At 35.0% G+C, this 138297-nt stretch overlaps 2 protein-coding genes and 2 long non-coding RNA genes across 7 annotated transcripts in view; 1 reads left to right on the forward strand and 3 right to left on the reverse strand.

Annotated features, from left to right (window-relative positions):
- LOC149792471 (uncharacterized) overlaps positions 1-8424 on the reverse strand; it is an 18116-nt gene extending 9692 nt beyond the window's left edge. Inside the window, exons 1-2 of the long non-coding RNA XR_016423573.1 lie at positions 8362-8424; positions 2586-6537 (exon numbers count right to left, since the gene is read on the reverse strand). This is a non-coding gene — a long non-coding RNA (uncharacterized LOC149792471). The remainder of the gene's footprint in view (positions 1-2585; positions 6538-8361) is intronic.
- Positions 8425-61004: 52580 nt separating this feature from the next.
- LOC149792472 (uncharacterized) lies at positions 61005-67445 on the reverse strand. Its single transcript, XR_016423296.1, has 3 exons — positions 67317-67445; positions 62386-62474; positions 61005-61304 (listed from the first exon to the last, which is right to left on the reverse strand). It is a non-coding gene; the product is annotated as an uncharacterized LOC149792472 (long non-coding RNA).
- Positions 67446-73019: 5574 nt separating this feature from the next.
- LOC149792473 (uncharacterized) lies at positions 73020-83633 on the reverse strand. Its single transcript, XM_089971055.1, has 2 exons — positions 83375-83633; positions 73020-75456 (listed from the first exon to the last, which is right to left on the reverse strand). The coding sequence occupies exon 2, from the start codon at positions 75454-75456 to the stop codon at positions 73669-73671; it is 1788 nt and encodes a 595-aa protein (XP_089827181.1). The 5' UTR covers positions 83375-83633; the 3' UTR covers positions 73020-73668.
- Positions 83634-83767: 134 nt separating this feature from the next.
- Positions 83768-112449, forward strand: LOC149792474 (uncharacterized). 4 transcript variants are annotated; one of them, XR_016423575.1, is made up of 3 exons: positions 83771-83868; positions 90409-90591; positions 91916-93138. XR_016423575.1 is itself a non-coding variant. In XM_089971056.1 (2 exons), the coding sequence occupies exon 2, from the start codon at positions 110771-110773 to the stop codon at positions 112433-112435; it is 1665 nt and encodes a 554-aa protein (XP_089827182.1). In that variant the 5' UTR covers positions 83768-83868; the 3' UTR covers positions 112436-112449. The 4 variants fall into 4 exon arrangements, 2 of the variants coding, with proteins under 2 accessions (XP_089827182.1, XP_089827184.1); XM_089971056.1 differs by lacking the exons at positions 90409-90591; positions 91916-93138 and adding an exon at positions 110771-112449 and having other exon boundaries at positions 83768-83868; XR_016423576.1 differs by lacking the exon at positions 90409-90591 and having other exon boundaries at positions 83776-83868.
- The last annotated feature ends 25848 nt before the right edge of the window (positions 112450-138297 follow it).

Genomic DNA, 138297 nt, shown 5'->3' on the forward strand with positions numbered 1-138297 from the left:
ACGCTGCTATCACACTTGGTAATCTTGCAACCCATTCGCGAGATCTCGTATCCTGAATAAATTCCTTCGCGTATTGATATCCAAATAACCGCTCAGCGAGTGTTCGATTAAATCGTTCAACAATTGCCTGATCACGATGAATTGCAGTATGTCCTCGTCGTATTTTGGTATTATGTTGTTTCATCAACGATGATACTGGACCGAGAAATTCTTTGCCAGGATCAACCTGTAGCAGCTGTGGCCATCGTAGACCACCTCGTTGATAAATTCGTTTAAGATGCTGTTTTCGTTGATAGCGGTTCTGCATCTTTATATCTACTTGCAACGTCAATGACAGTTAACGCGTACTTGTACGTTTGTCAACGTACAGTATCATGTGGTAAAAACAGAATATCAGCTTGATGAACTTCATTAGGAACACTAACATCGAAATGTGCAAAGTGAATTTGCTTAGGTGGTGGTGGGTAAATTTGCCATATTACCTGTTTGGATAACCACGCTTTAGCAGTAGAATGTTTAACCGCTGCTGCATCAGCAAGTTTACTAATTGCTGCTTCACCTTTCCAGTATCCAATTGGGGAATAATAAATCGATTCCATTTTATATATTACCAGCTCCTAGCGCTAATTTACCTTTCATCGCGGATCTTACTAACCAATTAGCTAATTTTTCTTTGATATTTTTATTTTTTATAGAATCTAGCGCATGAATTAATTTCACATCTGCAATATGCCTATGTTGTAGGTCATTGCTTTTATACGCAACATCATGAGCATGGCATGCTTTATCAATAGCGTTTATTGGTTCCTCGCCTGGTTTTGGTTGATCCTGATTATCAAGCCTGATATCGAGTCGAGTACCAGGACCGCAATAATTATATCCTGGTAGATGTTTTTCTCCTGGGTATTTGGCCCACGGAGTTCCCGGTAACTTTGTTAATCTTGCTGCAATATCACCTCCCCGTTGCTTTTTTTTCACTTGACTTTGGCTTTGACCTTGATTTTGGTTTTGACTTTGGTTTTAGTTTTTCACCTGACTGCACTGACTTGTCAATAGAGATAAATTTGAATTTCTTCGTACCACACCGCGTACACTTACCCGTAACCGCTGATTTGTTATTTTTTGTGGTAATAGTTGTTAATGTATCCGTCGCTGTACGCGTCCTGCACTTCACACAATATAAATCCATAGATATTTTATATAGCATGGATATAATTGATTTCTCAGCGACAAGAAAACGAGAACCTGTCAAACACCATCCTGCGTTACCGAATTCAATTAGAATGATAATAATAGGACCATCTGGAACTGGAAAGACACAGTTATTACTTAATCTTATAATGAGATGGTTAAAATGGGATAAATTGTATTTGGTAGCCCCGTCAGTTGATGATCAACGATGTTATGATGTGCTCAAGGATTTTAATGAAAACGCGCGATTACTGGACGACGATGTTATCAAGTTTATAACCGATATTGATGAAGCACCATCAGTAGATTCCATAGACGGATTTATTAATAATTTGGTTGTTTATGACGATGTTATGCTTGATAAACAAACAAACCCAGCTAGGATTTTTCTCGAGGTAGACATAAAAACACTGATGTCATTTATGTTACTCAACGATACACACAAATACCAAAAGTGATCGGAGATAACTGTAATATTTTAGTTGTGTTTAATGGAGTTGATACACACACGATGAGAAATATTCATCTAACTTGGTGCAGCGGTGACATGGATATAATTAAATTTAAAAACTTCTTTTCACGAGCACAAGCTACTCCGCATGGATTTATAACAATAAATTTGCACGATCCTAGAACAAGATATCGTATTGGACTTGATAACATATTTGGATGAATAGCAGCAGAGAGGGTGTAAATTTAATTAAACAGATATCATTAATATAATGCACAATTGTTCATGGTTGCTTCAGGGGACTACCAATATATGTAATAAAAGATGCCGTGGAGAATATTGCAAGAAACATAATTACATTATATCAAAAAATCCATCTGCTGGTCCACGACGGTGTGTTGGATGTAACAACGGCGTTAGAGGATTATATCAGATTTGTGCAAATTTCGATATAGAAGTTTAATGATATATTATAAAAATAGAAAAAAATAAACCCCAAAATAGAAAAACCACCAACAGAGATAGAGTATTACTTGAAGCATAAAACAAATGAAGATTTTCAATAGCAGTAGAGAGGGTTCGACTACAATTTTGTTTAGTCAATCCCGATGTAGTAGATGTATGACCTATATGAAGGTCACATATTGTTTTTGGTAAAAAAAAAGACTGACCGTTCCTTACAGTGGTCTGTTCACCCTCTCTGCTGCTACAGCAGTAAGAAGGAATACCAAAATTTAATTTCAATTTTTCAAAAATAAAGAGTACCTACATTGTATCAAATACTAATAAAATAGCGCATTAGAACATGAGGGATTTATACGGTGCGAAATTGTATTCAAAACAAAAATCCATAAGAAATATCAACACAAATCGAAAAACATAACATTTAAACAACACATAGGTACACATCAAAAACGTGATAAGACTTAGATAAAGTCCTTACTGGGTACGAAGGTTATGCAGGCCTGGCCCTAGGATGTGTGGAACCCAAGGCAGCATGCGGGGCCCAAGGCAGCAAGCGATGAGCGCGAGACCCCAAGCAAAACATTGCATGGCCAGACAGCTCCGGGCCCAAATCAGTTGCCTCGTTCGCCTTGTCCTAGGACCGGGCGTGAAGTTATGTAATCCGTTCTTTTATGGTCTGGCGTTTACTCAGACGGATGCAAAATAGAGAATATATTGTATGAATGTTTAGAACGCTATTGGAACTATTAATTTTAGGACAGCACCAGTTGTCGCTGTAGTAGCTTTTAAAACTACTAATTTTAGGACAGCACCACCTGTAGCTGTAGTAGCTATTGGAACTATTAATTTTCGGAGAGCACCAGCTGTAGCTGTAGTAGCTATTGGAATTATTAATTTTAGGACAGCACCACCTGTAGCTGTAGTAGCTATTGGAACTATTAATTTTCGGAGAGCACCAGCTGTAGCTGTAGTAGCTAGTGGAATTATTAATTTTAGGACAGCACCACCTGTAGCTGTAGTAGCTATTGGAACTATTAATTTTCGGAGAGCACCACCTGTAGCTGTAGTAGCTATTGGAACTATTAATTTTCGGACAGCACCAGCTGTAGCTGTAGTAGCTAGTGGAATTATTAATTTTAGTCTTGCCCTGAGACGTAGTTTAATATTGATCAATTCTTTACCATGCGAATATTTTCAGGTGTTTCTTGTTTATATTTTGAAGTTTAATCTAACCTCATAAGTTTAAATTTGTCTACTTCATTTTGTAACTTATTTCATTTCATGACCATCTGTTTCATTTGTAATTTCTTTTTTCAAATGTTCTGTCCATTTTCGTGATGTTCGAGTTATATGTAAAAGGTTTTGTGTTTCATATTTTTACATCAGCTACATTACAGTATCTTCCTCTGGATGTGATGTTTATTCACCTCTAATGTCTCGATACATACCCGAGTCATACTTGATTGTCCGATCGTTTATTCACCCCTAATATCTCGATACATACCTGAGGCATACTTGATTGTCCGATCGTTTATTCACCTCTTATATTTCCATACATACCAGAGGCATACTTGATTGTCCGATGGTTTATTTACCCTTAATATCTCGATACATACTTGAGGCATACTTGATTGTCCGATCGTTTATTCACCCTTAATATCTCGATACATACCTGAGGCATACTTGATTGTCCGATGGTTTATTCACGCTTAATATCTCGATACATACCTGAGGCATATTCGATTGTCCGATCGTTTATTCACCCCAATGTCTCGATACATACCTGAGGCATACTTGATTGTCCGATTGTTATGTGTAAACCAGATGTCTTAATATTTCCACCAATTTAGTTCTGCGTTAATAGTTTTCTGTCACTCTGCTTGTTAGATAATCGAATCAACTGACAAGAGTTACCACGTCGTCGCATTGAATTTGATCCTAGTTTGGTGCTGCATAGTCAATATCATAAGCATCGTCGTCGTCATTTACATGATTATCGTTGTCAAAGAGTTTTTCTAATTCTTTTCTGATTTTCCGCCAATTATTATTCATAAAAGTACATAAGAAAGGTCGCTATTTTCCGATCCATTTTACGGAGATTTCTTGAAAAATGGACAAATCTTTTTCTATTCAAGAAAAAGATAACAAAAGCCCCATTTCTACGGAAAGTGAAGCTGACCATATATAGTAAATAGAACAAACAAAGAGACAACTTGTAAAAATGTATGAGAAACAAATGAAAAACGCATGAAACCTTTGTAAATGCAATAGTTGCAAAACACTACCAAATCAGTTTCAAATGTGATAATTAAGAAGCGACATCATTAAGTTTCTCCCAACTGACCATTTGGACAGTTTACGACGTTTGACCGAAATATTTTATGTTAGTTTTATCATTTCAGCTAACTTTGTTTAATGTCTTCGTCGAGTGAAATCATTTTCAGGCATATATATGCAAGAGCAAAACTGATACAAAAGAAAATCTAAAAATACTGAAAAAGAACTTAATTAATAAAATGTGTACTGGCTGCTTTGCTATTGATTCATTTGCGTCTTTCACCACACTGCCGACAATAGTCTTCATTACAGAAATATGTGTCTTATAAAATGAAGTGTCAAAGAGTAAAGAGATTAGATAATATTATTAAAATATCTCTTTTATGATTAAATTAACCATTCTGAATGAGCAACCCATTGTCTTGTGCTGTTCTTTCTCTTTCCTTACTTGCATTTTCGAATGTTTGAATCTGCTTTGAATGGCTATCGCGTATATAGTATTTATCCAAGGGGTGCTCACCAGTTATTATGTACGTTTGAGAGAGTGACGCATGTAAGGTGAAGTTGTTTGCGTTTAAAACATGTATAGTGGAGAGAATGTTGGCATGCCTCTATGCTACTTTTGATGTAATGTGGCTGACATTTCTTTGGATATTGTACTTTTGGAAATTGTACATGATTTAAGCACACTGCTAACTGAAATGACTGCTCCCTTGTGCTCAAAATAATCACCCTGAAATAGGCTAAAGTACACTATCCGTAGCAGCTATTAAAATAGGGAAAATGAATTTTGCCAGAATAGAAAATACCAGATACTGAAAGTGCAATGAATGAATTACCAAATATATAAAATGTAAAAGAAAAAAAAGGTTATCAGAAGTGAAAATCATCTAGTGGAGCTAGCACTATTTTGAAAGGTGAACATCTGGAGTAAGAGTGAGCTCTTTACTCTATAAGCCATATTGCTCCCATCAATCATACATCAGTATAAAGGGAATTAAAGGTTATTTTAGCTATACCTATTAAAGATGTAAAATATCTTTTTAAATAGCCAGTATAACGACGGAGAAAAGCCGGGGAAAATCTTTTGAAATATTTCTTTTCTTAACCTGGATCATAGAAATCAAAAGAGTTACACGGAATATCATGACCGATATAAGGGACATAGTCCCAAAACATGTTCAGTTTCCTTTTTTAAATTTATTTACCTTTTGTATACTTAGTCATTTACAATAAAGCAAAAATTGATGATACATGTAATATCTTTAATGACATGTCGGACCTTATGTTCTGCCTCAATGCTTTCAAATTCTACTTATGTTGTTAATTATCGCGTAGCATCTGACAGATGGTGTCATATCAATTTTTGCAGCTTGTTTATTTGGTCTGAAATAACGTTGTTTCTTAGCAGAACAATCTGCATCCAGTTTTAGAAGATGTTGGATTTAACAAGGAAATATCAATAAAATCACAACAATAAAAGTCAAATGATGATATGCTCAAACGTTTTCAGCTCATAAATAAAAAGATATTGATTTAAAATATATTAACTCTGTCTATTAAGCAGAATTTAAATCTGTCATCGCACGTGCGAATAGCATTCTTTGAATGAAGCTGTTTATTATATCATCTCGTTCACAATCATTGCTGGACATTACAGAAACTGTATGCACACATTTCCCATTTACAGCAAGTCTTTCATAATCTCATTGTACATGGACATTTACACCGAATCTTAATTAAGTACAGGCAGTTGAGTCAACGATACACACTAACATCAAAAAGCTAATTAATTATATTGGCTTAAACATCACTGACCTACACAACTAGGTAATAGCTAACAGCTAAATATAAAATTGTAGGCTACAATGGCAAAATCCAAGCAAAGAAGATGTTAATTGAAACGTACAACTCTGCTGGGAAAGTTGCTGCATAAAAATGATTTAAAAGAGATAACTGTAAAAGAAATATGGCTGCGGAGACCGGTTTACTTTTTCGACTCCCAGCAATCAGTGAGGTTGTGTCCACAAAAGACGTTATGTTGAACCCCGTTACTGGTTGCAGATTCTCGCGAATCCAAGCCCAGCAATCGGGACAGCTGACCACCCCACCAGGTTTCCAACCATTCCCGAAGCTGTCACACAAACAAGCACCTGTAATACAGATCGCGTTGATGGTGTTGGTGAATTGGCAGATATTGGTTTGATGCAATAATTATCTATAGTCTTGTCATAACCAAAGTATAACAAAGGGAAATATAAATCAAGGGAAATAACTCCAATATATGTCTTGTCTACCATACGATACTTGGCATGTTGTGCCTCTGCTGCGCATTATCTAATGACTGTCTGTCTATATTTTTACTTGTATTGCATCATCTCTGTACTTTAAAAGCAAAATTTATTGTTGTAAAATTATTTCATTTTAATGATATTACATGGTTGTGATATGGAATGAATAGGGCATTGATAATATTTTTTTTCCATTAATTGTCTGTGCGTGTCTGTGTGTGTGTGAATGTTTTTCAAGAAATAATTTGCCCAGTCTTGTAATAAAATAATAATCACCACATCCTAGCTGGATATCTTACATAGAAAACAGTAAAGTGTTTACTGTTGTGTCAATGTAAGTGGTATGAGTGGATTGATAATCAAACAAAAGAGTTTTTTCTTGCGACGTCATTTATTTATTTGCTGCTGGGGTTGTCTTGATTTGACATACATCCATATGTCGTGATGTTTTGATTGTTTCTTGTATATCTTAATTTGTCTAAATACCTCATTTATATACAGAAATGTATCCGTGTGATCCTTTTCATTTATAGTTCAAAAATAGATATTACAAATTCTGCTAGCGCTTCTTTTGATTTCTGTGAAATAATACCCTTAATTCATTCTCAAGTTTTATAACTTTGCCAGAATTTGTTATTTTGTTATGTAATATCAGGAGTCATTCATTAATACTTGGATTGAGTGTGCGGATATTGGTTAAATTGTGAATGTGTCAGTGGATCCAATTTCGGCTGACCTTTTTAAAAATTCTATTGTTCGTGGGCTAAGCGCATGCTGCAAGTTTGCAATTTGTTATTGGGTTAGGAATATCTACACTTGTCCCTAAATTTCAAAGGAATATCTACACTTGCCCCTAAATTTCAAAGGAATATATACACTTGCCCCTAAATTTCAAAGAAATATCTACACTTGCCCCTAAATTTCAAAGGAATATATACACTTGCCCCAGAAATTTCAAAGGAATATATACACTTGCCCCTAAATTTCAAAGGAATATATACACTTGCCACTAAATTTCAAAGGAATATCTACACTTGCCACTAAATTTCAAATGACATTTACTGTGATAACAGGCATTTATAATAGCAGACTGTAAATCTGTAACAGGAAATTTTACATTTATAACATGAGACTGTACGTTTTGAAAAAGAAAACTACATTTCGTAATAGGAGACTGTACATTTTGTAATAGGAGACTGTACATATACGATTGGAAAGTGTACGGTTGTAATAGGAGACTATATTTACGATAGGAAACTGTACGGTTGCAATAGGAGACTTCATTTTGTAATAGGAGACTACATTCTGTAATAGGAGACTGTACATTTACGATAGAAAACTTTACGGTTGCAATAGGAGACTAAATTTTGTAATAGGAGACTGTACATTTACGATAGGAAACTGTACGGTTGCAATAGGAGACTAAATTTTTTAATAGGAGACTGTACTTTTACGAGAGGAAACTACGGTTGCAATAGGAGACTATATTTTTAATAGGAGATTGTATATGTACAAGATGAGATTGTTCTTTTTGTAACTGGAGACCGTACAGTCCATGCATTAAGCATTTTGTACAAATGTACATGCAATAAATATATTCACGAATATGAATCCAACACTTATGAAAATAGTTTGTTGTAATTTAAGTAAACTTGTAAGTATGTCCAAGAAGAATATCTTACTTACGATTGACACTTGTTGTCCTCTTTAGTGGTTGCGTACTTCTAGGTAATTTAATTACGTAAGTAGCTAATAAACACATAAATAAATCTAACTTCTTGAGGGCCTGGGGCGTATAATGGGATTTATGATACGTTGATATAAATAGTTTACAAACTAACGATAAGAATTTGGGAACTTGATGTGCCTCTTTTCTTGATGGCAATTTTATTTCGTTTTGGTGACTGAATATTTTATGAAAAAGATGAATAATATGTGCCTGTTTAAGTTTATAATTAAAGTTTTAAAGATAATTTACCCTCCAACCAGAAATACCCCTGTGATTGTTTTTTTCTCGTCAGCAACAGGATGTGTATATGCCTTGGGCGATGAGCATGTAGCATGACGGACGTTAAAGACACGCCACACTGATTTAAACAAGTTATTTGACAAAATGCGGCTACGGTAATCAAGGTAAACAACGTAGTTGAAGAAAGAAATGTTTCCGAAGACTCCATGATTTAAAAAAGTCTTGAGAAATCCTTACCTCCAGTTTAGATTTAATGAAATAAATCTTTATTCCACAACTTAACCTGCACAGTTTGATAACTTCAAAATGTTGGTACAAACTACCTGATTGATAGTATATATATATATATATATATATATATATATATATATATATATATATATATATATATATATATATATATATATATATATATATATATATATATAGTTGGTCTTTGATGAGGGAGATTGGCACTTTAAAAAAATAAGTTTTGGCATAAAAATGCAGCTGTATAATTATATAACAAAGTCGGTCCTGATGATTTACACCAGCAGCAGAGGGGGCGAACAGACCGAAACTATTTTCATGACAAACCCCTCCAGGAAACTATTCCTCGATAGAGGGCTTATTTCGACGAAATAAACCCTTCTATTCAGAATACAGGACAAAAAAAAATGTCCCCGATCCCTCGAAGAGTTTCCAGGGACAACCCGTGTTGAGTTTGCACTGCCCAACTTGGGTTACTTTAAATAAATCTGAAACAGTTTCCCTGGCGATGCTAGCATCGCTCGCGGGGTCCGTCATTGAAAAATCCATGGGTCGGGTCCAGCCCCTCTGCTGCTCTACGAAATGAGTTTCCAAGGAAAAACATTTTTATGTTAGCGGAATTAAATCATTGACAAATAAATAATGGCAAATATTGGAGAAGCACATACGACTAGATTAGCTCGAGAACGTCTCGAAGCAATTCAGAAATTTCTTCCTATCCGTGATAGTGTCAGACAAAAATTACAACTAAGACAGCAAGCACGGGAAGGCTTTGCAGAATCCGCGGAGGAATTATTTAAACCCGTTACCAAAGCTACTGAGAAAGTTACAACTGTCATCAAAGAAGATCTTCTTCCGGTATCAAAACAAACTGCGACGCAGGCTGAAAAAATAGCAAGAAGAACTAAACAGACAAAGAAGATTTTACGAGATCTTCCAACTGATATCGCTGCGGCTCAACCTCCGCCTGTCGGTGAAGAAATACTTGAGGGTACTGACGTCGCCGCCGGGGGAAAACCAAAACCAGTAGGAGAAAACGTAGAATTAGCTGCAAGATTTAAGAAAGGTGTTGTCGAAGATATTAAAAATTCTAAACCAGAAGAATTAGTTAAAAAAATATTAGCTAGTATGTTTAATAAATCTAGAATTTTAAACCCCCCTCATGATAAAATAAATGATGATAATCTTATCAAATGGATATATCGAATACGCACAGATAAACCGCAGGCTAGAGATGATGATTTAGAGTATAGAATTCTTGATGAAGAAGTAAAAAAATGTTATAACGAGCGAATGAAACAAATAGGACAAAAACAACCCGTCGGGTATCAACTTCCTCCACCTCAGCAACAACAGCAACAAGAGCAACAACTGCAGCAGCAGCAACTAACTAAGAAGCAAAAAAAACAACAGCGACAACAACAACAGCGACAGCAACAACTTCGGCCGCAATCTCCAGAGGAGGAATCTTACGACGCATCAGTCGCTACTGGTAGTGGTCTTGGTGGTCACATTATTTGTCCTGATAATATCATCAATGACGTATCACGGTTGGAAGTTCTCATCGGAGGAAGACGTGCCGGAAACAACTCTCCGGAAATTATAAATGAAGCCGCAGATATCTGTCAGAGACTATTTCAGCGTGGCATTATGGATATCGGCATCTACCGGGGGCTCATTGATGAACTCGCGGATGGTTACTACAGCGACTAGCAAATTTAGTTAGAGAAACAATAATTAAATAAAATGATCGTGCACAATTCTCAACCTAGACACGCTAGTGTGTTACCAGTCCGCGTAGTGAACTCGCGATTACCAGTCTACAGAGCAACCTACGGAGATGGTCTCGGTGATACAGTTACTGGTTTGTTTTCAAGAATAGCCCCTAAGGTGTTACCGATTGCAAAACAATTGTCGATGAAAGCTATTGATGTTGTCAAGGATAAAGCCCTTGGATCTGTTGGTGATCTCGCCGGGAAGGCATTCGCGTCAATCAAGGATAGACTGTTACGGTTAACTCGTAGATCAAAAAAACCGCCACCGGTGAAACTGGCCAGTACTGAACTTATGCCCGCGGACGTCAGTAAAGTAATAAATCAGGCTGCCAATCAAAAACTTGCAGAGCTTGTAACCCAAACACCCGAACAAATAAATACAAGCCTGATATCAGGAAGCGGATTTCGTTTTAGAAGACGATAATTTTATATAAAATGTTTAAACCTATATCTGATCCAGCGTTCGACATGGATGCACCAACACTAAAAGATGAGTCCGTGCGCGATTATCAGTATTATTCTTATGAGGCAACAGTACCTAATCAACGCGGACGAATTGAATTACGAGTCCAGGATACAAGTAGATATTTCCTGCCCGCTGAAGCATTTCTTGAAGTCACGGGTGAACTTGTAACAGATGTTGCCGCTAATACAGCATACGGAGCTAATGTTCGAGTTGGTTTTGTTAACAACGGTATCATGGCGCTGTTCAAAAGTGCTTCATACAGCATTGACGGAAGAGAAATTGAAATAATTCAGGATAATGTTGACGTTGCTACAACAATCCTGGGATTAGCGAGATACTCAGATGATTACACTAGATCAGCTGGTCCGACTATGATGTTCGCTAAGGATAATTCTGATCATCCTGAACACAGATCTACTATTCAAGTACAAACAGCACAAGGCACTGCTGTAAACCCACAACCGGCTGGATTTGCGGCCAGGCCAGGTGCTGATTTTTCAATATTAAGGCCTAGTCCAGATTACAATTTAGGTTTTGCTACGCGTAAATTAATGTTATCAGGTGACCGCAGGAGATTTTCATGCGCAATTCCACTGTCTCACATCTTTGGATTTTGCAGACATGTCAGAAGGGTTATTTTTGGAGCCAATCATACAGTTGTACTTAACCGAAAAAGTGATGACGTTGACGCCATCTGGCGAGAAGACGGTGTTGCTGGTGGTAAAGTAATATTATTCAAGCTTGCTTTGTGGATGCCAGTGATGTCCCCATCGATCACTGAAGAGCAACGGTTACTCTCTTTCATGGACACAGGCGGTAAATCACTGATATCGTGGTTAACAACAACAACAGATTCCATTCAAGGTGCCGGTCTCGGGCAGTTTACGTGGCATATATCATCACAACAGGGAATATCAGCGCCGCGACATATTTTTGTTGCACTCCAGCAAAATGCGAGGTTGACTTCCCAACTACAGAGTCATATGATATTTGACAAACTTGCTGTCTCTGAAGTTTCGCTGCGAATAAACGGACATCAAGAACCATCCGAAGATATAGTGATAGATTTTGAAAACAATCAGGTCGCGCGTGCGTATCATCGTTTGATGACATTTATGGGACGTGATCAAAATATTGATACCGGGTTGCAGATATCACAACTGGATTTTACAACGCTGTATCCGATTTATTACTTTTCGCTGGAACATTTGGATCTAACCAGACAATCTGTCGTTGATATACACTTCAAAGCTCGTGTAGGTGAGTTTCCCCTCGGCCCGCCTGCTGGTTTTAGAGCTGTCGCGGTTATACTCTCCGATAAAGCAATGCTGCTTGAAGGTGTTGGCGGACGAATGAGAGTTATTGACGCTCCAGTAGAAAACATATAACAATTAGATTAGTTTCTGAAATATAATGTCATACAGTCACGTTAACGTCACCTTGACTTCCGGTCAGACAAAGAAATTGCAATCGAAGAACGCAAGCACATGCGGGACATCAATAACACTAAAACGAGATCAGATTACTGGCGGTCCAAACAAATTGTCGTTGACTAATACTCAGATTAAACATTTTAATAAGGCACTAACAGCAAAAACCGGTGTCCGACTTAATTTCTCTGCTGCAGCTATCAAGGACATGACTAAAACCGGTGGAATATTTCCTCTTCTCGCAGCAATACCGGCGTTGATTGCCGCGGCAGCACCAGCCGTAGCAAAGGCAGCAGCACTTGGTGCAGTTGGAACCGCAGCTGGAATGGCACTTAAAAAGGCAACCGGAAATGGATACAAAAAAAAGGGACGCGGTCTAAGACTACCAGGAACTCCCGCATCATGGTATCCAAAAAATTTCTAACACTGAAACACAAAGTGTCCCCGATGTTGAAGCTTCCAGCTTCTAATTTTGATTTACTCGATGCTGTTAAAAAAATTGCGTATAAAACATTTCAGAGGTGTATTCATGCGAGATCAATTACCGACGCGGCCGAATAATCCAGAAACTGGCATTATCAATCTCGACAACAAAGACGGTCCTGGAACTCACTGGGTTGCTTACGCGATCGATCCACGTGGAATTATTTATTTCGATTCGTACGGTTTAGCACCGCCAGTTGAGTTTCTCAGGTATGTCCGCGGAGTGCCTCGCACTCTCAACAGCAGATTTTATAATGTTCCAGTGTGGCAGTCGACGCTACCAACACAAACATTAGTTGATCCGCCCATTTGCGGAAATGAGGTTTTAAATGTTCTTGATGCAATCTCAAGAAATCCAGCAACGTCTCCGCATCGAGTAGTGCATGAATATACCGCATCGAGAAACGCTAGCGTTTCCAATGCTAGGCATTTTCATGCTCGCATTTGAAAAACAGCAATAAGAATAATGGTGGATATTTACGGAAGACCTTTCACACGAGGAGGTAAACCAAGCACAGATGCTGATCTCTCAAAATATGCGACCCGAGATGAAGTCGATAATCTTTTGAATATAGCTGGAGTTGACCCAGATGAAGTTGCTATTTTCCAAGACAAGCAAGGAAAACTAAAAACTAGCAACATCAAGTGGAATGATATAATTCGCAGAGTTCTTGGAGCTACCAAGGATAACTTCGTTGCATTTAGTGATGGCGGCCGGATCAAGGACTCGAATATATCAATCGCAAGCATCAAAGACAGTATTGATAAAGGTGTTGACAAGTGCGTGAAAAAAGACGGCGACGTAATGACCGGCGAACTCAGCATGAACGGCAACAAAATAACCGTTTTAAAAAATCCGGAAGGTCTCGAAGATGCCGCAAATAAACAATACGTCGACGCGCAGTACAAACTCGTTGTTGGCCTAGTCAGCGACAAAGTAACAAAATCCGGCGACGTAATGACCGGCGAACTCAGCATGAGTGGCAACAAAATAACCGCGTTAGCGAATCCCGAATCCGACCAGGATGCGTCAAACAAACAATACGTGGACATCGTCAACGGTAAACTAAATACGCTGCGTGCAGAGTATGATGTTCACGTGGGCGCGTTTACAAGACTTCGAAGAAACTTCGCAAAAACTGATGAGGCCGTGGATAAGTTCTTTGGGACTCCTCCAGTCGTCGGTGTAAACCTCACTGATATCAAGACCGACATTAACACGATCAAACAAACACAGCACGATATCGTATCGGGTATTCCTGATATCGTTAACAAAACCAGTTTGATTAAAGTTCCCACTGGAGTTACTCCCGGGCATATCACCAACATCGTATTCACGGTATCATCGGGATTCGCAACATGGTCACGACAAAATAACACTATCAAATATACAGCAACAGCCACCGGTGTTTACAGGTTGTCTGTGTTTTCAGCCGCTAAATTTGAAATCTTCACAACATATCCTTGGAGACATTCCACCGATAAGTATTCGGGGGTTTGCACTGTAATACTAAACAGCGGAACCGAGGAAACATTTATGCTTGAAGCCGAGGACGATAGTTTAACAGCAACATCTTACTGGTTTTGTTTGGAATTCGTCGCTGCAACGCCTCAATTGGTTACCGCGTAATTGAAAATCGGCAGCGATTTTTAAATAAATGTCAACGTTGAAATCCGAAGGATTTCCAGATGCTCAACAATATCGATACAATCAAGTCCGTGAGTGGCAATCTGAGTTAAAAACTGTCATCGAAGTAACCAGTCAAAAAGTAAAAAAATACCGCAGACGCATAACAGTGTTAGACGTTATGGTTTATTCAGTATCCGCCGTTGTTGCATCCGCGGGAGTAATACTATCAGCGGTCACTCCGGTAACTGCAGCAGTCGCCGCCACGATCTCTGTTTGTGCGACCACAACCACGGCAGGAGTTTTCGGCATCATAGCAAAAAAAATATCCTCGTGTGCTAACACAAAATTACACGATTACACGACAAAATTAAATACAGCCACGACCGCATATCAGAAATTATCATCGCTGATATCATCATCGTTAGACGTGCAAAGTAGCGACGCTACGTCGATATCAGATTCTGAATTCAAACTAATGTCAGATGCGTACAATGACTATTTGAAAACTAAACAAATAAATAATGTCAACGGAACTGCTTCAACAAATAGTCACAAACACAACACCGGTAAGGACCACAATGATCTCAGTGTCCTCGACGACACCAGAATTCGGTATTAATTTTCGAACTCCAATTCCAGTGAGTGAAATCGCATTAGCAAAGCTCAGTGTGTATCACAGCTGGCCTAATGTCAGAGCGGCATTATTTGGTGGTCAGCAGCCAAATAATTCGTTTGTGTTTTCGTGGAAAAGCAAAGCCGACTCTGACGAATTCGACTGGGATACAATTACGCTACCCACTGGGAGTTATCAGATCGAAGAAATCAACAATGAGATACAACGCCAAATAAAACGAATCACCGGCAAGGAAGCCAAAATATCTGTGACCGCGCACGAACCAACGCTGTCTGCGGTCATTGAAATCTCAACACCGGGATACGCCGTGGATATTTATAAAAGCTCAATCAGGTCCGTATTAGGATGGCCACGAGAACGACCCGAGGTCCCCCCGAGTCCACCCCCACCTGTGAAATCGGATTTTGAGACCACCAAGGAAGAAATACACGACCTCGCGTACAGCAATTATTTTTCCCTTGCAAATAGATTACTAACAAAAGAAAAGAAAAGAAAAGGAAATCTTAGGTCACCAAATGATATATTTAATTTTTGGAGAGTCGAGGTTCCACGTGATGATGGAACCAACATTGCAGATATTTACAAATTTGATGATATAGAATCTAAATTTTTTATTCCGATCAAGACCGAACATCAACAACAGCTACAATTGTTGCGAGTATATTTTCAAGATTATATTTCTGATTTAACAAGTGGAACTGCAAGCAGTTCGGGAACTGGAAACGCTAGCGTTTCTACAAGCAGTTCTCGCGATAAAATTATCACAACCATAGAAAAACTAAACAAACTCGCATCCGCGATGGAAATCATAAATCTAAAAATGATTCAGTTGTTGTTGGATCTCGGGGATCCGGATGCGTTTAAGGAGGATCCTCGGAATGTCTTTGGGGAATATGGACAGCAAACTAGATTAGAATTTGCAACTAAATACGGTATTCAAGTGAAGGATATTCCAAATTTTAAATTTCCTGGATATAACGCGCCCACGCTGAGAAAATCAGTCTCTGATCTCATCGCGGAATCTTTCGAAGATATTTCTGCCACGTACACGCGAACAAAACCACAACCTGTTATTTTAAGACACGACAACAGTACAGCATCCGATGGCAGACACATCTCACCCGGGATCGTAAATATCACAGATGTTATTGCGGTCAATCTTGTATGTGACGTCATCGACGGTAGCTACAGCGCATCAGATAATACTACACCCCAACAGGGGTTTATCCTATATACGTTCACACCAAAAGACCCCCCTGGTTTTCTGATTGTGCAAGAACCAATCAATCCTGTCTATCTACGGTGCAATAATCCGTGGTTGTCAACGATAAATTTCAAACTCACCGACCAACGGGGGAATTTGTTGGACCTGCGTGGCGAGACTGTGAGTATAAACCTGTTGGTGAAGTCTTAGGACTTCTCTGGAAATGCAAAGCATTTCTGGAAATGCAAAGCATTTCTCACGCTAGCATTTCCACATTTAAAAAATTACAGTTGTGTATAATGCACGAGTATATCCATGTCCGAGTTCGCGTACATGACAAACAAATTCTCAACGCGGCAATCAGGACCGCATTTGGAACCGCTGGCGTTTCTCCGGAACAGTATTCGGAACTTGACACTGTCGAGTTCCCCGTCGGAATAGTCGTTGACGAGTACGGCAACGAAGACTTCTTGTTGACACGGCCACAACAAGAACAGTTACAGAAGTATCACACGATCACAGTTTTTTGTGACCAAGAACACATCATGAACTATTCTCATTCGTGTATTGATGCTGAAACACTCAAGCAAATCCTGGAACTCAAAGAGTTCTGAGAAATCTAAGGACTTCCAGAGAAGTCCCTTGGACTTCCAGAGAAGTCCCTTGGACTTCCATGGCAATCTCAGAAATCAGAGATTTCCACGATTGCTCAGAAATGTTTCACATTTCCACAGTAGAATTTCAAAGACAAAAAAAAAATAATACTTTTTTTTTACCCTTGGAAACTCACAATGGGGGGATCAAAGCATTTCTCAAGTCAAAGACTTCCAACGCTAGCGTTTTTACGTTAGATTTGAGAAATGCTTTGCATTTCCTGAGAAGTCTCTTGGACTTCCAACGCTAGCGTGGATGAGAAGTCAGAGACTTCCAGAGAAGCCCCTTTGACTTCTGCGTCGGAATTCTTTATTTGACTTTTTAACAATCTCACTCGGGAGTTAATTAATTTTCGAGTCTCATACTCGTGTGATAGTGTAAGACGAATACTTTCAACTGCACGCGTCAACGGAATAAATTCAGATACCTGTTCGTGGGTAACTGTGGCAAGTGATCTATAAATGCAATTTTGCAGCATTTTAATGAACCTGTATCTCGCAGCAAGAGTATTTTTCTTCCCTGATAGCTCATTCAAGGATTCAAAATCTGACATAATTGTTTCAGCGTCTGTTAAAATATTAAAACCCCGCTGCTTCAATTTTTGAATTTCATCAATTACGATATTTATATTTTCGTAATTCATATATTATAACCATTTTTTTTATCTAACTGAGAAGTCATTGACTTCCATGGCAATCTCAGAAATCAGAGATTTCCACGATTGCTCAGAAATGTGAAACATTTCTCATGTTTGCATTTCTGCGTCTTTGGAGACGCTAGCGTCTTTGACTTCCAAGTTGTCGACGTAACAAAATGAGATTTTTTGTTTTAGTCGTTTTGAAAATGCTGTTTTGCGGATCCCAGCTGCGACATTCTGTACAGAAGGTGGACAAATATCGAAATACCTACTGGCGGCGTTTATTGATGGAAATACTATTTCGTCGCCGGTAGTTACGTTCATGGATTTGATAGCTCTTACAGTTTTTTTACCACGTCCTGTTTTACCCGACCGGCAGTTCTTACTCTGAGTGACCACGCGAAGATTGTTTATAGAGTTATCAAGTATGTTACCGTTAATGTGATCAATGACAAAACCCTTAGGGATCACTCCAAAGAAACATTCATAGACGAAACGATGACATAAATACCTCCCTTTGGTAACAGTAAATCTTAAATAACCAGCATTATCAACTCCACCAACTGGTCGTCTTCGCGTGCAGTGTCGTACTATGCCATCTCGGTTTGCCTCATAATTTGGAATAGTTGGATGTGCAACAAATTCTTGTTCGGGAACAAATTCTTGTTCGGGGACGAATTCTTGATTCATTATACTATAAGCAAATCATTTGTCTAATTCATAATTTGCCTGAAAACTTATTTATGTAATCACGCTCCGAGAGAGTGTTCGAGGCTGGATTTTTTTTATCATAATACCGTTTTAGTTCTCGATAGCGTTTTCCACCACACGCTGAACATAATTGCGTTTTTCCTCGTACTCCAATGCCGCATCTGATACACGGTATCGGTCCTAGACTCCCACCGCGGACCTGTTGAGCATGTTGTCCACAGTATTCGCCTCTGCAACGTCTGTTACACGGCGCTGATGAATTTAGTTTGATCCACTTGCATGAGTGCGCTTGCATTTCCAGAGAAACTCTTTGAGTTTCCGTTCATTATATATAATATCTTTGTCTATTTAAATACTTGTCTTAATTATAATAATGAGTTTCTCAAGACTATCCAGAATAAAACCTGGAAATCTCCAATTTCCCCGAGGTCGATTTGATCTTGACCGATTAACCCCTGATCGACGACGACGAGAACTCGCAGCGGTAATTGGTGTTATCAAGAACGCCAAAGAAGAGTTTCGTCGTGATGGTGCCGCACATGTGTGGTCTTCGTATAAAATCATCCCCGAAACTCAAAGAGTTTCTCACGCGAGCGTTTCTAAGTCAGAGACTTCCAATGCCATCATTGATGGTACCATCAACGATACAATCGCGCGTAACATAATTAGGTATCTCGATGATAAAAAATATTTCATTCAGATAAAATTTATCGTTGGCGTCGACGACACGGAAACAGGTGAAACAACATGGATTATCAGAGACAAACTAGACCCTGTTCTTGATGCCCGACGGGGAAAAACCGTCGTCGTAACCAAAGACTCAAACCCGGGAGTACTTGTTGGGATTGATATACCGTATTATGCCAGAGCGTATCCTGTGACCGCAGTCATTTATGGAATTTATCCGATGAAGAAACCACGCGTTGATAAACTCGCCCCGATGAAGATGTCGGAGTCGTTGACGTCATCATTGACAGAGTCAACAGGGATAAAATCCCCAGGGTTGAATTGTGTAGCTGAGCGAGTAATGGAACATTTTAAAAATGCCGCGCGAGGAAACGGCCTAACACCGCTAAGACAGACTAAAATAACAGCGTGGGCGACACGAGTAGTGGATGAAGGAGCGTCAATAAATGATGTTGCCGAGCTCGAACGATTACTAAAATTTCCTATAACGGTTTCATCGTTGACCGGTGAGGTATTGTACAAGAGTAAATATGATTCCCGTGGAGCACCAATAACTATTATCGATCATAACAGTCACGCCTGGACTGACTCGGTTAGGATATTTCCTCGAGACCGTGTTGTAAAGTATTATCCGGAATTGGAAAATGCTAGCGGGGGAACCACTAGTGGTGAAACTCGAAGAGTTTCCATGTTTGATTTTATTTATCAGATAAGTAAAACCGATCCAGTGTCGGTGTGGTTATTCCGAAGTGACCTCGAGGGAGAGTTTGATCAGTTTGTGAAACCCAACGGGGAGGTATACAGAACTGCGGCATTACATCACGAAATGAAAAAACTCGCAGAGAAGTATGTGAGAAATGCTGGCATTTCCAGCACGAACACTGATACATTACTGACACAGTGTTTTACTGTCCCGGGTGTTGTCACGCATATAGCCCGAGAACGAAATTCATGGAGACCAACCCCGAAGAGTTTTCTCGAGGATATTCAACAGAGCTGTATCGAATACGGACACGGTGGTTTGTGGAATACCCAGTATGATCACCGCGATATGATATCCGTGGATATGACGGCGTGTTATCCAGGAAGTTTTCTTGGGCGCGGAGAATGTAGTGAGTATTTTAAACGGTTTGGTCATATTACAAGCTCGATGACAAGAGTTGCCATAAACGGACCATTGCCTGATTTTGACCTGACCGGGGTTGCTTGTGTGTCGTCGTTTAAACTCGCTACGGGTTTACATCCTGTGTGTTATGCTTGGTTTGGTAAACATTTCGTTGAGAAGCGATGGGCACCGATAGTGTTATTGCGATACATGCTTGACAGTCGAATACTGCTGTCGCTGACGGTCAGTGAAGCGATTATATGTTATTGTCGTCAAACCGAAGTTTGGTTGCCAACTCCGCAAGTCACCGTAGAAATTGAAAATTTCCGAGAATATCCAGAATCGTTTATCGACACTATCATCGAAAGAGCTCCCCGAACTGATGAAAGCACCGCAAAAGATCTAGGACGAAGAATAATAGGAAAATTTACTCAAGGTGGAGCGTATGATCATAAACTACATCATAGTCGATTAATCATGGACGAGGCCGAATTGGATCTTATTGTCGCTGATGCCGCCACGAATAATACGTTTTGTACCCGCGAAGATGTGTTTCTGTCAAACGGGGAAAAACTAGGGACTGTTTTTAGTTATATCGACGGAGAATCATCTCAGTACACACATTTGAGATCTTCGATGCTAGCTTATGTATCAATAAACCTATTGTCGATGATTAATAGGTTTCCCGTTGACGCAGTGAGAGTTGCAACGGATTCATTCTATATCGATAAAAAACACTTAGCGGCGTTAAATAAGGTTATACCGAATGATCCATCGTGGGGTTCATGGAGAATAAAAAATGAAATGTTGCATGGATATTGTGAATCGGCTGATGTTGAAATCGAGGATGAATATCGCGGCGCAGAAATATCTGGGAAATTTTCAATTTCTACGACAACTTCGCTGCCGCCGGTGCACGATCCTGTTGTGAGACACAAAACAGTTTATCTGAACGGTCCTGGTGGTTCCGGTAAGACAACTCGAGCGATAGAATTATTTAGAAACTCTGACATGATTGTGCTAACACCCACACATAGACTTGCCAGGGAGATGAGACAACGGGATGTTAACGCGTGTACGTATCACAGTTTTTTCAAATACAGCGGCGGCACGTGGACACCTGAACGAATGGGAACGAAATATATCCCTGGAATAATCATCTGGGATGAGATAGACACTGTGCCGTTAGATATATTAAAACAGTTTCTGGATTGGTTGCTAAAGAAAAATACCGCAGTGGTGATGTGCGGCGATCATGGTCAACCACCGCCATTTACAGGTGAATCTCCACACACGTGGCTGAAAACTTTTGTAGATTATTATGAGGAAATAACTAACGATGTTAGAGCACTCGATGAAACGCTGAAAGAGTTTAAGGCGTTGATCAGGCTACAACCTGATAAAGTCCAATGTGAGATAATGCGTGAAATAATTCCAGAGACGGAGCTGAGCGACTTTTGGGAAACGTGGAAACCAAGTGATCTTATAGTGGCAAGTAGAAAGATAGTCAGGGACACACTTCAACAGCGGTTATTTCAGTTACATCAGAAGAAATTTCCAATGCTGGTAGTGCCATTGTGTTATAGACCAGCTGATACGCGATTGCAGAATACCGACGTTGATATACCTGGGAGATCGGAAAAACAGAATTTAGTATTAAATGATATTGTCACAGTTGATATTGATGTTGTTGAACAGGCACTAAAAATGAGCAAATCCCCGTGGACGCTAGGATACGCTATGACCATCCACAGTTCGCAGGGACTAACTATTTCAGATACAACAGTTTGGATTGTTGATGATCGCATCGAGTGGTCAAATTTAGTTTATTTAGCCGTGTCAAGAGTAAGAAGGATAGGTCAGTTACGAAGAATTGTATTAGATGATGTTATCAACGACAGCATCAACAGCTCAATCGCTGATGATACAATAAGAAAGAAATTAGCCGGTTACAAACAGAGCGACAAAAAAAATGGTAGAGAGTTTGATCCAAGTTTGGATGTTGAATTTGTAATACAATTACAACAACAGCAGAATAATCACTGTGCGAGTTGTAATTGTTTATTGCTGTGGCAGTATTCGAAAAACGACCCAAGACAATTTACCGTAGATAGAATAGATAGCAGTCGCGGTCATACACGTGAAAATGTGATGTTGACCTGTCTTGAGTGTAACCGACGCAGAGGGTGCTGCATACCGAAGTGCGGATCACTTTAGTGCGAATCACTTTAGTGATCGGGGTGGTAATTGTGTATCCGTGGGAATCACCTGAAGTTGCTCGCGTTTAAATCCGCGTTGAGGAGCAGTCGAATCTAATCTGTAGATGGGAGGTCTGCCGGTTGATCTGGTTATGCTGGATATCTTATGTGTAGTAACACTCCATGTGGGATCGGTTGCTCTTTTTTTTCCTCCTTCTAGTTCGCCTGGTTCGTATAAATACCTAACGGTGACATTACCCGCTAGCGTCGTTGGCTGCGTTGAAACATGTCCGACGCCGGGTATATATTTTTTTGTGATTGCATTTATTGGCCTCATATTTGTTGTTCTGGTAATTTCATTATTCAGTGCGGCTATCACGTTTGGCAGTCTTGTAACCCATTCACGAGATCTCGTATCGTAAATGAATTCCCTCGCGTACTGGTATCCGAATAATCTCTCAGCGAGTGTTCTATTAAATCGCTCAACAATTGCCTGATCCCGATGAATTTCAGTATGTCCTCGTCGTATAACAACGTTATGCTGCTTTGTCAACGATGACACCGCGCCCTGAAATTCCTTGCCAGGATCAACTTGTAATAATCGTGGCCAGTTTAGAGGTCCTCGCTGATAAATTCGTTTAAACGCAGAGGCAACTTCAGCGGCTGTTTTAGTCGCTAACGGTTCTGCTTCTTTGTATCTACTAGCAACATCAACTACTGTTAGCGCGTATTTGTATGTTTTTCTACGGACAGTATCATGAGGCAGGAATAGTATGTCAGCCTGATGAACTTCATTGGGGGTACTAACATCAAAATGTGCAAAGTTGATTTGTCGAGGTGGTGGTAAGTAGATTTGCCATATTGCTTGTTTTGACAGCCATTTTTTGGCAGCCTCGCGTGGTACTGATGCCGCGTTGGCGAGTTTATTAATTGCTGAGTTACCTCTCCAATATCCGATTGGGGAATAATAAATCGCTTGCATGGAAACACTAGCGTTGGAAGTCCTTGGACTTGTCTGCATCGTTATTAATTATCCAGCGCCTAATGCTAATTTAGATTTCATCGCTGATCTTACTAACCAATTAGCGAGTGACTCCCTAAATGATTTATTTTTTATGGCGCTTAGTGCATGAATTAATTTCACATCCGCGATATGCCTGTCTTGTAGATCTTTACTTCGATAAGCAATATCATGTATGTGACACGCTGCGTCGATAGCGTTTATCGGATACTCGCCGGGTTTGGGCTGATCGTTGCTGTCAAGCCTGATATCCAGTCGTGTTCCCGGACCGCAGTAATTGTATCCTGGGAGATGTTTTTCTCCGGGATACTTTCCCCAAGGGGTACCTGGAAGTCGTCCGAGGGCGGCTGCAATGTCACCACCTCGGTTTTTTTTTGAAATTTAAATTTTTTTGTGCCACATCGCGTACACGTACCTGAAGTTGCTTGCCTGTTATTTTTTGTTGTAACCGTTGTTAGATCATTCGTAGGGGTTCGTGCCCGACACTTCACACAATATAGATCCATAATTATTATTCTTTGTATACAAATGGAAATTACAGACTTTTCTGCGACGCGGCGAAGGGAGCCAATCAAGCATAATTCGGTGTTGCCAAATTCTATCAGAATGATTATCATTGGACCGTCAGGATCGGGTAAAACGCAGTTGTTGCTGAACCTGATTATGAAGTGGATGAAGTGGGATAAGCTGTATTTGGTAGCACCATCTGTAGACGATCAGCGATGCTATAATGTTATAAAAGATTTTAATGAGAGTGCAAAAGCGCTGAGTGAAGACGGTGAGGAAGTAGTTGAATTTATCACTGATATCGAAGAAGCTCCCAGCGTTGAGGACCTCGACGGGGAAAAAAATAACCTAGTAGTGTATGATGATGTGATGCTGGATAAACAAAAAAATCCTGCAAGGATATTCTCCCGGGGTCGTCATAAAAACACTGATGTCATTTATGTTACTCAACGTTACACACAAATACCAAAAGTAATCAGGGATAACTGTAATCTTCTTGCGATATTCAATGGAGTTGATGTTCATACGCTGAGAAATATTCATCAAACCTGGTGTGGTGGCGATATGGATTTAAATAAATTTAAAAATTTCTTTAGTCGCGCTCAAAGAACCCCGCACGGATTTGTAACAATAAATTTACACGACCCGCGGACACGATACCGTATTGGACTTGATACACTATTTGCAACATAAAAATGTTTTTCCTTGGAAACTCATTTCGTAGAGCAGCAGAGGGGCTGGACCCGACCCATGGATTTTTCAATGACGGACCCCGCGAGCGATGCTAGCATCGCCAGGGAAACTGTTTCAGATTTATTTAAAGTAACCCAAGTTGGGCAGTGCAAACTCAACACGGGTTGTCCCTGGAAACTCTTCGAGGGATCGGGGACATTTTTTTTTGTCCTGTATTCTGAATAGAAGGGTTTATTTCGTCGAAATAAGCCCTCTATCGAGGAATAGTTTCCTGGAGGGGTTTGTCATGAAAATAGTTTCGGTCTGTTCGCCCCCTCTGCTGCTACACCGTAACTGTCATCAAGTCATTTCCAGACGACAATTTTGATCGCTATGAACTTTTACGAGTGTGCTCAGGCACTAAACTGGATGAGGAAAAGAGTACACAATACAGGGTAATATGAATTTCCTTTGTCAACATGCGTAGCTTTCATTTTGACATCACAGCGCGACATTTAATCCGGTTTGTATTGTATCACGCCTTCATCTTGCCCTCGTCCAAAAATATCGACGTACTTTCACATTGGCTTTAACGTGTGTGTTTGTTGGCGGCATGTAAATACAGACCTTACAAAAGAATATGGATACAGAAGGATCCTAAATAAAGTGAATAATCGCCATTAAAAATATGTGGTGGCAAATGCTAGAAAACGACACCCGTTACTGAAATAGTCTTTACTGAATGCATATGATTTTACAGAAAATTTATACGTCATAATTAATCTTTCGAAGATGATTTTCTTAACACAAACTTAAATCAATAAAAATTGTATTGGCATTAGATTCAGTAAACAGTTATGCCTGAATCTATACGTATCGTCACACTCAATTGATATGTTAGAGGAACAACAAAAGAGGTAAGGATTTTATTTAATGTTTTAAAGTGCAAACCATATTCTGTATATATTTTACATGACTTGAACTTATGGAAAAGTGGGAAAAATGTTTAACAAAAATATGGGGATAATGTTATATGTATAACAATATTATGGGGATAATGTTATATGTATAACAACAATATGGGGATAATGTTATATGTATAACAACAATATGGGGATAATGTTATATGTATAACAACCATATGGGGATAATGTTATAACTACTCACATCTTGCAAATTCTACAAAAGCAATAGTCTTTTAAAATAGTCATTTTTAGTTTGCCGTCCATAATGATAAAATCGTATTGCAAAACATAAGTGGATATAACGTTTTAATTCAGTTATCTTAATACATATTCTCCAAATAGATATAGTCCATGTTTCTATTTTGAAGTCAACAAGGACATTGTAGGACTAGAAAATTCAATGTTTCATTAAGGGTGATTTTAATTTGATATTGAATTCGTATTAGGATACATTTAATTATAAAACAGTAGAAGAAATGTTTTCGAAGAGCTGAGGAAAACTTTAAAATTTCGAATTTAAATGAATCAGCTAATATAATGCACACAATTTCCAGACGTTTCTACTTAAGTACACAACCATGACAAATATGAGAATGTGTACAAGTATATTGTATTCTAGGGTCAATATAGTATAGGTTAAGTACAAGTATATTGTATTCTAGGGTCAATATAGTATAGGTTAAGTACAAGTATATTGTATTCTAGGGTCAATATAGTATAGGTTAAGTACAAGTATATTGTATTCTAGGGTCAATATAGTATAGGTTAAGTACAAGTACATTGTTTGTGTGTGTGTGATTTGGATTTTTAACGTAGCGTTTAACAATTTTTCAGTCATATCACTACGATGTCTGCAATGTGGCAGTTTATAGTGATGTCTAGCACTGGGACAACATGCTACAGACATATGGCATGATGTCCCATCCAGTCACATTATCCTGACACCGGGCAGAATAGTCCGAACACTAACCTCTTAATGCAGAGCGCCCAGCAAGGCAGCTGTTAGTACCATTATTGGAAGTCTTTGGTATGACTCAGCCGGTGATCGAACCCACGACCTCCCGCATCAGAGGCGGACGCTCTAACCATTTGGCCACCGAAGCGGTTCAAGCATATTGTATTCTAGAGTCAATATAGTATAGGTTATGTACAAGTATATTGTATTCTAGAGTCAATATAGTATAGGTTAATTACAAGTATATTGTATTCTAGAGTCAATATAATATAGGTTATGTACAAGTATATTGTATTCTAGAGTCAATATAGTATAGGTTAAGTAGAAGTATATTGTATTCTAGAGTCAATATAGTATAGGTTAAGTAGAAGTATATTGTATTCTAGAGTCAATATAGTTTAGGTTATGTACAAGTATATTGTATTCTAGAGTCAATATAGTATAGGTTAAGTACAAGTATATTGTATTCTAGAGTCAATATAGTATAGGTTAATTACAAGTATATTGTATTCTAGAGTCAATATAATATAGGTTATGTACAAGTATATTGTATTCTAGACTCAATATAGTATAGGTTAAGTAGAAGTATATTGTATTCTAGAGTCAATATAGTATAGGTCAAGTAGAAGTATATTGTATTCTAGAGTCAATATAGTTTAGATTATGTACAAGTATATTGTATTCTAGAGTCAATATAGTATAGGTTATGTACAAGTATATTGTATTCTAGAGTCAATATAGTATAGGTTATGTACAAGTATATTGTATTCTAGAGTCAATATAGTATAGGTTAAGTAGAAGTATATTGTATTCTAGAGTCAATATAGTATAGGTTAAGTAGAAGTATATTGTATTCTAGAGTCAATATAGTTTAGGTTATGTACAAGTATATTGTATTCTAGAGTCAATATAGTATAGGTTAAGTACAAGTATATTGTATTCTAGAGTCAATATAGTATAGGTTAATTACAAGTATATTGTATTCTAGAGTCAATATAGTATAGGTTAATTACAAGTATATTGTATTCTAGAGTCAATATAGTTTAGGTTATGTACAAGTATATTGTATTCTAGAGTCAATATAGTATAGGTTAAGTACAAGTATATTGTATTCTAGAGTCAATATAGTATAGGTTATGTACAAGTATATTGTATTCTAGAGTCAATATAGTATAGGTTATGTACAAGTATATTGTATTCTAGAGTCAATATAGTATAGGTTATGTACAAGTATATTGTATTCTAGAGTCAATATAGTATAGGTTATGTACAAGTATATTGTATTCTAGAGTCAATATAGTATAGGTTATGTACAAGTATATTGTATTCTAGAGTCAATATAGTATAGGTTATGTACAAGTATATTGTATTCTAGAGTCAATATAATATAGGTTAAGTACAAGTATATTGTATTCTAGAGTCAATATAGTATAGGTTAAGTACAAGTATATTGTATTCTAGAGTCAATATAATATAGGTTAAGTACAAGTATATTGTATTCTAGAGTCAATATAATATAGGTTAAGTACAAGTATATTGTATTCTAGAGTCAATATAGTATAGGTTAAGTACAAGTATATTGTATTCTAGAGTCAATATAGTATAGGTTAAGTACAAGTATATTGTATTCTAGAGTCAATATAGTATAGGTTAAGTACAAGTATATTGTATTCTAGAGTCAATATAATATAGGTTAAGTACAAGTATATTGTATTCTAGAGTCAATATAATATAGGTCATGTACAAGTATATTGTATTCTAGAGTCAATATAGTATAGGTTAATTACAAGTATATTGTATTCTAGAGTCAATATAGTATAGGTTAAGTACAAGTATATTGTATTCTAGAGTCAATATAGTATAGGTTAAGTACAAGTATATTGTATTCTAGAGTCAATATAGTTTAGGTTAAGTACAAGTATATTGTATTCTAGAGTCAATATAGTTTAGGTTAAGTACAAGTATATTGTATTCTAGAGTCAATATAATATAGGTTAAGTACAAGTATATTGTATTCTAGAGTCAATATAGTATAGGTTAAGTACAAGTATATTGTATTCTAGAGTCAATATAGTATAGGTTATGTAGAAGTATATTGTATTCTAGAGTCAATATAGTTTAGGTTATGTAGAAGTATATTGTATTCTAGAGTCAATATAGTATAGGTTAAGTACAAGTATATTGTATTCTAGAGTCAATATAGTATAGGTTAAGTACAAGTATATTGTATTCTAGAGTCAATATAGTACAGGTTAAGTACAAGTATATTGTATTCTAGAGTCAATATAGTATAGGTTAAGTAGAAGTATATTGTATTCTAGAGTCAATATAGTATAGGTTAAGTAGAAGTATATTGTATTCTAGAGTCAATATAGTATAGGTTAAGTAGAAGTATATTGTATTCTAGAGTCAATATAGTATAGGTTATGTAGAAGTATATTGTATTCTAGAGTCAATATAGTTTAGGTTATGTAGAAGTATATTGTATTCTAGAGTCAATATAGTATAGGTTATGTACAAGTATATTGTATTCTAGAGTCAATATAGTATAGGTTAAGTACAAGTATATTGTATTCTAGAGTCAATATAGTATAGGTTATGTACAAGTATATTGTATTCTAGAGTCAATATAGTATAGGTTAAGTACAAGTATATTGTATTCTAGAGTCAATATAATATAGGTTAAGTACAAGTATATTGTATTCTAGAGTCAATATAATATAGGTTAAGTACAAGTATATTGTATTCTAGAGTCAATATAGTATAGGTTAAGTGCAAGTATATTGTATTCTAGAGTCAATATAATATAGGTTAAGTACAAGTATATTGTATTCTAGAGTCAATATAATATAGGTTAAGTACAAGTATATTGTATTCTAGAGTCAATATAGTATAGGTTAAGTACAAGTATATTGTATTCTAGAGTCAATATAGTATAGGTTAAGTACAAGTATATTGTATTCTAGAGTCAATATAGTATAGGTTAAGTACAAGTATATTGTATTCTAGAGTCAATATAGTTTAGGTTAAGTACAAGTATATTGTATTCTAGAGTCAATATAGTTTAGGTTAAGTACAAGTATATTGTATTCTAGAGTCAATATAATATAGGTTAATTACAAGTATATTGTATTCTAGAGTCAATATAATATAGGTTAAGTACAAGTATATTGTATTCTAGAGTCAATATAGTATAGGTTATGTAGAAGTATATTGTATTCTAGAGTCAATATAGTTTAGGTTATGTAGAAGTATATTGTATTCTAGAGTCAATATAGTATAGGTTATGTACAAGTATATTGTATTCTAGAGTCAATATAGTATAGGTTAAGTACAAGTATATTGTATTCTAGAGTCAATATAGTATAGGTTATGTACAAGTATATTGTATTCTAGAGTCAATATAGTATAGGTTAAGTACAAGTATATTGTATTCTAGAGTCAATATAATATAGGTTAAGTACAAGTATATTGTATTCTAGAGTCAATATAATATAGGTTAAGTACAAGTATATTGTATTCTAGAGTCAATATAGTATAGGTTAAGTGCAAGTATATTGTATTCTAGAGTCAATATAATATAGGTTAAGTACAAGTATATTGTATTCTAGAGTCAATATAATATAGGTTAAGTACAAGTATATTGTATTCTAGAGTCAATATAGTATAGGTTAAGTACAAGTATATTGTATTCTAGAGTCAATATAGTATAGGTTAAGTACAAGTATATTGTATTCTAGAGTCAATATAGTATAGGTTAAGTACAAGTATATTGTATTCTAGAGTCAATATAGTTTAGGTTAAGTACAAGTATATTGTATTCTAGAGTCAATATAGTTTAGGTTAAGTACAAGTATATTGTATTCTAGAGTCAATATAATATAGGTTAATTACAAGTATATTGTATTCTAGAGTCAATATAATATAGGTTAAGTACAAGTATATTGTATTCTAGAGTCAATATAATATGTGTTAAGTACAAGTATATTGTATTCTAGAGTCAATATAGTATGGGTTAAGTACAAGTATATTGTATTCTAGAGTCAATATAGTATAGGTTAAGTACAAGTATATTGGATTCTAGAGTCAATATAAAATTTGTTAAGTACAAGTATATTGTATTCTAGAGTCAATATAATATAGGTTATGTACAAGTATATTGTATTCTAGAGTCAATATAATATAGGTTATGTACAAGTATATTGTATTCTAGAGTCAATATAATATAGGTTAATTACAAGTATATTGTATTCTAGAGTCAATATAATATGGGTTAATTACAAGTATATTGTATTCTAGAGTCAATATAGTATGGGTTAAGTACAAGTATATTGTATTCTAGAGTCAATATAGTATAGGTTAAGTACAAGTATATTGTATTCTAGAGTCAATATAATATAGGTTAAGTACAAGTATATTGTATTCTAGAGTCAATATAGTATGGGTTAAGTACAAGTATATTGTATTCTAGAGTCAATATAGTATAGGTTAAGTACAAGTATATTGTATTCTAGAGTCAATATAATATAGGTTAAGTACAAGTATATTGTATTCTAGAGTCAATATAATATAGGTTAAGTACAAGTATATTGTATTCTAGAGTCAATATAGTTTAGGTTAAGTACAAGTATATTGTATTCTAGAGTCAATATAGTTTAGGTTAAGTACAAGTATATTGTATTCTAGAGTCAATATAGTTTAGGTTAAGTACAAGTATATTGTATTCTAGAGTCAATATAGTTTAGGTTAAGTACAAGTATATTGTATTCTAGAGTCAATATAATATAGGTTAATTACAAGTATATTGTATCCTAGAGTCAATATAGTATAGGTTAAGTAGAAGTATATTGTATCCTAGAGTCAATATAGTATAGGTTAAGTAGAAGTATATTGTATTCTAGAGTCAATATAGTATAGGTTATGTAGAAGTATATTGTATTCTAGAGTCAATATAGTATAGGTTAAGTACAAGTATATTGTATTCTAGAGTCAATATAGTATAGGTTAAGTACAAGTATATTGTATTCTAGAGTCAATATAATATAGGTTAAGTACAAGTATATTGTATTCTAGAGTCAATATAATATGGGTTAAGTACAAGTATATTGTATTCTAGAGTCAATATAGTATAGGTTAAGTACAAGTATATTGTATTCTAGAGTCAATATAATATAGGTTAATTACAAGTATATTGTATTCTAGAGTCAATATAGTATAGGTTAAGTACAAGTATATTGTATTCTAGAGTCAATATAGTATAGGTTAAGTACAAGTATATTGTATTCTAGAGTCAATATAGTATAGGTTAAGTACAAGTATATTGTATTCTAGAGTCAATATAGTATAGGTTAAGTACAAGTATATTGTATTCTAGAGTCAATATAGTATAGGTTAAGTACAAGTATATTGTATTCTAGAGTCAATATAGTATAGGTTAAGTACAAGTATATTGTATTCTAGAGTCAATATAATATAGGTTAAGTACAAGTATATTGTACTCTAGAGTCAATATAGTATGGGTTAAGTACAAGTATATTGTATTCTAGAGTCAATATAGTATAGGTTAAGTACAAGTATATTGTATTCTAGAGTCAATATAATATAGGTTATGTACAATTATATTGTATTCTAGAGTCAATATAATATAGGTTATGTACAAGTATATTGTATTCTAGAGTCAATATAATATAGGTTAAGTACAAGTATATTGTATTCTAGAGTCAATATAGTATAGGTTAAATACAAGTATATTGTATTCTAGAGTCAATATAGTATAGGTTAAGTACAAGTATATTGTATTCTAGAGTCAATATAGTATAGGTTAAGTACAAGTATATTGTATTCTAGAGTCAATATAGTATAGGTTAAGTACAAGTATATTGTATTCTAGAGTCAATATAGTATGGGTTAAGTACAAGTATATTGTATTCTAGAGTCAATATAGTATAGGTTATGTACAAGTATATTGTATTCTAGAGTCAATATAATATAGGTTATGTACAAGTATATTGTATTCTAGAGTCAATATAATATAGGTTAAGTACAAGTATATTGTATTCTAGAGTCAATATAATATAGGTTAAGTACAAGTATATTGTATTCTAGAGTCAATATAGTATGGGTTAAGTACAAGTATATTGTATTCTAGAGTCAATATAGTATAGGTTAAGTACAAGTATATTGTATTCTAGAGTCAATATAGTATAGGTTAAGTACAAGTATATTGTATTCTAGAGTCAATATAGTATAGGTTATGTACAAGTATATTGTATTCTAGAGTCAATATAATATAGGTTAAGTACAAGTATATTGTATTCTAGAGTCAATATAGTATGGGTTAAGTACAAGTATATTGTATTCTAGAGTCAATATAGTATGGGTTAAGTACAAGTATATTGTATTCTAGAGTCAATATAGTATAGGTTAAGTACAAGTATATTGTATTCTAGAGTCAATATAATATAGGTTAAGTACAAGTATATTGTATTCTAGAGTCAATATAATATAGGTTAAGTACAAGTATATTGTATTCTAGAGTCAATATAATATAGGTTAAGTACAAGTATATTGTATTCTAGAGTCAATATAGTATAGGTTAAGTACAAGTATATTGTATTCTAGAGTCAATATAGTATAGGTTAAGTACAAGTATATTGTATTCTAGAGTCAATATAGTATAGGTTAAGTACAAGTATATTGTATTCTAGAGTCAATATAGTATAGGTTAAGTACAAGTATATTGTATTCTAGAGTCAATATAATATGGGTTAAGTACAAGTATATTGTATTCTAGAGTCAATATAGTATGGGTTAAGTACAAGTATATTGTATTCTAGAGTCAATATAGTATGGGTTAAGTACAAGTATATTGTATTCTAGAGTCAATATAGTATAGGTTAAGTACAAGTATATTTTATTCTAGAGTCAATATAATATAGGTTATGTACAATTATATTGTATTCTAGAGTCAATATAATATAGGTTATGTACAAGTATATTGTATTCTAGATTCAATATAATTTAGGTTAAGTACAAGTATATTGTATTCTAGAGTCAATATAATATAGGTTAAGTACAAGTATATTGTATTCTAGAGTCAATATAGTATGGGTTAAGTACAAGTATATTGTATTCTAGAGTCAATATAGTATAGGTTAAGTACAAGTATATTGTATTCTAGAGTCAATATAGTATAGGTTAAGTACAAGTATATTGTATTCTAGAGTCAATATAGTATAGGTTAAGTACAAGTATATTGTATTCTAGAGTCAATATAGTATAGGTTAAGTACAAGTATATTGTATTCTAGAGTCAATATAGTATAGGTTAAGTACAAGTATATTGTATTCTAGAGTCAATATAGTATAGGTTAAGTACAAGTATATTGTATTCTAGAGTCAATATAATTTAGGTTAAGTACAAGTATATTGTATTCTAGAGTCAATATAATATAGGTTAATTACAAGTATATTGTATTCTAGAGTCAATATAGTATGGGTTAAGTACAAGTATATTGTATTCTAGAGTCAATATAGTATAGGTTAAGTACAAGTATATTGTATTCTAGAGTCAATATAATATAGGTTAAGTACAAGTATATTGTATTCTAGAGTCAATATAATATAGGTTAAGTACAAGTATATTGTATTCTAGAGTCAATATAGTATCGGTTAAGTACAAGTATATTGTATTCTAGAGTCAATATAGTATAGGTTAAGTACAAGTATATTGTATTCTAGAGTCAATATAGTATGGGTTAAGTACAAGTATATTGTATTCTAGAGTCAATATAGTATAGGTTAAGTACAAGTATATTGTATTCTAGAGTCAATATAGTATAGGTTATGTACAAGTATATTGTATTCTAGAGTCAATATAATATAGGTTAAGTACAAGTATATTGTATTCTAGAGTCAATATAATATAGGTTAATTACAAGTATATTGTATTCTAGAGTCAATATAGTATAGGTTAAGTACAAGTATATTGTATTCTAGAGTCAATATAGTATAGGTTAAGTACAAGTATATTGTATTCTAGAGTCAATATAGTATAGGTTAAGTAGAAGTATATTGTATTCTACAGTCAATATAGTTTAGGTTATGTACAAGTATATTGTATTCTAGAGTCAATATAATATAGGTTAAGTACAAGTATATTGTATTCTAGAGTCAATATAATATAGGTTAATTACAAGTATATTGTATTCTAGAGTCAATATAGTATAGGTTATGTACAAGTATATTGTATTCTAGAGTCAATATAGTATAGGTTAATTACAAGTATATTGTATTCTAGAGTCAATATAGTATAGGTTAAGTACAAGTATATTGTATTCTAGAGTCAATATAGTTTAGGTTAAGTACAAGTATATTGTATTCTAGAGTCAATATAGTATAGGTTAATTACAAGTATATTGTATTCTAGAGTCAATATAGTATAGGTTAAGTACAAGTATATTGTATTCTAGAGTCAATATAATATAGGTTAAGTACAAGTATATTGTATTCTAGAGTCAATATAGTATAGGTTATGTACAAATATATTGTATTCTACAGTCAATATAGCATAGGTTAAGTACAAGTATATTGTATTCTAGAGTCAATATAGTATAGGTTAAGTACAAGTATATTGTATTCTAGAGTCAATATAGTATAGGTTAAGTACAAGTATATTGTATTCTAGAGTCAATATAGTTTAGGTTATGTACAAGTATATTGTATTCTAGAGTCAATATAGTTTAGGTTAAGTACAAGTATATTGTATTCTAGAGTCAATATAGTTTAGGTTAAGTACAAGTATATTGTATTCTAGAGTCAATATAGTATAGGTTAAGTACAAGTATATTGTATTCTAGAGTCAATATAGTTTAGGTTAAGTACAAGTATATTGTATTCTAGAGTCAATATAATATAGGTTAAGTACAAGTATATTGTATTCTAGAGTCAATATAGTATAGGTTAAGTACAAGTATATTGTATTCTAGAGTCAATATAGTATAGGTTAAGTACAAGTATATTGTATTCTAGAGTCAATATAATATAGGTTAAGTACAAGTATATTGTATTCTACAGTCAATATAGTATAGGTTAAGTACAAGTATATTGTATTCTAGAGTCAATATAGTATAGGTTAAGTACAAGTATATTGTATTCTAGAGTCAATATAGTATAGGTTAAGTACAAGTATATTGTATTCTAGAGTCAATATAGTTTAGGTTAAGTACAAGTATATTGTATTCTAGAGTCAATATAGTATAGGTTAATTACAAGTATATTGTATTCTAGAGTCAATATAGTTTAGGTTAAGTACAAGTATATTGTATTCTAGAGTCAATATAGTATAGGTTAAGTACAAGTATATTGTATTCTAGAGTCAATATAGTTTAGGTTAAGTACAAGTATATTGTATTCTACAGTCAATATAGTATAGGTTAATTACAAGTATATTGTTTTCTAGAGTCAATATAATATAGGTTAAGTACAAGTACATTGTTTGTGTGTGTGTGATTTGGATTTTTAACGTAGGGATTAACAATTTTTCAGTCATATCACTACGATGTCTGCAGTGTGACAGTTTATAGTGATGTCTAGCACTGGGACATCATACTACAGACATATGGCATGATGTCCCATCCAGTCACATTATCCTGACACCGGGCAGAATAGTCCGAACACTAACCTCTTAATGCAGAACGCCCAGCAAGGCAGCTGTTAGTACCATTATTGTAAGTCTTTGGTATGACTCAGCCGGGGATCGAACCCACGACCTCCCGCATCAGAGGCGGACGCTCTAACCATTTGGCCACCGAAGCGGTTCAAGTATATTGTATTCTACAGTCAATATAGTACAGGTTTGTTGCTGTGCACGTGTGCAAATCATTACCCCCGGTGAATGTTAAATTATATCATCTGATTTACTGTTGTACCAGAAAAGCGTTGACTGTACAAACTCACCCGTTGTTTTCCGTCTATTGTCTCGCTAGATGCAAGTTTGCAATTTTCTGTGTAGTCTCATTGTTCGATGCTTTGTCGTGATTCTGTTACATTTACCATATTAGAGGTATAATGCTTTCCTGTTTTTATTATCTTGTATTATGGTACTTTGTGTGATTCTTCCTAAATTTACCCCCAAAAAATTAGAAAAAAAATTACTTCGCAATTGTTGTCAGAATGATTAATGTCTGTTTTCAGTCGTCATTGTATTGCAAATAGATTTATATATGAGCATAGTTATTATGTATTCCGAATAGTCGCTCTTAACCTGGAACGGTTCATTGTTTGACCAGGTCTTTTCTAATGTTCCAGTCCCATGTATTAAACGGTTCAGTATTAGGTATTTCCACGACTCCACGAGATCGTGGCCTAGTAGCGTTGTTTCTAGAAGCAACGAGTGACCCGAACCAGCGTCTTATGATATGAGGTGTCAGTGTATGGAAGATATTCTCCACAGAATTGAGGCTTCGATATGGGCAATCGGCAGCTGGATAGAATAATATAGAAGTGTCAATCAGTTGTTTTTGAGTAGATGTCTGTGTCGAGTTGGGTTTCTACCAGTATGGTTGTTGTGCCCAGAAAAATGTGTTTTGAGTTAGAGACTTCTGTTGTTCATATTTTTGAATGATGGAAGTTGTTAAATTTTTAAATAAAGTTATCTAGATATTCTCTTCCATGTTGCCAATTAATTTTATATCATCGATGAAGCTTAATCACAGGCATTGTGTAAGTTATATTGTGCGGGAAGCCATTCATGCAGATTACAAGTAAAATCTTTTGAGAAAATATAATGTTTTCCGAAATCTTTCTGCTTCCTCCACCGTGGCTGCATCTTCGTTTGTTTTAAGAAGGAAACTATCTTGGACCTTATGCTTTGCTCGTTTTTATCTGGTTTGGACACACATTCTTCTACAGTCACTGTATTAACCTCTAATACATTGTTTACGTACAGTTCACAACACACTTCAATTTCCAATCTTCCCCTTCATGACACGATTTTGACACTATGTCTGCTGTCTATTGCAAAACTCGGTTCTTCGAATCCATAAATATAAAAAAAAGCGCAGCGCAATGAATTTCGACGTAAACTTTCGCTCGGGCTTTGGTAAGACCGCGTTGACTAATATTCTATCTATAAATCCGACAGGTGATAATAATAACAACAATGCGACTTTTAACAGACGACAAATGGTTCTTAGTGATTGTGTGACAGGTGGGCTAATGTCGCATTAAGGGGAATATATCACACCGAACATTACCATCAAATATTTTTTGGGTCTTGTGTTATGCTAGCCACTGCAATTTCTGGAATGTGTGTCTACTTTACAATAAACAGTCATCAACAATAACCGAAGGCTAAGTATATCGATAAACGTAGCTTTAACAATGTTTCAGTCTTATCGCTACGATGCCTGCAATGTGGCAGTTTATAGTGATGTCTAGCACTTGGGCATCATGCCGCAGACATTTAGCATGATGTCCCACACAAACCTAGTCACATTATCCTGACACCAGGCCGACCAGTCCTAACACTAACCTATTAATGCTGAGCGCCAAGTGAGGCAGCTGTTAGTACCTATTTTATAAGTCTTTGGTATGATCGAACCCACGACCTACCGCATCTGAGACAGACGCTTTAACCACTAGGCCACCGGAGCGGTACATATATATGGCAGTATGTATATCCATATGACGTTAAGTATGTCTGTATGACAGTACGTATATCTGTGTAAGGGTACATATATCTGTATGACAGTAAATATATCTGTATGACAGTATGGTTAGTATGCCTGTATGACAGTAAGTATATCTGTATAAGGGTACATATATATGTATGACAGTATGTATATATGTATTAGAGTAGGTATATATATATGACAGTATGTATATCTGTATGACAGTAAGTATATCTGTATGACAGTAAATATATCTGTATGACAGTACGGTTAGTATGTCTGTATGACAGTAAGTATATCTGTATGATAGTAAGTATATATGTATGACAGTAAGTATATATGAATTAGAGTACGTATATTACGTTATTTACATATGTTTTTGAATATCTCAGTCTTCAAAATAACACTTCAGTTTGTGCAAATTTCTTGTTACTGACTTTTCAGTGATAACGGGCTTGGCAAAAATAATAATTGGTAACGAGCATAGCGACCATCGAATTTCAGGGCAGTTTTTGTAATGAAAAGTGACATTACTTTCAGTACATCTATTTTATTTAACAAAACTGCTCAATTATCGGGAAAATGGATATAAAACATAAGAGGAATAAAAGTATTCATTTTATAGCATGGCCTTTTTTGGAATAGAGGAAGAGAGAGAGATAGAAGAAAATAGTTTTGTTTTAAAACGATTGAAGCTTCATATTTTAACAAATCTGAAGAATTCTGAGATCAAGACTAAACATTTGAGATAAATTCTAAATCTTTGAACGAAACGCAAATTAGAGAGAGAGAGAGAGAGAGAGAGAGAGAGAGAGAGAGATTAAACAGAAGCGGAAAAATCTTTTGCAGGAACAAAATAAGGATTTCAGAGCTGGTATTTCTCATGATAGTCAGCTCTTCTCGCGCCAGGGATTGGTAGATTTTAAGATGACTCGGCAATGCATTACCTACACTGACATTGAATTTAATTAGGCCTTAACACCGCATAATTATTTGTTTTATGTTGACTTATTCAGAAATGTCAACGAAGAACAAGTTTATGCAGAAGGTTTTCACCGTAGCCATTCCTATATAGTCACATAGAATTCAATATATTAATGATACAGTTTACAATACGTACATATCAAACTAAACAGTTACGATAACCTAAACGAATACTTTTTATATCCATGGTCAGACAATTTATATGTAACTCATCTCGGAGGACAGTTCATCTATAATTTAAATATATCAAACATGAAGACCTTGTATCAACTATGAATTATCCGGACCTTTGATAGAAATTTCTATCATAATTTTTTATATAGTAATGCAACAAAATTTTTAATAAATTAGGTTTAATAAAATGATGCTCTGGCCTGTGATGAAAGAGAAGTTGCCCAACGCTACGAGGTGTAATACATATTTTGAACGGCAGTACCAATGTATGGAAGGGACAGGTCAAGCAGAACTTGGTAAGCTATGTTCCAGTCGACTGGCACGTGTAACGTACACTATAGACACTGTACTGAAACACAAACTGACCATAAATGAATTACAGTGGAGGGAATATACATGTATGGACCATAATTTAGAGGCAAAGTTATCAATTAAAGTGCATGACTAATCATTTGCATCAAATATATCGACCGACGACTACGTGATTATATGCTACGTTTTCATCTGATGGTTGTAGTTCTAATACTTCGAACAGAGATAGAAGTGTGTGTGTGTGTGTGTGTGTGTGTGTGTGTGTGTGTGATTTGGATTATTTAAAGTAGCATTAACTATTTTTCGATGTGGCTGTTTATACCGATGTCTAGCACCTGGACATCATGCCGCAGGCATGTAGCATCATGTCCCTTCCCGTCACATTATACTGACACAAAGACGTCCAATCCTAACATTAACCTCTGAATGCTGAGAGCCAAGCCAGGCAGCTTTTAGTATCACTTTTATATAAGTCTTTGATATTACTCCTCAGGGATTCGAACCGCGACCTAACACATCCAAGGGAACTGAGATTGAAGAGGGCGTTGAGAAGTCTTATTTTGGTCATACGAGGACTGAGTAAATACATAAAACAAAATAACGATATTAAATATCACTTTTAAGTAAGTAAATTGTCAATTCTGAAAACAATGTCATTATCTTACAAAAGTAGTTCTGACGTTATTAATTAAATTTTAGGAGAAAGGGGGAAATTTGCATCATTATTGTTCGGTGCCGGGAGATTGGAAGAACATAAGAAACGAACGAATCAACCCAAAGAAATAGCGCAATGAATTCGTCAATAAATGAATATGATAGTAGTTTCTTCTTGACATTTTTTTTCCATTGGTTGAGCATGTGCTCTTTGAACATTTGTAGAGCAGTCAAATTTAGATTTTTTAGAATCTATCAGTCTACCGAATCAGTCTTTCAATCATGTTGTCTGGGTATATGAATCAATCCAATCACTCTTTCAACCAAACTATCTCAATCTATGATTCAGTCGAGTGAGTAGTTTAAACATACTATGTTTTATGGACATTACCACGCTTTGCAGAATTATATAAACAAACTTCAATACTTACACGTCATTCATATCTTGTTCCCTTTTCAAAGAGAGAATGCGATGTGAGACCTTCTCGTTCTTTATATTTTATTCAATCACATGAAACATCCGTTTGCATTGAATTGTAGTGAATTTGATCAATCACTTGGTCTTCTTTCATCCTAATTAGCATTACGAGTTAAAACCATCCAAAAATATTTGGATCCGACCAAATTTGCGCAATATTTTTCTGACAGGGGTGCGGCAAAAGTCAAACTGGCTCAAGAATTAAGCCAAGCCCTCTATCGTCTTGTCTCATCATGGCCGTAGAGAGCGATCACTGGCCCTGAGGGTAATAAACACCCGGGCCTCTCATAGTTCTTGTTCAAATAAAACATTTCTTTTATAAAATTAAAGAGTTGTTCGGCCAGGGCCTACTTAAGCGCCAGGGCCCAGGGTGATATATTCCCGCCCCTCCCACACACACACATGACACTCTGGTCGGCGCTATGTCTTATTCACTTTCAGATCCCATGCCTCTTTATGTCAAACATGTGAAGTTCGGCATCATGACTGATCATGACTCTAAATTTTCCTATAAAATATTTGCTATGACCTATGTATAATTATGTAAATATTTATTGACGTCTGGTTTAAAGTAAAATATTATGAACATCTGGACTAATGTGAATTGCTATGGACTTCATGGTTATTCTGAAATACCATGAACGTCTGGATTAATGTGAATTGCTATGGACTTCATGACAATTCTGAAATACCACGAACGTCTGGATTAATGTGAATTGCTATGGACTTCTGATCTATTCTGCAATAGTATGAACATCTGGAATAATGTGAATTGCCATGGACTTCTGATCTATTCTGAAGCACCACAGACTTAGAGTTAAAATGAAATACTATGAATTTCCGGTTTTAGGGAAAACGGCCTGAAATACGTCATCCATGAATATACTCGTTTATTTGCATATTTGAAAAGAGGAATTTTTTTATCTCCAGTGTGTAAAAAATAATAATTTTAATTGGTTATTAGGTTATTCAAATTTCATCAGTATCCTTTGATAAAGATAAACATCATTTAATTATCGATCCCTTTATGTGCAGTGGGGTGAATAATAAATTCGAGTAATTGTCTCAAATCAATTTTCCGTTTAATTTCCCGAAGTGAATGAACACGACGAAAACTATGATAAACTTAAAATATTTCCTTTTCGTGAAAGACAGCTAGGCAACAGTCTACTCAAAATGATTGTTGCACCATAAACGACAGCCCACCTCTGACCGAAAAAGGTTATTGTCCTGGCGAATGGAACTGTCCGGATAGCAGCCTGATATCTTCTTACATGTTCTGGTCGCTAAATGAAAGGTATAAAGGACGACTTTGGGAGTGCCAGGCGGGCAATACAAGACTTTTGGCGGCTTCAAACAATCACGGTTTACTGAAAAGAAAAGTAGATATGATTTATTCACTACAGTGTACCACTGTATTTTTCTAGCCTTCGACAAATATCGCAATAAATGGCACTAATTAGGGATGAAAATTATTGTACTATCGTATTGCACCCATCCAGCAGTAAGTCGTATCCATAACTTTAAGCTATTGGTTAAAGTTTTGTTTCCGGTAAGTAAAAACATTCGATGTACCCGTTCTAGTAATTTACTTTTGATTAAAAATAAAGTTTAGATAAATTGAGGATGCAGTTTGATATGCTATTGCCTGACACATATTTATCAAAAAAAAACAAAACAACACAGCACAGTTTAATTATTGTATATACAGTCGAAGATATAGGAGCTGATGATGAGTCAATGACCTAGTAAAAGAAACGAACAACAGCCTTTGATTGGTTAATACCCAGGATGATGTCGATGATATAATTACAAACATTTGTTGCCTGGAAACGATGTAACCGTTTTCAAAACTCAAAGCACATGAAGCATAATTTACATGACATGCAGAGTGAATCATTTTCAATTGGAAAATAATGGGAAATGAATATCGTATCAAACTGCAATTTATCTGATTGTAGAATTATGAGACACAGGCAAAGGTAAAACAACTATGCACGGTAATTCTAAACAGGATAATGAATCGATTTAATGATATTCCTTTAAGAATTATTAAGACATGTATTAATCAGGACCTTTCTCTGCCTCCATAATCTGCCTAATGTCAAGAGAGTGTTATAATTGAACAGCAACACTGAATAACATCTGCGTGCAACTAAAAAACAGACTGGGGGTGGGGATTGGAACGGTGTAAGTATTTGCTATGGTATAATCTGTGCACAGAATGCTCATGTACCTTTCAGTTAGAGAAAATTGTTTGACCTTGACGTTCCTGATACAGTCATTTTTAAATATTCTGGTATTCCCTTGCAGCGCACAAACTTGCATTCTATATTACTTTCAATTACAGGACATTTAGTCCTCTCCTCATTCGAATTTACCAAAAATACATGGAATTTATACTCCATGAGTAATTCTATTACGTTCGTCTATGATGAAATTATTTACCAGTTGGTAATCTTTTCTTTGAAAAACTGGTGCTCTTTGATTTATACAACTTGTTTGGAATGGCTACATTTTCCGGTGGATTGTCAACAGATTACCATGTCTGCACAAACATAAAATGTATGGTTGGTTTGGCTGACACTCGTATCACTGGTGCAATATCGCACGCATGCCGAGTAAATTTGCAAAACGCCTAGAATATGCGATACTCGTTACAAATACATGCGACTTAAGGGAACGAAGAACATGCACTAGTAAGAAAAGTCATATGCGCTCTCCACATTTTACAGGCGTTTATTGTCACCAGCATTCTGAACACACAACAAACAAACACACAAACACACACAGACACAGACACACGGGTAATGTAAATGATTTGGAAACCTAAATTAATGTCAGAATTAAACTGGAAAATACTTGTGCATTAATTGCAATATCTCCTAGCTACGAGCATCCATCGATGTTTTTGCGCGCGCGCGCGCCCGTGTGTGTGTGTGTCTGTGTGTGTGTGTGTGTGTTTCTATTAATGGGCTGATTACGAGAATGAGTGATCATCCTCAAATTGTTAGTGACCTCTTCTGTTCAAGGCGATAACGTCAAACTATAACACAAATTTTGGAAATATCGGATTATACTATAAATTTTCAGAACGAAGATCCATAAATGTGTCTCATTGCTTGTTTGGGTGGGTGGATGGATGCATTGTTGTTGTTCTATATATAATTATTTGTATACTATTATTCGTCGATTCGTCTTACTTCCCAAATCAGGAGGGGTTGCGGAAGAGCACACATCGCAAAAGGCAACTAACATGATAAACAGAATTGTTTTCATCGTCATCTTCTAGCTGGAAATAAGAAAAATACATTTAAATCAGTTGTAACGATTTGCCTCCTACCACAACAATACATGGCAATACATCGGTTCTTTTTCTAAACATCACATAAATATCTATATTAATCTGCAATTCTTGTAAAAACCTTAGAAATTTGTAAATTTGTGAACTAAAGTGCATCATGTAACGAAAGGTCATAGTTTCAATTGGTTCATATTTCCGTAAAAGTCCCGGCCTTGAATACTTACGAATCGCAACATTACCTTTTAATATTGGACAGTTATGGCTACGGGAGATTCAAATACACACTTGAAAGTCTCTTTCATTATAGTCTCTACCTTCGCCGAATAGTATTTCGGAGATATGTGTGGCTCAGTCTTTGAAAAGGTATTTTTACTATGTACCTATTTTAAGGCGTGTCTTTCCTATATTTTGAGTTGATTCTAGCTTGATAAGTTTGAATTTGTATATTTCATCTTTGATTTTATTTTCACGATCATCCATTTCCTCCGTAATTTTTTTTTAATTTAGATTTCAGTCTAGAAAAATGGAAGATAGCGAAGACAAAAGCAAATGCCAATCCTATGTTATCAAAAGAACGGAAAAGATAAATAAAAAGAACCGTAACCAAGCCAGAGATCTACCTAGATTTGAGGTTGATAGACAAAGTGGGAAATGTTAGTATGAACTTAAAAACTGCAAAAGCAAAACCTTAGAAGTCTCACCAAAGAAAAAGGGTCCACAAAATTACAAAATGTTAAAATCACATTGCCTGGAAGAAATAAAATAAATTAAAACATCACAATGTAATATCTTAAAGTTGTTGGCGTATATAATGTTGCAGTTTGTTTATTTGGTCTAAAATAAAGTTGTTTCTTCACAGAACATTCTGCATCCAGTCGTAAAAGATTATAGATTTTACAGGGAACTATCAACAAAATTACAGCAACAAATCCAGTCAGGTCAGTATTTTACAACCCAATCCCGGACGTTGTTAAGCTTTTTTAGGTCATAAAGAAAACGAAGTCGATTTCAAAACAAAACAAAAAACCAACAAACTATTAAATGTGTCTACCACGCAGAACTTTAATCTACCTCATACGTGCGTACAGCATGTTGACAACACACGGGTGCGTACAACATGTTGACAACACACGGGTGCGTACAGCATGTTTTGAATGAAGTTGTTTACTATACCATTCAGCTCACTATCAAACCTGGAAATTACAGAGATTGCAAGTATACGTATTCCATTTTCAGTTAGTTATTTTACAATCGACTATCTGATTGCACATGGAATATCCGAATTCGCACTGTAGACGATATTACTGCAGAGCTTAACCGAGTCGACTATAAATAGTAACATCGATGCTTCATGAAAGTGATATGGACACTCTACGGAAAACTATGGTACTTAGAAACGGAACAAGAATAGTCGTAGAGAAATTTTAATAATAAAATCCAACAGAACGATCAAAAGAATAAAAAGATAATTTATTATTTTGGCTCAAACATTTCTGACACGAGAAGATGATGTCTAATGCTAATAGGCTCTCCGGGTTGCTGGATAAAAATCATTTAAAAGAGATAACTGTAGAAGATAGATGGCTTCAGAGACGTGTTCACCCTATAACTTTTTCAACTCCCTGTAAGGAATAAAACGACAAAAGAGATGTTAAGTTGGACCTCCAAACTGGCTGCGATTCTCGCGAATCCAAGCCCTGAAAACCGGACAGGTGGCCACACCAACAGGTCTCCAACCATTCCTTCAGCTATAACACAATCTATTACCTGTCAAACGGATGACGTTGATGATGGTGACTTGGCACGTTATTGTTCTGATGCTAAAAATACCTGTACTCTTTCTAAAAGCAACGTGTACCAAAGGAAAATATATGTCAAGGGAATCAACTCAAATACATGTTTCATCTGTCAGTCGATACTTGGTGATGTGCCTTTCGCAGGTTGCGCCGCTCGCCTTTGCTGTTCATTGTCTATGTCTGTCTTTTTGTTTGTGTTGTAACATCCCTGTACATTAAAATACTATTTATTGTTGTAGGTCTATTTCAATATATTGATATTATATGGTTGTGATATAGCATGAACAGGATATTGCTAATAGTATATTATTCATTAATTGTCTCTGCCTGTCTATGTGTGTGAATGTTTTTAAAAAAATAATTTACAGCCTTGTAATAAAAGTCACCACGTCCTGGATCCATGTCTTACTAAGAAAACATTAAAGTGTTTACTGTTGTGTCAGTGTTAGTAGTATGAATGAATCACGTGATTGATCGTACATCAAATAGTTTACTGCTGCGTCATTTATTTAAGTTGGAGATCACGTCATCTGGCATACCTCCAGGTATCGTGATGTTTTGACCTTTTGCTGTTACGTAGATCTAAGTTTTTCTACGTACCTCATGTAGATACAGATATGTATCAGCGGGATCCTTTTCATTTACAGTTAAGAAACAAGTCGTACTTTTTTGAACATGCAAGTGTGATTTTTGTAAAACATAATATCATTTAGTTATTCAATACTTCTATAACTTTGCCAGAATTTTTGAAAGCAATATTACGATTCACTCATGCATTCTTTGACCGTGAATGAGTATATGGAAATAAGCAGAGGTAAATTGTGAATGTGTCAGTGACGCGTTTTTTTTGTGTGTGTGTGTGTGCTTCTTTTATGTATTATAGGTGAGCGAAGGTCAAGGAAAAATAACTTTGCAATTTTTTAATTTATTATTCATTATTAGTCCTAACTCCTAGCATCCACTCGCCCTACATTTAAAATGGCAATTACGGTAATAACTGTCATTTATTATAGGGGACTGTACATTAGTAATGGGAGACTGTACATTTGTAATAGGTAACTGTACACTTGTAATAGGAGACTGTACATTTGTAATATGAGACTGTACATTTGTAATAGGAGATTGTACATTTGTAATAGGAGACTGTACATTTGTAATAAGAGACTGTACATTTGAGGAGACTGTACATTTGCAATAGGAGACTGTACATTTGTAATAGGGGACTGTACACTTGTAATAAAAGACTGAAAATGTGCAAAAAAGATTGTACATTTGTAATAGGAGACTGTACATTTGTAATAGGAGTCTGCACATTTTGTAATAGGGACTGTACATTTTTTTAAATAGGAGGCTGTACGTTTGTAATTAAAAACTGTACATATATAATAGGAGACCGTACATTTACCATAGGAGACCGTACATTTCATATTGGACATTACACATTGCAAAACTTGAAACACATTTTGCATATGACTTCGTATTCCGTGTGAGTTTCTCGTTAGATTTTCAAATGAAGTTTCCACCACCTTTTCATTGACGTTTGCTTGAAATAATGCATATGTCAAATAATTCTAACTTCTGCGTATTTAATTCTTACTTCATTGCAATTGAGAGTATTACTTGATTGCTGTCGAGCTTCAAGCATTCAACGTGTATCGCAAAATCAAGCACGTGAACACACTAACTTTACATTAAATTCAAAGTTTTGAATCGTTTTGTGCTCAATTGTATGTATGATAAATATACTCTCGAGATATTGCCAGATGTTTTTAAAAGAAAATATCCAAGTGTAAAAGTATTTTTATCTACATTTAGCTTGTTACTTAGTGAATTGTGAGTCAGTAACAGATACAACTTTTAAAAGTTATATGCCTTAGACAATTTGCATTTTAGAAGGAAACATAGTTTAGGCATTTCGCTGACTTGTACTTTAATAAATTTTTCGGAAGCTATTTTGTTGCTTACAAAAGAAAAATAAACAGACACAGTCTGGACTATTAGCTTTGTCTGCAAATTAATATGTAATGAATATATCATAAAAATGAACATAATGCGTATTAAAATATTTAGTTTTATTTAAGTCAAATTTTAAATGTGCCGATAAAATATGCCGATAAAGAAGTTTTTACTTACGATTTTGACTTGTCCTCTTTCGCGGTTGTGTACACCTATGTAATTTGTTTACGCAAGTAATGAATATATACGTAGAGAAATCTAGCTTGCTTGAATGGCTTGAGGCGTAGAATGGGGTTTATATATGAATAGTTTACACAATAATGATAACAAGTTGGAAAACTTAAATGACTCTTTTATTAATGAAAATATTATTTCGTTTTGGTGCCTGTATCATTTTTCGAAAAGGCGCTTTAATAAATACAATAATCAATAATGTATGCATGTTTCCTTTTTTAATTATTATTTTTGAACGAAAAGGTAGACAAACACACACAAACAAACAAACACAACTAAATGCCCTGTTAATCTTTACTTGTCAACAACAGGATTTGCACATGCCTCGGGCGATGAACATGTACAAACATGAACCCGTAATCTAAAGTATGGCAGCCCGTAATGACAAACGTCATTCATTTAAAGCAACTTGTTTTCTAGAACGAGCCATTATTAATATAAATAATCAATGGAGTTGAAAAATACAAGAGGTTTTATGAAGAAAACATATTTGTTAAAAACTTCTTTAGAAAGACATTAGACCCCAGTTTAGATTTACTTAACCTTTCTTCCAGGATCTAATCGGTAGAATTTAAAAAGTACAACTCTGTGTGTGTGTGTGTGTGTGTGTGTGTGTGTGTGTGTGTGTGATTTTTGATTTTTAATGTAGCTTACACAACTTTTCAGTCAAGATGTCTGCAGTGTGGAAGTTTATAGTGATGTCTAGCAATGGAGCATCATGCCGCAGACATGTATCATGATGTCCCAACCAGTCACATTATCCTGACACCAGGCTGACCAGTCCTAATACTAACCTCATAATGCTGAGCGAATAGCGAGGCAGTTGTTAGTACCATTTTAATAAGTCTTTTGTTTGACTCGACAGGGGTTCGAAACCGTGACCTACCGCCTCCAATGGAACTGAGATTGAAGACAACGACTAGAAGTCTTATTTTGGTCATAGGAGGACTGAGTAAATACATAAAATAAAATAACGACATTCCATATCACTATTAAGTAAGTAAAGTGTCAATTCTGAAAACAAAAGTAGTTATGACGTTATTAGTTACATTTTTGGGAAAATTTGCATCAATATTGTTCTGTGCTGGGGAATTGGTAGAACACACGAGAAAAGAAAGAATCAACTCAAAAAATATAGCGCAATGAATTCGTCAAAAAATGAATATGATAGTAGTTTCTTCCAGAATGTTTTTTGCATTGGTTGAGCATGTGCTTTTTGAACATTGTAGAGCACCCAAATTTAGAATATTTTTTTTTTCTATGAGTCAACCGAATCAGTCATTGAATTACGTTTGTCTGAATCTATGAGTCACCGAATCAGTCTTTGAATCATAATGTCTGGATCTATAAGTTAATCTAATCACTCTTTCAACCATACAATCACAATCTACGCCTCAGTCGAGTCAGTATTACTATGTTTTACGAACGTTACCAAGTTTTATAGAATTATTTTCTCCTTAACAAGCTTCATTACTTCCACGTCATTCTCATTGTGTTCCCTTTTCAACGAGAGAACGCGGTGTGAGACCTTCTTGTTCTTTGCATTTTATTCAATCACATGAAGGGGTTCCGAGTGGCCGAGTGGTCTAAAGCGCTCGCCGTTACGGATCACTGCCATCTCACCTCTGCCTGCGTGGGTTCGAGTCTCAGATTCGGCTAGTGTGGGTAGCTAGTAGCTTCTCGTGGGGCGGTGGTTCTTAAATACCCGGGTTTTTTCCGGGTTCTTCCTCCACCATTAATACCGGCCACCATGTATAGCCTATCGTGTGCTGAAAAATGGCATTAAACCCTACAATAACAACAATCACATGAAACATCCGTTTGCATTGAATTGTAGTGAATTTAATCAATCACTTGGTCATCTTTCACCCATAAAAACATTACAACGAGCTGAAAACCATGCAAAAATATTTTTCACACTAAATGTGTGCCCCCCCCCCCTTGTCGGCCCAGCGTCTCAGTCACTTTCAGATCCTCTTTATGTGAATCATCTAAAGTTCGGCTATGAACATGAATCACACTTTCCTATAAAAGATTTTATATGAGCTATGTAGAATTAAGTATATGTTTATGTACGTCTGGTTTAAAGTTAACTACTAGTCACTTCTATGGGCTTCAGGACAAATTTGAAATACCACGAACGTCTGGATTAATAAGAAGTACTATGGACTTCTGATCTATTCTAAAGCACCACAGACTTAGAGTTAAAATGAAATACTATGAATTTCCGGTTTTACGGAAAACGGGCTGAAATACGTCATTCATGAATACACTCCTTTATTTGCATATTTGAAAAGAGGATTTTTTTTATCTTCAATATGTAAAACTTTTAGAAATTTTAATTGGTTATTATGTTATTATTTTATGCTCACAATTTTGCGGCAGAGGATTTGAATCGACTACTTTTATATGCAATGAGCTTTATTAAGAACAGATTTAGACAAGCGCAGGAAGTTAAATGCCCATAACATCGCACGAAAGATCAGCCTTATTTTGTTGTTGTTTTCAATTTTGTAAGTCCTTACCGATAAGCTACTTACCATTCTCTAGCATTGTTTATATCTATTGATGTCAGAATTTTGTATTAAAATAAATCTTTAAGGCTTTGAGTTTCAGCTGCATAATGTTGATTAAATAAGTCACTTTTATCTTGGTGTCATAAAAGTACCGAAAATTTTTATTTTTCCTACCCAATTATGTCGAATCATTTACAACATTGTATTTCAGTTTGGTTTTGCACATATGATGATCTAAGATTTGGCGGATATCGAACAAAAAGTTAGAAATATCGACAGCTATTCGGACAATCCCATAGGCTAAATATAACTAATTTGCCTAGGTTTGCTAAAATTACACACACACACACACACACACACACACACACACACACACACACACACACACTGCAGATCAGAAATAGCAGCTTCATTTGAAAAAGAACAATATATAGCATGCATAGGTAGCAGAGGAAAATGGGTGGGGGTTCTGATGGCTTTGAATTTGTTTGGAATATTCTATACTTTTTGACTTGAGATAGAACATCTAGGGTTATTTGGCACTTAATTCACAATACTGTTAAGTTCCTCGTAGATTTTCATTTTACAAATTAGTGTATGAAATTATGTGTTGAATTCTACGAAAATTGTTGGTTTTGTATTTTCCGTTACTTAAAGACCATGGAGTCTTAACACATGTATACTGACAGACAAACAGACAGACAGACATAAAGACAGACAGCTATACGAGCATAAATACATTCTCAGAAACAGGCATCTATAAATACTTATATAACTACTACATATATCCAGTATAAAGTACTTGATTGCCAGCTTATCGTATTTTAATATCCGGTACCTTAAGGAATCGAAAAGCAAATGTTAGAGTGTATCGATAATGAGCAAAGGAATAAAATTCGAGTGAACAACGTCCTAAGAAAGATAACTCTAACAATATCTTTATTAAATGAAGCATAAGTTACCTCCCATTAATTAGACTCTCTCTCTCTCTTTCTCTCTCTCTCTCTCTCTCTCAAATGATCAATAAAAGTTAACAGTTTTTATTAAAAAAATTACTTCCTCCAAGGTGTTAAACGTTCTTGTCTCTTCCATCCATGTTTTTGCTTCGCGTGTTATATTCTTCTTACATGAAATTTCTATTAAACGTATATGTATGTTGCAATCTACTTTTCCGCAAATAATCAATGGTACTCGATCACATTAAGTAGGAATCCTACCCTGGAGTAAGCTCAAAAACCTCTAGCCTTAAAGCAACATTAAACTGCGTTACACTTTTCCGCTTTTCCCTGCCTCAGCCTTGAATCCGTCCTTGCCGTGGTGAAAATTACATGTTTTGCAGCCGATGTCATCCTTGCCAAAAATTGACATAAATTTAAACGTCTTTTGGTTTCCTTCCACATTTTCAGATGTATTTTCATCGTAAACCAGTTAGATTCATTCGGTGAGTGCACGTATCATGGCCCGCTAGTTGATGGTTATAATTACAAAAATTGAAAGTCTGTAATTACAAGAAATGACAGAAGTGATCGAGTAGTAGAGGAGGTTACGGAGCTTTTGCTATAACGTCATTTTGGAAGAAAAGGGCTTCCAACTAAAGTTATAAAAAAAAATGTCAATAACGCCAAACCAAAGCCTCTAACTTACCGAGAGTTTCTCTAATTGGGTTAATTTATTTTGTTACTTTATCGCTGTCGCTTGTTTTGTTCAAAATTTGTATGCGCGTTTTGTTTACCGCGGGACGTTTCATTGAGGTCGTTCACCTCTTCTGCTGCTATACTTATCAGTATTTCATCCAAATATTTTATCAAGACCTATGCGATATCGTGCTCGGGGGTCATGTAAAGTTATTGTTATAAACCCGTAAAATCATGTAAATTTATTGTTATAAATCCAATTTTGAACTACGAAAATATGAATGCTATTATTTATTAAATAAAAAAATAAAATATGACGGTATCAAAATATCTGATGAATTAACTCCTGAAAAAAATAATTTGTCATTTTTAATCAATACAACATAAATTTGAAAATAAATATACACTATCCGCAGACTACATATTAATTAAGATAATTTAGCAAGGTATGTTTCAATCTTTGCTGCAGTGTAGGAAATGGAAGTCGATAAATTCGTCTCGCTTTCAGCGCGATTATGTCAGAATTATCTCACGAATACGAAAGGGAAAAGATTACAAAAACAGGTGTAAGACAATTAAGAAAGATTATGTCAGATCGTGAAAACGAAACTGCTGTCATTGTCTGTAGTAAAATCACTTGTGAAAGTAGTGAATGTGTCTACGAGAATCAGTATAATAAAAAAATCTGGATTTGTCTGTAATTTGTATCCTATGAAATTGTCATTAATCTGATGAATTAGATAATATTTTTTAAGTTGATCAAATTCATTACAAGAATGTGCATAGTTCATAATCTTATCTCTATCACACGTGATCTTCATAATATGTTTTCGCTGCAGTTCATTTGATTGTTCCTGTGTCAATAAAACATGTTCAGTGCCACATTCATCAATAATTATATTAACACTAAATTTTTTGCCGCGACGTAGGCGGTGTCATTATTGTTCTGATGGCGTTTTCAAGTACGTTTTTGTCGTGTATAAAAACTCGCACACAATGCTACATTATGTAACACCTCTTGATTAAGTAATTAATTGTAAACACTCTTCATGATCAAAAATCGTTATGATCATACATATAAATTTATACCCAGAGAGTGTCCACGTAAATGTATTGTTCTTTTCTCATCATCTACGGACAATATTTGTATTATAATGATTTTTATTTTTTCTGAAATGTTTTTTATTTCTTCTGAAATTTGTTGAAATGTTTTTTTTTCTCTCACTAATTTGAGTTGAAATTTCTTTTTTTTTAAATACTAATTTTACTCGTTTTTGTCAAGGAAAATCCGTCAAATTTCGTTTCTTCGAGACTGAAAACCCTTGCGATTCTTTAATTGATTTTGACCTTTTTTCGATAAATTCTCATTTTGTACTCGAAAATCAGTCAAAAACCTGACAAACAACACATGAAAAATATCATTTTTAGGTGTATTATACAAGAATTTATCAACAAATAGTCAAAACCAATTAGAGAATCGCTGGGGTTTTCACCCTCAAGCATTACGAAATCTGACAGATTTTCTTTGACAAGTTTATCAAAATAGATACAAAACATAATCTTGTCATCAGAAGAAAATAAATCGTCAAAAGTCTATAGCTATGATTTTACATAGAGACTTATATTCAAATTTGTATTTCTTAAATCAATTAAGTATCCGCTCAGGTCTATCAGTTTGAAATGTATTCTTAACAAGTATGGTTTATAACATCGTAGATAAACCGGATTGATCTGTTATTTACGATTAAATATCCAGGAGGAACTTGAGGAGTAAATGTATAGTTCAAGATGGCCGCTATCACTTAATCGGCTTGAAGCTGCTGTTTCCGTTTTTTTTTTTTTTTGTTTTTTTTTTTTTTGTTTTTTTTTTTTTTGTTTTATTTTGGTGCCGTTTTCATGATATATGTGCTTGTTGCCTGTCTTCATCTACGTTATTGTGTTCATCATGTATTGCCTGTTCAGTTCGTGTGTGTTTCTTCATCTCCTTTTTTTTCGGAAACGAGAACAATTATACTTTATCTCAACTGTCTTGCTCCACTGTTACAATTTCCTTTGTTGTTGAACAAACCGCCATCACGTGATACTCGCCAGTCAACCCGTTTATGATATGATGGACACTCAATTGCTTTAAATGCCCACTTCTTGGCTCTCCACACTACACTGTGCTCTAGACTAAACGAACTGGTCCTATATTCATCATTACTTAAATGTAAACAGAAGCGAAAAAAGAAACATTGTTTCAACGCTGGCCGGCGTAGAACAGAAAGAAGAATTCCAGTATCTCCCTTATGCCATTTGCGGCTCAACAATAACCTAATTCAAATCCCTATTAAATCGTCAACCTTTGTGACAACTATCCAAGAGATACCTCTGCGTATTGCATTATTCAATGCCCAATCAGTAGGACCATCGGAAAAGCGTACAGAAATAGTTAATATTATCAAAGACCAGAATATTGACGTCTTTTTACTGACAGAAACGTTGGCTAAAAACACCAGGCGACGAGCCCAAGTGCGCGGATCTAACACCCACTGGTTACTCCTTCAAGTAGTTCCCCCGCCACTCTCGCGGAGTTGGAATTGCTGTCATCACAAAGACATCCATGATCAAACGTCTTAACCGCACCACAACATTCAATTTCGACCACACATCGTTTGAACTAGTCCAAACCACACTCACACTGGAGCAAAGGTCAGACCAATTTTTCTGTCTATACCGTCCACCTCCTAGTAGAGAAAACCAGCTGACCGAATATCTCTTTTTGGAGCAATTTCCGAATCTCCGGAGTATGGAAATTTGATAGATGGCAACCTGATTATTCTTGGAGATTTCAACTTTCACTTTGACTGTCCCGGAAACCCAAACACATAAAAACTCATAGATTCTATTAATGTTTTCAACCTCAAACAGTTAGTCAACCAACCCACCCATAAACATGGTCACATTTTAGACTGGATTCTTCACAGACCTGATGATAACATTCTACGGTCCTCCCTGGTATCCCATGAACTTGCATAAGATCATCTCTGCATTATATGCCATCTTGACGTATCAGTCCCTAACCCTCCATCTTTATCTGCTACTAAAAGAAACCTCCGTATGATAAATAGAACCAAACTAATGCATGGCATCCAAGAAAACCTAACAACTTGCTTACATCCTACAGCAGAGCAACTCGATAACTGTCTGCGTTCATTGGTCGACATTTTACTGTATAGTGGTCAACGATATTTTTAATTTGTTTGCCATTCACGTGCTTGATTATACCTAAAATTCTGAACGTTGATCGGAAGGCTGATTTATTATCTACTGTATTGTATTTATTGTCTACATAATTTTTTGTTGTGGCATCTTCATCAGATGTTGGATCCCTTAAAACAACTGTTATTTCCGTTCATGCTGAGTTTACCTGTCATTGTATCACCGGTAGATCGCAACTATTAGCAGCACTTCTTGCAATTTCATTTCTAATAGTTGCGATTGATACACTTTTGTCCCTGGTTCTGCTGCCCTCAGTAAATACAGGAATATTATCCGTAGTAGCACCAAGAACTCTACGAACTATGTCATTCCATTTGATAGTACTCATCTTTAAAACACCATATTTATCCCGAAAAATCACAACTTCATCTTGGGCAACTCCAGAGAAGTTCATAACATCGGCAAGTTCATCTTTAGTCGCGTAATTCGACAAATCGATATCATCTTGTATTGCCTCCTGTGATCGTAGACGTTCTTCCGTAATTATAGACCATTATACTTTAAGATCTGTTTAAAACGATTAACGGCTACTTGTATACTCGTACACGACTTTATGAGGTGGTAATGTTGATTTTGATACAGCGTCGAATACAGCAATTTCTTCACGGCCACATATTGGCGGATCGTTTATTGTTTGTGTTGGTAATGTTGAATACCAGACTAGAGTTTGTATTGTGTTTACATAATTTAATTTTTTTCGGTGGAGCCAACCCTTGCGAATGAAAATAAATAATTCCACGTGTATCAACTGCGTATGCCACCCAATGAGTACCAGAACCAGAACTGTTATCACTCAGCAGCATCAAGTAAATCAAAATTAGAAGTTGTAAAGATTAACGAATTGTTCCTGGAAGTCTCAGGCCGGGTCCATATCGATGGGGAGTTAGTGGTAATCCTAGACCGCTCACTCTTTTTTTATTCCTTTTCCTAATACTTGTTCTGCTAACTTATGACTAGCAAATCTAACAGCACCAAGTGCAGCTACTTTTGCTACAGCTGGGGCTGCAGCGGCTGTTATTAGTGGAAATGTACCACCTGTTTTACATGAGTATTTGATCGCACCTGCGAAAAGATTGAGTTTAACGCCTGTTTTTGATTGTTTGGCGCTATTTAAATATTTAATTTTACTTTCAGTTAGAGATAATTTGTTTGACCACCTGTGATATGATCTCGCTTTAGTGATATTTTCATTCCACAGTTCTTTTCTGAGCTTGATTGCAGTTTTTTAATCTGACCAGGAGTGAGACTAACACTAACATGATGATAAGACATTATAAATACCGTGAGTGATTTAATTACATGTTTTCTACGGAGCCATTGCTTTATCGCTTAGTATAACAGCGATTGCTCTGTTAGCACCATGAATAATTGGTGGACCAGCTACAACAACAGGAGGTTGTGTTAGTTGAGCTCGAAAATGAATACCAACGACGGATTGTCTAGATAAATCAAGATGCTCAAGCGAAAAGTAATAGATCGGATACAGGGTTGTAAAATCTAACTGTGATATTTGCAACCCTGTGTCTATGTTTTGACCGCGTCCCTTAAACGTCATTAATCGATGATATGCACGCGCTAAACGATTTTGATCAAAATTCAATAATATATCTTCAACTGGTTCTTGATGTCCGTTTATACGCAAAGAAACTTCACTAACTCCAACTTTGTCAGATATCACATGACTACGTGTTTGTGAATTTTCTCGCGCAAAATCTTGGATAGCAACAAATATACGTCGTGGTGCGGAAACACACTGCTGTGATACTATAAACCATGTAAATAAACCATTAACATTAGTTTGGACACTGTCTGTGGTTACAGTTAACCATGACAACAATGATTTACCAACTGAATCCATAAAAGAAAGTAATTTTTGTTCTTCGGCAATCGTTGGAGTGATTACCGGCATCCACAACGAACGTTTTGTTAGTATTACTTTACCAATTGCATCATCGTCGGTAGCCTTTCTTACAAACGCAACTGTATGTCTATCCCCAAAGATAACTTTTCTAGCATTTCTACAACACCCAAAGAATGGCGCATGAAAATTTTCTTTAATCACCTTTCATCATTGATCGTCGTGATAAAAATCATAAGTTGTAAACTTCAGCGTCGGCGTTGTCGGCAGAGTTTCTTGGTCCTATTATACTATAGGGTCAGCTGTCATGGTGGTCAGTACCGTCTTTTTAGGACATTATTGTCGAGCCGGCTGATATTGTATAATTATCTGAATATCTTGCTAAACCTATAACCGTCGTGTCAATGTCGACGTCCTTCTGAATTGATTCAATATTGCTTCCGTCGATGATATACGTAGCACTGTCAAACAACGCCATGATGCCGTTGTTGACAACACCAATTCAAACATCAGCTACGTATTCAGTATCATCTGTTTTTATTATTTCACCATCTGCTTCAATAAATGCTTTAGCGGGTAAAAAATATCTGCTTTTATCTAGAACTTGTAGTTCAACTTGTTCACGCTGATTTCGTTGTCGTGCGTCGTAAGAGTAATACTAATGATCGCGTATAGATTTATCCTTGCGAACAGGCGCATCAATGTCAAACGCGGGAATGGATATACTCTTGAACATTTTGTTATAATTATCTTCGTCTAACACGAAAACCACTTAATGCTATTAAACTTGAAGCTATATTTTTTCTGCTTCATCAACCAACTCAGATCGTTTTTTATTTGCAGCTTGATTTATTTTGCTGACATTTGCAGGCATAACTACAGTGATGCGTAATTTCACTGGTGGCTGAGGTTTTCGTCGTATTAATCATGCTAGTCCATCCTTGATCGCCGAAAATGCTTTACCGGCAAGATTACCAATCGCGCCAGGAGTTTGTTCACGAACAAGACCAACAGCCTTCCTACCTGGTTTTTTTTCATAAATGGTATTATTTTTGGAGCCATTCTTTTAAATAAACCCTGAACATCATCATCATGTATGATCATCTTATTTGTTATTCATTTATCTAATCACTAATCAATTTCATCGATGAGAGATCGATAAACATTTATGTCCATGATACCGCCTGTAAATATTCGTTGACAAATATCAGAGATTTCATTTATGATTTCTGGAGAATTGTTTCCAGCACGTTTTCCTCCAATCAGAATTCTAATATATCTACTTCGACACGAATATTATTAGGACAACCAATAAAACCACTAACTTGAGTAGTCAGTGAAGGAAAACCACTTTCAGTTGCTCCCTCTTCCTCACCTATTATTTATTCTGCTTTTTCGTCACTTCGTTAAGCTTCGTCTAGCTTCCTTAAATCTCAATTCATCTTCTCTTTGTTTCCTTTTTTCTTTCTTAGCTTCATTTCTTTCTTTTTCTGTTTCCTTTCTTCTCTAGACTTTTCAAGTTCCAACATCATCTCTTGCTGCGGTGAAGAAAATTGGTGTTGTTCTATTTGTTGCTGCGGTGAAGGAAGTTGTTATAAAGGCTTTTTCTGGGGATGTTGTAGTTCTTGTTGAAATTCTAAAGAGAATCGATTTATGTCGTTAATATATTCATCGTATATTCATCATCATTTCTAGCTTGGTTGTTGTTATAATACATACTATACAGCCATTTAAAATAACTATCATTATTTATGTTAACATACTTAGGATTTAAAACTTCAGACTTTCGAAAAAGACTATCAAAAATCTTCCTTTTAGCAATTTTAATTTCTTTGATCAGATCATCTTTAAATTTATTAATCAGTTCAGTGTTTTCTTTTCTTACTTTAGGTTTAGGTGCAAAATCTTGTTTTACATCGGCTATTTCAGTACGAACTTCGCTAATACCTTCAAGTATTATTTCACCTACAGGAGGAGGCTGAGCGGCAGCTCTCTCCGCGGGAAGATCTCGTAAACTCTTCATCGTTTGTTTGGTTCTTCTCGATATTTTTTCAGCTTGCTCGACGGTTTGTCTTACCTGCCCAAGAAGACTTTCAATAGCTGTTGCAGCTCCTTCAGTTACTCTTGTAACGGGCTTAAATAACCGTTCTGTACTTTCTGCGTATTCAACCTGAGCTTCTTGACGTTCTTGTGACTTTTGTTTGACAGAATCACGAACAGGCAGAAATTTCTGTATTGCTTTTAGTTGCTCTCTAGCTAACCTAGCAGTGTAGGATTCTTTAGATGGTGCCTTTATTTTATTAGGGATGATTTAATTACCCGCACGGATTTATAACAATCAATTTACATGACCCCCGATCACGATATCATATAGGTCTTGATAAAAAAATATTTGGATGAAAGACTGATAACTATATAAGCAAAGGAGGTGAATGACGTCAATGAAACGTCCCGCGGTAAACAAAATGCGCATACAAATTTTGAGAAAACGAACGACAGAGATATAGTAACAACAAAAAAACTAACCCAATTAGAGAAACTCTCTGTAAGTTAGAGGCTTTGGTTTTGCGTTATTGACCTTTTATTTTTAATTTTCATGGCATGCCTTATTTTTTCAAAAATGACATTCTAGCAAAAGGTCTATTCAACTCATCTACTGCTGATAGACTTAATCGAGTACCAAAGTAAAGCGACATTACACGAAGGGGAGATAACTGTCAACCTGACCTCAGTGTAGATCAGAACACTAAACAGTGGATTTGTCTTCCCAGATATTATAAGGGTGCAAGGGACAATTTTATGCACACTTTTCATATTGCATACACCTGCCTAATATAAAAATTCTTTAAAAAAATATAATACATGGGTGAGGTCAAAAAGGTCCATATTTTTGGATAGATATAATAAAGCCAAACATAAGAATATTCACTTGACCTGACAAGTTAGTAGAAATTCATAGAATAGACAGTTGATGCACCCCACCCCAAATATATTCATGCATTTGTCATGTCCGAAGGCCAATTTTGAGAACACGTGATGCTCACAGTACACACAAGCCATTTCTCCGGGTGACAATTTTGAAGAATGTTGTGTACTTAATAGATTGATGAAATTCAAAATAGTTGTCATCCAGTCAGTTTTTGAAATATTTTACTTGTACCAATGCGTCTACTGCTATACATGGCTAGCGCTGTTTCCTATCCGACTATTGGTATTTCACTGGCTACGCAGTGGGAAGTGACTACATGAAATGTACATGCCTCACACCAATTTCAAGAAGCACACAAGCCAGAAAGACCCAATTCATAAATATATCCATATATTTAACTATTACACAATAACAGCTCAAAAAGTCACACCATAACCATAAGTTCAGAAATTTGCCAGAAGCCAATTGACGAAACTGTTCCCTGACACATAATGCTGTTGCAAAGAAAAATTCTAACTTCATCGACATCGTTAGATAAAGAAAAATATCATGTGATAATCGACGGTTTCACATTGGGACGAGGTTGCAAAGCAGAAGTTACAAGCGAGCGAATGTGAAAATTTAAATTTCCATTTAATTTTACTCGAAATAGACCAATACGGGATGAAAAAATTAAACTGTTTCCTTTTCCATAGGACCAGTCTCGATACAGTCTACTCAAATTGGTTGTGGCACCATAAAACGCAGCCCAACTCTGATGGAAACAGGTTATTTTCCTGGAGTATGAAACGGTCTGGATAACAACCGGGTGCCTTCTTACAGGTTCCCGTCACTGAATCAAACGTAAACGCGACAACTTGGGGAGCGTCAGATTGGCAGTTAAATACTTGTGCTGGCTTTAAACAAACATGGTTTACTGAAAAGAGAAGCAGAGATGTATAATTCAATACAATATGTTGCTGTGTGTCGTCTAGTCCTGTATCGATGTCACTACAGATCGAACAAAATACGAAAGGAAACAATTGCAGTATTCATCTTTTATCCATTCAAATGAAGTCATATCAATTTAAAGTTATTTTTGCAATTTTGTATCGTTAAATATTTAGAACAACTTTTATTCGGCACCAAATAGCCGGTATTTTGCTGTTGCACCGTTAAATGCTTTTCATACATACGTAAGTGTCGTATCCATAACGTTTGAGTACGAGTCAAATTTATGTTTCCGGTAGGTGAAAATATTCGATTACTCAGACTTTATCCTTAGTCCGTTTTCACAACTCTTGGTTACAGTAATGTAATTAGGATGAGAAATAAAGCATAAAAGGTTTTGGTTAGTTATAAGCAAATTATGTTTTAAAAATTATGCTATAATGCTATAATAATAAACAGCACAGTTTCACGACTGCATATACTGTTAAAGATAAAGGAGCTGTACAGACAAATTCCGAGTAAATATACTCGCTCATAAGACGAGTCAAAGAGCAAATTGCGCCGGCACATCTGGGTATGTGCAGTTTGTTAGGAGTAATCAGTACAACAACGTAGATCCTGATAGGGAGACGCATTATGCTACAGCAGATGAGGGTCTTAGTTGTTTGCATTTGGACTACACTTATAAGCGAATATATTCGGTACCTTGACGAATGAATGTTGATTCTTACTGATTAATACCAGCGATAATATGTCATTGTTACACGGATGAAGATACGAAATTATGTCATTGTTACACGGATGAAGATACGAAATTATGTCATTGTTACATGGATACGCTAAAACCATGGATTAAACTAAACACACACAAACTCCAACTGCATTTTAAAAAAATAACAATCATATTTGTTTTTTTAAATTATGCTATGTAAAATAAATCGTGATAAAAGGGACAATAATTTCACTCTAGAACTAAAGTCTGTTAGATGTTATCTGTTTGTTAGCACGTTTGTTTGTTTGTTTGTTTGTTTGTTGCTTTTTTCCCTTTAGACATCTAATCGTCTTACTTCCCAAATCAACTAGGGGTGCGGAGTTTGACTCGTGGTAGAGGACAACTGACAGTAGAACTAGAATGGCTTTCGTCTGCATCTTCAAACTGGAAATGAGAAAATCAATAAGTAGTATACAGGGCATATATGGACCGCCAATCATCATCGTTAGGACAACTTCAAACACCATATTAACAATATCGTGTCATCGACATTAAATGATACATGACTAGTGTGCTTCGAAGCACTTTAACTTTATATTGTATTTTATCAGTTCTAAAAACAAAATTTTAGTTTTCTTGGATCATCTAGCAAATGTATAAAATCACCAATTATTATATATATATATTACTTCAAGCAAATATAAAACCAAGTATAATCTTTTTTTAATAACAATCCCAAAAACTTTTACCACCAAATATAATTTAAAAACACATTAAAGAGTTGACGAATTTCTAAGCCTTACAACCGACCTATACTTGTTAGACTTGACTTATCTGCGGTATTCATCAGAAAGTCAAACATTTATAACACGATCTAGCACATTTACCAAACCTCTATTTTAGGGTCAATTTAAAGTTTCCATTCTTTAATGCTCAGTCTTAGAGATGATGCAAATAGGTTCTCAAATATTTCCAAATCTCAACAACACCAACAATACAAATAAAACTTCATCTCTTAGAAAAGAGAACTGAAACTTTCGATCTGCATCCAACTTGTCGCGGACTTAATTTTGTCTCATCCACAAATACAACATTTCAAGAATTGTATGCATTTTGACAATTACTCGCTTGAAAATACCACTTAGGAAACGTATTTTGGGGTTCGAGTATATGCACTTGACTATATTCAAATGCATATATAACAAATATATTAACAAATATAAATAGACCCAGTCTATGCACTTGACTGTGTATGCAATGCATATATAACAAATATATTAACGAATATAAATAGACCCAGTCTATGCACTTGACTGTGTATGCAAATGCATATATAACAAATATATTAACGGATATAAACAGACCCAGTCTATGCACTTGACTGTGTATGCAATGCATATATAACAAATATATTAACTAATATAAACAGACCCAGTTTATGCACTTGACTGTGTATGCAAAAATGCACATATAAGAAAATATTAATGAATATAATAAGACCGAGACTATGCACTTTCCGTGTATGCAATGCATATACAACAAATATATTAACAAATATAAACAGACCCAGTCTATGCACTTGACTGTGTATGCAATGCATATACAACAAATATATTAACGAATATAAACAGACTCAGTCTATGCACTTTCTGTGCATGCAATTATGCATATCAAACTAGATCTATAGTAATGCTTTATGAAAAATAATTGATATAATTGAGTAACATTTTAAATATCTAAATAAAAACTAGTTGTCCTAATTGGAGGTAATATACTCATAATTCGTTTATTTACGCAAATTAAGTTTCATGCTAAAATAAGTAAATCTAGCATGTTGAGAACTTTCGACTTTTTATGGGATTTATCAAATTATTATATGAATAATAGGTCACAACGATAACAAGAGGGAAAATCTGTGACTGTTGTATGATGGAAATACCATCTCTTTGCAAATCTGTGACTTGTATGATGGAAATAGCATCCTTTGCAAATATGTGACTGTTGTATGATGGAAATATGTCTTTGCAAATCTGTAACTGTTGTATGATGGAAATAGCATCTCTTTGCAAATCTGTGACTGTTTTATGATGGAAATAGCATCTCTTTGCAAATCTGTGACTGTTGTATGATGGAAATAGCATCTCTTTGCAAATCTGTGACTGTTGTATGATGGAAATAGCATCTCTTTGCAAATCTAAACTGTTTTATGATGGAAATAGCATCTCTTTGCAAATCTGTGACTGTTGTATGATGGAAATAGCATCTCTTTGCAAATCTGTGACTGTTTTATGATGGAAATACCATCTCTTTGCAAATCTGTGACTGTTGTATGATGGAAATACCATCTCTTTGCAAATCTGTGACTGTTGTATGATGGAAATAGCATCTCTTTGCAAATCTGTGACTGTTGTATGATGGAAATACCATCTTTTTGCAAATCTGTGACTGTTGTATGATGGAAATAGCAGCCTTTTCATTTTTGTTTGAATTACCTTTTAGAATAACGCTATGTCGACATGCTTTGACAGATAAACATGTACAAGGGTGAATTAGTGCAATCAATATAAATGAGTTATGCATACCGCAATAATGTGATTCATAACTGCTGATTTCGTAGTTTCTTGGGGCATAAGATAGCATTGTATAAACACTCTGCTTTTATGTATTGTCATTGTAACAAAATTTTAGAAACAAACTGATTTTTTTTAAATGTATGAATGTATGCTTTGTAGAATTAAAAACATTGAGATATACGTACTGAGAAATACAAGAGAATATATATAATTTATATGTGTTTAACTGCAGAGCAGCAAACCGACGACTATCTCGTGCCAACGCCTATCTCGTGGAGTGGCGATGGAGTAACGTTCCTTATAAAGGAAACACCGCAACAGCAGACCCTGTTTGGTCTGGTAAGGATAAAAACCAATGACCTTTGGGTCTTTCTCGAATAGATAGATCGACATACATACATACATGCATGAGTGCGTGCGTGCTTGCGTACATACATCCTTAGACACACACACACACACACACACACACACACACACACACACACATACATACATTCTGGTGGTTTAGTGGTTAGAGCGTCCGCCTCGGATGCGGGAGGTCGTGGGTTCGATCCCCGGCCAAGTCATACCAAAGACTTACAAAAATGGTACTAACAGCTGCCTCGCTTGGCGCTCAGCATTAAGAGGTTAGTGTTAGGACTGGTCGGCCTGGTGTCAGGATAATGTGACTGGGTGGGACATCATGCTACATGTCTGGGGCATCATGCCCCAGTGCTAGACTTCACTATAAACTCTCACACTGCAGACATCGTAGCGATATGACTGAACATTTTTTAAAGCTACGTTAAAAAAAGTCCAAACCAAACCACATAGATACATACATACATACGCACGAACGCTCGCACGCGCGCGCACACACAGATACATACATACATACATACATACATACATACATACATGATTATCAGAATATTATTATTCGACGGCTAAACAAGTGAATTTAAATGTATTTTTCTTTAATTGGCATCTCCAATCCAATTAGTCCTTCTAGTATAATAAGGCAGGTTATATTGCAGTTTAAAAATGCATTCCTTTGAACCGATTACGTTGATCTTTTGAGTGGAATATGTACAGATTAGCGAAGTGGTCTTTTCTGCCTTTTTATGACTGCGTCGTTTAATTTGACGAATTAGACGTTTGTTTGTAATCTTTTAAAAATACGAGAAAGTGAGACATACAGTCTGCTACTAATCAAATGATTGACCTTCGATTAACATTTTCTTGCAGTTCCAAAAACTCCTTCAATTTCCATTCTTTCCTCCGTGACAGGATTGAGACACAAAGTCTGCTGCGAATCAAGATGTTACATCTATTGCAAAACTCGGTTTTGCAGCTCCATAAATCTCAAAAGTGCAAAACAATGGATTTAAGGACAACTTTCGTTCGGGCTTTGGCAGGACCAAGTTGACTAATGTCCTGTCTGGGACCCAGATTGGTGATAATAGTAACAACACGCGGCCATTGACAGACGACAAATGGTTCTTAGTGGTCATGTGACAGGTGGGCTAATGTCGCATGAAGGGGAATAGATCACACCGAACATTACCATCAAACGACGCTACATTATTTAGATCTTGTTTATGTTATCCACTGCAATTTTTGAAACTTGTGTCTTCTTTATGCTAAATAGTCCCCCAAAACAAATGAAGGCAAAATATTTTCTCTATATAGATATATGTAGCTATCATTCAATCACTTTGTCGTGGCCTATTCACTTCACCATTTGTAACTTCGAAAGTAATTTCGGGTCCATTCATCTTTGAAGAAATATATTTTTAGTGAGTATACTGACAGTTTCATTTCGTTGAAAATATAATTTATGACATTAAAATCTTGAGCAATGTTGTTTTTTAAAGTCTAATATGGGGTTTAATGGGGGGGGGGGGTCCGATGCCTTTATATTTATAATATTAATTTAAACCAAGAAGAAAAAAACAGGCGATTAAAACGTTTGAAAACACGTGCCTGAAATGACTCGGGCGTAGACTGATATCATTTCACGTATGTTACTTCTGTGTACTGCTGACTTGAAATAGCATTCTGACCCATTTTTACCAAAAGGGATATTTTGTGTACGGCTGACTTGAAATAGCTTTCTGATCCATTGCTATCAAATGGGTATTGTGTGTACGTCTGACTTTGGACAAGATTTCCGAATAATTGTTAAGACAGGAATACCTAGGGTACGGCTTACTTGGAATAGTTATGTGACCAGTCGTAAGGACAAGGATGCACAGTGTACGGATGACACGGAAAACATTTCCGATTCATAGCTATGACAGGGATACCCAAGGTACGGATTACTTGGAATAGTTATGTGACCAGTCGTAAGTACAGGGATGCACAGTGTACGGATGACACGGAAAACATTTCCAAATCATAGCTATGACAGGGATACCTTACGTATAGCTGCCTTGCTTTCCGACCCATGGTGTTTACAGACATTCATTGATAAGTCTTACAAAATATTGTTTCTAATGTACAGTGCCTTTCTGAGCAGCCATTTTATGCCATGAAATTTTAGATGGAACGAATTTCCTACAAAATAACAACAAATAAGCAACGGAGAGAGACAGAGACAGAGAGAGAGATTTAAAACAGACATACAGACAGACGTGCAGACAGATAGAGAGAGCCTCTGATTTTCTTAAAGCATCCCTGGCATGCATAGTAAAATGAATACTTACGAAGAACCGTAAAAATGAATACTTACGAAGAAACGTAAAAGGAACCAATAGCATGTACAAACTACGAATGTTTACTTGTAAACCTGGCTGGTGTTTATCACAGTAACCTGCTCTTATCAGGCGTAGGCTAGGTGAAGTTCAACCTTTACTAGATAAGTCTTGAATTCAGGTCAATAACGTTTCATCATCGCCAACTAGCCCTGTTGGTGACTCCGAAATGTCCAAATTGACCATGGAACCATTACTTGATCTCCACACTGGATTCAGTAAAGAATAATACAAGACACTTACTTTAGCATATATTATTTTATTTTACCTTACCTCATTGATTGTCAAGGTCAGATAATGAGTGTAACGCTGATCTAAAATGAAAGCATTCCATCTTCAAGCAATTATCTCTCTACAAATGTTAAAAATATCTTCCATCGGGAAGTATACTTGAAGTAAATTTTAAACATTGTGTCAAATATAGCTTCCTGGGAGCTGTACACAGATTTGTTATATAACCCTTACTATATTTTTCACGAATCTTGGATGCTTTACACGTAATGATTCCTTTCATATGTAGTATAATAGGAATAAAAAAGAAGATGTCCAAAATTACGGAAAATAATGACGCGTTTTCTTATGAAGACAATATTTTTCAAAACTTAACTCTCAATTTCGTTTTTAAAATAATGCAAAAATGTCGATCGTTATTTTGATTTTAATCATAGGAGAGTCATTTTGTTCAATTTAATTGGAGGTTTTCTAGACTTTAAAGCACGATTTACCGATTTACGCTATAGTATCAGGTACTCTTAGAACAATCTTTAAATTTTAGAGATAATTTCCGAAGCACTCAGCTGTGATTCACGTTTTACCGGAATTAAAAACGCGCATTCAAATGTATAATGTTGATATTTGGCATTTGCTACACAAACCACATCGGTGTTTTTGCATTTGTTCTCCTGTTTTGGTTAGCGCGTTGGTAAGCGTGACTGAGTAGTGTAACAAAGGTCTTATAATTTACTCTTGTGCAATACCTTTTTATTTTGTCCCCTAAAACTTTCTCAAACACAAACATATGCGCGCGCACGATCGTAATATAGTAAAATGGGTGGGTATGTCTGGTAAGGCAATACGTGTGACCTTGTTATGAACTGTAGACGATCCTCAACTTGTTTGGAGAAGCCGAAGGTAAATTAGATTTGTTTCGGACATTACAAAATATTAAAGCGAAGCCTGACTCACGTTTCTGTCACTGGGAAATAAATAGATGTACAGATCAAGCAGCACGTGGTCAATTATGTGTCAGATGATTGGCACGTGAAATGTACATCCTTGACACATGATATTCAATAACTAACTGACCATAAATCTGTTGCGGTGAATGGAAAACGTGCGTTTAACATAATTTGGGGACAACGTTATCAATTATAGTGCATACCTAATAACATTACAAAAGCGGACGTGACAGCAAATTTGAGGAATACCCCGTGCCTATGGGAAACAAACCCAAACCTGCTTATTGTAGTCCCGTGTCTTCGGATCGTAATGTAAACGTGTGTTGAGGACACGATGGCATTAATAGATATGCTCTGTGGAGGTTACTTTATCATGACGGTCATCGTTACAGTACTCCTCGAAATAATTTCCACTGACTTTGTCGTTTGTTTGGGTTTTTTAGTTTTTATTTTGTTGTTTTCCTTTGTCTTGTACAACTTTTTGTCGTACTGTCACAGATTGTTTATAACTTGTTTCAATGTTGTTCTTCACTACATTTGTTTTGTTGGTAGGGATTAATTTAAGTTTAAAAGAGCCTTTAGATTTCTTTGAATTGTTCTTGCATCCAACGTACTGTCCATTATCACGGCCACGTCTTTCGTTAGAAAAAAAAAGACCATCACCAACAGCGTAGTTCATTTTCACTTTTAAAACTTCTACATATTTCTCAAACTTTGCCATGCTGCTTTCGTCTGAGTTAGTAGCTCCATTACCTTTTTAACAGTGTATGATTATGTCGAAACAGTCTTGTATTGCTTATTCCGTTTCCAACGTATGCACCTATGAGGCAAATTGTATTAGACCTCATAGTCTGATTTAACATTGCAATAATTTTTGATTTTGTATCATCACTATCTGGTAAAAAGAGCGTCTAGCGTATTGCCTTGCATTCCTCAGAACACTGGAACCTTACCCTGTACCAAAACCACTCACAGCCAGGCTAAGGCTGTTCTGCAACCTCGCCCTTTTCCAAGACTACCCACAGCCAGCCTGTTCTGCAACCTCTCCCTGTACCAAGATCACCCATAAACAGGCTATTCTGCAACCTTTCGCTGTACCAAGATTACCCATAGACAGGCTGTTCTGTTACCTTACCCTGTACCAAGATCACCCACAACAGGCTGTTCTGCAACCTTTTCTGTACCAAGATTACCCATAGACAGGCTGTTCTGCAACCTTTCCCTGTACCAAGATTACCCATAGACAGGCTGTTCTGTTACCTTACCCTGTACCAAGATTACCCACAGACAGGCTGTTCTGCAATCTTTCCCTGTACCAAGATCACCCATAGACAGGCTTTTCTGTTACCTTTCCTGTACCAAGATGACCCACAGACAGGCTGTTCTGTTTCCTTACCCTGTACCAAGATCACCCACAGACAGACTCTTATGCAACCTTTCCCTGTACCAAGATTACCCATAGACAGGCTGTTCTGTTACCTTACCCTGTACCAAGATCACTCACAGACAGGCTGTTCTGCAACCTTACCCTGTACCAAGATCTCCCATAGACAGGCTGTTCTGCAAATTTATTCCCTTCCAAGACTACACACAGCATGACTGTTCAGCAGCTCTACACTGTACCAAAACCAAACACAGACAGACTGTTCAGCAACTCTGTCCCAAGACCAAACACAGACAGACCTTTTCAGCAACCTTACCCTGTACTAGGACCACCCACAGACAGGTTTCTCTGCAACCATACCACGTACCAAGACCACCCACAATCTGCCTGTTCTTATTTTCCTTTATAATGATTTCTATCGTAATTATTCATGTCCATTTATTTTCTTACAGTGATAAAAACCATTGTCCCAAATTCTGAATCTTTCTCGTGAAATAACTTTGATATCGTCCGTGTTATTTGTTGTTTTTATATCGTTTGTTTCTTCGTTTTCTTTTGCCTTTGATTTAACTCCAGGAATGATTTGGTGGAACAAGAAAAGTGTTGGAAATATTAAATATTTTCAGATTTATGCATTTCTTTACTGGACTAAATTTATCTTCAGCAGGTAGAAGTATTGCACATTTAGGGAGCAGTTTTCGTAGTTTAAAGTAACTGTGAAATGTATAAACTGATTCCACTCGCTTTGGTACACTTTGTTGATAGCTTGTACTTTCAACATTGCCTGATTTTCGGTTGGGATTCAGCTTTATACTTTTATATATGAAACATTATAGCGACACAATAATTTTTATTATATTTTTCTGCCATTATATATAAACTATTTATGAGACAAGACAAATGCATTTGTATCAACCAGAAAATGAGATATTGTAACTCTGTGTGTGTGTGTGTGTGTGTGTGTGTGTGTGTGTGTGTGTGTGTAAGATAAATAAAAGCAGAAAAATCAAGCAAAAATAATAAATATTGATTTAATGGGTCCACAAATGGACAAATGCATGATATTCCTCGTTTCCATTAGAGTGATTTTGTATCATCGGCTGGGCGGGTAGAATTTGAACAGCTATGGTGTTCAATTGGATTGTTCTTGAGATTATGAGAAAATAGTAGAATTTCTTTTGATCCTTGTGTTTAGTGAACATTACTGAGCTGAACACAACCCGCCTTTTTGACATAGCATGATATTGTAGTATATATTTTACGGTTTTATATAACCAGTGTACAGTTACGTATATACTTAATCTGGCTTGTGTAGAATTAGGTGTTTTTTATTATAAGACCATTTGTACAATTAGATATAGATTTTATAAGACCAGTACACAATTATATATAAGACCAGTGTATAATTATCTATATAGGCTTTACAGGAACAGTGTATAATTAGGTATAGACTTTATAAGACCAGTGTACAGTTAGGTTCAGATTTATATGACAATATACTTTATATAACCTGTATACAATTAGGTATGGACTTTATGCAAGGTATAAACTTTCTATGACCTGTATACAATTAGGTATGGACTTTATGCAAGGTATAGACTTCATATGACCTGTATACAATTAGTTATGGACTTTATGCAAGGTATAAACTTTATATGACCTGTATACAGTTAGGTTCAGATTTATATGACAATATACTTTATATAACCTGTATACAATTAGGTATGGACTTTATGCAAGGTATAGACTTTATATGACCTGTATACAATTATGTATGGACTTTATGCAAGGTATAGACTTTATATGACCAGTATACAATTAGGTATGGACTTTATGCAAGGTATAGAATGTATATGACCAGTATACAATTAGTTATGGACTTTATGCAAGGTATAGACTTTTTATGACCTGTATACAATTAGTTATGGACTTTATGCAAGGTATAAACTTTATATGACCTGTATACAATTAGTTATGGACTTTATGCAAAGTATAGACTTTATATGACCAGTATACAAGTAGGTATGGACTTTATGCAAGGTATAGAATTTATATGACCAGTATACAATTAGGTATGGACTTTATGCAAGGTATAGAATTTATATGACCAGTATACAATTAGGTTCAGATTAATATGACAATATACTTTAGATGACCTGTATACAGTTAGGTATGGACTTTATGCAAGGTATAGACTTCATATGACCTGTATACAATTAGGTATGGACTTTATGCAAGATATAAACTTTATATGACCAGTATACAATTAGGTATGGACTTTATGCAATGTATAGACTTTATATGATTTGTACACAATTAAGTAAGACTTTTTATGTTCATTTTACAATTAGGTATAGAATTTATCTGACCAGAATACAATTAGGCATATAATTTATCTGACCAGAATACAATTAGGTATAGACTTTATCTGACCAGAATACAATTAGGTATAGAATTTATCTGACCAGAATACAATTAGGTATAGAATTTATCTGACCAGAATACAATTAGGTATATAATTTATCTGACCAGAATACAATTAGGTATAGAATTTATCTGACCAGAATACAATTAGGTATAGAATTTATCTGACCAGAATACAATTAGGTATATAATTTATCTGACCAGAATACAATTAGGTATAGAATTTATCTGACCAGAATACAATTAGGTATAGACTTAAACTAAAGTAACATTAACTTCAGGTTTAATCCAATATTCACATTGGACCTCATAAATATAATGGTCGATCTTTGACCTGTATAACTACTGGTTAAGCCTTTCTATGAATCTGATCTGATCTATTTTCAATTATATGTGTCTTTTATTGTGGATCTTTGGGACCGGCCAAGTAAAATTACAGTTTAGTTCTGTACGTTATAAGTAATAGCATGGAGATATACGATGTACCTTTTGAACACGGGCTGGTGTATTTACAAATGCAACGATTTTTTTCCTTCAAAGCGTTATCTTTCTTGTAAGGCACTGAATATATATTTTGTGAAGAGAATTCAAGGGGAAGAAAATTAGGCAGGCGGAGCCAAAGATAGAGACAGATGGACAGGCAGGTACACGTCGACAAAGAATAGAACGTTTTGACTTACTGACAAGAAAAGACGGAAATGAATAAACATTTATATTAACTTCATTGCAAAATTAGAAATATCTCGAAATCTAATACAATGTATGGCATCAATATTGATGAAAAATTAAGTCCTACTAATCCTAAGGTTGCGATGCAATCCTAAATGCAACTACAAGCCAGTCACAAACACTTAAACTGATTTTCAAGCAATGGAATGATTATTCTTCATAAATTAGCAAAACTTAACTGTTACAAATTATCACGGTTTTACACTTGATATGATAACAATTTATAAATGAATTCGAACACAGCCATCAAATACAAATCCACATGGCGTTAATGTTCAAATATACTTTGGGGAAAAAAGTCAGTGAACATGGTTTTAACGATATACATTTGATGATATTTAACACTGATGTACATGCTGATGACAATTCGCTTAAAATCAGGAAAATTAAAACTCCACGATTTCACAGCAGTTTGTTTTTCGAATTTTGTCATTGCTAATGTTACAGCATACACATATGCCGATGAAAATAATACTAGAGCACCCTGATCTGAAGAAGAAAAAAAACACAGACAAAATTTTGGGATTGAAATAGGCTACCACTGTATGTAAATGAAAGGCTTATGATTTTATCTTTCTCGATCTTTCGACTAATATGTCATTGGTCCAGACGTGGTCAAATATTTCCAAGAAATACGGATTCTGAATTCATAGAATGTCCACACCCAGAATCACTGTCATGGATGGGGTACTGCAAGCAGTCCCAATCTTGATACCGTTCAGCACTATTTTCTCCGAGTTTCACTGCGGGGAATACGCCACTCATTGGTTGACGTCCCTCTTCGCCCGTCGAGCGCTGACTGACGTCACAAGTTGCCCTTGAGTAGTTATATGAATTTCGCTTCTGTTCGGTTCTTGCATCTATTGAATTATGAACACCTGAAGAACTCCTGACGAAATCTTTCGTCTGTCTACGAAATTGACTCGGCTTGCTAAAAGCAATGTCGGTCTTTCCAATATCATTTACCGACTTTCTGTCGCATTTTGAAATCTTTGGAATGTAGTCCCTACAGTTATTATTCGGTGGTAGTACATAATCGCTTCTCCAGAACTCACTTGAGCTCAGATCAATGCACGCGCTCGTTGGTTGAACATCGAAACTTTGACCCATATCATTCTGTTCAGTATCAGGGTCAGGGTCAGTAAATATACTGGATATATGAGGATTATACAGCCGTCCTCGAAACGAGTTAGCGATAACCGGAGTAGAGGAAAATGGGGCCTCGAATTCTAAGCTGGACTCATCCGTAGACAATACTGATGAGGAAAGCTGGGGTTTCGGATTCTTTATCATGAACCCTCTATTAGGCTTTGTTGATATTTCGGAATTTAAGTTGACCGATGTCAATCCTTGGACAGTTGCATTTCCCTGTTTATGACTCATGTCTATATCCTTTTTCCGCTTGGCTGCAAATTCGCTTGCAGTCATGCATGAATAACGCCTGCTTTCTGTTGAAAGAATTTTATCGCAAAACGAGAAAAACTGCTCCAGACCCTGTCCATCAACTCCTGATAAGAATTCGGCAAGATCATCGTCAGTTTCAGGTTCCTGTTCCCGTTTGTCAATGTTACCGTCGCTGTTTTCTTGTTGCTGCTCCGCTGCAGTCGTTTCAGTCACATTTTCGGTTCCGGCTGTGCGAATTCTATTCAGAATGCCGCGTAGCATCATGGCCTTTGGAGAAAGCTTCTTCACTTCTGTCAACCTGCTCCCATATCGTATATCCCTAATTTCATTTTTTCGTGTTACGTTCAAGTCTTTCCGACCTGACGATGGTCCGGATTCATGAGAAAATCGTGGATTTGAGTTTGCTGTATGTGTGGCTACACGTGTTCTATCCAAAATCACCGAATCGCTTTCTTTCTGAATTCCTATTCTTAGACTTCTCACTTCTGGAATAGGGTTGATTTTTTTCTGTACACTTTTTTCATTGTGATTGATTGGTCTCATGAATTCATAATTATCGTCATTTCGATCTGACTGATGGGGCTGGTTGTATACATGCTTTAGATCGTCGTTGTGGCAACCCTCTAACGCGTACATGTTAGACATCAGATCAGTTTCGGACTTACGACGCTGGTCAACCCTCACTTGATCGGGTCGTTGGAGGTGAGATGCAGACTTACTTTTACGACTCCACGATTCCCATATCTTTAAGATTTTCTTCAGATTCGGTCGAACCCGTTTCTTTTCTTTGGTGTTGTCCAGAAAGGAAGAGGATGAAGCATTTAGGTCTTCATGTGGTACGCATTCCAGAAAAGGTTCACGGATTTGCTTCGTTTCTGTAAACGTTTGGTGTTCTCTTTCCATAAAGTGCACGCGCTTTTGTGACGCTGGTTCAGTGGCATTTTTCTTGACACCAGTAAGGCAGAAAATTGTAACCTTTCCCGATCCTTGTCTCGCCATCTGAAAGGAGAAATCAACTAGTGACATTTGGGTAATGGCGAAACTATCTTGTAATACGTAGCCAGTTATAGCAATGCAATTATTAGAAACAAATGCGTGATAATAATAACAAAAAGATCACCATATATATATATATATATATTTCGCCATAGTTCAGGTTTTAGTATGCTCAGAGTTATAAGGCGGCTGTCATGTTTTTTTTATGAAAGTAGTCTCAACACAACTGAGGCGACAGATATACTAACAACAGAAGAGACTTTACGTTCTTCTAACACCTTTGGCTCAAGCATCGTACCTCAGATACGTGTATCTGCGATACAGTGATTAAGCAAATGATGCTACAAAAATATACCTTTAGGGATACGGCTAGTAACTTGATCCGAATGGCTTATGGCACAATGGAACATTTTTCCTTTCTATAAATTAGTAACATCCGAGTATGGAACCAGTATGCATGTGTTATGTTCGTTTTGATTATATATCGGCTACGGAAACGCTGGAAATACAACGCTGATTAATTTGTGTCTCCATTAACAACTAAAACAATTCTTCAATAAGAAATTTGAATTCTTATAGCTGTTGGAAAATGTATATAAATCAAATTCATTGGTTGCAAGCGATTTAAAGAGATCGTTTTATTTACACAAGGCAAACATACAAGATTTAGCCTTCATAATATAATGTCTATTCGTATGCAGGTGTCAAATGTGGCATACAAACTTTATATTCTTCAAGATTTTGGAGATGCGCAGTACTATCAAAAAGTATCGATCCTTAAATTGAGTGTCCAATTTTAAAATACTTCATACCAAAGTGTTTGATATCTAGACTTGCTTAACGTATGTATGTATCTCAGTTCCTAGTGAATTCAACTCGATTAATGAGGAATACTCGTCAAATATTCTTGTCCAGTGCATAGGCCAAGGATAAAAGACGCTCAGCACCATGCCCACGTGATCAGTGATGGATCCACATGGGTTGAGGTGGTGGGTCTACAACCCGTCCCTCCTCTCAGTGCATTTTTTCAGTTCAAACCTTACACGTTTTAGTGAGAAGAAAAGAAAAAGCCAATATAGTTGCCCATTTTAAGCAAATTGAAATACCCTTTGTCATGACAAAACCAACTTTTACAAATTAAATCATGGATACCCTACTGTCGATGACGTGTAAAAATTAAACTACCTTCATTATAAGATGAATATACAGACTAGTCCACATTTTGTGTAAATGTTTTGATTCAAGTAATTGTTTTTTAAGCGAAATGCACGTTGTTCTAAATTAAGTCCCACATATTTTTAACGGTTTGCTTTAGTTAGTATTCAATGCATGCACATGCAAAACCGTTTAGGTGAATGTTGCAAGTTCATTGTTATGTTCATTTTAAGTTTTGCTAAAATTCTTCGCTTTTTTAATTCGTCTTGATTTAGTGGATCGAGCAAAATCACAATAAATTGTTGGGTTACCGAAATAAAGGTTTCTATGTGACGGGGTTATACCTATGTTAAAAATTAGACAATAGCCATTTTCTATATAACGAAATGATAGGCAACTTAGACAAAAGTACGTGTTGTATATAAAGAATATATAAACTAATGAAAAGAACTTCAGATGCCCAGTCCTTTGGACCAGGTCATTTTATGCCTTGTTTGCTTTTACGATCATGCCGAAAAGCCATTTATTGATCTTTAGTTTTCTTCATTGTAAATTATGTTGTGGGGAAAGCTGGAGTACTAAACAGAAAATAATATTTTCCTTATTACAAAGTTGCAAAGTTTCCTTATGTAAACATTCGCTTTTATTTCTTTCCCACACGATAAGCCCTATAAAATTCAATTGACTTGTCAGAATCAAAATCCGTGCAATGATTGATCACACGTCAGTGACCCGGTGATTAAAACCGTGTCAAATTCCGCGACGAATCGGGTGCTGTCCCTCGGGTACGATTAGTAGTCAAGCCTTAGAATGGTGACATAATTCTGCGTAAAAGGCAAAAGTCAACTGCAGATTTAAGGCAAATAAGGAACGATCGATTAGATCTACATAAGGGTATGTGTAATTTAAAAAAGAAGTACAAGTGACATGATTTATCGGTGATCTTAAGTATGTTAGCTTTATGGGGACCTTTATCTAGGCACACACACACATGGCAGAATCTTAACATTTCCCTTAACGTGGAGGTTGTTTCAGAAATAAATGTACGTCAAAATATAAAACTTGTGCAAAATCAGCACTTTTATGAAGTAATAGCAAATTTTCTCTATCAACACTAACAACTCAATCCGTGTTTTTTTTATATATAAAAAATCACACAAAAAAATAACAAACAACAAACAAACCAATCAGAGGTATTTTTATGAACTACCCATTATGTAAAGACTAGTTTTGCACTATCCATCATAGTCGGGTTGTGTATTTATATTCATTTTAACGTTGGAGAAAAAGAAAGGTTATTCTCCAGCTACACTATTTAGCATTAACTAAACTTTACAAATTTAGTATTTGCGCTCCTGGATAGCTGAAACGTTTATTATACTGACGCAGACGCCTACGAAGCCAGCCTATACTCAAAAAAGGCTGAATGATAAACTCTATCCAATTATCAAGCTTAAATTTCGCCAATAACTGAAACACGAACTTAACGCGAAAAGCAGACACGTGCACATTCGCTTGTTGAGAACGTAAAAGGAATGCGTTCCTACAATAGTTCTAACTGATGGAGTCAACGCGTTTTAGGAGAAATAATACTATTTTGAATATCAAGACCTCTTTGGCTCAAAACCTGCAGAAATGGGTAATTTAGGCATTTATTGTATATTTGCATTTTTCCTGTACAAAGGCTAGCTTGTTGTTTTGCATAAAGATTGTATGAAAACAAAAATAAGTATTGCAACAGGGTAATATTAAAATATGATATGTATTGTAAAGAGAACATAACCACTAATATGATCGTTTTATCGTCTTGTTTTCGAAAACTGAATCGGAAAGAATACATTTTCAAACGCATAGCCACTGGTGGCCCAGACAGACAAAAATATATTATCAAATGCATACACACTGCATTGCCCAGACTGCCAAAATACATTTTCAAACGCATATCCACTGCATTGCCCAGACTGCCTAAATACATTTTCAAACGCATATCCACTGCATTGCCCAGACTGCCTAAATACATTTTCAAACGCATATCCACTGCATTGCCCAGACTGCCAAAAATACATTTTCAAACGCATATACACTGCATTGCCCAGACTGCCAAAAATACATTTTCAAACACATATCCACTGGATTACCCTGACTGCCAATGGCATTCTGACAAAACTCCCCTGCAGTCATTCCGATATTTCAGTTTTAATCAGCTAAGTGTAAACCTCGCTTTTATTATTAAATTTCTCGGATCAATCTTATAGTAAGCCTAGTAACGTGTAGTAAATTCAAACGCTTTAAAATAAACTACATCAAAAACAAAGTTTATTTTATTTCTGAAAACATGTGTTCATTATATTCCACATAACAAGTACGGCTGATCCTGACAGAGTTTAGATGTGGTTTATATGAACTTGAAATTGAGCCTGAAACATTTCAAAATATTGATCGAAATCAGGGAAAAATTCCGTATCCTATCAAACTGAAGATAAATGTCATTTTTTGGTTTTGCTAGTTTACTTCTGGAGTTTAGTGCTGGTAGAAATTTCCGACTAAAATTCTATCATACTGACCCTATTTTGGCATACCTTGAACTTTGTCTCTGCATTTACTTCGTAAATATATTATTATACTTGATGAATTTGTAAATAATTCTATACAAATGAGAAATATCTGCTCGCCTGATTGGTTTCTTATTGTACTTTGCGTATAATTAAAAATAAGTTTAATATTTGTGCTACAAAAATGTATATATGCATACATGTCTATAAGCTTACATGTCTATATGCATACATGTCTATATGCATACATGTATATACACATGCATGTCTATATGCATACATGTATATGTACATACATGTCTATATGCATACATGTCTATATGCATACATGTTACATGTCTATATGTATGCATGTCTATATGCATACATGTCTATATGCATACATGTTACATGTCTATATGCATGCATGTCTATATGCATACATGTCTATATGCATACATGTCTATATGTATACATGTCTATATGCATACATGTTACATGTCTATATGCATGCATGTCTATATGCATACATGTCTATATGTATGCATGTCTGAATGCATACATGTCTGTTCCCTTTTAAATATATTGAAATCCTGTATGAGTACTTCTGGGGGTGAGAAACCATTGTTAATGCCTGTACCATTAATGAGTTTTAAAGTCTATACATTTTATATATAAACGGTATAAAACATCATAGAAAATATATTTGTAAGAAGTTATAAGCGATATTTTTGACGTCACCTTAATCGTTATCACCTTCGTGGTTAACATCATGATCAATAAAGACATGTCATCATTAAAAAAAAACCTGCATATAGACTTCAAAATTTTATTTGCTCTTCAAACGTATACACACTTCAAAATGGTATATACACTTCAAATTGGTATATACACTTCAAAATGGTATATACACTTCAAATTGGTATATACACTTCAAAATGGTATATACACTTCAAATTGGTATATACACTTCAAAATGGTATATACACTTCAAAACGGTATACACATTTCAAAATGGTATATACACTTCAAATTGGTATATACACTTCAAAATGGTATATGCACTTCAAATTCGTATATAAACTTTAAAAAGGTATATGCAATTCAAAATGGCATATACACTTCGAATTAGTATATAAACTCAAAATTTGGTATATACACTTCAAATTAGTATATACACTTAAGTACGGCATATACAATTCAAATTGATATATACACTTCAAATGGGTATATGCACTTCAAATTGGTTTATACACTTCAAAATGGTATATACACTTCAAATTAGTATATACACTTCAGAACGGTATATACAAGTTAAATTGGTATATACACTTCAAAATGGTATATACACTTCAAATTGGTATATACACTTCAAAATGATATATGCTCTTCAAACTGGTATATCCACTTCAACTTGGTATATATATTTTAAAAATGGTATATACACTTATATACGCTTCACACTGACATATACACTTCAAAACGGTATATGCATTTCCAGTTGGTATATACACTTCAAAACGGTATATGCACTTGCAATTGGTATATACACTTCAAATTGGTATATACACTTCACATTGGTATATACACTTCAAAACTGTATATGCACTTCCAGTTGGTATATACACTTCAAAACGGTATATGCACTTCCAATTGGTATATACACTTCAAATTAGTATATACACTTCACATTGGTATATACACTTCAAAACGGTATATGCACTTCCAATTGGTATATACACTTCAAAACGGTATATGCACTTCAAATTGGCATATACACTTCAAAACGGTATATACACTTCCAGTTGGTAGATGTGGAATGGATATGTTGAGCACTCTTCACGTATCTAGACAGAAATCATTTCTTACAATAACGACTCGGCTTATTCCATATATCCATTTAGTCTCTCTCTCTCTCTCTCTCTCTCTCACACACACACACACACACACACACAACACAAACACACACACACTGGTAGATCGTTAATTGTAATTGTTAAATATATTTGTATGATGGAATCTACCAACACATTTGGAAATAATTTAGTTGCTAAATTTTAAAAAAATAAAGTAAATGAAATACTTGCACCCATATCTTCCAGTTATCAATCAATCAGTCTCTCTAAATACGCAATTATGTCTTTCTGTTAGTACATACATACATATATGCACACAGACAGACAGACAGACAGACTCAGGTATGTTCTCACTCAAACAGCGTCTTATAATACCGCTGTTTTAAATAAAGTACAACATGCAATAACAGACATTTTCATATAATTAGATATGCTGACAAATACAATATTAATGAGTCCCCCAATTCATTTTAGATAATTTACTTCTAGAAAAGGACCACCTACCCATAAAGGACATGCGTGTGTTGTTCACTGAGTGTCCTGCATAGACAGGTATAACTACGTTCAACACATCAAGATAATGTAATACTGAAATAAATTTTTCACCGGTTCATATGACAATGCTCATTGTAGTTTGCTAGTAATAACATTATTTAAAAAGCACAAAGAAAGACTCTTTTATCGAACAATCTACACATGAACCTTATACAGTCAACACTTTGTATAACAGACTCTCAGAGGTCCATAAAAAAACACGGTCGATATAATCTGATTGTCTTTTTATACAGGTAAGATAGTTATCAGTCGTTTTAAAATGAATGATGCAGACACAATTGAAGCAAAGTTATTAATTAAAAGGAATGTTGCCAGTTCAGGTAATACATTTCATAATAACAAAATGGACATTCAGATATAATAAACATGGGTCGTTAAATGTTGTACAATAAGAATTTATCGGACCGCAAACTAGCGTTCAATTTTTGCCTTGAACAAGCAGTCGTTAAATGTGGCTAAACTTTACTGAAAATTCGGAGGGAACTGAAAATTGGTGTGGTCAGCGTGGGTGTTTGCAGACCAGGTTTTCTGTGTCATCACGTAAACATTCCACTGTATATTCGATATAGTCACAGGCAACAAGGGAAACAGTACCAGTTACATTTAGAAGTACTCATAGTTACGGAAGTCATACATCAGGAAAATAATATGCACGTAGTGTATCTTATGACAATCATGTATCAGGAAAATAATATGCACGTAGTGTATCTTATGACAATCATGTATCAGGAAAATAATATGCACGTAATGTATCTTATGACAATCATGTATCAGGAAAATAATATGCACGTAGTGTATCTTATGACAATCATGTATCAGGAAAATAATATGCACGTAATGTATCTTATGACAATCATGTATCAGGAAAATAATATGCACGTAATGTATCTTATGACAATCATGTATCAGGAAAACAATATGTATGAAGAACATCCGATGACAAAGAAACGTATCCTTTGAGATACATGAATAGTTTGCCTTTTTTTTTAATCATACGTGCGCTAGCCGTAAAAAAACCAACTTGAAGTTCCATGTCTACTGGCAAGTTATTTTCAGTTGTAAAGTATCCGTTGTCCACGACAAAATAATGAATTTAAATTGTTAGATTAATTAAAAGTTTAATTTCATATTTATATACGCAGTTTTTCATTAGTATCTTGCATGAAGTTAAAATAGATCGTGCACATGTCTCATGCAATACAGTATTGTTCTCAGTCACTACAAAGTATGTAAACCAGACCCCAAAAACCTTTTGTTCTGCTTTGTCTAACACATGCCAAGGATTTATCAAAGGAATGTTCAAAAGGCTGATAACTGTACAATAGCTGATGTTTTGAATGTACACCGGCTGATCTTTTGTTCAAAATCCAGGTACGAGGCATTTTGTTTACATTTGTTAATTAGGTCGAGAGTCAAAACATCTTGGTCCAAAAAAAAAAAGAGAAGTACTTCATCCAGCCATTGTAAATGATTATATATGTAACCAATATTGAAAATAATAGATTGGTGATACAAATTAGAAATCAGATTTTATTATGTTACGCTCAAGGCCAAATCGTGCGACTTTTACGAGTACAGCTGCTTGGGTCTCCCAAGGCTGAAGACGTGGGACAAATATAAATATTCAGCGCCCAATGCATATAAGAGGGTACGCGCTTTGGATCAACATGCGCATCTTGTACATGCGCATTGCTACATTTTGGAGGCAAAAATACAGTCTGCTCGCACATTTCAAAGTAATGGTGTTATGTATGTATGTATGTATGTATGTATGTATGTATGTATGTATGTATGTACATGCAGGAAGTAAAAATAATAATTTACCTGTTTTGTGTATGGAATCTTCAGGTGCAGTATCGTGGTCACTTCTCTTCTGTATATTCATAAAGACCCTAAAATGTTTGGCTACCCTCCTTTACCCGGACTTTTAACCATATGACAGTCACTCATGACAGGTAAGCCAACAGGTACTCTGCAAGTAAAGCTAGGTGAGCACATGAAAAGCTAATTAGACTTCTCAGGTAATTGAATAAAACCCCTAATCAAGCGTGGGGACACCTGGACAGGATATCCCTGTACAATATTTCTAAACTGAGCAAATACGCTTATACCCGGAATAATGACATCGCTCCTCTTCCGTATTGGTTTCAAGTGGTTAATTTTCCGTGTTTGTTATCTTGACTTTACTTGATGAAGATTAATCAACAAAACCATTGACACAATTTAACAAACTGACTATATGGGAATAAGTTTGCATTAGGCTTGAAAAAGACATGGAGTTGGACACATGAAGGAGCTGAAAAATCTGACACTGATATGTGAGTATTTGCATCGATTTATAGGTAGAGATAATTTGCATATTGCCATAAAAAAATATATATTACCAAAATAGAAACTAGCATACTAGGTTCCTTAAGATAGATACATACCTCAGTATTTAAACGAACGATCCGGTGGCTTAGTGGTTAGAGCGTCAGCCTCGGACGCGGTAAGTCGTGGGTTCAATCTCCGGCCGAGTCATACCAAAGACTTACAAAAATGGTACTAACAACTGCCTCGCTTGGCGCTCAGATAGTGGTAGCAGTAGTAGTGGTGTCCAAAATAGCCGAGCCCGAGACTCGAACCCAGGCAGACAGAGGTGAGATGGTAATGATCCGTAACGGTCAGCACTTTAGACCACTCGGCCACTCGGGGCCCAGTGACAGTGGCAGTAGTGACAGTAGTGATTAATGAAAGTAGTAGCAGCAATGACAGTAGAAATTTTAATAGTGGCAGTGAAAGTAGCAGCAGTAATAGTAGTAGTAGTGTTCTGTATATTTGATTTAATTAAGTAATAGTAGTAGAAAGTAATAGTAGTAATAATGACAGTAGAAGTATTATTAGTAGCGACAATAGTAGTAGTAGTAGTAGTAGCAGTGATAGTAGTAGTAGTAACATTAGTAGTAGAATTGATAGTAGTAGTAGTAGTAGTAGTAGTGACAGTAGTAGTAGTAGTAGTGATATTAGAAACTGAAGTGATAGTAATATAATTACTGACAGTAGTAGTAATGATAGTAATAGTAGTAGTAGTGATAGTAGTAGCAGTAGTAGTGGTGAAAGTAGTAGTAGTAGTAGTGATAGTAATAGTTGTTGTAATAGGGTTTAACGCCATTTTTCAGCTCAAGATAGGATATCATTGGCGGCCAATATAAATGGTGGAGGAAGAACCCGGGAAAACCCTGGGAAGTAACCACCAATCCACGAGAAGCTAGTGGCAAACTTTCTCATGCAAGTAGCAACAGTATTAGTTGTTGTTGTAGGGTTTAATGCTTTTTTCAGCACAAGAGAGGAACAAGCCAGGAAAATCTCCGACCCACGAAAAGTTATTGGCAAGCTTTCTCACATGCCCAAAGTGGCTGAGCCCGAGACTTGAACCACGCAGACAGGTGAGATGTCAATAATCCGTAACGGTAAGCACTTTAGACTACTCGGCCACTCGGGGTCCCTGTGATAGTAGCAGTAGTGATAGTGGTAGTAGTAGTGATAGTAGTAGTACTAGTAGTAATAGTGAGTGTATCATTCGTAATAGTAGTAGTAGTGACAGTAGTAGCAGTAATAGTAGCAGTAGTAGTGATAGTATTAATAATAGTAGTAATATTAGTAGTAATAGTAGTAGTAATAACATTAGTGATAGCAGTAGTGATATTAGTAGTATTAACAATGGTAGTAATTTTAAAATTAGTAGTGATAGCAGTAAAAATTAGTAGTAGTATTAGTAGTAGTGATAGTAGTAGTAGTGATAGTAGTAATAGTAGCTTTTATAGTAGTAGTAGTAGCTGTTGTTGTATTAAAGATATTAGTAGTAGTGATGGTTGTAATAGTGATAGTAGTAGTAGTGTTATGTATATTTGATATAATTTATATTTGATTTAATTTCATTGTATGTTTGTTAGTTGTATAAAAAAAAATTAATTCTTTTGTAATGTAACTTTATTTACTGGATTTGACATTGCCTAGAAATTCAGTTCAGTTCTGTATGACCTGACTGTCTTTTCTGTAAACAGCTAACAATAGAAACTTTGTATATAATCCTGACCTAGTTCCAGACCTTGATTCAGAACCAGTAAGAGTTGAAGAAAAACATTTTTATTTCTCTTTTTCTTCTTTCTCAGAATAAGATTCATAAGTCAGATCGAGGCCATACTTGGAGTACGTGACAAATAACATGTATCAGTTAGGTTTTTCCAGAGGATTGGCCCACATCCTGGCATCTGTTTTGCGTTGTAGCTAGGTTTATTAGTGGCGTTTTGAGAAAGAATAGTCGTTAAATGCCTGAATATTGTTAAAGTTAAAGTGTTTTATGTTGTAGCCAGTTTTTGGGATAATTATTTTGATTTCTTCAAATAATTTGGATTCCATTAGATTATTTTTCCCTGAAACACTTGTGCTCTAAATTAATTCTTGGATATTGACAGTTATGAAAATTTACACAGAATTCAAACACTGGAATATTACTTTCTGTGATTCAACAAAGAACTGTTGACACATTACTACGATGCCGACCACAGCATAGGTCATCGCCATCCAATCTGGATTTCATCGGGATTCGAACTCAATTTCATGAGGACTTTTTATTACTAGAACTTCTATCTTTAAATTCTTGGATTATTTTTGGGATTTGATTCGTAAAACCGTAAGATCTTTTTCTCATTTTTACCTAGGGAAATAAACAATTTGTTAATTTTATAAAGCTTGATGTCTTCACTTTTGTGTTGCGTTTTCCAAGAAACTATACAAGTAACAGTAGTGATAGTAGTAGTAGTTGTGATAGAAGTAGTAATAACAGCAGTAGTAGTAGTGACATTAGTAGTAGTAGTAGTAGTAGTAGTAGTGACAATAGTAGTATTTGTGATAGTAGTATTAGTAATAGTAGCAGTAGAAGTGACAGTAATAGTTATAATGACAGTAGTAGTATTGATAGAAATAATAGTATTAGTGGTGATATTAGTAATAGTTACAGTAATAGTAGTAATAGTGATAGTAGTAGTAGTAGTGATAGTAATAGTAGTGATAGTAGTAGAAGTAGTGACATTAGTAGTGATTGCAGTAGTAGTGATAATAATAATAGTAGTGACAATTGTAGTGATATTAATATTAGTAATAATAATAATAATAATAATAATAGTAGTAAAATATTAGTGATAGTAGTAGTAGTGATAGAAGTCGTGATAGTGACAGTAATTGTAATAATATTCGTAATAGTAGTAGTAATAATACTAGTGTTAGTAGTGATAGAAGTAATAGTAGTGATATTAGTAGCAGTGATAGTAGTAGTGATAGTAGTAGTAGTGTTGATAGTAGTCGTGATATAGTCTTAGTAGTGACAGTAGCAGTATTGATAGTAGTGGTGGTGATAGTAGTAATAGTAGTAGTGAGAGTAGCAGTAGTAGTGATGGTAGTAGTAATAGTAGTAGTAGTAATAGTAGTATTAGTACTACTCCATTTCCTTTTCACTCCTCCTTATATTGCTAATGTCACTGCTACCACAACAGCCACCACTACTACTGCAATTTCCATAGCCACTAATGTAAGCAGTAGTAGTTGCATTAGCAGACATATTTGTGTTATGGTCATTAAAGAAGTGGTTGCTATTGAAATAGCAATGGCGGCAGCAGCCGTAAAACAAACACAGTAGCTGCAGGTATTAAAAAAGCAATACCTTAAGAAAACTTGTTTATCTGTATTACGACAAAAGTTATATTGTGTTTGGCTTCCCTGATCCTTTTTTCGCCGCTATATCGTATGGGAAGTCGAAAAATGTTTGACATTTTTTTAATTACTTACAACGCAATGTATATGGCTGACGTTACAACGAGCAATTGACCAGCGTTGTTCTAAACATTCAAGGTCGAATAAGGTATGTTGATCGAGTGGAGTAGATGTTATGCTCTATAAAAAAAAGTCCAATCATGTTTTAAAGATATAAGAAAGCTAAAACGTGATACATTTTAAATTGTTGAACCAACGTGTGCTTGCAACGGCTTATTAGTGCTTTGCCAGGGAATATCACGCTATTACAATTAGGTAAATGAGGTTTACAAACTCTAATGCATGTGTTTGTAGTACCGATTTGTACAAAATGATAATTCTGAGGGGAAAAGTTCACTGAATGGTTGATTTATCTAGCATCTTATTGGTATGGATAAATCCATCCGTTAGTCCTTCATTCCTTCTTTCCCTTCATTTAGCTATCGATCCATCTGTCGGTCTATCATGGTTATCTAACCTTTTCGTTTGACTCTCTGGTGTAGAAAACAAGAAACGCCACCGAGACTAAGAAAATCATAATCTTTTTTTTCCATGAGGCGTAGCAACAGATGGTTGCGAGGCACATTAAAGAGAAGAAGAACAAAAAAACGCCAAACACAGAACAGTTCTTTCGTTGAATACATATGATCTGTAGAGGTCTTTGTGTTGCATTCTATCTATAATTATTACGGTTTCGAACTTGTCTAAGATATCCATATAAGGTTTCCTCTATCTGGCAGGATTGCAAAGAAATTCTTGTTTATAGAAAGTGTCCGTCTTTTCGTGCTGTCATGCCAGCTGGTCTGCATCAATATTTTGGACCTTTTTCTTTTGCTGTTTCTCAGAAACTTATCCACACAGAGCCATAAAGTTTGGGTTAATCACAATATCTCCCCCCCCCCCATAAATCCTGGTTGGATGCAATCTTTCTGGAAAGACTTAATGATCAGTTTATACAGACATGAGAATCATCGATTACTAACTCGACAAAAGCGGGTACATGCATAATTTTGAAAACGAAATTAAATTAGAACACTATTTGTTAAAAGACTTATCAAAAAAATATAAAGCAAATATAATAAAATTTCAAATATGTAACCATTGCTTCCCTGCAGGGAAGGGAAGATGGGGAAAATTTACCTAGCCATGAAATATACTATTAACTTTCCATTAAAATCTGCGTGGGTGATCCATTTCATTATTCTCTGGAATGTAGATATTTCCGAAAGCAAAGTAAGCAACTGTTACCCAATCACGTTTATTCCAGAACAAATGTAGTGAAGTTTAAAGAAAACAGTTTAAACTTATTGACATTATTTATCCTTTTTTTTGTTAAAATTTCTAATTCAATTTTACTCGATGTGTTTTTTGTGCTTTCCATTTTGTTTCATGAAGAGAATATTACCATAGGCTTGTTAATTAGTTGACAACAGATTAATTTGTTTTTTATTTACCGTAATTTATATTATGTCTTTCCATTTATTTTTGCATCCATGTATTTAAGTGCGTTCGTATTCCATAGGTGTATTGTTTGTGATATTGCTGTCAATCTGATTTAAATTGCAATTACTGTGCAAAAAATGTGATCGTTCATGGCAGGTGTACACTTAATTGAAGTGATATACTAATATTTTTCCTCATATGTTGTATATTCACACCTAGGTGCAATAAAGGCTTTTTCATTGGCGTTGAAATCCTGTTATATCTCGATGAATACTTCAATTTTTAGATAACTAGGTTAGCTGTGACTTAGATTTCGCGCTCAAATGATTTCCATACAGTTTTGTTTTTGCTAAGTCAGTAAATATGGTTTATTTAAGAATCATGAGGGATACATAAAAGAAAAGGCAAATAAGGCTATGTTACATTAAATGGAAGTAAATCAAATCTTGCTTAATTAGATTTCTGTAACAAAACTGTAACGAAAATTAAGCTATTGATGCGCCATGAAATATTCTGCACCGTTTATAAAAAGTAGGTCACAGTGACCAAATTTCATACCCCAATAACTTACATTTAGTTTTAAGTATAGACTGGTTTTTGCGTTACTATTACATTTAGAATGATGAAACTTCAGTAATACGTGCTTCATCAGGAGTACCACATCGCTCGAACAAGACAAGACGTTCAAGAGTACCACACTGATTGAACAAGACAAGACGTTAAAGAGTACCACACCACTCTAACAAGATAACACGTTCAGGAGTACCAGACTACTCGAACAAGACAAGACGTTTAAGAGACCACACAGCTCGAACATGACAATAACTTCAAGAGTACCATACCACCCTGATCAAACAACACGAGAAGTTCATGAGAATGACACCGCTCAAACAAGGCGAAACTTTCAAGAGCACCATCGTTCGAACAAGACACTACGTTCATCGCCAGGAGTACCATATCTCTCAAACAAGACAACACGTTTTTCTTTGTATGCATTGAGCATGAACACACAAATATCGATAAATGTGTGGAATCAAAAATATATTATCTACAGAAAGTTTCTCACTATATAAAAATTAAATTAGATAATTTATCAAACATCTTCATCATAAATATCGTCGTTATCGTTCATTTTCTCAATCAATTCTCACCAATGTGCTAACGTGTTGAGAATGTTTTGCTGAGAAAAGTGATTCAAGAGCAAAATGTGTTGGCCATTTCAGTCTTTTGTTTGCCAAGTGATAATTTATTTGGATATAATTATTTACGTTTTCTTTAATTATGTACTTTTTTCAGTCTAAAGTGCTCTTTCCTCTTATCGTGTTAATATTTTGAACTGATTAACATGTGCATTTAAATGGAAAATGTTGAGAAATCGGCATGGCGTATCAATAATATATTACCATCATCATCGTCGCCGCCGTCGTCATTATCATTATTATTATTAATGTAGTTATTATTATTATTATTATTATTATTATTATTATTATTATTATTATTATCCGTAGTATTGCAAACTTGTCACTGTCAATTGAGATAATTGGTAAAAACATAAGTTTCAACAATCAGAAATCAGTGTGTGTGTGTGTGTGATTTGGATTTTTAACGTAACTTTAACAATTTTTCAGTCATATCGCTACGATGTCTGCAGTGTAACAGTTTATAATGATGTCTAGCAACTGGGACATCATGCCGCAAACATGTAGCATGATGTCCCACTCAGTCACATTATCCTGACACCAGGCCGACCAGTCCTTACACTAACCTCTTAATGCTGAGCGCCAAGCGAGGCAGCTGTTAGTACCATTTTTGTAAGTATTTGGTATGACTCGACCGGGGATAGAACCCACGACCTCCCGCATCCGAGGCGGACATTCTAACCACTAAGCCACTGGAGCGATCACCATGAATCAGTGCACACTCCCCTCGTCACCTATTTGAATTACTTGAGATTTATGGAGGAAATAAATACCAAAAAAGGAAGAAAAAAAATTTCACTTCTCCTTAGCTATCTTAAATTTATCAAGTGGTGAAAATGCCCCAGATTTAATTTCCCTTATTATTAAAAAGGAGAAAGAATACTTTCCTCATTTAGTGCATATAATAATCTATATCAAAGAATTTAAACAACTATTTGGTGAGCATTCAAATTAAGGTAATACAACATGATAATATGGATTAAATTCGACCCATCGCCTGCCTGTCTCTTAACACTGGGAATTCCTTATTGTTTGGTAGAAAATTCCGTCAAACAACACTGGGTATTCCGCAATTCGGTAGGGGATTGTGGTAAACAACAATTACACCAGATACTTCCACACCTAACGCACCGTTTGTACTCGCTTATGAGTCGGATGTAACTGTAAACGGTATAAACACTGATCATTATGCTATAGTACATCACGGTCCGTGCAAGTTTCAATTAGACTCGATGTATAAGCGAGCATAAACGGTAATAATGTTTGTCAAAGAATTCGGACGATAATTACGAATTAGGAAATATGTGCTTAGATTAGTTACATCGTAACGTTATATTACGAATACAGGTCAGTTGCAAAAATGAATACCATGCACATATTTCTCCATTATGCCTACAATTATATTTTTCCAATAAAGGTTTCCTAAATAAAGCATTATTGTCATGATGTTTTACAATAGTAAGCTATTGCAGCGTTGAAATACAAATCTGTTCATCATTCGTTTAATTTGTTAAACATCTCTCTCTCTCTCTCTCTCTCTCTCTCTCTCTCTCTCTCTCTCTCTCAGATACGCGTCCATAGGTTTACCAAATAACACCGGTCTAAGCCCAATTTCAGTTAGGTTAAAATATTCGATTTACTCTGACCTTATTCTTTGTTTTGTATTAAAATACTATACCCACTAACCTTTCTATCTAAAGCTCAGAAAAGCGGGCAAACATGTTTCAATGATTTTCATGATAGAATATTTTTTTCTGGACGAATCCAACGCTGGTTTCTAACGATAGTAGGCTTTGAAGTAAACAGCTACAGAGATAAATTCCAAATTTGTCTCCTTATCAGCTGAGTTAATATTGTATTGGTTTATTTCAGGCTCCTACTCGACCGAGATAATCTTTTATTGTGAATGTATTTTTGTGCATTTTATTTTTTTCAGGGGTGACGTCGATGATATAATTAAGGATTTCACAAATATATTTGAGTCTATTGTTCAGCTATCTGCAGAAATACTTCATGTATCCACCTTCTCGTGTGTCGGTAGTTCTTTCCGAGGTTTTCCCGGGTTCTTCCTCCACCATTTATACGGCCGCCATGTATAGCCTATCTTGTGCTGAAAAATGACATTAGACCCTACAACAACAACATTTATCCACCATTTTTGGATGGCTCCAACTTTTCTTGTTACAAAGAGGCTCCGTGAAAAATAAACTTTTTTGGCTCTATAATGCATTCTATTCAGCGAGTGTGTTCTGTGCATGGTTGGCATGTTTAATATTTATTCACATGTATGTATTTGGCATTGTATAAGCATTGAGCTTTGTTAAATGTAATGGCATATGACACTGTATAGACACTGAGCATTATTAAATGTAATGGCATATGACACTGTATAGACATTGAGCATTATTGAATGTAATGGCATATGACACTGTATAGACATTGAGCATTATTAAATGTAATGGCATATGACACTATAGACATTGAGCATTATTAAATATAATGGCATATGACACTGTATAGACATCGAGCATTATTAAATGTAATGGCATATGACACTGTATAGACATTGAGCATTATTAAATATAATGGCATATGACACTGGTTGGGCATTTAGCTTTTTCAGGTGTAATGATATATGAAACTATGGGCATTGGTCTTTTCAGTTGTAATGGTATATGACACTGTATAGATATTAAGCATTATTAAATGTAATGGTATATTCCACTGTTTGGGCATTGAGCTTTTTAAGTGCAATGGTATATGACACTGGACGGGCACTGAGTGTTTTTAAGTGTAATGGTATATAACGCTGTACGGGCACTGAGCTTTTTTTTAAAGTGTAATGGTATATGACACTTTACGGGCATCGAGCTTTCGTAGTGTAATGGTATATGACACTTCATTGACATTGAGCTTTTTTTAAAGTGTAATGATATATGACACTCTATTGATATTGAGTTTTTATAAGTGTAATGGTATATGACACTGTATAGACATTCAGCATTATTAAATGTAATTGTATATGACACTGTATGGGCATTGATCTTTTCAGTTGTAATGGTATATGACACTGTATAGACATTGAGCATTATTAAATATAATGGTATATGACACTGTTTGGGGATTGAGCTTTCTTAAGTGTAATGGCGTATGACTCTGTACGGGCACTGAGCTTTTTGAGTGTAATGGTATATGACACTGTATGGGCATTGAGCTTTTTAAGTGTAATGGTATAAGACGCTGTACGGGCAATGGGTATTTTTAAGTGTAATGGTATATGACACTGTATGTGCATTGATCTTTTATAAGTGTAATGAGATATGACATTGTGTAGGCATTGAGCATTTTTAAGTGTAATGGTATATGACATTATGTGGGCATTGAGCATTTTTAAGTGTAATGGTATATGACATTGTGTGGGCATTGAGCATTTTTAAGTGTAATGGTATATGACATTATGTGGGCATTGAGCATTTTTAAGTGTAATGGTATATGACATTGTACTGGTATTGATCTTTTTTTCAAGTTTAATGGTATGACATTGTATGGGCATTGATCTTTTATAAGCGTAATGGTATATGACATTGTGTGGGCATTGAGCATTTTTAAGTGTAATGGTATATGACACTGTATGGGCACTGAGCTTTTTGTAGTGTAAGGGTATATGACACTTTATTGACACTGGGCTTTATTAAGTGTAATGGAATACGAAATATGTTTGGCATTGAGAGTTTTTAAACATGTAATGGCATGTTACATTGTAAGGAAACTGAGCATTTTAAACTGAAATATGACTGGAAGAATAAAAGGGTTTTTAAAAAACAACAACCTTACAACAAACATTTTTGGGAATTTCAAGATTAACGTTTATTTGTGTGTGTGTGTGTGTGTGTGTGTGTGTGTGTGTGTGTGCAAAAGACTACCACGTGAACATGACTGTCGATTCATTTTCTTTCTTTCCTTACCCTGAGCACGTTAATTGCAGTTTTTCGAGACAATGAAAATGAAATCAGATAATTAGCAAAAGAAACTTTAAATGAGTTTGCTCTATTCAAATCGTAATTATCTCCAAATGTATAAATTCATTAGTTACTTATCCCGTAATCACCAAATTTATAAATTCATTAGTTACTAATCCAGTAATCACCAAATTTAGTTACTAATCCAGTAATCACCAAATTTATAAATTCATTAGTTACTTACCCCGTAATCACCAAAATTTGTAAATTCATTGTTTACTTACCCCGTAATCACCAAATTGATAAATTCATTATTTACTTACCCCGTAATCACTAAATTTATAAATTCATTAATTATTTACCCCGAAACGGATTTGAGAACACTTCTGTGTGTGGAGAAAAGAGCTTAAAAATGAGAATTGTGTTCTTATAGTTGGAATTCGTTTTGTCAGGTGTTGACTACAGGTATATGTTTCTCTTCATCCCTTGCCATTCCCGAGGACTAAGCGGGTCTTGAGGGCAAATGTGCTTTAACTCTTAGACCCTGAATGCAGAGAGAAAAAGAATAAATCGTATTATTAAACGGCAAATAGAAGCTAAGTCTCTCAAGTGATTGGGAATAGTGACATGGTTGCTAAGACAAATATGCAACAATTTTAAAATAACTAAAGTTTAGGCTAATCGGATGCTTCATATTTTATCCAATTTAACTCCTAACCTGAAAAGTATGTGACATGACGTGTACAGGACAAACAAATAATTCAGGTAAAGTGGCATTGGTTGAAGTACCATAAATTCCCAATGATCATCTACCTATAAATCAAACAAATAAAAGTTTGAGTTGTATTCCCTTCATCCATTTTCTTTAAGGGCTTGTCTTTGTCCTCGGAATGGTCATGCAATTTGTTACTTTAAATGGCAATCGTAGTTTTGACATTGTTGCTATTATTGTTGTTCTTTAAAACGGAGATAGTGAGGGCTTAATTAATTGGAGCGTAAAAATGCGAAGATAGTTCCCATCATTACTACGCCTATTACAGCGACCTTTGTATCGGAATCTTGTACAGACTCTTAGATGATGACAGTTTTAAGGAGATGTCATTGCATAATGCAGTTTCCCATGATTCACTGAGAATAGGTATTGATGACCGAGCCACAATTACCCGGATCAAAGTGTTGAAGGTCCATGTTACGATTACCTGTGATACAATTAGACTGGAGTAGTGATGGCCCAGGTTAGAGTTACCCGTGAAACAACAGGATTGTAGTAGTGATGGTACAAACTACCGTTACCCATGATTCAAGTGGATTGGAGCATTAATGATACAGGCTACATCTACCCATACTATTATTGGATTGGAGTATTGATGGCACAATTTACAGTTACCCATTACACAGCTGGATTGGAATATTCATGGTATAAACTACAGTTACCCATGATACAGTTGGACTGGAGTATTACTGGTACAAGTTACAGTTACCCATGATACAAGTGGATTGGAGTATTGATGGTACAGGCTACATGTACCCATGCTATTTTTGGATTGGAGTATTGATGGCACAAACTACAGTTATGCATGATTCAAGTGGATTGGAGTATTGATGGTACAAGTTACAGTTACCCATGATACAAGTGGATTAGATTACTGATGGTACAAGTTACAGTTATTACTGATATATATGGATTGGAACATTCATGGCGCAGCTTGTGCTCAATCCAAACACTATTTTAGTGTTAGCAAGAGTAGATGAGTATATCTACTTAAACTTCAATAATAAAAAATTCATCAAAATATCAAATCTGTGTCCGTGTTCCCTAACTAAGGATCCAATATAATGCTTCGTATGTATGTATGTATGTATGTATGTATGTATGTATGTATGTATGTATGTATGTATGTATGTATGTATGCATGCATGCATGCATGCATGCATGCATGCATGTATGTATGTATGTATGTATGTCTGGAAACGCTTCAAATGCAGCACGTATGAAGGGGTTGATATTTCTGAATCAGCCTCTGATATGAATAGAAAACAATATATATATATATATATATATATATATATATATATATATATATATATATATATATATATATATATATATATATATATATATAACTTTGAAAAACAGCCAAGCTAATATCAATAAACAACAAGACAGGACATTATTCGCCTTTTACCACGTGACATATCATTTGAAACATGGCGAAAATATATCAATGAAACTTACTGAAGTAATACTAGCGTCGAACGACGTTAAAAATAAAGGCAAATCCAAGTTTCGTTTCTTATATATATATATATATATATATATATATATATATATATATATATATATATATATGCTTGCATTTTACATTAAAAAATTGGCTAAAAGCTGCACACGCTTGATCTTTAAGATTATTAGCATCTACCAGCTGACGGTATCTGTTAATTTTTAAATACGGTTTCATAGTAAAGATTGGGATAATTCTTTAACATACGTACATTAATAGTAGATATCGATAAAAAAAATATAAAAACCCAATGAAATCCAATTGAGCAAAAAGTAATTTTGTCGATACTATTTTTATAACATCACGGGCATGCGCGCCGTTCGTATAAGTAACCCGCGGTTTGTATATAGATGTAAAAAAAAAATCATAAAGTTAGTTAGCTGAATGTGTTAGGAAGCAAATTATCTAGATAAAATAAGACATTCAAGTTATGACTTCCTTTCCTTGAATTGCTATTAAAACGTCTTTAAAAAAAAAATTCAAAACAAACAAAATAATTAAACCGCCCTAATATTAATATATTTTTATGTGTATGAATTCAGAACAACAATGTTTCCATCCATTTCACTTTCCCAAACAAAGAGTAAATAAAGAATGAAAGAAAAATCATACACCAATGCATAGATGCGTTTAACAAGGAAAGTGGGAATTCCTTATTTTAGTTTATACAATAATATCCGTGGTATTTTTTTCTTCAAATCATCTGCAGTGTATAAATAGTTTATCTTATATGCATGCAATGGTGATGCTAACTACACTTAACTTACTGGACAAAGCTTTCACCTGTATTGAAGAAAAGGAACTGTTTACTTCCATCACAATACTCTACGAAGATTTAATGTGTTGGTTCTCAAGGCACGAATACCCTCGCAAACTGTACTTTAGTGTAAATTCTATCTAGACTACTATACGTTTCAACAGCCGTAATGAGTGTAAGTCGCATGATGTCACTGGTCAACGTCATTGAAGAGTGGACGTTGCATGACGTTGGTCACTGACAGTGAAGTGATTAGGCCATGACGAGTTCAAATGGACATCAGTTGTCACTGACAGTGAAGTGTTCAGGCAATGACGAGTTCAAATGGACATCAGTTGTCACTGACAGTGAAGTGTTTAGGCAATGACGAGTTCAAATGGATATCAGTAAACAGATATCAAGAATAGAAAAGTAGGTCGACTCTAACCTAATTTTGGTTACTGCAGTATACACAGTTTGTTAGTTGCATCTAAATATAATATCAAGAGTACAAATGCATGAAGTGTTGGAAGATGTCAAGTAAACCCAGTCTCGTTGATATCAAACAACCGTAAAATGGATGTCACAGTGGCCTGCTCTTTAATACATTGTACAGTGTCCAAATATAAAGTTTGACATGAGTTGGAGAGCATCTTAGAGATGCAACTTGAAAATTAAAATGAAAACTAGGGCACAATGCAAGAAGGCTAAAGTGACCTATTTTCTCAACCAGTGTCGTGTGCTTGTAAAGATTAGTTAACTGATAAAGTTGGATTAGATTGTTATGAGATTTTTTTATATGGAAGAATGTTTTTTGCATAAAATGCCTCCAATACTTTTTTATGTAGTTGTGCGTGAAAACGGGTCTAAGATTTTAATAGTCTTACGAATAAATCTTTTTTCTTTTTTTTTAAAAACATTCAAATCTCAGAAATAAATAACATTGATAAACTTTGATAAGCCCGAGTTTCTCTTCCTGATTTGGATCCATATACATCAAGGATTGAAGTATCTATCTTCATATATAAAAGAGAAGTTGCTTGATATTTCTTACGTTACCAGGAACGCACACGCGTCCGGACAAAAAGCATCACCCAATTTTCGCTTTTGCTACGAAAAGATCGGCGTTAATAAAAAAAAAAAGATATATTGTAATGAAAAGAAAACCGACAACGACAATCATTTGCGCCTGCTGCTTCTAAAGCTACTGCAATCTTACACTATAAATAGTACATCTCCCTGTGCTACTACTTACCATGCTACACTACTACTGCTACTGCTTCTAATGGTGCTACTATTACTGCTACTGTTGTTGCCACTGCTACTAATTCACACATACTACTCCGTCTACTACATCTACCAATACGACTTTTTCTGCTTCACAAATACAGCTACTATTACTACTACTTAAGGACTACTACCGTTACTACTACCGTTACTACTACTACTACTACTGCTACTACTACTACACCTAAAGAGTATTTCAATATGGTCATATAGGAGCATTTACTCATCATAAATTAAATATTAATTGTTTCTTCTAAAATTTAATATCAGTAATCAAAAGCGCTCGCCTTTACCAACCACTGCCATCTCACGTGGTGGCGGGCTTCGGCCTCAGGCTTTGCCTTTGCCAATGTGGCTATGTGAGAAAGCGTAGATTTCATTGCGACATCACAGCGTGGGACATTCTGTATGGACCCGAACACGCCTTTAGGCTGACCTCGTCCAAACATGTCAACGCAGTTTGCCTTACGCGTTTTTAGGGGTGCATAAATAATTACCTTAAAAGAAATATGGATGTTTCAGGATCTAAGTAAAGTGGATAATCGCAGTTTCAAGGTACATAAAAGGTATATGCAACCAAATTCTACAAAATTACCCCCATTAGTGGAATAGTCGGTAATAAACGTCTACGTGACTAGCACTATAGTATCCTACAACTACTCCTTACAATACTATTACTACTCACCGCTCTGGTGACCTAGTGGTTAGAGCGTACGCCTCGGAAGCGGGAGGTCGTGGGTTCGAACCATGGCAGAGTCATACAAAAGACTTATTAAAATGGTACTAATAGCTGCATCGCTAGGCGCTCAGCACTAAGAGGTTAGTGTTAGGACTGGTCGGCGTGGTGTCAGGATAATGTGACTGGGTGGGATATCATGCTACATCATGATGTCCCAGTGCTAGACATCACTATAAACTGCCACACTGCAGAGATGGTAGCGATGTGACTGAAATGTTTTTAAAGCTATGCTAAAAATCCAAATCACAGTCACACACACACACACTGGAGTCCCGAGTGGTATAACGCATTCGCCTTTACAGATCACTCCCATCTCAACTATGCTCGCGTATACTTTAGTCTCGGGCTCGGCCAGTGTGGATATATAAGAAAGCTTGACAGTGGCTGCCTGTTGGTTCTTACCGGGGGATTTCCCGAGTTCTTTTCCCAGCAGTTTTACTATGATCGCCATGTACTGACTCAATAATAAAAACAGTGCTGAAAAATGTCATTAAATCTGAACAACAACAACAACAACAACAGCAACAATAATACCTTGCCCTACAAATACGTTACTGTTACTTCTACTACCACCACCACTAATACTAGTATTACTTACCCTACTGCAACAACTTAACATAATACACTACTACTAATAATATTACTACTACTACAACTTCTACTACTACTAGTAATAATAATAATAATAATAATAATCAAGTCAACAATAACAATGAGATAACGGGTGATAAGGTCATGAGAATATACCCTTTTCACATTTCCCGTGTGCATGTCTATGGTTCGTGAAGATAAATCCTGCGAAAACTTTTTGAGGTTTTCTTTGAGGGTTATCCAGATCCACTTAAAAATCTTTGGTTTAGAGCAACCACACTCTAAAACATGTATCGTAAATGTCTAAATGTACACCACATATTTGTATTGTGCAAGGAAACAAGTGTAACAGCAGATTGCTCTTCACAGGTTTCAGTTTATAAGATATACAGAACGATTGAACATGATTGTAGATTGGAATAAGTTCAGCACTCAAGCTATACTATATAGGAGAGAGTAGCGTTGTGTGTGTTGTTATATATATATATATATATATATATATATATATATATATATATATATATATATATATATATATATATATATATATATATATATATATATATATATATATATATATATATATATATATATATATGGTCCAGATAATTCAGACTGTGGGAAATTAGTCGCTTGTCGGCCCTGTTGAAAATTCTCATTTTGCGCCAATCGAGACCGTGTGCGATTGCTTTGTCGAATAAAATTAGCATATAACGGTCCTCTGTTAATCGAAACAATCATCACTATCCACGCGTTTAAAAAAGAAAGGAAAACAATGCTTGGATATTGTGATACGTACACAGCTTTTGTTGGTACGTATATGTGCAATGTCCTTGAACTGCTTCGGCACCGCATGTATTTAAGCTAGGCATATGAAACATGAGTAAATAATAGCCTTGTGTGTGCAGACTGTAACAAGACGTTTTGAATCTTCATCACGTGCCAAGACTTTTGAAACTATTTTGTCGCCCTTATGGACCAGGAAATGGTTGTATGTTAATTTCACAGAGTGTTTTCAAATACCGAGAGTTTTTGTGCTTCACGTGTCTGGGATTTGACGTGTGTGATTAATGACCCAAAGTGTCAACACATATCAAACTGGTGCGCCCCTGGATGACGGACAGGGGTTGCCCGGAGTCTTTCCAGATACGGTGTTACAGTTACGTAGTTTTAAAGAAATCGGGCTCGTGACACGAATTGTACGGGATCCTAATTCGCACCCTCAGATCAGCGCGGATCCTGTAGTGGGTCTTTGGGAATGGCGCTTTGCCGTATTTGCTTGTTATTTTATAAACTTCAAGTTGTTGATATGCAGTAGCATGTCTGAAACCAAACACACACACACACACACACACAACAACAACAACAACAACAACAACACACACACACAACACACCAACATACACTCACACGCACACACACATATATATCTATCTACTTACTTACTGGCCATGAAAAGGCTAAACTATACGTGCAATTGATAATTACCCTGGGGTTCATATTAACCTTCTATTTGACTTATATCGTGGGTAATAGCTTGAAACTATCAAGACCCCCACCCTCTAACAATGTGCATTCTTACCTGCCATAACCACCAAAGTACCTACACAACTGTCATTGGCCCCTGAGGCAGTCCTTGCCCTCGGCGACATATCCAGGAAGCTGAAACTGCATGATGGCGATCAGAGCGAGAAAGCACATGGATGCGTGTTTCTCTCATGCTTGTATTTAACTTGAGCCACTTTATTGGACTGTCATTAACATTAACATGTCTGCATTGGATACTAAGAAAATACATATGTATAATTAATCGTCCAGTCATATATATTGTAAAATCTTATAATTCTATATTTCGTTGCATTCCTTTGTACATTCGTATATTTTGTTAATCTTCTCATTCATTCATTCATTCATTCATTCATTCATTCATTCATTCATTCATTCATTCATTCATTCATTCATGTATTATTAGCATTTCACACCAACCCTTTTCTCCGCCTGTTGTTTTTTGTTTAGTTTGCTTGTGAAACAATTCCTGCTTGTATTGTACAAAGTCAAGGGCTGAATGTTTATTTCAACCAGTATATTCCTTTCTTGTCATGAACGACTTTCTAAATTCAAAGTATCTGAATAGACTAATATGGATAAGTCTTGCACGGGACTAACATGAAAAACCTTATACATAATTAGTATGGAAAACCCTTACACAGAATTAGTATGAAAAACCCTTACACAGAATTAGTATGGAAAACCCTTACACAGAATTAGTATGGAAAACCCTTACGCAGAATTAGTATGGAAAACCCTTACACAGAATTAGGATGTTAAACCCTTACGCAGAATTAGTATTAAAAACCTTACACAGAATTAGTATGGAAAACCCTTACACAGAATTAGTATGGAAAACCCTTACACAGAATTAGTATGGAAAACCCTTACACAAACTAATATGGAAAAGTCTTGAGTAGGACTAATATGGAAAGTCTTACACATGACTAATATGGAAAATGTTACACGACTAATATTGAAAACCCTTACACAGAACTAATAAGGAAAACCCTTACACGGTAATAATATGGAAAACCGTTACACAGGAATAATATGGATAACCCATACACAGGATGAATATGGAAACCCTTACACAGGAATAATACGGAAAACCCTTACACAGGACAATTATAGAAACCCCTTACACCGGACAAATACTGAAACCTTTACGCAGGACTAATATTGAAAGTCTTACACGGCTTTCATGTATTATGAAAAACCTTTACACATGAATAATACGGAAAACCCTTAGACATGACTAAAATGGAACACCCTTACACAGGACAAATATACAAAACCCTTAGACAAGATTAATATGGAAACTCTTTCACGGGACTAATGTGGAAAACCTTTACACGATTCTAAAATGGAAACCCTTACACTGGAATAATATGGAAAATCCTTACAGTGACTAATATTGAAAACCATTGCAAAGGACTAAAATGGAAAAACCTTACAATGGACTAATATGAAAAACCCGTACACGGGACTAATATGGAAAACCTTTACGCGATTATAAAATGAAAACCCTTACACATGACTATTATGGAAAAGCCTTAGACTAGATTAATACTGAGAAGAAAAAAACTTACACGGGACCAATATGCAAAACCCGTACCCGGGACTAATATGGAAAAGTCTCACACAGACCAGTTGTCATACAAATCTTATCGAAAATGTTAGCTCCATTTGGAACAAAAAAATACTGCAAAATAGTATCTGCCTCTATTAAACAATATCCACGGGGAATGGAACAGTCTAAAAAAGGGTATCCTTTGAAGACCAGTTCAGAGTAATAATCATAAAAACCTAATGACTCTCTAGGCCATCTAATTTAAAATGTGTACGGTCATTAAAAGACACGTGTCTCTCTAGGGCAGCTATTTTAAAACAAGAGACAGACATACAGAAGTCTGCTTTTCAACTGCGAAATGGGGAATTCTTTTCTATCGACATCTTGAAATTTGTTTTGCCTTATGGTTCACAAGTTTACTGTCATAAAATTTTTGACAAATGCATTGCAAGAAAGTCGTTAAATAGACCAATACACGAAGAACAAACAGGGACGTATAATCTTAAAATCTTCATTGTAATATATATTTGCCTTTGTCACCGTAAATGGAAGAAAGACTCGTCCTTGCAAACTTTACATAGTAGAAAGACTTTGTCCTTGCAAACTGTACATAGAAGAAAGACTCGTCCTTGCAAATTGTACATAGAAGAAAGACTTGTCCTTACAAACTGTACATAGAAGAAAGACTTTTTTTGTCCTTGCAAACTGTACATAGAAGAAAGACTTGTCCTTGCAAACTGTAAATAGAAGAAATACTCTTTGCAAGTTTTAATCATTGCTCATGAGATGCTTTAATAACTCTGTGAAAATCAAATTTGATTCCTTCCCTGAAAACAACATTTTTCTATTAAATAGAATTTAGATTTCTACAAATTGGTTGCCACGTTTCGGGGCTTGATCACATGACATAATAATAATCACGTGATGAGTGAAGTGTGCAAAAGTGGAAAGGATGAAGATGAATGTTTTCGAGTTTAATGGAAATAAATGTGGGTGGGTGAAAAAGCTTGCCAGTAGCTTTATGGTTGTCGGTGGTTTGTACTGGTCCTGTCCCTGGGGGTTCTTCCTCCACCAATTATACTGGTGTTCATGTATTGCCTGTCGTGTGCTGAAAAATGGCGCTAAACCCACAACAACAAGTAGAAAAGTTTATTTTGATATTACAATAACGTATGTATGTATGTATGTATGTATGTATGTATGTATGTATGTATGTATGTATGTATGTATGTATGTATGCATGCATGTATGTATGTATGCATGCATGCATGTTTGGATTTATGGATGGATTGATGGATGGATGGATGGATGTGTGTGTGTGTGTGTGTGTGTATGTATGTATGTATGTATGTATGTATAAATGTGTATGTATGTATAAATGTTTAGTATGTATGTGTGTATGTCTGTATGTATGTATGTATGTATGTATGTATGTATGTATGTTGTATGGATGGATGGATGGATGGATGGATGGGTGTGTGTGTGTGTATGTATGTGTGTGTGTGTGTGTGTGTGTGTGTGTGTGTATGTACATAACACCTCTCCTCATAAGGAATAAAGCTTTTGTTTTCCGCATTAATAAAATACACAACTAATGAAATTGTACAGGAAGAGGTATGATAAATATACAAAATGTATACAGAATAAAGCAAAATAAAACTCTTACACATATGAAAGTTCATCTGCGATTAATTTTCTTTTCCTTTTATATGCCGAATATCAATGTTGTATTCTTGCAACATCAAATTGCATTTCAACAGCCTGTAGTTTTTCTTTTTCTTTTTTATGAAAGTAATCACTGAATACAGAAATCTGAGAAGGAGCAGAATTAATATACACTTCAAAGTGATGTAACTTCTGGACTAGCCCCCAATTTTCTGTTGCGACTCTGTACATTTCAATGAATTGACCTAGTTCGCTGATCTACCCATTTCATTTATAAATTAAGTGCAAAGTCTTGATAAGGTACTTCTAAATGGCAATATATGATTTAATACCATAATAGTCATGTCAATATATGATTTAATACCATAATAGTCATGTCAATATATGATTTAATACCATAATAGTCATGTCAATATATGATTTAATACCATAATAGTCATGTCAATATATGATTTACTGCAATAATAATCGTGTCAATATATGATTTTTCTTTCAATCGTCAAAATTACGATAAGACAAATCCACGTATGAGTTGTGAATTAGGCTCCACCAAATCACAAAATCTTTATTTAAATAGAAACAATAAATTGTTAACACACCCCACCCGCTTTAAAAGACATGCGCTGTGCAAACTAACAGTAACTCCGTCATATACTAGGGTCAGTTAATCTCATTAGATTTCATTAGACTCTCGCTCATATTAGGGCCAGTAACTCTTTCTTATTACGTTCAGTTATCTTATTAGGATTCATCAGACACCTTTAAAAGTTAGAGTCAAAAAACTCCCTCGCATATTAGGTCCGGTATCTTCCCTGTATATTAGGGACAATCAACCTTATCAGAATTCATCAGAATCCCTCACATATTAGGGCCAATAACTCCATACCATGTTAGGGCCAATAACTCCATACCATGTTAGAGCCAGTAACTCCATACCATGTTAGGGCCAATAACTCCATACTATGTTAGGGACATTAACTCATTTACATTGTAGTGCCAGTTAACCTTACTAGAATTCATCCGACTCCATCACACATTAGTGCCAGTTAACCTGTTAGAATTCATCCGACTCCATCACACATTAGTGCCAGTTAACCTTACTAGATTTCATCCGACTCCATCACACATTAGTGCCAGTTAACCTTACTAGATTTCATCCGACTCCATCACACATTAGTGCCAGTTAACCTTACTAGAATTCATCCGACTCCATCACACATTAGTGCCAGTTAACCTGTTAGAATTCATCCGACTCCATCACACATTAGTGCCAGTTAACCTGTTAGAATTCATCCGACTCCATCACACATTAGTGCCAGTTAACCTGTTAGAATTCATCCGACTCCATCACACATTAGTGCCAGTTAACCTGTTAGAATTCATCATACTCCCTCGCATAGGTCGAGTTAAACTTATTAGACTTCACCATACTTCCTCGCATATTAGTGCCAGTAACTCCATCGCAATTTAATCATGTCAGAATTATCAGACTCCCTCACGTGTTAGGGCCAATAACTCCATGCCATATTAGGGCCTGTAACTCCATACCATGTTAGGGCCAGTAACTCCATACCATGTTAGGGCCATTTAATCTTTTTGGAACATTCATCGTAATACAGTAGCATATAATATTATGAACTATCTTCATCTACCTCCTGGTTTAACAATTACAAATGTTGTTCCAATATTTAAATAATTTCATTTGGGGAGCTACGGCAGTTAAGTTTGTATTGCGTCGTACTCGTACTCCAAAGGTAGCGGTGACGCTATTAGCCCGGACCAGACTAGTTGGGCAGCCTCTGCACGTTCTTGGAAAAGGGACTTCATCTCCTCGGAAGGATATGGTCAATAATGTGTTACAAGTGTGGTTGTTAGCCTTACCCCCGCCAACTCAACCCCTACCCCTGAAATAATCCCAGACAAATGTTATAGAACCAGGCCAAAACTTTCTGTGTACAAGATTTTGCTGCGCAGTTTGTTTTTCATAATGTCATACAGGATAGATAAACTATATTCAAAAGACCATCGGTCACTGCATACAAATGTCATTATCAGTAGAATAACTCTGGACTGTACAAATCATTATGTTACGAGTCTATGGTCTTAAAATAAGTAACAGAAAAGAGCGAAAGACAACACGCTTTGTAAAATTTAACACACATATTTGTTTTCCTAGAATACGAAGTGAAAATGACAGAAGAAACAAATTACGATATTGCTAATAAAATCCCAAAATAGTCCAAGAATTACAGATACAAGTCCTAGTAATTTAAAGTCCTGAATAAAATTCAGTAAAAGTCCAGGAAAAATCGCAAAACTGAAGTCGATTACGTGTCTGTGGTAACTATTGAAGTGTTGATGTATCAACAGTCTTTTGTTGAATCAAAGAAATGTATTACCAGGTTTGAATATTCTATAAATTCCAGTGAATGTCTCTATCCAAGACTTTTATCAGAGTACTTTTGTATTTCCAGAGAAAATAATCGCTTGAATTCAATATTTTGAACAAAAAAGATTCCAATCCATAAACACCTGACCACAACATATAATACAACTTGAAAGTGCTAGATGTTAAAGCATGAGTGATCAATTCTCACAACCACAAGATTATATTGTTCTCTACTTGACCTCAGGTCACGATTAGCAGTTTCTATTTTTAAAAATGTAATTAATGGAAAATAACCTTCTAGAATGATCCTGATGTTTACAAAATCAAAACCATAACCTATAAAAGTCATTTAGGAAAATCCAAAACCTTGACCCAAACAAACACATTTACTTCTTCTGTTAATAATAATAATTCAGATATTAAGCTCATAAACATAGATAATAATTTAACTATGTATTAGTTGTTGACATAAAATGAAATTTTAAAAAAAGTAAATCAGGCCAATTAAAAATGAATTCCATTTGGACAAGGACAAGTCATGCCTACAATGTTATATTACAATAGCATGTAATGAAGTAAAAGAAAATTTTAAAGCTAACAGACAAACAATTAAATTAAGTATGCATAACATTAGAAATATAACCAATAGAAAATATTGAATAAGCTCAAATTATTGACAAAAACACAATTGTGAAACATTTTCCATGGCACATACAGAATTGTACAAAAAGACATCAGTCATACATGTTATTTACAAAATTGTACAAAACACACCAATGATACATTTTCCATGGCATATATAGAATTGTATAAAAGACACCAGTGATACATATGTTATTTACAGCATTGTACAAAAACACAACAATGACGATTTTTCTATGGTATTTACATAACTGAACAATATTTTCCATGGCACTTACAGAATTGTACAAATACTACAACAGTGACACTACAACCTTGACTATCAGTAATACAAAATGGACCTTAAACAAGGAAAATAAAATTTGAACATTAATTGCTTATATATGCAATTGTTATTTAAAACATCGCTAATGACAAGTACATAAACGAATACAAATGAAAGAACAATACCAACCATCTTTTATTTTTCATACGATTTTATATTTTAAACAAAACAGAAATAGCCTTGCTTGTATTGTTATATCTTTAGCTTTGAATTCTATAATATCTTTTTCAGTGGAAAGATATATTGTATAAAATACCATGGCTGTTTAATTATTTTGTCAGTAATTTGTCATATTTTTTAATATTATCTCTACATCATTTTCAAATAAAATAACAGACAGTGTCAGCAAACTACAAGGGCTTAGATCCTGTTGTTAATTCTTGCCTTCCTTACAATTTTCGTCTCAAACACGAATCAAGTTTTGTTCTTCAATTTAAAACTCGCGTGTTACATAAACAATTTGACTGGATTAGTTCAGGACATAGCTACAACAAAAGATTATCTATTTACAATCCACCACTATCTGAATACTAACACGCTTTTTAAAGACAATTTTCACACCTATGTCAAATAATTAAAACTGGCTCGTGGGCGCACAGTTGGCAAGGCGTGGTTTTTGATGCCCTGGGCAAGAAATACACGTGTCATCGATAAACCATCTAAATAGCTATTACATTGTTTTTTGTATTCATTTCGGCTGGGTCTTCCTTGACGTCCATTCAATCATAGCCACGCCCACATAGGAAATGACGGACACATGCAATATAAAAAGACCGACCTCTCGAAAGGGCATCAATATCATCTTGATCATTCGACTATACAACGTGAGTTTGGAGTGTACGTGGACATCTTGTACAATTCTGTATCATTATCAATCATCTTTATGATATGACAGTATAGAGGGGAAAAAATGTAAGTATCATATATTTATTTTTGGTGAATACGTAAACATGAGCTTAATTGAATACAGTTTTTTTCTTATATTGTTACTGCTTTTTATGATGCCAGAAGAAAAAAAATAAAATGTTTGAAAAAAGATAATCTAAAAATGAAAACGTAAAAGTGGAAATGGACACAGTCTTTTATCAGAATGTACTTTTTTTATCATAGTCATTATCGTGAACGTACATTTGTATTCATTTAAATTTAATTTTATGTTTAAGACAACCAATAAATCAATTTATCTTTGGCTCTTCTTATATGACAGTCAAGCTAATGTGTGTGCGTGGGGGGGGGGGTACCGACATGTATTCGAAACGCACATGAAATTTGTGAATTTATCTATATATCGTTTGAAGGAACACTAGGAAAATAACAACACAAAGCTCGTATTTCCCATAACCCTTCCAACCCCATTTTAGGTATTCTTGACGATCATACTCCCAAAAATATCAAAATACTGACTAAAAGTAAAGCCACTACAACTATTTATAAATAAAAAAAAAGAATACTAACAATAGTGATTACTTCTGAAAAGAAAAAGGTATAATAATAATAATAATAATAATAATAATAATAATAATAATATTTATTAATAACAGTGGCTGTATCGACACTAGCAGTGGTACTACACCGCCACAAATAATTGTATTAGTAGTTATATTAACAATAGTAGTAAGTATTGCTATGAGTGATGTTTAAAGTTTCTAGTTGTCACTTTAAAGTATTGGCTTGCGTTCTTACATGTTTAAAGACTGACAGATAGGTTACATTTTCATGTCAGCTATTTCGTGTTCTGTATTTGTTATATTTACGTGTCAGCCATTTCGTGCTTTGTATTTGTAATCCTACTTACAGTACTACCATTGAACATTTACACCTTTTAAGATTTCCAACACAATGTATACTCTCTATTAATCCTTTACCGACACCTGTTTAAACGACCTTACATTTATGACTTAATTATTCGGTTTTCCTGTTGTTATTCCGCGAAGCCTCATATGCGGAAACGGCGGCACCCCTTTGATCTTATTATTTCGTTTGGACACTTATTCACGTTCCTTACATCTTAACAAGAAGCCATTTTCGTACCCGGATACTGATACTAATAAAATTACCTCACAATGTGTCATTATATAGAAGTTACATACCAATAATAGCCAAAAGAATTAAGCCTACAGTGATATCAATGATTAATTATCAGACAACATCATTATTATTATTATTATTATTATTATTATTGGGGATCATTCGTATATCAATTTCATTAAGAAGAAACGGTAAAAGATATATGAATGTTTTGTAGAGATATTTTGTTTATTTATTTAATTCGATATCTTTTAAAACATACAAATTGAAAAATAATGTCAGAGTTCATGGCGCGAAAAGACACATTATAAACGTGCTCATTAAAATGTGTGCTTCTGTGGAGCCAAACAGGCATACATGCAGACGTGTTTAAGGATTATAATTAAAAAAGAAAGAATACAACACAAAATAAATAATTGAGTCAAATACAAAAACATCAACAACAGCTTCACAGAACACCAGGTCCATCCTCAGTCCGAGTTTCCTCTGATCCATACCACTCCATTTTTTAATATTTGGACATTTATCTTGGGATTCGCAATTTCTGAGAAAATAAATTGTATTCCTATCGATTTCATGCAGGTATATCTCGACAAATGTCGTTCAAGTTTGCTTGGCCGTGCTGTAAGCGGCTATTCCAGTGGACTCTAACCTTACACCCCAACATAAATGTCCAAATATCAGAAATGGGGTGGCAAAGGTCAGAGGAAGCGCGAACTAGTCCATCCTGCGAATTGATTTAAACGATTTTAGAAACGTTATCGCCAAATATGATTAGATTGTCTCCGTTACAGCCGCATAACAATAAATAAGTAATGTATGTGTCATATATATATATATATATATATATATATATATATATATATATATATATATATATATATATATATATATATATATATATATATATATATATATATATATATATATATATTCCGAAAGATGATCAAGTGACTATTTGACGCTTTTGATTGCGTAAAAAGAATATAACTTTTCATGTGTAATAAATAAGTAAATTCTTTTTCAGATGGCGACAATAACGATCATTTTCAATGGCGACGCCAGACGTGTGTCCGGTATAACAAGAACCACAACATGTGAAGACGTCATCAAAGTGCTGCTGCGGAATGAGAAGGAAAACGCATCCTCTTTTGCAATTTTTGAGTCTGTTGGTGGCATCGAGCGTCTTCTTCCAGGAAATACACGGTTGCTAAAACTCAAAAACAGCTGGGGTGACGAGATTGAAAAAGTAAAGTTTGTCCTCAGGAAAAGCCAGTGTCATGGATTGGTACCCAAAATTTCAATTGCTAGGAGGAAGCGTCTCTGTGAGAAGCGGAAACCAGTCAGTCCGTCAGTCGATGGCAGAGGGCACTGTCCGAATACTATTTGCAATAACGTGTCAGAGAGGAAGGAAAGCGCTCGACTTCTTGTGCAACTGACGCAGGCTCAGAAAACAAAGATTCAGAAAATCAAGGATAAAATTACTGGCCTGGACAAAGGGCTAAAGAAATTTAATTTGGGACTTAGATTCAAGAAATTCGCTAATGCAAAAGTGAAGTCAAGCAAGGATGAAACATCTGAGGCGGACAGTATGGATGAATTCCTCGTTAATGTGAATGAGGATAACATGGAGGATTTGTTGAACTTTTGTGATAAAGTAGCTAGCCAAGAACTAAATCGTCTTGCATCTGACGCTGGCTACTCCGATACAAAATCAGACGTATCCACTAAACATAACACAAAGGAAGAAGACTGTAATGTGGACATTTTGGAGGAAAAGCTAAAGGAGGTCCAACATGTTCTCCATAAATATGCACAATCAACGAGGACTTTACAGAAAACTGGTGTTGACATTACAACGGAGGCAGCTGTCCTTCAGAACAAACTCTTAAGTCGGCAGAAAACATGTCAATCTTTGACAAAAAAGATTTTATCCGCTGACGGATCATCAAAGCCTCAGGTTAAATCAGCCGTATCGGACGTGCAGATTATTCCGATGCACAGTACACCTATATGTGGCCGAACCATGCCACGAATTTCCCGCGATGGTGATGATGATCGGCTTCGAAGACCTAGAGACAGGAAGAAATGTCTGCCGACCGGACGAAGCGGGAAACAAATTCTCATGCAGAAATACTTGAAGCAACAAGCGTCTCTCGTTCCTATGGCTACAAACTGGATAGTGCATGAGGATCGTCCTGAAACTGATAACGATTGGAGTGACTCATACCCTGTTGCGTCACAAATCATGAAACCCCCCAAATTCAATACTTTGCAAGAGCGGTGTAAATTTTACTGGGACATGGGTTGCGAAAGCGACAGTGATAGCGACTCGGGTGGTAGTAACGCATCCTTTGATCATGACCTCGGGTTTATGGACAATTTGCCGTTTAGTCCGAACCATGTGAGTGCAGATAATTCTTTTAAGAGAGAGCACTTTGTACTTAGTTTCTTTGAGAGTTCCAGCATTATTGAACCCAGCTCCCCGAGTTTAGCCAAGTATATACATGGCGAAAAACGACTTGTTGATTATAGTATCGGAAGTGACGAAAGTTATGACGACACAGCAGTAACAGTTTCTAAACCTGAAAGATCTACTAAATCTCTGAAAAACCATTCGGACTCAGACACTGGACTCAGTTCTCTTGGGAGCGAAGGGAACATTTCATGTTGTCAAATATACCTTGTGTGATGGACTTGATACGAAGTGCTATCGAATATCTAGCTGTGCTCTCTCTCTCTCTCTCTCTCTCTCTCTCTCTCTCTCTCTCCACCTCTCTCTCTCCACCCCACCCTCCCTCTCTCTCTCTCTCTCTCTCTCTCTCTCTCTCTCTCTCTCTCTCTCTCTCTCTCGCATTTCTGACGAATTAATAAAATTATGAATCATGTATATTGTATTTGTCATGTCTCATATGTTTCTCAAGTTGTTTAGGAACTTTGTTTTCTCCGTCTCAGATTATTTGCACACTAGCAATAACACACACGCCTGCACAAGTACACTACGTACAGAGCCCAAAACTGCACACAAAACCAAAGTCTCTCTGTCTCTGTCTGTCTGTCTGTCTCTCTCTCTCTATCTCTCTCTCTCTCTCTCTCTCTATCTCAAGCAAGCAAGCAAGAAGACAGGTACATTTTTTATTTTGTATTGCATCGTTCATGCATTTTGATCATGAATCCTACATAAAAGCGTAACCTGCACGCACAAGCTCTATTCGTTTTTCCAATAAAACTACATGCAGATTCGACCGCTCCGGTGGCCTAGTGGCTAGCGCATGAGCATCAGATGGGTCGCGGGTTCGAATCCCGGCCGAGTCATGCCAAAGACTTATAAAAATGGTACTCAGAGCTGCCTCGCTAGGCGCTCATCATTAAGAGGTTAGTGTTAGGACTGGTCGGCCTGGTGTCAGGATAATATGACGGTGTGGGACATCGTCCTGTATGTCTGCGGCATGATGCCCCACTCCTAGACATCACTATAAATTGCCACACTGCAGACTTCGAAGCGATATGACTGAAAAATCGTTAATGCTACGTCAAAATTCCGAATCACACACATACACAGGCAGATTGTTGGAAATGGATCACAATTGCGCTCTCTAAACTGAAAAATGAACACTTACGCGGCAACCAAGGTAGAAATAATTGTAGAAAAGTGTGCTGACGGGCATCTTTTACCAAGGGGTATGGTCATATGTGACAAGAAGACTGTTGTGAACTTTGCGATTCAAGTACTGTCAAAATTTTAAAGGTAACGTTTGTGAAATACACTCAAGCAAAAAGTTTGAAGTATTTGTTGGACCGTGGAATGTGCAAAACACTATGAGCAAATTTGTGGATGTACTGGGGACAGGACTGACGCCCATCATTTTATTTCCATCTAAAGGAAGCACCAGTTTAATATACCAAATGTATATATCTCCCTTACATGTGCACTTTTCCGCAAAATTAACATAGCAGTGCATTTAAATATATTTCTCAAGTCTGGCTTCCATCATTCCTCCCACAACCTTTATCTTCTTGAACAAAATATGCTGTAAATTTAATATATATTCAACCTTAGTAACACTGTAGCAGGGTTAATCCTCAAATAGAACTGTGTGGTCAATCACGTCGATTGAGAAAGACATTTTATCTCAAATATTTTTAATGTTTGAGTTCGGTGTCACGTTACGTCTCCTTCGGGAACTTCCCTCCATTATATCTTAATGATGGTTTTATTAGCATTCCGTACAGATTGATATTGAATCTCGATACAAATAGAACTAGCGCAGGGACAAGATGATGGCAGACTGGTCGATATGCATAAATATGTCAAATGATACCGATATATTGAAGCAAAATAATCCAGGAGATATGTTGGGGGTATTCCATCCTGCCCTCTGGTGGTAGGCCTGTTGTGAGGAGGATATCATATATCGCTAATTGACCATTAAGATTCTTACTCTGTCTGATGCGCCACGTGTGGCATACCACACATACCCACTGCATGATGCATGGTGCATAAGAAGGAAAATAGGACGGAATAAGAAAAATGTAAACTATATATATATATATATATATATATATATATATATATATATATATATATATATATAGAAGTTCGTCGTTTCGGATATTTAAACATCTTTAACATAATATTGAACTTATCTGCCTACCCACTCATGTTTAAAGATAAACTTAAATGTGTACGATAGAATGTGTATACTGTTCTTTCGGTCGTTTCATTCTTTTTTAAACTCATATAATGTAAGTGTCTAATACCAATTTACTTTCAGGGAAAATAAGTCAAACAAACAAGAAAGTAACAAAACATGGTTGCACGGTTCGATATTTTCATTCAAAGACAGTCGTAACTAATACCTTTTTTTCATGACTGTTCTAAAATACGATGATTAGAGAAAACTGAGGTCTACATGTTCTAGGATATAAAAATGTACACAACTCTTCAAATAATTGCGTAACGAAACTGCATATGCCTCAAGAGCTTAACAGGTTATGTTTGCTTTATAAATTGTCTGTCTGTCTGTTTCTATATTGGTTCAATTTACCCAAGGTCTTTGCGCGCTATATCTTTTTAATTCTTCACTTGTGTCCTAGATATATTTTTATTGCGTACCTAACGTTATTTATTTTATTCCGTTTGAATCCTACTATCGGATCAGGCAGGATTGGCTACCGTTGTTTGTTCTTTGGCAATGTACCTTACTCGAAATTGTATCTGCCCTAAATACCCTACTAAAAGAATGAACTAAACCAAACAGTTTTACATTCATAACTCAGATTTAAATATTAGAAAGCGGTTTCACAATGATATAAAAAGAAACAATTTTATTGTCAATTTAAGCGTTGCTTATTTATGAATCAGGTCGAGTTCCAAAATAAAAATGTTAGCCTTGTACAAAATATAGTTAGAATGTTATAAAGTGTGAAAACGGTTGAAAGAGTCAAGATGACAAGCAAAGGGTGAGTAGGTGGTTATAAGCAGTTTGCTGCAAGATCCATTGTATTCGAAACTCAGGACACGTCATAAGAGATTTGCTAATAACAGTAACAAAGAGAAAGGACAGAATATTTAAATAAGGCAAAGTTAAAATAAATCACATCCGCAAGGGAAGGCAGCACATAATGTCGAGATAAAAGTGCCGTCGCTCAAAATAGCGTTTTTAATTTCACTCGTATAAAATGCTGTCTTCAACACATCATTGCACAAGGATGTTTTAATAACGTATTATTTAATAAAACAAAACCAGCCTCGATCTGAAATTTAAAACCGATACATCGCCCGATGCAATGACCCTTCCTTCTAAAGTTTCGTTGGCTTCTTCCCAATTCCGATTTGAGGAAACTTGAAATCTGTTTTATAAGTAGTAAATGTATCATCATCATTATTAATTATGAACAGAAGTTGCAAAAGTTTGTAGTTATCTTCAGCTGGCCTTGAATGGGATTACATAATTTGGACAGATGAATTGAATCACCCGCTATCGCACCGCAACTTTAACATTATTGCTATATAGCTGGCATAGATGATATATATATATATATATATATATATATATATATATATATATATATATATATATATATATATATATATATATATATATATATATATATATATATATACATACATACATACATACATACATACATACATACATACATACATACATACATACATACATACATACATACATATATATATATATATATATATATATATATATATATATATATATATATATATATATATATATATATATATATATATATATATATATATATATATATATATATATATATATATATGTGTGTGTGTGTGTGTGTGTGTGTGTGTGTCAGACAGTACAAAAACATTTGATGATTTAAAAAGGAATTACCCTAAAATGTGAGGTATGATTACTCAATTTAAATGCATATAATTACGAATAAAATGGAGGTACTATGCCTCTTTAATAATATATATAATTACCATATAATGGAGGTAAGATACCTCTTTTTTAATATATATAATTACCATATAATGGAGGTAAGATACCTCTTTTTTAATTTATATAATTACCATATAATGGAAGGCTTGGTGCCTCTTTTTGACTGCTCATAATTACCCTACAATGAGTTACATGATGCCTCTGTTTTCCAAGCCAAATAATTATTAAATTAAGTGTGCGCGACAAACTGTTGCTGTTACATAGCTGAATATCAATTCTTGTGATCTGTGTCAGAGATTTATTTTTGGAAACATCGTCTTTTCTTACGTTTTGTTTTTGTTATACAAGTAAAAATATGAAATTACAATTATCAGTACTGACACATATTCAAATTCAAACCCTTATAATTTTAAATCTATGCCATTCTAACACAAATCCCTGTCAAATTTAACTATCTCCTACTAGAATGCATGGTAACATAAACGTATTAGAAAACATATCGTATACTAATTTAACTACCAATACTAGACAATTGTTATAAAAGATTTTTTAAAAAAATCTAAATATTTTATTAAACATTAAAGACTGTACATATTCGTCTTACTAATTCTCTTAATGCAATTACCATCATGTATGTATTGCTTTAAATCTATTATTTGTAAAGACGAAGCTTTTAAATAAAAGATACTTAGATAAATTTCTTCTTAATAATTAGCGAACTCCTCCTACTTTAAATGTATGGATAATTTCATTATCTAATATGGATTACATTACCATCAGTTGATAATGCCCACGTTAGCGAAGATGTCGATTACGAGGCCAATAAAGACATTAAATGTAGTAGTAGTAGTAGTAGAGTAGTAGCATTAGTAGTAGTATTAGTAGAGTAATAGAGTAGTAGTAGTAGAGAAATAGAGTAGTAGTAGTAGTAGAGTAGTAGTAGTATTAGTAGTAGTATTAGTAGTAGTATTAGTAGAGTAATAGAGTAGTAGTAGTAGAGTAATAGAGTAGTAGTAGTATAGTAGCATGAGCAATAGCAGTAACAGCAGCAGCAGCAGCAGCAATAGTAGTAGCAGTCCTCAGAAAATGGAGGAATACAAATCTCTCTCTCTCTCTCTCTCTCTCTCTCTCTCCGTTAAATATAAATTCATATATTAATTAATCAAATCAGCAGGTAGCTGTGAACTTTTCAACGATTTGTTACACAGGAAATTGAACTACGCCATCAGTATAATTATCATATCTTGTAGCCTATACTTTTAATAAACTGAAGATTATTCACGTTGATCCAACAATTTCAACTGTCGCGTGTTGATACTTGATAATCGATGTCATTATCTGATAGCATCGGTCAAATTATCGCTCGTTTAAAATCCTTTACACGCTGATTAGCATTTTATTATAGAACTCTATCGATATTAAATCGACCTAAAGAAATTGTAAGACTTATAGCTCTGATTCTCAGTTGTTTGACCGTGAGAAAAAAATCTATACGTGAAGTCTGCGATTTTATTCTTAATTTCATGGATGATTTGATTGTTATCACGCATAAGTCCACGAGAAAAGGCCTTTTCTTTATATCTAATATATAATCAATCAATCAGTGAATCAATCAACAAATCAACCATGTATTTCAAAAACTCATGCGTTGTAAATTATTCTCACTTACTGATTTAAGAGACACATATTCAAACAAAACCTCAGCATTAATATCCTCATAGATACGTCAACTTATACATAGGAAAACATTGTTTTCATTTAATAAAGACAATGCAAATTATATTTCATAATGCATGGCTGAACTATATCAGTGGAAGAAAAATTATATCGCCACAGAGGCGATACCAGTTTTATCGATACAGTGGCGATATCACATCTGGAACTACTTTTTATTGTTTGGGAAATATATCTGCTCTTATGTGTCTTATTGACTACCTGTTTTTCTATATGTAGGCCATTTTTATTTTTCTCTGATGCCTCTCTAAGCTCTGTCTCCCTCCCGTCCGTTCTCTCCCTCCACACCTGTATGTAAAGGTCATATACCGCGTTAGCTGTAGACCCTTTCATGTATATGTATGTAATCAGTGAGGTGTTATCAACAAATTTTTAAATCCTAACTCCAAACAGCAAAAAGTACACTTCAAGTATTACTTTTTTTTATAATCAGCTTTCTTCATGAATCATCGAAACTAACCTCTTGATTAAACATACAAAAACAAAAACCTTTTAAGCACTAATTATGACTATGCAAACGCTAATTATTTAATATGTGTCCATTTCACTCGTGAAATATGTCCGTATGTAATTCAAAAGTTCTTTTCACAATTTACAGGTGTGGGGGGGGGTGGGGGTGCGTAACAAAACAAATGTGAAAACAACTTACACTAAACAAATGATCTATAATCAATTTTTAATACCCCACATCCTACTAATTTGTTATTTTCTAAATCACATCAATTTATACCAAGTCAAGCAATTTCTTTATATTAAATAAATCCAAATTTCATTTATCTTGTCAGACGTTTCAATTCGCTTGTGAAATATTTTATCTTTCACTGGTGATTCATAACTACATTCCGGTGCATATCAAATATGAACATGAAATTTATTTCTTGTATGGAAGATCGGGAAAAAGAGAAACGTGATATTATAACTGTCAAGTGAATGGCAGACTGTTATCCAAAATGAAATTCATTAGTTGACACTGGGTCCACTTACGGCAGCAATGAACTATTAGCCATCAGGGTGTGACAAACGTGGGAAATTCTGAATTTTGAAAAACTTTCTCATTTTTCCTGTTAGAAGACTGAAATTTCTTAGGCACCACTACAACTACTACTACAACAGTAATAATAATAATAATAATAATAATAATAATAATAATAATAATAATAATAACAATAATAGGTTTACATTTTGATATTGTTTATCTTTTATACCGAAAATTTAAGGAATAGTAAAAGAGACTGTACTAGATGTATGGTTTATTGGACTCATACGAATGTATTTCCTTATATCTGATTTTACAAATAAATTGTTTGGCGTCACTTAAAAGTTGTCAGCAGAAAGATGAAAAGCAGCCACACCCTGTCACCACAAGTATGTTTAACACCACCCATAGTCCGATAAATCAGCCCCACAAATCTGTGTTGATACTGATGGACGATGTTGTGGCTCTGGTGTCACCTGTTCATTAAAATGTGCAATTTTGCTGTATGCAAACCAGTCCGGAACAAACTGTCGTACACTTCAGACACATACCGGTAATTGGTAGCAGCCATATCAAGCTAGAAATTCAAAATGGACACAGGGCAGATGATTGTGCTATTCCAGGTCGATTTACAAGTCACCAAACATATAATGTGCTCAGGAAATATAATCTACATGTCACAAAAAAAAAACTGCAGCCTACGGTAGCTGCACAGAAACGAGAAATACCGGTAAGTGTGTGGCATGTACACCGATGCGTGCAGACAAGTTTGAATGCAGATAATTGCAGCCTTTAATGAATAAGTGATATCAGCTCCTCACCCGAAAATCATTGCCATCACGGGTGAAGGGGCTGATATACGTCACCCACATCTCAAACTAATGTTGCAAGGGCATGGACTGAGAGACGAACTGGTAACAGCCGAGTCAAAAGACTACACACGTCCGTGCGCTCGATTTGAACCTATGTGTTTGAATGATTTTTAAACCCTTCGACAATCTCGTATCGTTTTAAGAAGTAATTTGAAAGCGAAGATACGTTTGTAAAAAGTTCAAATATCCGACAAAAGCCAGGGGATATAGCTACACTGTCCAACGGACAGTCGGTGATCATAACAAGTTCATTATCGATATTCTTTTGATCTTTGTTACATGTGCCGACAAATCAAAAGTTAATCTTACGACAATGCCTTTTGTCGGGTCCAATGGTAAATGCATTAATCATCCCATTGTAATCACCTCTATCGAATATAAATGAAATCATTTTTTCATTAACCCGTATGGTGTACCCCAGGCAAAAAGTAACATCAATGTACGTTCCATTGTGAACTTTTCGGTCAAAACAGACCGGCGCCTGAAACATGTTGAAAAAATGTAAAGGGATTTAGTTTAAGTAAATGAAAGGTAACAATAATTGTTAAATATAAATCGTTTGGAAAATTTCGGAAAGGACATTTTTACATTTCATTTCAAATTATCTTCCTCGTTTATTTTACAAGTACCAATGTGAGAAATGACTCATGAAAAAGATTGTCAATGACCGACCTCTCATGACATTAAAAAAACAAAAATAAAAAAGATATCAGTGCCGGTTAAAATGAGCGTCAAACCAATCCATGAAACTGACCTTTCAGAGTCTTTCTATATACGAATTAATGCTTACATAGTGAAATATGGATTATCTAGATATTGGATTATCTCACTGGAATGCCAAACAGTGCCAAATATGCAATACACATTGCCATATCTGGTTACCGTGTTTTTATAATGATTTCAACCTTAGTATTTAACTGAACCCAGAATTTGGAGTTCGGACTTTAAAATAGTCTCGCCAATATAACCTATTTTCCAACGAAATTAAAAAGCAATTTTTATTGTTTTACAACATAGAATGAGTAGCCTGTTTGAAAATGTTAGACTTAAACAGGTCTTTGAAAATGTTAGACTTAAACAGGTCTTTGAAAATGTTAGACTTAAACAGGTCTTTGAAAATGTTAGACTTAAACAGGTCTTTAAAAATGTTAGACTTAAACAGGTCTTTGAAAATGTTAGACTTAAACAGGTCTTTGAAAATGTTAGACTTAAACAGGTCTTTGATAATGTTAGACTTAAACAGGTCTTTAAAAATGTTAGACTTAAAACAGTCTTTGATAATGTTAGACTTAAACAGGTCTTTAAAAATGTTAGACTTAAACAGGTCTTTAAAAATGTTAGACTTAAACAGGTCTTTGAAAATGTTAGACTTAAACAGGTCTTTGAAAATGTTAGACTTAAACAGGTCTTTGATAATGTTAGACTTAAACAGGTCTTTGAAAATGTTAGACTTAAACAGGTCTTTGAAAATGTTAGACTTAAACAGGTCTTTGATAATGTTAGACTTAAACAGGTCTTTGAAAATGTTAGACTTAAACAGGTCTTTGATAATGTTAGACTTAAACAGGTCTTTGAAAATGTTAGACTTAAACAGGTCTTTGAAAATGTTAGACTTAAACAGGTCTTTGATAATGTTAGACTTAAACAGGTCTTTGAAAATGTTAGACTTAAACAGGTCTTTGATAATGTTAGACTTAAACAGGTCTTTGAAAATGTTAGACTTAAACAGGTCTTTGATAATGTTAGACTTAAACAGGTCTTTGAAAATGTTAGACTTAAACAGGTCTTTGATAATGTTAGACTTAAACAGGTCTTTGATAATGTTAGACTTAAACAGGTCTTTGATAATGTTAGACTTAAACAGGTCTTTGATAATGTTAGACTTAAACAGGTCTTTGATAATGTTAGACTTAAACAGGTCTTTGATAATGTTAGACTTAAACAGGTCTTTGAAAATGTTAGACTTAAACAGGTCTTTGATAATGTTAGACTTAAACAGGTCTTTGATAATGTTAGACTTAAACAGGTCTTTGAAAATGTTAGACTTAAACAGGTCTTTGATAATGTTAGACTTAAACAGGTCTTTGATAATGTTAGACTTAAACAGGTCTTTGATAATGTTAGACTTAAACAGGTCTTTGATAATGTTAGACTTAAACAGGTCTTTGATAATGTTAGACTTAAACAGGTCTTTGATAATGTTAGACTTAAACAGGTCTTTGATAATGTTAGACTTAAACAGGTCTTTGATAATGTTAGACTTAAACAGGTCTTTGATAATGTTAGACTTAAACAGGTCTTTGATAATGTTAGACTTAAACAGGTCTTTGATAATGTTAGACTTAAACAGGTCTTTGATAATGTTAGACTTAAACAGGTCTTTGATAATGTTAGACTTAAACAGGTCTTTGATAATGTTAGACTTAAACAGGTCTTTGATAATGTTAGACTTAAACAGGTCTTTGATAATGTTAGACTTAAACAGGTCTTTGATAATGTTAGACTTAAACAGGTCTTTGATAATGTTAGACTTAAACAGGTCTTTGATAATGTTAGACTTAAACAGGTCTTTGATAATGTTAGACTTAAACAGGTCTTTGATAATGTTAGAACTTAAAAGGTCATTTGATAATTTAGACTTAAACAGGTCTTTGATAATGTTAGACTTAAACAGGTCTTTGAAAATGTTAGACTTAAACAGGTCTTTGATAATGTTAGACTTAAACAGGTCTTTGATAATGTTAGACTTAAACAGGTCTTTGATAATGTTAGACTTAAACAGGTCTTTGATAATGTTAGACTTAAACAGGTCTTTGAAAATGTTAGACTTAAACGGGTCTTTGATAATGTTAGACTAAAAGGGTTTTTGAAAATGTTAGACTTAAACGGGTCTTTGAAAATGTTAGACTTAAACGGGTCTTTGAAAATGTTAGACTTAAACGGGTCTTTGATAATGTTAGACTAAACGGGTCTTTGAAAATGTTAGACTTAAACGGGTCTTTGAAAATGTTAGACTTAAACGGGTCTTTGATAATGTTAGACTAAAAGGGTCTTTGAAAATGTTAGACTTAAACGGGTCTTTGATAATGTTAGACTTAAACAGGTCTTTGATAATGTTAGACTTAAACAGGTCTTTGATAATGTTAGACTTAAACAGGTCTTTGATAATGTTAGACTTAAACAGGTCTTTGATAATGTTAGACTTAAACAGGTCTTTGAAAATGTTAGACTTAAACAGGTCTTTGAAAATGTTAGACTTAAACAGGTCTTTGAAAATGTTAGACTTAAACAGGTCTTTGATAATGTTAGACTTAAACAGGTCTTTGAAAATGTTAGACTTAAACAGGTCTTTGATAATGTTAGACTTAAACAGGTCTTTGATAATGTTAGACTTAAACAGGTCTTTGATAATGTTAGACTTAAACAGGTCTTTGATAATGTTAGACTTAAACAGGTCTTTGATAATGTTAGACTTAAACAGGTCTTTGATAATGTTAGACTTAAACAGGTCTTTGAAAATGTTAGACTTAAACAGGTCTTTGATAATGTTAGACTTAAACAGGTCTTTGATAATGTTAGACTTAAACAGGTCTTTGATAATGTTAGACTTAAACAGGTCTTTGATAATGTTAGACTTAAACAGGTCTTTGAAAATGTTAGACTTAAACGGGTCTTTGATAATGTTAGACTAAAAGGGTTTTTGAAAATGTTAGACTTAAACGGGTCTTTGAAAATGTTAGACTTAAACGGGTCTTTGAAAATGTTAGACTTAAACGGGTCTTTGATAATGTTAGACTAAACGGGTCTTTGAAAATGTTAGACTTAAACGGGTCTTTGAAAATGTTAGACTTAAACGGGTCTTTGATAATGTTAGACTAAAAGGGTCTTTGAAAATGTTAGACTTAAACAGGTCTTTGATAATGTTAGACTTAAACAGGTCTTTGATAATGTTAGACTTAAACAGGTCTTTGATAATGTTAGACTTAAACAGGTCTTTGATAATGTTAGACTTAAACAGGTCTTTGAAAATGTTAGACTTAAACAGGTCTTTGAAAATGTTAGACTTAAACAGGTCTTTGATAATGTTAGACTTAAACAGGTCTTTGATAATGTTAGACTTAAACAGGTCTTTGATAATGTTAGACTTAAACAGGTCTTTGAAAATGTTAGACTTAAACAGGTCTTTGATAATGTTAGACTTAAACAGGTCTTTGATAATGTTAGACTTAAACAGGTCTTTGATAATGTTAGACTTAAACAGGTCTTTGATAATGTTAGACTTAAACAGGTCTTTGATAATGTTAGACTTAAACAGGTCTTTGATAATGTTAGACTTAAACAGGTCTTTGAAAATGTTAGACTTAAACAGGTCTTTGATAATGTTAGACTTAAACAGGTCTTTGATAATGTTAGACTTAAACAGGTCTTTGATAATGTTAGACTTAAACAGGTCTTTGATAATGTTAGACTTAAACAGGTCTTTGATAATGTTAGACTTAAACAGGTCTTTGAAAATGTTAGACTTAAACAGGTCTTTGATAATGTTAGACTTAAACGGGTCTTTGAAAATGTTAGACTTAAACAGGTCTTTGATAATGTTAGACTTAAACAGGTCTTTGAAAATGTTAGACTTAAACGGGTCTTTGATAATGTTAGACTAAAAGGGTTTTTGAAAATGTTAGACTTAAACGGGTCTTTGAAAATGTTAGACTTAAACGGGTCTTTGAAAATGTTAGACTTAAACGGGTCTTTGATAATGTTAGACTAAACGGGTCTTTGAAAATGTTAGACTTAAACGGGTCTTTGAAAATGTTAGACTTAAACGGGTCTTTGATAATGTTAGACTAAAAGGGTCTTTGAAAATGTTAGACTTAAACGGGTCTTTGATAATGTTGGACTAAAAGGGTTTTTGAAAATGTTAGACTAAAACGGGTCTTTGAAAATGTTAGACTTAAAAGAGTCTTTGAAAATGTTAGACTAAAACGGGTCTTTGAAAATGTTAGACTAAAAGGGTTTTTGAATATGTTAGACTAAAACGGGTCTTTGAAAATGTTAGACTAAAACGTTTTTACTCTTGTCTCATCAGACTGACTTATGAGCTGAGTAGCATGGGCGAAGTATGTGTACTCTGCATGCGATTAGTGTAAACGGGAGATTTATGAGATAAATTTACTCACGTGTTTAGATATTGCGTTTTCTTTACGTGTCTTGATATAAATATATATATATATATATATATATATATATATATATATATATATATATATATATATATATATATATATATATATATATATATGTATGTATGTATGCATATGTGTGTATATATGTATATGTGTGTATATGTGTATGTATGTATATATGTATGAATATATGTATGTATATATATATGTGTATGAAATCTCTTCTGAAGAGGAAATAAAGAACGTTAGTCAGTCAATCAGCCAGTCATACATACATACATACATACATACATACATACATACATACATACATACATACATACATACATATATATATAATATGACAGAAAGGGATGGAGATTACCTGACGTATCTGACTGTATCAGTGAAAAAGTTGACACTACTCTAGGCAGAACAGCTCTGTAAATGAAGCATACGAAATAAAATCACCTTAAACGTTTTACAATGTATTTTACAAAATTCGATAACTGTAATAAACGTGTCAAGGGTTTTAAGATCAATAAATGAATGAAACGTACCTATGGAAGGTTACGATAAAATTGGACAAGAGTTGTAGCGTTTTGTACTATTTAGGGTGACACTGAATGGCTAAACAAGTGCCCTTGGGGTGAGGATCAGACTGATGTAACTGTTCCCCCTTACATCATTTGGGATAATCTTTTGATATCTGAATCTCGTATGTGTTGTAATACAGGTAATCTGACATCGGTATGTCGAAGTCAGTGAACAATAAAAGAACGGAATAAGTACCAACAATCGCATACTAAGGGAATAAAATGATGCTCATGGCAAGTGGATAAATGGCCCTCAGGCGACGATGATGGCCCAAAGAGCCAGAATACGGGGTAGCATTTTTGGGAGAGGGCTAGTGCCAGCTGGGGGGGGGGGGGGGGCTTGGGGAGCGCTGTGAGCTCCCATAAAGGGACACGGGGCGGATCCCTGGCAGCCAACGATTTTCCTGTAATTTCATGCTATTTGGTGGCGTTTCCAGGCATCTAGATTATGTCATTCACACAAGAAAATCAAGTACCATTATATGCATGTCTGTCATTTCCACATTGTGCCCATTAATTTCACCTCCAACAAATTACTGTTATGCTTGTACCGAAAAGATAAATTTTAACAAATCGATTAATTTACTGACTGTTTGTTTACAAAAATATAGATATGTCTACACAGCAATTTAATATTAAATAAATCGGCGTCATTTGAAATTAATATAACATCTGCAGGCGTTTACCAAAAAAAAATCTCAACCCCAACACCCATACCCCTTCCCATAAATATAACTACTTGTGACTGTCGAAGAAAGGCGTCTCTTTTAACTGATTTGTGTGCCCTGTCGATAGTAGTCATCGATGTATGGATCGTTGTCGCTCTCTGTGATGCGAAATAGTATTGGCGTGGTATTTGGGGAGGAGGTAATGGGGCCTGGGCGGCAACGATATATACAGTAACAGTTTGCTCTTGAAGCGCACACTTGCAGAAAATGAGTTTGCAAATTCCTGTTCTACGGGTACGTTATGTAATTTGCTGAAAAATCGAGATTCAAGGCTTAATAACGGACGCAAGAGCCCTGGCGCCTGGTGCGCCTCGCCACCTCACCCAGGTAGAACCAAGAAATCAAAACAGCTATCTACTTTTCTTATTTTCAAATTCGTTATTGAAATGACAGTTATTACAGTTTGTATGTACTTTGATATTTACATTAGAAAATGTCATCATTTAAAATAATTGCATTTATTTATGTATAAAATACGTAAACGAGCAATGCAGTTACCTTGGAATGGGACGCAATGTAATTAACTTGGAACGGGACGCAATGTAATTAGCTTGGAATGGGGCGCAATGCAATTAGCTTCGAATGGGACGCAACATAATTAGCTTCGAATATGACGCAATGAAATTAGCTTCGATTGGGACGCAATGTAATTAGCTTCGAATGGGACAAAAATTATTTCATTGCTAAGTTTGGTTTTTCTTTGTGGAAAGAAGGATGCCAAGTAATATGTTAGCCAAATTTTATATTTCCTTTAATTCTATTTATTTTCTTGGTGGGGAAGGGATCGGCGAAAGAGGTAACCTTATTCATTCATTCACACATATTCGGAGGTTGATATGAGTAATGCACTAAGTGCTGTATTGTCATTTAATACCGTCATTGAATACAGGTCTTTCATTATAACAAAAGATATTGCAATACATGTCATTTTCGAAAATATTAATTACTACTATTACATGTACTACCACCACGACAACAACAACTACCACTACCACTACTACTACTACTACTACTACTACTTCTACTACTACTACTAATAGTAATAATAATAATAATAATAAATAAATAAATAAATAAATAAATAAATAAATAAATAAATAAATAAATTAAATTAAATAAAACAAAATAAAATACAATTAGTAGATGATAATTATTATTATGTTCAAATGAGAAAAGAAATGCAGTAAATTATTCTCGGATTGCATCATTTATGTTGAAATTGGAGCATTCCTCGAGTCTGAATCTTAAATTAGTCAATGCCAGAGATCAGGTCCATGTGGATTTATTGGCACTGTTCCTATACTTAACTATTCATGCTTTATACTTCCGTATACATGATGTATACTTCCCTGCTTCCCTATTAATGCTGTATATCTCCCTATTCATGTTATATACATCCCTATTCATGTTATATACATCCATATTCATGTTATATACGTCCCTATTCATGTTGTATACGTCCCTATTCATGCTTTTTACCTTAATATTTATGTTGTGTGCTTACCTTTTCATGTTGTATACTTCCCTATTCATGTTATATACATCCCTATTCATGTTATATACGTCCCTATTCATCTTGTATAATTTCCTATTCATGTTTTTTACCTTAATATTCATGTTGTGTGCTTACCTTTTCATGTTGTAGACTTCCCTATTCATGTTGTGTACTTCCCATTTCATGCTGTATACCTCCCTATTCATCTTGTGTACTTCCCTATTCATGCTGTATACTTCCCTATTCATGTTGTATACTTCCCTATATATGTTGTATACTTCCCTATTCATGCTGTGTTCTTACCAATTCATGCTATATCTTATTTGTTTATAAGATAATTCGTCACAATGTTTGTCAATCTATTATAAACAGTAAACATTTCGCTAAGTCAGTGAATGAATTAAAGTCACTCCTTCAAGTATGGGACATAACTGTAATAAGTCCACGACATTTTCATAACCACTACATCCTAGCATTAAAATGTAAAAAAGAAAGAAAGAAAGAAAGAAAGAAAAGAAAAGAAAGAAGGAAAGAAAGAAAGAAAGAAAGAAAGAAAGAAAAGAAAAGAAAGAAGGAAGGAAAGAAAGAAAGAAAGAAAGAAAGAAAGAAAGAAAGAAGGAAAGAAAGAAAGAAAGAAAGAAAGAAAGAAAGACCCCATAACATGAATAAAAGTCTGTAACTATTTTGTACCAGCATTGTCGATAAACATTGACAATCTACCTCTTTTGTCAGAATATGTTGCTGTGATTATTTTTGTTATTTCATAACATGATTAGGGCGGTGTGTTTAGTTATAACATACAAAATAAATGTTTATAGAAGTCTGAGAAGCAAGAATCGAACGATAATTAAACAATTTGTGTGTTTGTGTGAATGAAACGTAACTTTATGTTCTAATAGTTACGAAAAAGAAAACTGGTATGCAATTATTCTTTTTACGCGTTTATTCAAAATAATCTTGCGATTTTTTTTTTTACTTACTCCTCAATGCCAAATACATTTATCAGTACCCCTCCTTGTGGTCTTGGACATGCAATTGCGATATTCCCTCATCTCGTACTTACATTACTGCTAAAATAAATTGACCGAGAGAAGGGCACCCTCGAGAATTCATTGTAATGGTCAGGTTATAGAAATCAGAGAAAAAAGTGACAACAATAAGTGGTCATAAAACAATATTATCGGATATATAAAGGGGATACGATAACGGAATAGATACGAATCAGTGTAAATAATAAAAGTATACAATCTGCGTTGAGGTTAGGTAGTTTTCTCTGAGTTTACCAACAATCTTCATGGCTTGTATTTCAGAATACGTATGTGTGCCAATGTGTGAGGATTTCACGCACAACTAGGTTTTATGAACATGTTTACAACTTGTCAACGTAATGCATCTATTTTCTTGAATTACTGCTGAGGAAAACCATTTATATCCTTATTCAATTAACATCTCCGCTGACAAAGGACCCGAGGGACAGTCTCTAAAAGGTTTGTACAGCATCCTAATGCCCGTTGTGAGGAGTTCAAGATGCAATTATCGAGTCGTTTTATTATATCACTTCTATCCCAGTCTGGATTTACCTGTCTCTCGTTCGCTTCAAGACACCATTATATCTTTCAGTGCATCTTAAAGTGGTAATAGCAGAGTCACAGTGAAAATAGTATGAAATTGACCGTTACCAAAGACAATATCAAAACAGTTATTTTTTCGGTGTCATATTTATACTATCAAATATTACAGTATCAGTGCTGGTTTGACTGGTTAAGATATTTCTGTTTCTGTGATTTCCATACTCAACACGATTATGTTCGTTACCCGAGTCAGACATGTTGAACACTTGGTGTAACAAACATTTTATTTTATATAACTTAATAAAAATGTAGAAAACAAACTTTGATGGATGTTTGCTTACTGTAAATACATCATGTTATCTGAAAGAACATTTCCAATAAAGAAATACTAGAATCGATCTTTCGTTTCATAAAAAAAGTATTTTTTAAAATTGTATGCCATTTTAGTCTCTTTTGAATGTGAGACTGATTATACAAAAGTTAAAACCATTAGAGAAATACGAAATCATTTATCAAACGTAAAATAAAACGCGATTTATACTTATACTTATTTTGCGTATCTGAAATATAAAGAAGCATGGAAGTTAATCTTTGACTAATTTGACCGTATTCCGATTTCAGTACATGACATCCGAAACTGGATCATTACTTCAATAGATATTTACACTAACCACAGACCTGTCAAAGCACGTATGTACTTGAAAATCAGAAAAGTTAACACCCTCGAGCGAAGTTGGCGATTTACACTTGGCACTTGAATTGTTGAAGACGATAATCTGTATGATATTTTGATATCTAGTTATAACTGAGATAATTCCGTATCTGGGTGTTTCCTACATTTAATAAAATAAATATTCCAATGAGTACATGCACAAACCCACTCCCAATGTCTGGCACTGTTGTTTTAGGAACAGAAACGAGGTTACTAAACTTGAGCACGGTAGTAAGTTGAATAATAATAATAATAATAATGATAATAATAACAGCAACAATAACAACCAATGACCCAAAATCATAAGTTAGTAATGATTAAGATTTTATTATGAACAAAGTATTATTTATGTCTTACTCGTTTGTTAAATACACAACCGCACTTGTACATCACTTTAGATTGACATGTAAAGCGATTGTGGCTTAATTTTGCATCCCCGCTACTATTGCTACCACTAATACGATTTACAGCTAGTACTACTACTACTACTACTACTAAATTCAGTGTTTTATTTTCTCTAGACTACATGATTGGACTTGGCGTGCACCTGTTTCGGACAAAAATAATCCTTTCTCTCCACGACCTTTTCGATTCTTTTTTCCTCAAAAGAGACCGGTTCGTGGTTCTCTAATATTTTCACACGGAAAATACGGCAAATTATGTGACAACAATATACCCTGATTAGTGACTACAAGGATTACTTGCCTGTCAAAGAAGAAACACTTTATTAAGCGTCAAAAACGGATGATCTTTCCAAGATCTTATTTGCAAGAGAGGCTAAAACCTGATTTTCCCCGCAAGTAGACTTTTGTCCGTTCCACATGCTACCAATTAGGTCGTTTCTTTGGTGTGAGTTTTTAACAATATCACTTCAGTGGCTCTTCATGTCTACATTCAGCAATAAAACGATTTGTTTCGGACATAGGGTGAGGGATAAGAAGGAAATTTGTGAAATTTAATCCAATTTATTGTCTAATTTGACCATGCTGTGCAGCAAGTTGACAAAATCGGCCAAGACGGTCTGACAAGTTACTAGTCCAGTGGGCCTAGCTACTTGACTTAGGAAATAGATAGCACGTGTCAGAAGTTATAGAATTACAAACAATTATCCGCGAAGCACCCCCGGCGGTTGCATAGACTGTAATAGTCAAAACTGCATGACCTGTCTGGGCTTTTCCGACGTATTAAAGGGGAGGTGCCCTAGCTAAACGTCACTACCATATAATACTTGGAACCAAGAACATCTCTATAGTTTGGAAGTAAACATTCATTTGATTTTGCAAGTTTAAACAGAATCTCCTGCTTTGAAAGGTTGCAGATATAATATTTGAACATTACTGGAGAACTGTTTGAACTCAGTAATTTTGACAGTATCTGAAATTGATTAGTATTCAGCCTAGGTTGCATGTGCATGTATTCTGTGGATTCAGACAGGTAAGATGTTTCTATTTCGTTTCTCTTCTCACTTTTTTCTGACATCAGAGAAATTTTATTTTCTGTTCTCAATTTATTTTCTGAAGTGATAGAAATTTTATTCAATCAAAGATGGTCTGGTTCTCGTATTGTCAAATAATATCCGAACATGATCGAGTGCATTTGACAAGAATTTTCCCCTCCTGAATAAAAATAAAAAAGACAACGATGGAGGAATATAAAATTGACACGATGAATACGGTGGATAGAATCACGGAGGTTAAAACCAAAACGGACCTGGAGTTCTGCACTTGTGCAAGAAGTTTGTACGCTATATGAATTTTTCTATTAGGTTGTACACTTATATATTTCATACTTATAAAGAAAAGGTGTGGATCTTGGGCAACGCACATTACTTCAATTGCCTCGACACAAATAACCTAATTGTGCTGCTGTGCCGTAAAGCACCAATCCAAACTGAAAGAAAAGAAAGTTTGGGCACTGTAAAAATTTGTTCATATTATTTGGATGATTCTTTATCAAGTTGTATTTATACCGTTTTAAACGCCTGTTTATACTGTTGGTAGGTATGAGACTGCAAAAAAAAGTAATTGTATATCTTATGGTTATGATGTGTACTATCAGTCAATATACAAATTCCATGCAATGCCTCCTTTTCGATTCATTCCAGGGCAAAAAAATTTATGCTGTAAATTAAAAAATGAATTACGCGACCTAAAAATGTGATTTAAAACGACTTTTACTTTCCGATCCGGTTGTTTCCTCCGTTCCTGTCACCTGTAACGAATGATAAATGGAGTATATAATAAGGTTGGACATGTTTTACGTATTATATATTTCAGTGATTGTCTCCAATGGTTTAATTCACCGCGATAAGGTATCTAATATTTAAGATTTTGATATTTTATTTAAGATTATTCTTTGGTTATTAATTTATCTTGTTCGAGATAATAACAAAAGGTTTAAAAAAAAGATGAAATGAAAGAAAACACGACATTTGAGAAAATCACCAATTACTCACTGCTTCCAATATATAATAAAGCAAAAATGATTTATAATTTATGTCTCTACCCCACATTCAATCCCATGCCCACTAATTGATTAAACGCAATTTACTGTCATTTTTATGATAATAGGATGTCACTGTATGTCGATCAAACGTAAATTAACCTGAATTTGAATGTATCCAAATGCGCTACTCTCTCTCTCTCTCTCTCTCAGAAAGAGTCTGACCTAGTTAAGTGCCGACTTAAAGTACTAAACTGACTTTTTTTCGTCCCGTACTGGTGATTCTACTTGCCAATACACAAGCACTCGTTTTGTGTCAGGGTATTCATAATAATATCGACATCAATTTTCAAACCAGCTATTTAGGAATACTTGTTACTAATTCTTTGTGTGAATTAAATCTTCCCCATTTTTATATTCTTGTTTATATATGCAAATAAATTTCCTAATGGTATACTTGAAGCTGAAATGAAGAACAAGAGCGTGTAAACCAGTTGACTACTTACCACTCATTCTTGTTTCGATACAGTGGGAATAAAATGTCTAAAGGGGTTATTTTATTTGTCATCCGACCTGGTAATGGTTATCGAACCTGTAATTAACACTGGCGCAGAAGAAAAGCTACTCTAAACTGTACAAATGAACAGTAAACCAGTCATTCTGCGTAGACACAAACACGTATGTGAAAACTATTGAATGACGCTTCGCGATCAGAAAATAACCTCAGGTTAAGACGACTTATATTTTTCAACGATTTTTATAGTTTTCTAATGGCCATTTAAATTCCTGGATTTTTTTGTAAAAGCAAATCCTCTTGTTAAACCCGGTTATTTGTGCGACCTTTATCTTGATATCGACAGAGGCATTCCATGCATCGCACGAGAATCTCAAACCGTGTCAGTTTTATAGCATATAATGGGATACTACTTTGTAGAGATGTAAATATTATCGTAAATGTCATACTTTAACTTGTTTGGTTGATTTCAATGCAAACTCGTATCTACCAATTACCTGTATAGGCTATTTCGTAGCAACGAATCGTATTGACTTTATCATAAACATAAGGACCGCTCCAGTGGCCTAGTGGTTAGAGCGTCCGCCTCGAATGCTGGAGGTCGTGCATTCGATCCCCGGCCGAGTCATACCAAATACTTATTTAAAAAAATGGTACGAACAGGTGCCTCGCTTGGCGTTCAGCAATGAGAGTTTAGTGTAAGGACTGGTCGGCCCGGTGTCAGGATAATGTGACTGGGTCTCCGGCAGATTGCCCCAGTGCTAGACATCACTATAAACTGCGACACTTCAGACTACTTTTTCCAGATTGTAGAAAAACATTTTCGAGACAGTCTAGTCGTTTACAAGTTATTTTGAATTTTGTGAAAAAGAAATCTGAACCGTGAGAAAAGCAGAATTCTTAAATGGTGTGTGTGTGTGTGTGTGTGTGTGTGTGTGTGTGTGTGATATGGATTGTTAACATAGCTTTAAGAATGTTTCAGTAATATCGGTACGATGTATGCAGCGTGGAAGTTTACAGTGATGTCCAGCACTGGGGTATCATGCCGTAGCATGATGTCCCACCCAGTCACATTATCCTGACACCAGGATCACCAGTCTAAAACTAACCTCTTAATGCGGAGCGCCTAGCGAGGCAACTGTTAGTATCACTTTTAAAAGTCTTTAGTATGACTCTGCCTAGGTTCGAACCCGCGACCTCCAGCATCTTAGATGGAAAGAAACAGATTTCTTTTTGGGGTTTTTTTGGTAAATTTACCGACATGAAAAAAGAACGTTATTGTCATCATCTTAACTATTATCGTCGTCATCGTAACCACCACCACCACCATGACGATGACGACGACGACACTGATAATGATGATCATCATAGTTATCTGACATTATAGACAATCAATTCTCATAATGACCACCAAATTGATCATGGAAAAGGCAAAGTATTAATAGATACCTCTTCAATAGACTAGTTATTTCATAATTCTGTTAATCTGACTCAACGAGTAAGATTTATACTTCCGTAGATAAACCGAAACCGATGGGCATATAGTTAAACAGATATATTGATGAACAGTGTGTGTGGAGAGAGAGAGAGAGAGAGAGACAGAGAGACAGAGAGAGAGATAGAGGGGGGGGGGCCTCTTGATCACCATCTCAATTAAGTTTGGAATTTATCTAGCTAATTTTATTCATTGATATCATCTACAATGTTCCTACAGTGCTCATAGGACTAATCGAAATGTAGCCAAGCCCGATCTTTGTGTCCACAAACTCCTGTATCTGTATCATCTCCCTTATTTAGCTTGTGAGCGATTCTGCGAATGCTTTGCACTATCAGGGAAAGAAGAAAAAAAAATAAAACATCCAAAATGTAGAAAACAATCAACTATGTTGATGAACGTTCCATCGTGCTAATAACTTTGAATTCTGGGTAGAGTTAGTCGTTACCATTGCCAACATAAGTTGTACTAAAGACTTGGGTAAAAGTACGTGATATTTATAAAATGTTATCAACAGGCCAAAATAATTTGTTTGGGGTTTAGGTGACGTGATGGTTATTTAGTGCCTTGCCCTAGGATACACCACGATAGCCCACCTGGAGTGATCCGATGGTCGCGAATACGGCATGGTAACCATTAAAGCACTGCGGCTCCAGTGAATAGGGTTTTAAAAAAGTCACTAATCTTGAGGCTTTGTTGTCTTTAAACTAATGAACTTTTCTTATTTATGTAAGGTTTCCAAATAGCCCGGATGATGTTTCATTAGCCCTTGTAAACAAAGCGGTTTTATCAAAGAATATAAATCCACCCCTCCAGCCATTTACGCCCGACAAAAGATATAATTACTTTTACTCCAAGCAGTTTCATTCTATGTTAAAACAGGCTGGTATCTTTGTTATGATGTTTTTATTTCAGCTTACATTTCTCAACAATAAGTCAGATTACCGATTTTTATTTAATGTAAAGTAACCTTTCACAATTAGTCAATATTAAAACCCGGATGGATTTTTAATTAGAGAACAGATTACCATATAAAGCAGGCTAAGAAGCAAATAAAGTGTTGGATAATTTGAAAAATACTCCAAAAGATCCCCGCCTTGAGCGACCGTAATGACTTGTTCTCACAAATCTCCACGATTCATTTCTGCATAAGCCTTTCGCATTCCCCTCCCCCTTTTATCTTCGCCCCCTGACAGTGACCAATGGCTCATAGTGCAAAATCCGTCACAGAGATGACGCGTCTCTCTATAACTGTATGTTACATTTGATCGGAAAATATTTTGAAAGTATATTATACTTGCCTATGAATTATTTTTTGTACGTCAAAATATATTTCTTGTCCAGTTTTAACAAAAATTCCTTCATCTTTTATTTTACAGATGGCAGATATTAAGAAAACAAAGTTGTATGAGGTTCACATCCTCTTGAGTGCAAAAGACCACGTTATAAAGAACGTGACGAAAAACTCAACTTGTGATGATGTCATCAAATCACTTCATCGGCATATAAACATCGATAAGGAAAATGGGCACATGTATGCTTTGTACGAATCAATGTACGGAGTGGATCGAGAATTGTCCGGGAAAACTAAAATTCATAAACTTTTGAGAGCTTGGGGGTCAAAAAAAGACAAAGTTCAACTGGTTTTGAGGAGGAAAAGTGGCATCGACACAAAGCTCCGAGTGTCGACGCCAGAACGAGGTCACCATAAACGCCATGACAAAAAATGCTACAACTGTCAAGGACAGTCTCCTCCTGGAAATGAAAATATGAAACGCCTGTCCAGAATTGTACATTTTCAAAAGCAGAGACTGAGGTCAATAATGGAATCTCATTCCAAGAAGATACCATCGCAAGAGTCAAATATACGACACCTTAGGAAACTGAGTCCTGGTCAAACAATGTTTTCTAACGATCTTACAATGCAAGAGATTCACAGGCATAGACGGAGAGAACAACGTAATCTCAACAAGAACATATTGTCACCTAAGATACCTGACCCCATACATAGCACTCCAGTGATCGAGAGACACAATTTCGTAATAACAGATCCAAAATTTCCAGCGGTCAAATTTGCTAACTCAAAACGTCTTAAAGTGAAACATACAAATGAAACAACGACGTACATCCCCAGTGACATCGGTACAAGGCCGCCATGTATCGGACAGGTCGATCCGGAAAGCTTTGGACACAATCATAGTAGAATCATGGGCGATGGTGAGTATTCCTGTTACATTGAGGAGGCATGTAGTACCAAAGAAACGGAAGACAAATGTTTCTTCTTCCTGGATAGGAGTTTCCGGTCAGAGAATGATTCGGGCCAGAGGCATGACAGATCTAGAGACTGCTCTGCTCTGGACATTGGATTTCTAGAAGACACGCTTCATTCATATATCAACCGAATTGATACCGAAAACGGGATGGCCGGTCCGGATAAAGATTATATGCATCACAGCAAAGACATTTACAAGTTTTTTGAGAAATCATTAAATACTGAGATACCATCCACTGATGATGCAAGGAGAAATCTCACAAATGGGAAGCATGACCAACAACGGCTCGTTGAATATAGCTTCACAAATGATCAGTCATGCATTGTTGAGACAGGGAACAGGCTGGCATCGCATCGACCGAAAAGTGGGTCTCTTAACGAAGCGAGAAATCTGGTCGATTATAGTTTTAGTGACAACGAAAGTGTACTGCTGTGAACAGAAGATAACTATACTGTGAATGAGACTGAAGACCAAAGCGCAACCTAGCGGCAATTATGACAAAGAGGCTGAAGAAACTGTTACGAGCGGTGAGAAAGCATTTTGAAAATTCTGAAACTAAAGTAGCTACTTATGTTATGGAACGCTTTGTTTATTACAATCATAGTAATATAAATGTTTAGAAAAGGACTTCAACTTTATGAAGACCAGCTGTGGTTTGTGACATATAATTATGTGCATTCATGGAACGGTGTTCACTATAGATAAAACAAATTAGACCAATAGTGCAATCAGAGAATAACTGACACAGTGTTTACTATTTGGTTGATAGGTGTAATTTACCACTAAGGTTTTGCGCTACTTTTGGGAACATGAGTCCCATACGCAATGATTTCGTTCCAAGGAAAGAAAATGCAGAACCCTAACTCACTGACACAACTATTTTAGATAACGCATATTTTGTAATGTGTATCAAAAGGTATTGGCTGTTTATCTCTCTTTCTCTCAATAAAAGATAGTCCCATTATATGTGGTTGTTTTGTTATATCTACCATTTATTTCTCTTCCTTATATATACATATATATATATATATATATATATATATATATATATATATATATATATATATATATATATATATATATATATATATATATATATATATATATATATATATATATTGCATGGTACTGTAGTACTGACATTTTATGTCCAAAAGTATTGTCTAAATTATCGGAATATATAAAATCTGACATGCATTTATGTAATCAAAACAGAAAGTACCGCTCTAAGGCTTTACTCATATATAATACCCACAGGTCATTGACTAGAAAACGTTTTCTTTTCTTTAAAATGTGTACATGCTTGAGATCACGGGTACACTCTTCACTGTCTGACATTGTTATGCATAAATCATCAAAAGAAAAAAAGACATTAAAGCAAAGTTTGAAGTAGAATATATTTAAACAGGGTACGTTTTATTCATATAAAGATGGCGTAGTAATCGAAACGGACCATATTTCAATCATCTAAGATGGCGTAGTAATCGAAACGGACCACATTTCAATCATCTAAGCTGTCGCATTAATAAAAACAGTCACACTTCAATCATCTA

Source organism: Sinohyriopsis cumingii, chromosome 9 (assembly GCF_028554795.1).
Source record: "Sinohyriopsis cumingii isolate HCF-2022 chromosome 9, ASM2855479v2, whole genome shotgun sequence".
In the NCBI taxonomy this organism is placed as follows: domain Eukaryota; kingdom Metazoa; phylum Mollusca; class Bivalvia; order Unionida; family Unionidae; genus Sinohyriopsis; species Sinohyriopsis cumingii.

Bases quoted from the DNA above. Each gene is read 5' to 3' on its own strand.
- LOC149792473 (XM_089971055.1), bottom strand. From the start codon at position 75,456: ATGGCGAGACAAGGATCGGGAAAGGTTACAATTTTCTGCCTTACTGGT.
- LOC149792474 (XM_089971056.1), top strand. From the start codon at position 110,771: ATGGCGACAATAACGATCATTTTCAATGGCGACGCCAGACGTGTGTCC.